At 39.3% G+C, this 144,179-nt stretch overlaps 1 protein-coding gene across 11 annotated transcripts; it reads right to left on the bottom strand.

Annotated features, from left to right (window-relative positions):
- Positions 1 to 3,965: 3,965 nt before the first annotated feature.
- EFR3A (EFR3 homolog A) lies at positions 3,966 to 91,272 on the bottom strand. Of its 11 annotated transcripts, XM_075141151.1 has the most exons (26): positions 91,201 to 91,272; positions 86,024 to 86,077; positions 85,311 to 85,441; positions 68,544 to 68,620; positions 66,618 to 66,745; positions 64,548 to 64,698; positions 55,531 to 55,652; positions 51,712 to 51,861; positions 44,542 to 44,679; positions 39,089 to 39,167; positions 38,035 to 38,170; positions 36,279 to 36,443; positions 30,624 to 30,738; positions 28,761 to 28,812; positions 25,383 to 25,555; positions 24,858 to 24,933; positions 21,966 to 22,127; positions 20,600 to 20,731; positions 20,021 to 20,088; positions 18,710 to 18,837; positions 16,585 to 16,635; positions 13,520 to 13,608; positions 10,127 to 10,175; positions 8,901 to 9,004; positions 8,229 to 8,278; positions 3,966 to 7,001 (listed from the first exon to the last, which is right to left on the bottom strand). In XM_075141151.1, the coding sequence occupies exons 3-26, from the start codon at positions 85,312 to 85,314 to the stop codon at positions 6,896 to 6,898; spliced, it is 2,505 nt and encodes an 834-aa protein (XP_074997252.1). In that variant the 5' UTR covers positions 85,315 to 85,441; positions 86,024 to 86,077; positions 91,201 to 91,272; the 3' UTR covers positions 3,966 to 6,895. The 11 variants fall into 11 exon arrangements, with proteins under 11 accessions (XP_074997252.1, XP_074997251.1, XP_074997250.1 ...); XM_075141150.1 differs by lacking the exon at positions 85,311 to 85,441 and having other exon boundaries at positions 44,542 to 44,676; XM_075141149.1 differs by lacking the exon at positions 85,311 to 85,441.
- Positions 91,273 to 144,179: the final 52,907 nt, after the last annotated feature.

Here is a 144,179-nt window from a genome sequence, read left to right on the forward strand (position 1 = left end):
CTGAGCCTGCAAACCTACAGTAGGATTAAAAAAGATGTAACATTGGTGTCAAAGTTCATCGACTTTGCATATTGTTCTTCTTAAGTTCAACTTCAAGTGATACGTCAAGGAGTCAGGTTTGTTTGTGTGATCCTGAACATCCAGAAACAAATTAATAATTGATTTGAGGGTCAAGTCATACCTGTCTCGCTTTTTCTTGGAATTAGAAAGGTCTCTAAGAATTCTCACACTTAATGCTTCCATTTGCTTAACAAAGGCATACTTTTATTTGTTACTATTAACTGAAAAAAATATAAAAAAGCAAAACAATCATTTTACAAAATATTTTGATTGAAAAGATTCCAAATTTCCCTTGCTTCTTAACATTCTCTTAGAACAAAAGATTTACAGGTGGTCTAACTGAAACTAGCAGTTAGTCAAGGGGAGCTGCTCCAACGCCGGCCCAGTCCACTGGCAGATCTCATGAGGTTCAACAAGGCCAAGTACAAGGTCCTGCACCTGGGTCGGGGCAACCCCCGTTACCAATACAGGCTGGGGGATGGAGGGATTGAGAGCAGCCCTGCCAGAAGGACTTGGGGGTGCTGGTGGACGAAAAATGGGACATAAGCTGACAATGTGTGCTTGCAGCCCAGAAGGCCAACCGTATCCTGGGCTGCATCAAAAGAAGCGTGGCCAGCAGGTCGAGGGAGATGATTCTGCCCCTCTGCTCTGCGCTGGCGAGACCCCACCTGCAGTGCTGTGTCCAGCTCTGGAGCCCTCAGCACAAGAAAGACATGGACCTGTTGGAGCGGGTCCAGAGGAGGGCCACAAAAATGATCAGGGGGATGGAACACCTCTGCTATGAGGAAAGGCTGAGAGGGGTTGCTCAGCCTGGAGAAGAGAAGGCTTTGGGGAGACCTTATTGAGGCCTTTCAGTACTTAAGGGGGGATTATAAGAAAGATGGGGACAGACTTTTTAGCAGGGCCTGTTGCAACAGGACAAGGGGGAATGGTTTTAAACTAAAAGAGGGTAGATTTAGACTAGATATAAGGAAGAAATTTTTTACAGTGAGGGTGGTGAAACCCTGGCACAGGTTGCCCAGAGGGGTGGTAGATGCCCCATCCCTGGAAACCTTCAAGGTCAGGTTGGACGGGGCCCTGAGCAACCTGATCTAGTTGAAGATGTCCCTGCCCATGGCAGGGGGGTTGGACTAGATGACCTTTAAAGGTCCCTTCCAATCCAAACTCTTCTATGATTCCATGATTCACTAACATTTCTTAGAACAAAAACTGTTGCTACAAACCTTCTAGCAATTTGCTCTGAAAGATCTGGATTTCTTCTCTATGATCCTGTTCTACAGGGTTGCATTTTGTCACTAAAGTATTAATTACAGACCAATGACTATACCCTAATGCTGGATACAGAAACGCTACCCGTGTTCTTCCAAGTCATGAAGCAGTTAACTAAACCGTATAATTTGATCTCCTTGTGCAAACTGGACGCTGTGAGAACAGCAGGTGAAAATGCCAGTGAATGTTCTTGGATGAGCAGTTAATACTCTATAAACCTCTGGCTGCTGGTACTCCCCCTTCAGTATTTTTCCTACATTAACACTGCAAAGGATTACAGCAGTGTAGAAAAAAAGAAAAACACCAAAAAACCCAAAATAAAAAACAAACCCAAAAGGTATTTAGTCACATGAATCCCACTGCCTACAGTGGCTACACCATTAGCACTAGTGAAAAAAAAAACCAAAACAGAACATAAAAACTTTTTCTTAGGTAAGCGATGTGAGAAATTCTATCTGCAGACAAGATTTTAATTAACTTTGATCCCCTCCCCCCCATTATGCTGTACAGAAAGAGGGCATTTTCGTACTTAAGTAAAATGCTACAAATCTGCAAAATGCCCATTTTTGTCCAGTGCTGAGGATGAGATCTGCATTACGCTGATGTTTGTTTCAGAATTGGAATTTTTATCAGCCTTCTATCATAGTGATGAAAAGCTATTTTATATTTCACAGCATTTATAAATACAAATGATAATGAAAAGGTCAGACAGCTAATTAGCTGAAATGGGAAAAATTGGCCTTGAAACAAGTGAATTAAGTGCACTGCTGCTTAATAATAACAACACAAGCTCATTTCTCTGATAATAGCAGTGCTGCTGCTCTGAAGCCTGCATTTAAAATAACGCTTAAGATAAAGAAACAACCCTTTCTGCTAATTATTGGAAACTAGTATTCCATTCACGATTATGCAAATAACACATGCATATATTCACTCAGAGATATGCTGAATTTTCCGATTGCAGAGATAGAGATGGATTATTTGAATCGATCAAGTAACAGAGAAATTGCAACATAAATATGTTGTTATTGAGGCAACGTTTTCATTACTTCCTTTGGGATTTTTTCCAGCATCTCTTATTTCAGGAAGAATTTAACACCGAAGTTGTTCCGTAGAGTAATTACTACCATATGAATTGTGCTGATAAAGAGAAGTCTTAAATAATCAAGCTATGATTAGCTGTATTTATTTATTCTCAGAGATCAGTGCTAAAATAATAAAAAAAATGATAAGCAGATCAAGATGAGATATTTAGCATAGCTTTTTTTCTTTCTTCTCTCATTCTCACAGTAACTTTACACTATATTTTTCAAAGATTTGGGGCATAGCTGGCCGAAACCTACTTGTTTCCCCAAAGTGAACAACCAATCTATTAATTACTAATCTAAAAAGATTTCCTACTTCACTAGCTACTAATTTACTTATTTTAACTTTTTAAGCACTTATTCTTTGCCTGTAAGCTGATAAAGATTTGGGAAGATGATTTCATAAACAACTTGACATAATTTAGGAAGACATGAACTCTGAAAACTAGCACTATTCAGGTGTACCGGTCAACTTGATCACAGTATCATTAAAACTGTGAGCAATGAATGAATTAAGTCTTTCAAACAAAGGCAACACCGTGAAGCAGCAGCAACTTCCAGACACAAACTCCCCCAGTACCCAGAAAGTAGCTCTTAACAGGCCACCTTTGTTATGTCTTACAACTGCAGTGGCTGCCACTTTTGTCCTTCCTTGTCTGGTCTCGTGTGGTAGGGGGACAGAATCTCTTACTCACCTCTACACCTTCTCTTTAGATATGATTTAAAATAATCTCCCAAGTGTGGCTGCTATTTTCTCCTCGGATTGTTTTGAGGTATCCATTATCAAAATCCTGCTCAGACCAACCTGAGCAACAAAAAAGGTTGATGACCACGCACCTTAATAGCAGGTTCTGAGATTCATGATAAGTCATAGATTATAGAAAGACGAAGCCTACCCTTTAAAATTCCCTAAATATACACAAAGTTTTAACGTCTGCAAAAATTAGGAATAGAGGAGCAAGGGAAAAAAAGACAACAATATAATCCTCTGTATATTAGGATATATCTCATGTGAGCTAGAGAAGATCCCAACTTCCTGAAAATAGAAAAAAAAGAATTGCTCTTCCCGCTTCTCTTAGGGTGCACTATTAAAACCATTTAAATAAATGAATGCTACCAAAAAAAGAGAGTTACAAACAACAGCATAATACTCAGCCCTGTTAGATGGCATCACTTTGAAAAAAGCTACCTGTGGGTGAGCTGTATAGAGATCTTACACATGCTGACAAGTTTATTCCTTGAAATTAATACTACAAACCCAATACCTTTTCTTAACCAGGGAGGCAGGCCTGAAAAGCATAACTTATTTATCTTCCCAAAGCTTGTTTGCCATTAGGGAATGATTTTTGTATTGTTGCATTCTCAACTTTTGGTGGTCTTGGTAATAGTAATGGTATTATCATGAATAGTAGTAGTAGTTTAATAATGCTGCAATGCTGTAATATTTGGGGGGGAGGGAACTGTGTAAAATGAGGTCTATTGTAAATGCCAAAAAATGTCATTGACATTTCAATTGTGAGCAATAAAAATTAACTGACACCTTAGAAAAAATTAATTCTAAATTTTGGTTTATTTTATTGCTTAAATATAGATTGCACAGTGTGTTCTTACATTTATTGAAACTAGTTCATTAAGTACAGTACAGAATATATGACCATCAGAACAACAGAAAAATCAGCCCTACCCTGATTTTAGACAACAGGCTAGTTCTATCTTTTGAAATTAACAAGGATTTAATTTACTTTAAAGTGACCCACTACCAAAAGCTATAATTTTTCAAAATAACACAATGGGAAAGAGAACCCAAAGCAAAAGCTGGAATACATATAAACAGCTGGATACCGATTTATAAACATGGTGACAGTACTCAAAGTGTTGCAGATAATACAGGGCCAGTATGCATATGGAGTTTTTAAGTTCTGCAACTTGTCTCAAGAACATAAAGAGATAAGTGAAACAAAGCAGCTTTATACCGTACAACAGCATTCTTAATTCATTTGGTTTCATTCATTAAATACATATAACAATAGCTACCAAAACAATACATTTACAGTCACTCCCATCTCCCAGCTATCTAGAAAGGCCAGAGTGAACCAATTATCAACTTACAGATCCCTGAATTTCCAGAAAGGAAGAAATTAAATACCATGTGAACACAGAGTGTTACAAGCTCTTCATTCCCTGCACGATACCTGCACAACACCTGCATTTCCCAAACAAAGCTCATTTGAACATTGAATACATGGAAACCTATCATTAGCATAAACGAAAAATACTTCATAAACAGAACAGAAAATGAAATGCTGAACCTAGTTATTTTCACATGCAGCATTCATGCAACAGAATTCGATCACAGAAACAATCCTGTATTTACAGCACAGTCTCCATACTGCAAGAGTGCAAACAGAAGTACATTCTTTATTTCTTAGACTCCTTATTTTCTTTTTGTACAAAAGTGCACAGTGTTCTTCTTAAAAAATGACAGTGGATAAGTGTTTTACATTGTATCCCTAGGTTAGATTTACTATTTAAAAAGTTACAGTCTTTATATAGGCCAAAAAACTATTATGTCTTACCTTAAAAAAACCCCAAAAAGTGAAAACTAAAAGCTAGAGTGACAACGAGTCCTATTTATGTGTAGGCTGTGGTCTGATCAGGCTGATACGCTGCAGCAGTAAAAATCACAACGGAATGCTGTAGATAAGGGGCTGTTTCGTCATCCACTAACAGCTGTGATTGCACTGTTAAACTGAAAAGAAGGTCTCAATTACCTTTTGAGTTTTGTGAATGCTTTCTGAAAGTCTCAGCGTGTTATCTCATAGGTTTAAGTAGCTGATATTTCTCTGATGTTAAGTCACATCAGGCTTTTAAAAGTAGTCCAGTGGAATACTGTACTACACTTCAAAAAACTTAAAATCCGTTTTACAGTGGGTTTGCAAATGCTCAAAACAGTCAGCAAATTAGCTGGCCTGATAACCATTCAGATCTTAGAATTATGCAATCATAGATCAATTTAGGTTGGGACTTCTGGAGCTCATCTAAACCAAGCTCCTGCTCAAAGCAGGGCTTACTGAAGTTAGATCACTTTGTTCACAGCCTGATCACTGTTTATCTAAACTGCTGGCTAACTTAAATGTCTTACATTTATTATAGAAATTTGAGAACATTCATTCATGGTTGTGCTGCTTCAGTCAGATTCAGATAGATTAAGAGACTTCAAACTTACTATTCCTGGCATCAACGAAAGCTATTTTTCCTTTTTGCCTGCAGAATTTAGTGAGTCATAAAGACAGCCTTGACAATTATCATCAAAAGCTCAGTGATTTACTATATCAGTTTTACTTTATTTACATTTGAATAGTATCCTCAGATACATAAACCTATGAAAGTTACCATATTTTCCTTATTTCTAGAAAGGTTTGAGAATGAAACACAAATGAACAGAGAGATGCATCTCTAAAAATGCTTTTGCTTGAAAACACATGTAATAAATTCTTGGTCTTTAAATGGTTTCATCCAGTTTTCTTTCAATTTCTAAAATATCATTAAAAAGCTGTAATAAACTACAGAGAAATACCTCATATAATATATTTGTAATTTCTACATTTACGATTTAAAATGCCCTCAGTTTATTTTCTGCTATACTAAATATATCTCTCATGTATTTATACTAAAGCAGACAGTAAAATACTACTGCATTTTCAAAAGTACAGTCTGTAAACCATACACCTTAAGACATGAAAAATATTGCCCAGTTCAGTGCTTCAAGAAGAGATTTCTCCTCTCTTATGCAAAGCAGTTAACTTTTAGCAAGAAACACAGGACATATACTGGGCATATATATCTAAAAAGCATGGTATGTGATGCATCAAAAAAATACTTAACAAGTGTCCATTAATTCATTTACTGTACTTGAACACATGTAAGGTATTGGTTTTTTCCATATATTCCAAAATAAACAAGTTGGCTAGCTATGACAGCATGAACAAAAGGGAGCTAAGGTAGCGCTCCACTGGTTACACATTTATTAAGATGAAGCAAGCCAAAAGCATTCTATTTAGATAGATATATAATTGAGGTGGAAAAGAGGGAAAAAAAACAACAAACAAACAAAGAAAAAAGCTTTAACAGGTTCTTCAGTTACAATGGCTCGAATTAAAGGAATTTACAGAAATATGAATTCCTAGTGTAACTGAAATATTCATCTATATGGTAAGACAAGTTTAAAATCTGACTTTTACACGTACTCAAATATGAAAACGAAGAAACATGATATATGAAAAACCTAACTTCAAATATATTACAGAAGAAAACAACTCACGACAGTCTCATGAGTTTGGCTGGAGTAATCTGTATTTGGCTCATGTCCATCATTATTTTAAAGTTAGTTTAGATGAAATAAACAATAAAATTTGAAAACTCATCTTGTTCTTTCTATTGTACTCTACTCTAAATAATGTCCAGCAGACTTCAGAAGACACTTAATACACACAAAGATCTGGAAACTTCATCTCATAGACTGGAACAGATTGGTAATGAGCATGTCCAGCAGTAATGGTCATCGTTCCTGAGGGGCTTGGTGGAGGACTGTGTGAGAAGAATAATTAATATATATATAATTTATAATTATATAGACTGCTTGCTTTTTTATAACTTGATACACGAATAGCTGAGAAGCAAGAGTATACTACCCTCCCCCACCTCACAACCAGTATTTTATCCTATTCCTGAAATTCTAATTAAATTATCATGCCTCGTTTTTTTTCTTTGTACTCTGGTCTAAATCAACAACTTCACTGATGTTACAGAACTATGAAAATGCAAATACTATTCATACTGCACAACAGATGGGCACAACACTCTATAATAATGTCATGTACTATTTTGGGTGTTCATTTTCTAATTAGTTTCTCAAACAGATACAGCAATGTGAAAACAGCAGCATTCTTCAATACTACTGACATTCTATTATTTCTATGTATATAAGTATACTATGATATGGTTTCTGGATATTCTCCACTATCTAAAAGATTCAAAATAGTAACAAAATCAAAGTGACTGTTTTAGATGAAGACTACTCTTTTTCAGTGTACTGGTTTTGGCTGGGACAGAGTTAATCTTCTTCACAGCAGCTGGTATGGGGCTATGTTTTGGATTTGTGCTGAAAACAGTGTTGATAACACAGGGATGGTTTCGTTACTGCTGAGCAGGGCTTACACAGAGCCAAGGCCTTTTCTGCTTCTCACCCCACCCCACCAGCGAGGAGGCTGGGGGTGCACAAGGAGTTGGGAGGGGACACAGCTGGGACAGCTGACCCCAACTGACCAAAGGGGTATTCCATACCATATGACGTCATGCTTAGCACATAAAGCTGGGGGAAGAAGGAAGGAAGGGGGGACGTTCAGAGTGATGGCGTTTGTCTACCCCAGTAACCACTACATGTGATGGATCCCTGCTTTCCTGGCGATGGCTGAACACCTGCCTGCCGATGGGAAGTGGTGAATGAATTCCTTGTTTTGCTTTGCTTGTGTGCACGGCTTTTGCTTTGCCTATTAAACTGTCTTTAGCTCAACCCACGAGTTTTCTCACTTTTACCCTTCCGATTCTCTCCCCCATCCCTCTGAGGTGGAGTTAGCCAGCGGCTGTGTGGGGCTTAAATGCCTACCACAGTTAAACCACAACATTCAGTTAAGTCAATTATTTTCTGCCTACTACATGTGTTTAAGAATTCTATGACATGACCACCTGAAAGTAGTCACAATTGCTTTATAACTCATTTTTCATTCGTCATGTTCTTATTGCATAAAAGCTTACCGAATGGTGAGTTCCAGTATCTGTGCAAGTCTATCATGAAGCAAGTTTGCCTAGGAAAAAAAATTAAAATTGAATTATTAACAACTATATAATGAACCAAGCTAAAATGAATGTGCCAGGCCATACTCAGTGAGTGTGTTTCACACCACCACATGGCAAAATCTAGGCAGCATTTCATATCTCAATTTCTTTTGTCACTGCTGAAAGGATTCTGAGCCCTGAAAAGGCATGTGAGATTGAGTGAGCCTGTCTTGAGAGTGCAAGGAATTATATAGCAAATTTTGCTGTTGCAGATAGGAGTTTAACAAACCTGAAATACATTTAGTTATTCAAAATATATTGGGGTAAATACTGCTCCAGTTATCCCAGGATGAAATAGGAACGGACCATGAATCTAGATTTCAAAGATAGTACGGAAAACATTAAGATGAAGAGTGTATGAGATTTCCATTCCTTTTCAAATGGTCTAGGAACAACCAAAACCACACTTTAAATAACTGGAATTTCCCAACCTTAATAGTAGTAGAGATAATAGCTGAAGACAAAGAACTGAACTTCTTAAGAAGTAACAGCAGCAGTGACATGATAACATAAATCACCTTTAGCCAGTACATCCCCATTAATGCTTATACTAGTATCTTCAATGCTGCAGAACATTTTTCAGAAACTCACTTTGGTTTCACATTGTGCTGCGATTTCTTCAAATGGCGCTTTTTGGAATTTCTCAATCACAAGACGCCTTTTTTCTTTTTCCTGTTCTTCAAGTCCGTTGTTATCTTAAATAAAAAAAAAGAGACAAATGTTATCTTTGCCTATCAAGTATAAGCGATATAAACCTTCAAATGTGCACTGCAGAAGCAAACAAACACTGTGTTTGAAGTGATGCAACCATACTCAAGCAAGCTGTCATCTGTCATTGCTTCTAAAGCAAAATACAGACACAATTTCAGGGAGCTGGTTTGAGGACCTCAGTTTTGCCCCTTCCTTACTACATGCTTTAATTACGAGTACATCCAGGCTTCCTTTTGTTTTATTATCTGGACTTAAGACTGCACTTCTCTCTCACTGCACACAAGTTCAGGAGTATCCTCCCTCCCACTGTCATGCAGACAGGTAGGCAGGATTTTCTATTAGAATTTGGGACAAGTGAGTTCAACCTCCAACGGCTGAGTGAACCTACAACCAGCTGGAACTTTGCAGCATGTAATGAATTTAAGTACCTCAGTGATTAGGCAGGTTTGGAAAACTGTCAGATTGAATTATTGTTTAAAATATCAGTGTCCATTGTTTCAAACATCCATGTCTAATCCATGTTTCTGACAGGATTTTGGTGGACTGGACAGCATTAATTAGTAATTACTTATAGTGACATGAACTAAGGAAACTGGATAATTCTGAGTTCTGGTAGGTGGGTTGCTTGTCAGAAAAATATTCTTTTAAACAAATCGGATAGATATGTATCAATACACTAACTAAAAAATGGAGTGTTTTTGAAGTCCACAAGGTGTACCTTACAATCTATTTTCTGAATGCATTGAAGACCTGAAGATCGTAATATATAAAAAATATTTAAGTTGTGTTATAAATAATCACTCAATGGAATTTGAAAATCTCACGTTATTTATAAATTTGCCCTTACAGGCCAAGCTAATAGATGACAGGTATTTCCAGATGCTTTACATTCAGTCACATTAGCTTCAGAAAATGAATTGACTAAAATTATCAAGATATCATTTCAGAAATTTAGAAATAAATAACTGAAGTTTTAAATAAATTTACTAGCTGAGGAGAAACAAATGTAATATTTTAATTATGTTATTCTGGCAACACCTTTTTCTCTAGCATTGCCACAGTAAACTAGACCTATGCTGCATAAACACAGTTGTAATAAATCTTACCAATTGCTTTCTTCAAAGCTTCAAAGGTGATTTCTTCAGTATTATCAACCTAAACACAAAGAAACAAAACCCCTTGAACCTCACATATAATAAGCTTCTAAAAAATAAGGAATGTGATAAATACAGAAGGTCAAAATGGCCACAGAGCCATGTTCCTAGACAGCGGTTGCAAATAATAGCAATTGCTTCCTGAGACCAGCTGAGTTACCAGCAATGTGACACTAAAATAGGAGATGGTAGTGGAGGGTAAAGTGAAAAATGGTTACTGCTTTACGCTAACTTCGTACTGGTATGGGCTCCAAATAATTTGGTGCTTTTGTCATAAACATTGGAGCTAAAGGGCTCTTCACAAAACGCTATATCTGATGCACTGAGAAAATTTGTTCATTTAGCAATATGAATACCCATTTGCTGCTGCAGATGTACTTCATTAGGAATTGCTTGGGGCTGCAAAATTACCAAAGATGCATGAACATTTCTCTGAAGAGCTCCAGCTCATGGATCTTTGTGTTTCAATTCTTTATAGACCTCAAGTTTCTGTATCAGTAAGTATATTTACAGTGAAACCACCATGATAGTATTAGGGGAGAATGCTTAGATGGTAGAACAGTGTTCACCTGAATATAACATGGTTTCTTGGCTTGGACTGCCTTACTTTGATCCTTCAAAACTAACTACATGTAAACAGGCAGCACTTTTATTTTTCCTTATAAACACTAATTGTTTAGAATGGTCTAATATGATTTAAGATAAAAGATCTGTAAGGTAGCAAAAAGTTATTTCACCCAATTCAGAAGACACTGAATTCTTTCAATTTTTTAATTCACTGACTTGACCTACTGTAAATGGAAAAGCCAGGAGAAGTAGCTGTTTCCTTTTTACATCAGTGTTATTTCAGTGGATGGAGCTGTAAATGATACTTTTCTAACAGATTTTACTACATTAGCATTGTATTCTCTACGTCTGAATATATAAAAGGTTAATAAATAAACAGCAAAACTCCCTTCAAGTCAAATATTTGTGGATATGGCTAGAGATTAAGAGTATTCAGGTTTTGAAATAATCACCTTTTATATGATTCATATTTGGTAAATATTACTTGTTTATAGCAGCCTTTCAGATTTCTAATTAACATCCGTAGTAGTTACTGATATATGATTGCATTATATTTTGTTATTAATATCACAGAAGCACTAGCTGCTTTTACAAGTGCTTTCATCTTATAAATGGAGACAACCATGGAATAAAGCATCTTCCTGAACAGGATCCACTAACAGACTCGCCACAAAAAACCAAACATTGATTGTGCTGACAAAAGAATTGCATTTGTATTGTATACAATAATCGGTATCTTACGGATAAAGAGTGTTCTACCTCAGAGAGCGTAGAAATGATACCATACATCATTAATCCTAAAATTTCCATTAATTAAATAGTTTATCCTCTCAATCATAAAGCCTTATGCTCCTTTTTTTTTTTTTTTGCAGTTTAATTCTGCTGACAGTTATGGATTGTGTTATATTTACTAAGCTACATAGCAAGAGACCAGATTTAATATCCTCATGGACTTTTTTTCCTCCTCTTGAGTTACATCCAGTGTACCATCTTATGTTGCAGGTGGCCAAAAACACGCATTACGAGGGAACAAGAATTAGCAAAAACTACAGAGCACCATTACTGAAGGAAGGGGAAGAAGTTGAGTCACCATCCCTAGAGGTATTTAAAAGACGTGTAGATGTGGCGCTTAGGAACATGGTTTAGTGGTGGACTTGGCAGTCCTAGGTTAATGGTTGGATTCGATGATCTTAAGGGTCTTTTCCAAGCTAAACGATTCTATGAAAGTTTTTCAGATGTTCGTGATTTAGGTATCAAGGTGCAGTAAGCAAATTGGAAAATACTGGCTCTCCCTTTGTATTGTAAACAAACATTGTAAAGCATCTAACAGAGGAATACTTTTTTTCATGTGTTTCTGATTCATAAAATTCTTGCTTTTAAAAGAGACAAACAGTAATTTATTATCCAAGACACTGTACCATATTAAACTGAGAACCCATACAAAGATTTTGATTTATCTACAACTGCTATATCCTCTTCAAAAAATATCTATATATCAATGCTTGACATAACATGAGCATAATCATGTGAATTCTGAAATAGAAACTTCTCTCACTTAATTCTACTTTCAAAAGAGATGTTCAATCACATATAATCACATATAATACATGATTTTAAAAAAGGATACTAATGGCAAACACTGCCATTCCTATTATGAGCATTTACTTTCTTCAGAAAGCTAAAAATTGTGATAATCTGGGTTATTTTTAAAACACTTTTTTCTTCTTGCTCCTAAACTTTTATCTAGTTTATCTGCATCCTTGCTAAAGCACAATATCAAGAAGTGAACACAGAATATCATCTGAAGTATCATCAGCACAGAGCAGAAAGGAATAATAATAATGATGCAAAACATAAATCACTTCTGTCAGTAAGTTCTAAAATGAGGCTTGCTCCTTTACAATAGCCTAATATTACATTTTTAACCAACATTCAGCTTGACTCTGTCCACACGTTCTGTTTCATGCCCCAGCCGGTTTGTGCTTTAAGATGCTAAAGATAGGATTCATTTGCAGGTACAAACACCTCAATTTCAACAGCTAATCTCCATCACAGCCAGCAGAAATCTGGTTAATAAAAATCAGCAGAACCTTGAAAAAGATTCAGTAGAAATGGAAATTTATTTTAAGAAATACTTCAAATGAAGTGTCAAAAGATGTGGGATAATTTTAATTATAATGCAGTCTTCCCAAGGGATAATTAGCATCAGCTCCTGTACCCTACATATGACCTATTTGTGCTACCTTACCCTTCCCATGTCTTTAAAGCACTGAGTGCTAAACTCCTCCGGAAGGCAAAAGTGATAGTGTAACGCTGCTGAGTCTTTACCTGCCCCTCTCACGGACAGCAGGTCTCCCACTAGTCTTGTATCTGTCAGCCCCATGTTGATGAACAAGACTCTTAGATACTTCAAATGATGCAGGGATACAGATGCAGGAATTTTATTTGATCCCTCAAAATGCAAATAAAATTTTTTAGAATATTTACTCATAAAATATTAGTTGTTCGGCATATATATGTATTGCTACCCCATATTCTGCAGTATTATCTGTAAAAACTATAGTGACAAAATACTTTACATTTTTATACAGCAAGATCAGTATCAGTGTCTTTGACAACACATTTCTACAAATATAGGAGTTAAAAAAAAAATCAAAACCCCAAAGCATTTAACATCGCTATAACAATTAGATATTAGACTTTCTGGGAAAACATCATTTGCACTTCCTCCCCCTCCCCCCAAAGATGCGGCTTTAAAATATCCCGTGATTTTCATACCTTATCCTCTGTGTTGTTGCCAGGCAGAATATCCACCTGAATCGATACCGTGTCCACAATGCTCTTCCTCCTGGAGAGTCTGTCCTCATCTAGAAGAAAAACAACTTATCTCACTTTGTGTAACAGTTGAAACATGATCAATCAAATTTCTACACACCAGATGCAGATTTGTTTCAATATACCTATATAACCCAAGACCATCTATTTTATTATTTGGATTGTTATGAAAAATGATCAGTTACTGCTCTAAACTATTAAATATGAAGGAAAATAACCTTTCTATTGTCCCTTCCCCCTCTCATCCCAGATCTTGCCAACATTCCCTTGAAAGTTCAGAATTTTAAAAAATGAGATGACATCTTATTCAAATGCATAATAAATAACATAGTACATTGCTGCAGAGTAATTTACAAAACCCTGAACTTACTTTGGCTGTGAAATTGAAATATTAAGGTCTTAATTTGAAGGTATTCTGAAACAGAAAAGGGCTTGTTGGAAGATGACTCATTGACAGAAGAAATAAAGATTTCTGAATGGAAATGAACCGTAATCCTTCCTTATTCGTGTTGCTACAGGTACCATATTCAGTGAGTCTAAAAATCTACTTGGCAAAAAAAATTCTCTCCATTTCTAACTTCCTACAAACATTTTAGCAAGTCCAGCTAGCCTAAAAAGTTGTCAGAGTAAGACCAACTGTGCTGATACTAAAAGCAGCACAACAATTTCATTAATGCATAAGCAGATTATCATCAAATGATCCATCAGTTGATGGATCTTCCTTTTATGACGCTATTCCTGAGACAATACACCAATAATCTTTTCTCATTTTTGACATTCAATATATTAACATAAAATTAAAAAGAACAGTAAAAATGCATTTACAGACGTGTCATAAAGATCCTCTGACAAACAGAGACTTGAATGGCCTGACTTTCGTGTATCTCATTTACAAAACCATGAATTGCCATGTCACATTTTAGATTTTAGCCGAGATCAAGCCATTTGGATCTGGCCATTATTATTTGACGACCTGCACTGCACATAGCTAGAAGCACTTACAGGCACTTGATACTAAGATAAGGATAAGGAGAATGACTGCAGAACTCCCCAACCACAAGGTAATTTATGCTGTTTCTTCCACAACCTTTGTTTAATCCACTTCTAGCAAAGCACTTTTGCAGTGCAAATATTGAGCTTGAACAAACAGAATTCATTCCAGCGGAGCTGAACATACTCAGCTTTTAAAAAATCAAGAAATAACTTTCAGAAGTCATACAAATGAAATGCCATTTTAAGATCAAGCGGCAGTGAAAGAACAAGATTAGTGAAAAACACCTGAATTCTAGCTATCTTTGCCAGGTTCTCAGAGTCCCTGAGCATTTGAAGTAGCATTTTGAAAGATTTACTTAATTTTTAATCCCTGACGGCTCACCGGTACACGACCCAATACATAGAGTCTGAGGAAAGCACCTTAGCCCTCAAAAGTAAACACAGGACAAAACTACATCTTTGCTGCCATCTTGCTGCTTTCTCTATAATTGACATGCCAACACCAGAAGATACATTTTTGGGACTACTTTGGATAGCATTCATTTTTATAATGGATGCCTCACTATACTTGCCTCATAAAAATGCCCATTATTCTCTAATTTCAATACATTAAGTGGGTAAAAAATTGTGAAAATTGCCATTTTTTCTGTTATGCTATAAAGCTCATCTCCACACACACGAAGAGCCCAGAGGCACGAGGGCTGTGGTGGAGTCCCAATACCCGCTGCCCCAGCCCCTGCCAGGGCTGTCCCTGGAGTCTTGGCCCCATGGGGCAACGTAAGCAGCTCTCTGGGCCACCTCACTGACCGAGTCGGGGTCAGCGCCTGGGGTATGGGACGCATTGTGGGATGCAGGGAAACAGCATCTTGGGATTGCACAAGGCTTAGTATGGGATGTTTAGGGGAGGAACCAAGGGTGGGGAAAAGGAGGATTGAGATGGTTTGGGGAGGCGCAAGCAAGGAAAATAGAGGGATAAAGGGATAAAGGCATCAGACGCATGTAAACCGGTTGCTGATCAGTACACGCACCTGGCCATGCCCTGAGCCTCATCAGTGCAGCCTGTCCCGTCTTCTCATTAAATCCCATTTCTCTTTTCCTGGGTGAGGGGCTCTATTCTTTGTGCAGGTGTGTGCATGGGGGTCTGAGCGCAGCAACTGGAGTCAGACCACGGGTCAGAGGGACTGCGTGTCTGGAGCGAGCGAGGGCGCACAGCACCAGTGCACGGTAACGAGGGAATATCAAGCTGGACCAGCAGGCAAGTAGATCAAGTGGCCTGGGAGCTGGGGTGTCCGCGCATGTCTGTCTCTGTGTGTCAGTCTGTCTCTGGGGGGAATGCACCTGGAGGGACCAGGAGGCCCAGGCCAACTGTCAGGAAGAGCATGGAGCTTGGGGGGTTGACTGAGACCCATTACCATGCACAAGGGGGATCTGTACCAGCAGGTGGACTGGGGCTGCGGGCCCTGGGGACTCACATGCCCAAGCGCCAGTGACTGGAGAGACTGGGAACCAGGAGACAGATGGTGGGGAGACAGTGTCTAAGCCCAGCTACTGCTGGGATGCACACAGAACATATGCATGTATACATGTCCCACTAACAGACCTTTATCCTGAACAGCCAGTGAGTAAGATGAATCATCGTTCTGTGAACAGCTGAGAGCTTCTTCCAACTTTCTACCAAGTTCTTACAATTTCACTCACAGAGGTAATTAGTACTATCACAAAAATGATATCTATAGCCCTACTACCTGCTCAGGTAAAGAAAATAAGAAGCTACCATATTGTAGAGTTCCAAATCAAGAGTAAACACAAAGGCAAACCTTGCAGCAGCTAACATTGCTATAGGTATATCAAGGAGATAAACAAAAAAAAAGCGGAAAGGAACACTAAGTACAACACAATTTCTGGCCTAAAGGTCTAAAGGCCTTCTAAAAGCATTTTTTTTTTTTTGACTGTGCACATCCTATACACACACCACAGCTAGCAGGAGAGCAGGCTGACCTTCATCTCATTTTTACCTTTTGACTTGTGTCTGCATTTATGAGGTTTTTTGCCTGATGGAAATAGAGCTAAATTAAAAAAAAATATGTACGTATAGACAAAAAATGATTAAATGTACATTTAAATTATCAGCTTCCCCCCTCCCCCAAATAAGGAAGAGAACAAGGTACAAAAAGTTGCAAATATGAATGTCTTTCAAACAGATAACAAGTGCCAAAACCTGAAACAAAGACAGGATGATGCTGTTATGTCTATAAGTCATTGTTAAGCATTATATCATTGATATTCAGAAATACTAGAAATAATTAGGATAAAATCTTTACTGGCTTTTGGGTTCAATCACAGCTTTCACAGGAATATACCAATGGGTCCATTTTACTAAAATGGATATATTTTGAAACACTATATTCTACCATTATAATATAATAGTAGAAATGAAACGTTTAATTGAAGCAAAAAATGAAAAGTTTCAGTATTCCAAAATATTCACTTTGGTCCTGATTTAGTTAAATGAAAACCTTGGAAGCTCAATATCCCACAGGATCAGAGATTAATGATCCTAACTGGATATGATAACAGACATGGAACCAGTTTTGGTTACTGCTCTTTACAAAAAGATTGTAAAAAAACCCAAAATAATCTGATTCACATACACTAAGATTTGGCATTAAATATGGCCATTTCTCATCACCTGAGGATGCAGTTAATCACATACCTGCAGCTAAACTCACTTAATCTTGATGTCAGAACTTACATATCTTCCTGAGTAGCAATGCATTTTTATCAAAGTATCCAAGAAAACCCTAGCAAGGTCATTTGGGTACAAATACATTTCAATTTCTAGAAGAGACTTAACATGAATTTCAAACCAGACTACCTTTCTCATTCCATTCTCATTCACTCAAAGACAGTAAAAATTTGAAAATGTAACATTTCCTTACTTGCTACCTACCTCTTTTGCCAATACTAAAATACGATGTTAACTGTATTTTTCGATGCCAGAAGAAATAATCTGTCAAGTATAGTAACATTTTCCTTTTTAGAAGAAGACAACCAGCAACAGAAAACACAGACACTGCAGCTGTGTCTCAGAACATATCACTAGTTTGCCTACTAGCACTTGGGACAAAACACATCTGCTGTTCTGGAGAACTCATTCCCTCCCATAGCAGCTATCCAAAAAAGCTTATTCAAGTGCAGGCAGCAATGTCTCTAAATCATACTGCAAGTGTGACAGATCTGGCATTCACTGTCCATATGTACTATGTTTCTTTCTATGCGTGAGCTACAAAACACAGGAATCACATTTTCCTGCTAGGTACTTTTATTTCACAAAAAGGTCATGCTTCAGACTGGGATGTCCCATAGTCTATTACAATAGCAACCAGTTATGTACAGCCACAAAACACGCATGGTTAATAAAACAAATTGTTCAAGCAATTTTTTTCAGTAAGTTGCTCAATTGGCTATTGAAAATATATTAAAAGCCGAAAACACACAATGTCACAGACTAGCTAGTCGTTCATACACTATTCGTGCACCCTGCGTAGCACAAACTCTCACAAATCTTCCTCAGGTGTACTTTATTTTCCTTGTGTTACCTGACAGTAAGCTAGCATAGGTATCTAATGGAGGAAAACATAACATTCTTGATTAAATTAACATCTGCTCATTGAGAATTTGACTAAGGCCAATAACTCAAGTCAGCCCAAGGCCATATGGCAAAAGGATGGAATACGTTCCATCCAGTGTTTACATAAAAAGGATAAGGTATGCTGACTTGTATAATTCTTCCTCACCTGCTAACTCAAGTTAACACAGAAAAACAGTAATAATCACTACTATCTTCTCAGGTATTCTTTGAAAAGCAAAGACTTCATTAAAAAGAGTTGAAGTGGGTTCAGGAACTTTCTGCCCCACCTCCTGAATTTAAGGAAAAAAAATAAAAGGACACAAAGTTGAAACTTCTTAGCAATAATACAGTAGCTAATGAGAAAAAAAGAACATCTTGAGAAAACAAAATTATACTTTGATTAAGTTTTGTTGCCAAATAGTCACACTACACTTCACTGGCACACAACACATTAAGCAAGCATTCTTAATAACTGGTACTTAGCAGTTTTGCCACTAATCACCACTTACCTGTTACCTGGGGTACATATGGAACTGACAATCTTTCCACACTGTATCCACTGCCTCCTAATGATTCTGCAATCTTGTTTGTCAGGAAAAATAAATTTTTTTCGTGCTTCTCTAAGGATTTTGGAAGACTGTCAAAATATATATTTGAAGTTATTATCTACCAGTAGAGATTTGTTCATTAAGTAAAATACTTTTATAATGTCTGCAAGCAACCAAAAAGGGTCAATGGTAATGATTTGATACAAATAAAACTTGCTCAGTTATTTAGGAATGAATATACACTCCAAAATGAGTCCATTGAATACCTCTGCAATATTTTAATCTACCTTAACACTTCTTGGTTATCTAAATTATTTTCCTCACCTATTCTGCTACATATTGAGAGAATATGGTCTCTGTTAAATGGAGAAAACTGCAGAGTAATAGTATTTGCCATTTGCCAGCAATGTGCCCTTGCGACAAAAAAGGCTAAGGGTATCCCAGGCTGCATTAAAGTATCGCCAGGAGGTCAAGGGAGATGATCCTTCCCCTCTACTCAGCACTGGTAAGGCCACACCTGGAGTACTGTGTCAAGTGCTGGGCTCCCCAGGACAGGAGAGACATGGACTTATTGTAGGGAGTCCAACAACAGGACACTAAGGTGGATTAAGGGACTGGAGCATCTCTCCAGTGAAGCAAGACTGAGAGCTGGGACAGTTCAACATGGAGAAAAGAAGGTGGATCTTATCCATGTGTACAACTACCGTAAGGGACGGAGGGTGGAATAGAGCCAGGCTCTTTCAACGGTGCCCAGTGACAGGACCAGAAGCAATAGGTACAAACTGAAACAAAGGATGTTCTGCTGGAACATCAGGGAACACTTCACTGTGAGGGTGACAAAGCACAGAGAGGTTGTGGAGTCTCCATCCTTGGAGATATTCCAAAACCATCTGGATGTGGTCTTGGACAGCCTGCTCTAGGTGACCTAGCTTGAGCAGGGGGGTTGGACCAGATGATCTCCAGAGGTCCCTTCCAACCTCACCCATTCTGTGATTCAGTGAAAATGCATTCTGCTGCGTTAGCACTTCTATCTGGACAATATGATGCTTGGTGTAAGTGCCTCTGACTACAATAAAAAAAGTCTGAAAACCAGATTTTTTTTTCCCATACATGCATATATGCTTTTAATGCTTGGTTTTCTTCTGCCTATCCTGTACACTATTAAACCTCTAAATTATTTTTCACATATGCAACATATTTCAATGATGCGTGATTTTTAATAGTAAAATGGGTACTTCACTGTTCATTAATTCACATTCTATATCTACTTACCTGCATTTGTCTTTGAAAATTGTTTCTGGTAGAAAATAAGATGCTTCCAGACTTCTAGTTTCGATGACCTGAAGAAAACCAAGACAAATAGTACAAATGGAGTAGTTCCATAGCTATTTTCTCCAATGACTAAATTGTTTAAAGAGGTTCTACTGTAGCAGATTACCAACCCTTCACTAACATCTACCTCAGCACAAATGAGGCCTTTAGAATTTCTTTTAAGGAGAGATTGTGGCACTCACCCTTTAGACTAAAAATCTGGTTCTCATGGTCTTGTGCACGTCAGCACTGTTTTACTAAAGCCACTGGGGCTGTAAAGTCTTATACCAGATGGGGATTTAGCCCATTATATATGGTACCATAACCAAAATAAAAATGCTATACCTTGAGAGAAGAATATTCTGTGCAGTTTTAAGAGTCAGCAAGTAATGCCATTGGAGACCAAAGACAGAGCAGTGTTGGTGGACACAAATATAGGAGATCAATGCCACAAGCAATTACGTGACCGAAGTTATTTACCCATTTTACAATAGAACGTGTACTGTTGTAAATGACTTAAATTACTTAATTATGTGTTACCTTGCTGACATGCTGACAAAAAGCAGGAACTGCAATCATCTGACTCAGAAAGTTTAGATACGCTGCAACCAATGCCATGACACCACAACGATTAAACATTGGCAGATTATCCTCATTGATGATGGCAATGTCCTGAAATATAAAGGATAGCATTACACTCTCCAAGTTAACAGGCTGTTCCAAATATATGCAAGTCAAAATTATTATTAGTAACACTATCTGAGATATGATGACTATCTAGTATCACTTGGCATTTATAACCTCTCACCTTAAAATTCTAGTCTTCTAGCTCACTCTTGAATTAGGTATATATTGATCTGAAGTTAGAGAGCTTGAAGGATTCAACCCCTAAAAGAAGAGAAATAAATCTACTCCACTCAAACTTCTGTTTTGCAGAGAGTACAAGTTAATGACCGGTAGTCTCTTGTCCTTAAGATTCCCATAAGGGCTACCTGCTGATCATAACTTTTTCCAGGAAAATTAGAAACAGTAGTTTAGTAATAAAAATCTCTCTTGTGAGGCACAGATACAGTACCATAAAGGGAATTATTTAATGCTTATTAGCATTTCTGTGTTTATTCAGATGGTATTATTTTTGCTCTAGTAAAACTCCTAATGTCGTTTTCATCAAGTAAGGATTTGGTTCAGTGACATATTGTAAAATTAAGGATGCACTCTGCATTTCAGGAGTTTCATAATGCAGGTGCACATTAGGGAATAAGGCTAATGACAGAGAGTGAACTGAGAATACAGGACACAATTTCATCAAATTTCCATGGCACATGCTAGGACTATTTTTTTGAATGCTTTAATTTCAACACCAATAAACCTACTAAGTTATACAGTTTCACTGAGGACTGTATGCAAGTATGAGATAATGTTTGATCCTGTAAAAGAAATGTTAAGGAATAAAGCCTGTCAACACACTCATAGAATTTTACTCTAAGGTAAGATTAAATAGCCCGGTTTGACAAATATTTCCAACCAATCAATTAACCAAAAGCTTTCTTCCAGGATGAGGACATTCCATATATTTTATACGGAACACTGATGCAAGACTGTAAGAATACCTTGTCAATCTGCTAATGAATATATCAGTGATTCTAGGAATGTTTCAAAAGATTTCCACATCTGCTATATTTCCTGAAGAGAACATGTTGTAGAAGTTTGTAACAAATCTGATTAGTTGAAGTTTCCCTATTAATAAGTGTTATGTACAAAGTGCACTTCCTTAATGAATCAATCAAATTAGGACTGCATGATTTGCAATTTGAAGATCAATATGCAAACAAAAAAAGTTATCTACATCTCCAATTACCAATATAAATTGTCAATCAGTGAACCCAACACTGATTCAGACTCATACCTGCAAAGCAACAGCCAATCGAATGAGGTCAATAACCACTTCTTCATTGGCTAGTTCAATTGTGGTAAGAGCTAGAGATGTAAACAGCAGTTCAAAGTTTTTTTGGACATTGTCTTCTTCTTTACAGCCTAAGTAGATGTGTCTGTACAACTGCTGACCATGCTATAAAAGACAAAAAGGGGAAAATAAGTATTAAAATTATAGAATAATTTAGGTTAGAAAGGATATTTAAAGGTCCTCTAGTCCAACTCCCTACTCCAAGCAGAGCCAACTTTGATGTTAGATCATTTTGGATAGAGAATTAAAAAAAAAAAAAAGAATAAAATACATGTATACACATACACAAACAAGTACCTGATTAATCAAGAAGACCACTAGTTTGCTGCCATAACAGTAGCTTCTTTATAAATACTATTTAATTAATGGTACTATTAATAGTACTTTAATACTATAAAGTACTATTTTATTTTATGTAGAAGTGTACGGATGGGCAAGATGATACAGAGAATTGCACATGAATACCGCACTGTCTGTCAGACATCGGCACTCATTTCCTATTGAAATATTCAGAAAAAAAATTGCCCATTTATGAAAAGGAAAAAATAAAAAGTAGATCTCGAAACATTCTCAAGAACGTCCAAGTAACTGAGGACATAAGGGTTATCCTTGTGAAGACAACAAATTTGTTCATTAAGGAAGTCTCCTTGAAGAGCAAACTGAGAAAAAATTCTTCTAGAGGATGTTTCAGAAGATGAGTAGGGCTCTTTTACTACTGTGCACATGGAGACTCTAGCTCTAGTGAAGAACACGTTATCTAATGAAAGACCCTCAACTTCAAAAGAGACTTTCCTTCTTAACACTGTCCTTAACCAAATCTTTGTAACAAAACTATTATTTCAATACAAAAAGATGAAAATACAGAAAGGCAAGTTAAGAAGAAGGTTTTGTATGTAACACATGACTCAATACCCCAGCATTCTTAATTTGTAGAGGATACTGGTCTGTATCAGTTGACACAGTTAATTTTCAAGATCTAAGGACTGATGCTTCACCTCTGGAAGTACTAGTTCAGCTTTAGAAGGAGAAAGAAAACTCTTTTTTAACAACTGTTTTTCAAGCAGGGCATATCACTTAAGAAATAATAAAGATGCTGTTTCTTATTACTTCTAAAATCAAATATATAGTTGTTCAAATATATGTTTTATTAGCAAAGCACAGAAGCTACTATGAAACAAGCACAGTAAAGGTTAGCTGTTTGAAGACACAGTATATTTGGAAAATAAAAGTAATGAAATTATGCATCCCACTGATACAGAATTGCACCTAGATATGAAAATAAATTACGTGGATTTTCTTGACACGAAGTATCTTTCTAGAAAACTGCAAAATGCAAGAAGTTCAATATTTCCTTTTAAAGAAAGGACAGAAATAAACCTCCTGGCTTTGAAAAGGTGGATTGAGCTGAAGAGAGTTTTGAGTCTACGTCTGGTTTAACTCCACCTAATTTTAGGTACTGAAATTCCAAAGTACGATACACAATTGCCTTAGGATCCCCATCTAACATCAGATAAGCCTAGATGGTCATTCAGATCTTAGGGGGCTTTGGAGGTGTTTCACCCCTTTCCTTTGATAATGCAAGGAATCTAGGAAGAGTAGGCTGCTAACATACACAAATAAACTAGGTGAGTAACATTAGGTTTATGATATGCACCTGAAACAGTATCACATGGATAATTATTGAATGCCTTAATTCCTGAGGGTTAATACATTTTTTTAGAAGACTGTATAATCTTTTCTTGACCTGATAAGAGTCTCTTTTCCTCTCCTGCCCTTTTTTTCAGATGAGTGTTAACAATTCAAATATTTAATTTGACAATTAAAATTTTCATCTAGCAAAATCAGTAAATACAACCTATCCAAACTGTTTTAAATCCTAGACGTTAAATCAATGAATTAAGATTTAATCCACTTTTTACAAAGATACATTACTAATAATTGCCAATGTTGGAGTATTCTTTATATTTGTATTACTCCAGTATTAATCAAAACAGGTGTAAATATACTGCAAGGAATATCAACTGTACTAACTTAGCAAGAACAATTATCTTGCAATGTTACTTGAAAGCCGCACAACTATATTTTGCATATTATTACATATACAGTATTTTTGCCTATGGACAAATTAACTGCAATTCTTCTGATTTTTATAATTAGAATATTAAATTAAGTCAGCATTCTGAAGACACACATTTTTTTATTTCACAGCTAATAAGAAGCAAAAACAAAACAGCATGGGATAGCTGTGAGAAATGAATATATTTTCTCAGGCAGGTAACAGTGATAAACATTCTAAAGCCTGCTTGAGTTGACTTCAGTAATTTAATTTTTTTTGTTTACAGACATACCTACATGGATAAACTATAGTCAGGAATGATAGAGCACACTAATAACTATATGCATTTTTCCTCACACAGAAAATAAGGTATTTATTGTAAAGAAATAATTTCACTCCACATAAGCATCATTTAAAAAAAAAAAAAAAAAATCTGTTTTTCTTTAGAACCAAACAGAAGTCAGCTGGCACAATGTCCTATAAAATCAATCTTGTAAGGAGGTGTGTTTTTCAGAATCATGGTTTAGATATACACTGTTCTAGTTTCATGCATGCAAGGATTTTCACTGAAGACATAAATGAAAATTTTATTCCTTGGAACCACCTCTCAAGTATCAAGAGCACCTCAACATTGAAATCACTGTAATTTGAATTAAAATCACTCAATACTGATCTTTGCAACCTGTTGCAAAAATACAGTTGTAGAAGAAAAGCAAAGCAACTGGTTTAGTTACTTTATCTTTCTTCTACATAGAAAAGTTAACCTTTTCATCTATTACCTTCTTCATGAAGCTCACGTCTTGCCTTGAAATTTTGTCTCGTTTTATCTTTAGATCAGAAACATCTGGTATTATTCTACAAAGGAAACAAAAATGTCATTTTAGCAAAAAGAAGTTGAAAGGGAAGAGGTTGTGACGTATATGAACTATTTAAACAAATCTTGAGGCAATTTCCATTTTAATTATATCCATGTTTAACAATGACATTCAAATTTCAGTTGAAGAGTGAGAAACACAAACAGAATTATGACAACCACATATTTTTTTTTGTCTACATAAAATACCATATTCTGTCATGCACAGTTAAACTAGGAGCTATTTGGAATTGTCATTTAAGGCATCATGCACTGAGGCTTATTGGTAAAACTCTTGCCATCAATAAATGACCCTGAACACTGTGCATTTATCAGAACAGTACATTAACATTTCATATTAGGAAAAATAAATATTTAAAAATCAACAGTACTTATCACTCTGATATTAAACTAGAATTTCAAGTAGGCCAAAGCAAACAAAAAGAATTACCGTATCCCTCTGAGCTTTGCTCTGTTGTCATGCCGATCAATGAGATTATGCAGTATTTCCAAGACCAGCTGCCTTAGCTCAGAGTCTTCCATGAGTGAAGGAGACAATAATGGGTCCAGAAACGGGGGAGGAAGTGCATTAGTTATTGTTGTTGCTTTGTATCCTGAAGTCACCTGTTTATTGTTGGAAGTAAAATTAATGCATGTCATTATTGCATTGTAAGAATTATTTGCAGCAGTCACTCACTTTTTAGTGTGCTTGCTTTGGCATCTGAAAGGTGGATTCAAATGGAAGTAGTGTATTAGTTTTGAAAATTCCTAACCTCACTAGGAATTTGGAAGGACTTTAATACTCATGTTCAAATGAACTCCCTCAGCTGTTTTAAAGTGGCATTTCTCAGGATCCCTCCTCTACCACCTCACCCGAAAGAAAAAATAAAGGTACCATTTATGATTTTTTTCTTTAAAACGGCCGATGAAAAGTTGCAGGGCATAAAATGAAGATTGTAATAATTCCAACAGAGACTTTTCCATTTCAGGCTCTGAGCTGCTCATATATGGTACTGAGTCTGCTCAAGTGAAGAAAAAAAAAAACCATAAATCAGGCCCTATATGTACATCTTAAATGTTTATGGATACTACTTTATCGCAAAAAAGAAAGCAAGCAGCAAACATCACTTTCTTAGGAATCTGGTACCATGGTGTTGTTTTTTCTTTTTTTAAACTAATACTACTGCTGACTTGCCTCAATCGATTACTTTTATTTAAAGCAAGCTCTGTAGGCACACGAGGAAAAATTAACTTCGATCTGACAATTTAAATATTCATCAGCTGAACATTTACAGCAGTCAGAAATGTTTAAAAAGTTACTGTCCCTTAAAGTGGAGGTTACCGGACTATTACAATCTCAGAAACAAAACAGGATTCAGAAAGTGCCAAGCATACGCTGTCGAGGATGAGGGGAACAAAATAATAAAAAAAATTTAATTATAATAAAAGCAATCATATGTTTATCTAAGACTTTGCATAATAATTGTATGTTCATTATGGATATTCCATACCATTACAGCTTTTACATGTGAATTGTGTTGTACGGGTTTTGGCTGGGACAGAGTTAATTTTCTTCATAATAGCATATATGGTGCTGTGTTTTGGATTTGTGACCAAAACAGTGTTGATAACATAGGGATGTTTTCGTTATTGCTGAACAGTGCTTACACAGAGCCAAGGTCTTTTCTACTTCTCACACTGCCCCGCCAGCGAGGAGGCTGGGGGTGCACTGAAGTTGGGAGGGGACACAGCTGGGACAGCTGACCCCAACTGACCAAAGGGATATTACATACCATATGATGTCATGCTCAGCAATAAAACTGAGGGCAGTTTGCCAGGGATGCTGTTGCTCAGGGACTGGCTGGCTGGTGGTGAGCAACTGGGTTTTGGGTGGGTTTTTTTGCGGTTTGTTTGGGTGGGGTTTGTTTGTTTGTTTTTGGTTTATTTTTTATCATTTGTTTTTCTTTTTTCTTGGTTTTGTTTTTTTGTTTCCTTTTTTTACTTACTAAACTGCTTCATCTCAACCCATTATTTTTCACTTGTACCTTTCCGATTCTCTCCCCAATCCCACTGGGGAAGAGTGAGCAACTGACTAGGTGGTGCTTTGCTGCCTGCCAGGGTTAAACCACAACATGTGAGCGAGCACTATTCCTACAGCATAACCATAGGTTGAAAGGAAACCGGCTGGCAGAGGAGCATGACAGTACATGAAGGTATCCCATCAATCATTCTGAAAATGGAAAATTACTAATGTTACAAGCATTAAGTCTACAAATAGAAGTGCATACTTTTAATGAAGTGCCAGATTTTAACTGCCTATAGAACATTAAGTTGTCTGCCTGTGTGTATGCACAACATACTTACTATGTTATGAAGTATCATTCTTTTGCAAAGAATATATGATGAACAATGCTCAGTTCAGTACACAGAAGAGGTAAGGGTTCAGTAGTTTCTAGTTCTTTATTATGTGTGCAAACTAAACTTTATATATCACAACAAAAACTTTGCTCTGAACACAAATTCCTTCCCACATTTTTTCTACAATATTTTTCAATGTCTGAGTAATTCATTAAGCATCAAATCATTCATAGAATCATAGAATAGTTTGGATTGGAAGGGACCTTTAAAGGTCATCTAGTCCAAACCGCCCTGCCACCAGCAGGGACATTTTCAACTAGATCAGGTTGCTCAGAGCCCCTTTCACATCTTTCACATCTTTGTGCCATGATGGGATTTTACATCCATATTCTAAAAGAGGATCCAAAACAAAATTCAGTGTCAAAAATGTTAAATTCCTTTCACATGCACAACTTGAATCCCTTAAAGCATACTTACAGGCTATGCAGCACCCTAAATAATTAGAACAATTCTTACTGACTTCAATGGAAATTTTTAAGACTGATGAGGTGAATATTGTCAGGAACAGTTTAGGCATAGCTGAGTCTATCTTTATGAAGACAATGTGCAAAATGATGCCCTGAAGCCCTTTCTAAGATGTTTTCTATCCTTAAATTGCAACTCTGAATGCTCAGCTCTTCTGCAAGCCAGAATCCAGGATTTCATATTCTGACAAGCAAAGAACGGTTTAACTGATTTACCTGACACCACACACAAATTTCATGTCAAAGCAGGGATAGAAACTCATTTTCCAGGAAGGCATTCTACTGAAATCATTCCTTATACGGTTTCCCCTCCTTCAGTCACTAAACACTTTTCTGCTTCTGCAACAAAATAGGCCAGGATTCTACAGGCAAGAGCCTCCTTTACTACCCGCTTCTGATTCTTAGGATGTATTTCCAGAAATATTCTTTGAAGGTTTACAGTTGAAAAATGTATTTGTGATAAAAAAGTTAATTATACCTTACAAGAAACTTGGGAAATACTAGAAAGGAAAGAACAATGGTGCCTGAGGCTCTAAGGGCTTGGAGATAGGCATCCATTCCTACAGTTTAAAAATATTAGCCATTCTATTAATTACAGCTTTTCTGGTATCAGAGACACAAGTGATTTCACTTTGATGTTGCCAGCACTGCTGGCAGAACTAGTCAACCCAACTTACTCTATGATGTTCTTTTGGATCTGCATATCCAGTTATAACTGATATTCACTACAGTGCTCCAAGAGACGAAGGAGTGTTTGAGCTGCTTGTAATGTAAGTTGGGAAAATGCTGCCACAATTTTACTCAGTAGAACTACAGATCTATGTAATATGAAGGTATGTTTAATTTTATAATACAGAGCTGTAATACTGTACTTACATGTATAAACGTACACATAAAGTGAAACATTGTGTGCTTATAACATAATATACTGAACACAGAAGGCTTACCATAAGTAAAGATCTCAATAACATGATTTGAATCCTCCTAGTTCCCAAATCTCTACGATTGGAAAAAAGATGAAAATTAGTTTCTTTGCATATCTTCAAAATATTATTCTACTCCAGACATCGTTGTAACAACTGCGTTTTTGACAAGTGAATATAGCAGTCTTAGAAGGGATGCTGGATGACCACAAATAAGGGATAAATATCTCCAAATGAGGTGCAATAATGAAATGTTTTCGAAAGATCTAAATCTCCATGTTTCATTCAGAAATCTCTTTGCATCTGAAATGTTCAACAGCTACATGCTTGATAATTTTCACAACCATCAGCACTCAGAATTTCTTCTGAACTAAAATGTAATTGAGTCTTTTAAGAAACCAGGACACTTCTTGTTCAAGTCAGACCTCAAAACTTTGAGACTGAAAAGAGTTATCTGCAAAATCAGCAAGAAAAACTGAAAGAACCCTCATTTCCAGATCAGAGGAAGGTACACGGAACACCACTTAACCTGTTCTTCATCTGTTCTCATTTTCCATCTGCTGGTACTAAAAGAAGTTAAATACCTATTGGTATATAGTCATATATGCACTGTTCTTGCAAGATCTTACAATATAAAAGTGCACTTGGAATAAATTGCTCCATTCAAAGAGACTCTTTCAAGAAAGTAAAAAAAGGTACAAACCCTTTTGTCCACCAAATAATGTAAGTAAAGAGCAATCCTCTTCACAAAAGTTGGCCCCTACATAACAGTGGAAACTTCCACCTTCACGGGCTATAATCCTGGCTATATCCAGTTGGCAGTATCATTCAGATGTTTTGTGTAGCAGAGACCAAATTTTCAGGTAAGTAATACGAGACTGTATCAGCAGTCAGAAAACCTGCTTTATTCAGAATGACATATGCACATTATACTAACATACTACTCAGTCCCATGTTTACGAAGAATCCCATAAAGGAAAATTGTATAGCTAAAAACCCCCAAAAAACCACAACAACTGGTAATCCAAGTACAGAATTCTAAATTGATCCATATTTCAAATACCTTCTTAATGAGTGGTAATTGCCTGGCAGAGATAGATTTCTATCTTCCATGGAATAGTGTCCCATACTGCAGGTACACAATACTGTATGAAAAGCTACCAAGAAGCCAGGAGAATGACAACGACCTCCTACTTAAGCTAGCAGGTGATCAGACATACACAGTACGAAGTAGCCATGCATTCCTGGAAAGAATAGCTGCAAACTTTTCAGTGACTTTCCCCATACTGAGGAAAAGCAGTCTTTAAACATAATTATTCATGTTACAGGTAAAATATATTACTTCAGCATATGGCAGCTTTTTAATTACGGGTTTATTACAGGAGTCTGCCCAACTATAGCTTTTTTCTATTTCTAATAAATAGGGAAAATCTAAATCAAAACAAATTCACTGGGATTTCTGCAATTTGTTTCTTAATCTGAAGTCAGCTTGTACAGAATGAAGAAAAAACAAAAAACATTTGTAAATTATACAGTTATTTGAAAAAATGTAGTCATAGTTCAATTTCCCTCATTCACAAAACACACGTATAAGAAGTTATAGAATTAACCACCATTAAGCAGGTAATTTCAGAATGCGGAAAGAAGAAATGTTTTAGTGCAAAATAAGTTGCATTCCAATCAGGTATTTTCTACCACTAATGTGTTTGGAGATTGATTTCATGCTGCTGACACTGTGTTTGCCTTGATTCTGCATGGCATTTAATACAGCCCCTAATGAGCAAGAATTTGCATTTCACTTTTCTTAATTTTTTTCACTTCTTAATTTATGAGGATTCTAAAATCTAAATTTTTAATTAGAAATAAAAAAATGTAGGATATACAAACCCAAGGTGACTGGTATCCAGTGATTGTGAAGTTGTCCCCAAAACAGGTACTTTTCCCATAATGAACATCATAATCTCTGATCTCTGGTAATCTGGGAGATTGCTTCCAAAAAATCCTAAATAAAAACGGAATGAAATCATAGAAGGAAAGAGACACAGGTCCCTTCTCTTTATACGAAAAGTCTTATAAATACAAGAAATACATTTACAAGGTCAAAATAGACAAAGAATAAAACTATGATTGTTTTAGGGCATAACACTTACACTTTCATTTCTGCTGAATGACTTTACAGAGTCTTTTCACGACACTGACTTTCTTCTTTGAATCCTAAAACTTTCTAATTTCATCCTCCTTTAAATATATGATTTAAAAGTTAAATATGACATCTGTTAATTTGTAACTAGTGAGGAATTGGAAGAGTTTCTCATGGAACACAGTGTCGTTACTTTTGTCTGTTCTTCAGTCACCATTACAGGTGTGTGAGCACAAATCTCAGCGGTACACAAGCATTATATAACCAATACTTTCCCTGGAGACTGCCGAGGCGAGCAGCTCCGGTGCCGGCATGATCGGCAGCGGAGCGCTCTAGCGCGGTGCACAGGGGGGTTTCCTGAACCGGGGGAACCTCAGGCGGAGCAGAGAGACCTGCCAGGAGCCCACAGCTCACACCACAGCGTCTGACGAGACCTGGCCGGGGCCAGGAGCAGTGGCGGCCAAGCCCCCGCCCCCCACCCATAAAAGATGCCCCTGGGGAGCGCTGGAGGCCAGGGCGTGGCACGGCAGTGTGCGCAGAAGGGCGCGCAGGAAGGGCGCTGTAACTCTGCCGGCTCGACCAGGGAGCAACGGTATCCACCCGGCAGAAGGCCATGGCCTCTCTAAACTCTGCACCTGCCACAACTGATGCTGCTTCGCAGACAGAGCTCGGATGGGAACATGCTGCTATCCAGGTGTCATCAGCGTGTGCCCTGCTCTTACGCCAGTACCGGCCGGCAGCAGTGAGCACACCCGTGGGAGCTGCGCCCAGGCAGAGGAACTCCTCCACTTGGCGACAGAGCTCTGGGAGGAGGCGAGTAGGTTGAGGAGTATCAGGGAGAGTGAGAGGGAGAGATAGACCACTGGAACTGCACCTTACCATCCCTGGGACAGGCCTGTCAGGCACACAGGACTTACGATACAGAGGATTCCCTATCCTCTCTCCACCCGGCAGAAGGCAGTGACTTAAGGGATAGGGGGCAATGGCGACAAGTTCCTGCCCGGCACAGCAGGCACGTCGCCTCCGTGACTGCCTCACCTTCCCAGGTGCCCTTGCATAATAGGTATGAGGCTCTGCAAGTAGAACCCCACAATAATGAGGACGATGGTTCATGTACCTTGGAGGTGTCGTCGAGGTTAAGTCAGCCTATGCCCTGTGTCAAAACCGCTTCCATAAAGAAAAAAAGACGGATCATTGTCAGAGGAGACTCTCTCCTGAGGGGAACAGAAGCCCCAATATGCAGTCTGGACCCACTTCTTAGGGAAGTCTGCTGCCTCCCTGGGGCCCGGGTTAAAGATGCAAAGGGAAAACTTCCTACCCTGGTACAGCCCTCGGACTACTACCCATTACTGCTCCTTCAGGTAGGCAGCAATGACGTTGCAGTAAGAAGTCCAAGGGCGATCAGGAGAGACTGCAGGGCCTTGGGACGACTGCTTAAGGGATGAGAAGGACAAGTAGTGTTCTCCTCTATTGTTCCAGTTGCAGGGAATGATGAGGGAAGAAACGGGAAGAGCCAGCAGATCAATACGTGGCTCCAAGCCTGGTGTCACCGGCAGATTTTTGGGTTTTTTGATCACGGGCCGGTCTACATGACACCAGGCCTGCTGGTGACAGACGGGGTGCACCTTTGTCAAAGGGGGAAAAGGATCTTTGTGCAGGAGTTAGCAGGGCTCATTGAAAGAGCTTTAAACCAGACTTGAAGGGGGAAAGGGATAAAACCAGGCTTGCTAGGGATAAGCCTGGGGGCGGCACGCCACTGTTTGAGGGACGGTGTGCTAGTGAGGTCCTTCGGTCTGCTCCACCGTGTGCTGAGTATACTGGAGCACATCTGAAGTGTCCCTGTACTAATGCGCACAGCATGAGGAATGAACAAGAGGAGCTGGAAGCTCTGGCCCAGTCCCAGAGCTACAACATCACCGGCACAAGCGAAACCTGGTGGGACGAGTCCCATGACTGGTGTGCCGTGATGGACAGTTATAGACTCTTCAGGAGGGACAGGTGAGGCAGCGGGGTGGTGCTGCATGGAAGGGAGGGATTGGATTGTATGGCGCTTACAGCGGGCAACGACACGGTTGAGAGCCTCTGGGTAAAGATGAAGGGGAAAGCAAATAAAGCGGATGTTGCTGTGGGAGTCTACTATTGGCCACCCAGCCAGGACGACGACACCGATAATTGTTCCACAAGGAATTAAGGGATATCTCCAGATCAACTGCCCTTGTCTTTATGGGTGATTTTAACTTCCCAGACATCAACTGGGAATATCATACAGCAAATACAAACAGGGTCAGGAAATTTCTGAAGCACGTTGAAGATAACTTTTTGGCGCAGGTACTAAAGGAGCCGATTAGGAAAGGTGCCCTCCTAGATTTGTCGTTTGTAAACAGAGAGGGACTCATGGGTGAAGTGGTGATTGGCAGCTGTCTTGGTCACAGTGACCGCAAAGTAGCTGAGTTTCAAATTGTTGGAAATAGGAGAAAAACTGCCAGCAAAACTTTGACCCTGGATATGGTGACAGCAGACTTCGGGCTGCTTAAGGAGCTAATTAGTAAGGTCCTCTGGGAATCTGCTTTTGAAGGTATTGGGGTCCGTGAATGCGAGTCACTTTTTAAGAGCCATCTCTTAAAAGCGCAGGAGCAGGCAATTCCAAAGCGTACAGACATTGGAAACAAGGACAGGTGACACGGGAGGACCACAGAGATGCTGTTCGCCACTGTAGGGAGAAAATTCATGCAGCCAAAGCTCTATTAGAATTCAAGCTGGCCAACACTGTGAAGGACAACAAAAAGGGCTGTTTTAAATATGTTAACAGCAAAAGGAGGATCAGCAATAACGTTGGTCCGTTGCTTGATGATGTCGGTCACCTCACAAATAGGGACGTAAACAAAGCAGAGACATTTAACACCTTCGCCTCTGTCTTCAACACCAATGATGGGCCCTGGAACCCCCGGAGCCCTGTGCTGGAAGACTGTGACTGAGGGGCTAATAAACTCCTGGCCGACCCTGAACTTGTTCGAGACTTGCTGTTCCAGCTGGATGCGCATGTCTATGGGGCCCGATGCGCTTCATCCCAGGGTACTGAAAGAGCTGGCCGATGTCATCACGGGACCTCTCTCCCTTATTTTTCAATGGTCTTGGGAGTCTGGAGAGGTTCCAGTTGACTGGAAGCTGGCAAATGTTGTCCCAATTTTCAAGAAGGGTAAGAAGGAAGACCCTGGTAATTTCAGTCCTGTCAGTCTCACTTCAGTGCCTGGTAAAATTACGGAGAAGGTTGTTTTGGGAGCTATTGAAAAACACTTGAGACAACGGAGTCACTGGTCATAGCCAGCACGGGTTCAGGAGGGGAAAGTCCTGCTTAACCAACTTGATTTCCTGTTATGACAAGGTCACCCATCTAGTTGACCAAGGGAAGCCAGTAGATGTGGTGGCTTTGGATTTTAGCACAGCTTTTAATACTGTCTCTTCACAGTATCCTTCTGGACAAAATGTCCAGCACACCGCTAGACAAGTCCATAATACGTTGGGTGAGCAATTACCTGATGGGTCAGGCTCAAAGTGGGGTCACATCAGGCTGGCGGGCAGTCACCAGCCGGGTTCCCTCAATTTTAGAGCCAGTTCTCTTCAGTTTCATAAATGATCTGGATGCAGGAACTGAATGTACATTAAGGAAGTTTGCTGATGATACTAAACTAGGAGGAGCTATGGACTCCCTTGAGGGTAGAGAGGCCTTACACAGAGATCTGGATAGACTAGAGAGCTGGGCAATCACCAACTGTACGAAATTTAGTAAGAGCAAGTGCAGGATTCCCCACCTGGGACAGGGTAATCCTGGTTATACTTACAAACTGGGGGACGAGAGGCTGGAAAGCAGCCCCACGGAAAGAGATGTGGAGGTTTCGCTTGATGGCAAGTTGAGTATGAGTCAACAGTGTGCCCTGGCAGTCAAAAGGGCCAACCATGTCCTGGGGTGCATCAAGCACAGCATAGCTAGCCGGTCGAGGGAGGTGTTTGTCCCACTCTGTGCTGCACTGGTGCGGCCCCACCTTGACTAAGCGTGTGCAGTTTTGGGCACCTCAATATAAGAAGGACATCAAACTATTATAATGTGTCCAGAGGAGGACAACCAAGACGAATGAAATGTCTCGAGGACAAGACTTACAAGGAGCGGCTGAGGTCACTTGGTTTGTTCAGCTTGGAGAAGAGAAGGCTGAGGGTGACCTCATCGCAGTCTACAACTTCCTCAAGGGGGGCAGCGGAGAGGGAGGTGCTGATCTCCTCTCTGGTGATCAGCCATAGGACACGAGGAAATGGAATGAAGCTGCATCAGGGGAAGTTCAGACTGGACAACAGGAAAAGGTTCTTCACTGAGAGAGTGGTCAGTCACTGGAACAGGCTCCCCAGGGAAGCGGTCACTGCACAAGCCTGTCAGAGTTCAAGGAGCGTCTGGATGATGGTCATATGGTTTAGTGTTAGGTAGTCCTGAGAGGAGCAGGGAGTTGGAGACAACGATCCTTATGGGTCCCTTCCAACTTGAGATATTCTATTCTATTCTGTTGCTGTGCAATAGTATAAATGTAACTTTGATAGAAAGAAGCTTTACTTTAAAAGGTTGGGTTGCGTGTTTTTTTTTCAATTTTTTTTTGGGGGGGAAGGTGTTAACATTTTAACTTGGAGTTTTACTGTAATGGTGAGAAATAATCTACTACATATTTGCTACTGCTCTAGAAAGCTTCAAGGCATAAGCAAAGGTACAGATTAGCGAACAACATTTAAGTTACATTCCCCCTCGTTCTTTCAGTAAAGGAATACACATCATAAATGCACTGCAATATATATCACTACCATAAAGAGAAAATCTGAAAAAAGGGAGAGGCTATTTTAATGAAATAATCTACAGAAATTGTTTTCAGTATTGTGCTTAAAAGTACTTCAGTTAAGTCGTGGTAGCACAAGTGGCCATTAGGTGTCATTGTTGCTGCTATGTTTATCACTAACTTCTACACATTTTCAAGTAGTACCTACTAAAATATATTACTGTATATGATTGTTTGCAATATGATTTTCATAAAAGGACTAATATTAGTTCTGTACTAAAGGTACAGAATTATGTCTATTATTTCAAGGGCCATATAATAATATAACCAACAAATTTATTATAGGTCCACCAGCATTTTTAATTTTCTTTAAGCTTCTTGGCTATCTACTCAACTAAGTTAACAATTAAAAGAACAGTCTTTCAGAAGTCAAATCTGTAAAGCGAGCCTGAGATTTGGAAGCAAGTACAATCAGAGATACCACACTTGCCATTATTCCTTGTTGATTCAAGCTGTTTTAATACCATCTCATTGAGGAAGGGGGAGAAGGGGAGGAATCTTAAGTGAGCCTATGTTACTGTCATTACTCACCAATTGTTTGAATAATAGCATTCTGGACAATCCTCTCATCATTCTCCTTGGAGCTTGTGCTGAAAGTGGCACTTCCTGCTGAACTGCGCCTATCACCCAGTTCAAAGTCAACACTGATGCGCAAGTGCTTCAACAAGGTATTAAAAACCTCCAGAACTGTTGGGCCTGGAAACAACACATAACAATGATTGCACATGTCAAGGGAAAGATGCCTTAAGAAAATGAAAACTAACTTTCTCAATGCCTTTTCAGGAGAAATCAGATTAAGCTGAAAAGCGAGATACACTGTTTGAAGGATATGGCCTAGGGATAAACTTTTGAAATGTGCCTACACCCTGATATTTTAGAAATTATTCTGGAATCAGGAAGTGCAGTCAGGTATATATGCATAATCCATTACTATCGAGTTGTACAGGGTCTAGCTGGGATGGAGTTAACTTTCTTCTTAGTAGCCTGGGTGGAGATGTGCTTTGGATTTGTGACTAAAATAGTGTTGACAACACACCAGTGTTTTGGCTGTTGCTGAACAGTGCTAGCAAGTGTCAAGGCTTTTTCTTTTTCCTACTCTGTCCCTACAGAGAATAGGCTGGGTTGTGCAAGAAACCGGGAGGCAGATGGGGACAGCTGACCCAAACTGATCAAAGAGCTATTCCATACCATATAATGTCATGCTCAGCAATAAAAGCTCAAGGAAAGGAGGAGGAAGGGGGGGACATTTGTTCGTATGGCATTTGTCTTCCCACGTAACCCTTATGCATGCTGAGGCACTGCCTTCCAGGAAGTAGCTAAACATCTGCCTGTCAACGGGAAGTACTGAATAAATTCCTTTGCTTTCCTTGTGCACCTGGCTTTTGCTTCACCCATTAAATTGTCTTTATCTTGATCCATGAGACTTCTCACCTTCTTTCTACCTTCTCCCTGTCCCGTGGGAAAGGGGAGTGAGCAAATGGCCGTTGGCCGGAGTCAACCCACCATGCAAGTTTTACATAGAAAATATGAGTGGTTGCTGAAAGTAAGCACTAACAATGGGTTAAACTTGCACCTGAATTTCAGTTATTTCAAAACCTCCTCCTAAAATCCAGTTCCACATATTAGATCAAATAATGAGCTCTTTTCATAATATGGTAAAAGACTTCACAAGTCTGTGCGTGCAAGTGGGTCTTGTATAAAGAGGAAGGACAGGCTCAGACTCAAGCTAATGAAGCAAAGCAATAATGTTTCAGCAGCAGACCAAAGAAAAACAATAGCAGAGCACATGTATGTACACATCTTTGTAACTACTCTTATTTCAAGGAACTATGCTACCTTAAATGACATAATTCACCTTATTTCAGCTGCTTCACAGTAAAATTTCTCAAAGATCATTCTACTTGACTCCCACATTACCACTCATCTCACAGCAGCTGTATCACAAAGTGACAGCGCTCTTGACGTTTTGTAGAGTCATACACAGTTCTCTCAGACTTTGTGACTTCTTACCAAACAGGAATTGCTGCCTTTCACAGGCTGTAAAAATACATCTACTCATTTTTTCAATACAAAGGATTATAAAACTGTCAAGTGACCAACTAAGTACATTTGAGTAATGTAAACCAAGTAAGTTTCAAGCATTTTATCAGCACAAAGGAGAAAAAAATAATAAATACGAAACCTTCTCAAAATATATGCTTTCATTCAATCTGAAAACAAAGCAAAAATGAGCACCATCCTTCAAATCTATCCTTTGACCTGATGCCTTTCATTTAAGACGACTTACCTATTGATCCTTTAGCTGCTATTGCAACTGCTTCCAAAAGAACCTGAATAATGCCAGCACGAACTCGTGGTGAATCCCTTTTGCGAACATCAAGGTGTCCAAGAATTTCTTGTATTACATGATGGGAATACTGTGCCTATTAAAAAACAAACAAACAGAAAGAAAAGCTTCATCTGTGGCTTTAATAAGAATAAACTCATACACCATTCAGCTATAGTCACGACCATGTTCCTATTCTGCAACATTCTTACTCATAAATTTATCTAAATTTCAATCAATTCATGATTAAATACGGATTAAAAAAACTACCATGACAGATGAAGCCACAAAGTTCCGTCCAGCGCAGTATACAAAAGCTTACAGTATTAAAATATGCAGGAACATCTACAAGAACAGAGGAAGCGTGAAGTGGTACTTCATTCAGCTAACTGCAGTTCAAGGACTTCAGCTGGTCTTACAAAAAAGCATTGTTGATACAAATGCCTAGAAAACTCAGCTTTCTTCCACAAACTTGGAATTTTATGACTTTCTCTTTTGGGTGCCTGTGCTTGACACATCCAAGAATCAGACTTTGACCATATTTACAATAGAGGTTGCCCACTAGTAAAAAAACAATTAGCACAACACGATTTCATGTGAAGTTGGTTTCTTGGGTTGTAAAAACAGTACAGCTGTATTGGCACGGAGACATGACCAACTTAAGAGAGATTTATTTATCAAGCACAATGTCAGATCAGTACGGCTATCCTGCTCCTTGTTCTGGAGCTTGCTCAGGGACCTCCGCACTACCTTCCATCGAGAATCCCTTAATATCTTTTTTTCTTCTGCAAGTGAACATTAATTGAAAGTAAATCAGATAACCTCTGATCATAAACCACGATTAGGTTATTATTTGAAAAGTTTAAAGGATAAGGCTAAAGAATTATGGAAAGGGACCTTCTGGATTCTTTGACTTCATCTACTGTCTATCATTATCATGGTGAGGTGAGCATTTAACCCTGTCTCATATGCTTGAAACGTATGCAAGGAAAACAAACGCTGGAGAAAATCTTACCTGTATAGAATACATGATGATTTTGAAGCAGGAAACAGCAAATTCATTGGGATCCCATAGTCTATGATGGTCTAAATGCCTGTAACCAAAAATTAAGGGACCTGAAATAATGACATTCCACGGATATAACAAATGGCATCTTAACAGTTTTCTCAAAATTCACCTCAAAGGAATTATTTCCTTACATAAAGCTTCTAAACAATGACTTATTAACTAGGTGAGAAAACGAGAACTTCAGAAAAGCATTTCTTTTCAAGGTTTAGATTGTGATCACAAAACATTTGGCTGTAACAGAAATTCCTTATCTTTTCAGGAATTTAAGGAACCTAGTCATACCAAAGATACACAGCTAAGAATATACTCTTTCCATACAAAGTGCACGTATAAAAATGGCTATGACATTATATGCTTATTTACATGAAAGAGACACACTGAAGAGGACGGTTATACCACCTTGACAAACTTCTACTCTAAATAAGGTAAAGAATTTGTTTTGCATCATGAGCTACAAAATAATTATGGCTGAATGTTAGATTCAGAATAGAGACTCTAAGAACTATCTTCATTTTCACAGCGGTTTCATGAATAAAACATATGGAAAACAAAAAAAGAGCTACTCTTTGTGTATATACTTCTTTATCACTCTGAAGCATTTCAACACTTTCTGCAAGACATATCAAAATAGAATCGGAACAATAAACGCATCAGTTTCCCTTTAAATGGGATAGGAATCACTGATGAAAAACTTTTATCAGTTTCAAGCAAAGACAAGAAATTCCCAAAGGCTGGGACCTTTGAGGTTTTAATGGTACGGTTTGCTTCTTTGTTTGATGCAAAGGAACGTACCGCCACCTTCCTGAATGGAAAGAAGTACTGTGTGGATGACTTGCATTCAATGGGAGCTGGTGATCTGCTCAACTCCATGTTTGACTTTAGTGAGAAACTAAATGCCCTGCAACTTAGAGATGAGGAAATGAGTTTGTTTACAGTGTTTACATCCTGGTATCTGATGATCACTCTGGAATAGAAAATGCCAATTCTGTGGAGGCACTTCAGGAAACACTAATCCGTGCATCAAGGACCTTAATCATGAAAAATCACCCAAATGAAGCCTCTATTTTCACAGAGGCCTCTATTTGCAAGCACTATGCTGAAAGCTATGAATAGAGCACATATCAAATTTTCCAAAAAGGAGATCTGAGTACCTGGAAAAGCATGACAAAAATAAATGCATTTTTACATCTAAAGATTGTACAAGTAATTTGGGATGCCTTTTAACTGGAATGCTTTAGGTAAAAGAGAAAAAAAAACCACAAAAAAACCCCAAAATAAACCCCAAAACCCACAAAAAACGTTCTTACAGAAACTGAATTTAAGTAGTGTTTCTAAATAGGTATCTCAGCTACAGAATCACTACTGGTCTGCCCTTTCTCAAAGAACATAGTAAACATACAAAGATGCTTCAAATAACAAACTTGAAAGCATACAGGTGAAAGAAGTCTGAACACAGGAGGACGGACTGCATGCTTAACTTACTTTGCATAGAATCTGGAGGTCTCAATTAACTCACTGGACAGCTGCTACCAGCCTAGTGACCTAGCTGAGTACACAGGTCTTCAAGGTTGATTAAACCAGCTGGCATAAAGCTACCCTCTCCTATGCCCTAAATTATCTTGCAGTCCACTGCAGAGCTTAAAAAAAAACCATACTGCCATTTTGACACATTACATACCTTTAACAGAAATCCCTACAGGAAAGAATTTAAGGAATTTTAAAGGTGTTTGCCAAGATAACAGCATATTTGCATTACTAAATATTAAACTGGACTATCCCCCTGTTGGGGATAGCTGCCTTTCTTGTGCACATTCCAAACACACAGGTATATTTAATCCTGCCTTGGGGCAGAAAGACAAACAAAATTACCTCTTTAAATCCTTCAAGGATTAGCAGCTCATAATATATTTATTCATGTCTTCTTTCTCCCTGATATCATTCCAGTACAGTCCACCATTTCTTGTACATGATAGCTTATTTTAGCTAACCTATTTTCTTTTTGCCTCATCAAATACAAAATCATACTCTCCACTATCTCCTCCTGATTGGAACTGATCCTTTTATCTTTCAGGGTAGCACGTGTTCTCTGTTACCCTCGACAGTTCCTCTTTATCTGCCCCAAAGATCCATTCAGGCAGATTATGGTCAACTACATCTTACATCAGTTTTTTTTTTAAAAACCTTTCCTCTCGAAACAAGACATACAGTTTTCTTTTTCCAGAAAGGCAAAGTATTAGCTGCTTCAGGTAGCTGAACTGATGGGAAGACAGCACGGGGAAGATGACAGCCTAGATTAATGTTTTGTGTAATAGCTCAATGGGCAGCATACTTTGTACTCTGGAATTTTCCTCCTAAGAAAAGGAGTATTAGATTACTGTAGGTGATATATTTTACTTGTCATAACGCAGGCAGTGTATTCAATGTAGTTTTGTTTTTGTAAAAGATGGTGAATGGTACTGTCAGCATGGTGTATTTAGTTTAGTTAAAATCAAGTCACATCTTGCCTATTTTTTTTCCAATTACATTTCTTTTAATAAAGAATATCCAAGTAAGATTGCAAAACATTTTATTGCTGGATTAACAAATGCCAAACTCTGCCTTCCATTACGATCTGCTGTATATATATAGCAAACGTGCACAATTAAGTTTCTCAAATCAAAAGGAACAGCAGAACGAATGGTGCAAATTACTACTTTATGGAGTGAGAGCCACAAACAGTCCCTGAATTCACTCACATTGTCACACATGCAAGGCATCCTTACATGATAAACTGATACTCATGATTAGAAAGCAGAACTGAGGCATGTATGGGAATATATCAAATAATCTTCTCATGCTTCATGTTTGCTGAAAAAATATTAAACATCAGTCTTTTGATATTCAAAACCCTTGCACAGATGACGTGATAACTCACCAGAATGGAAATACAGTGAGATGAATAGGGTGTAACTTGTTATACTTGGGAAGTCGTTTATATTCACTAGATTTCTGTATCCCTCAGGATCTGCCTAATCTATTCACCATTGCAAATTCATGCTAAGTAAGTCTAAATAGCTAGTGACTGTTGACACAATATACGAATTTTTTTCATATCATATTAATATAAAATTTTTGATTTTCATTAAGCAGTTTGCCAGATTCATCTGTCAGATTTCATTAAAAACGAGAATTTGAGACTTTCTAGCTACTAAATGTAGAGACATTATAACCACGGAGATTTTCTGCCAAAGGCAAGGAGAATTAAGGTCAATCCAAACCCATACCAGGAGACTGACTTCAGATTTCAACTATCTTCATTATATTTAAATTCCTCAGTTGTTGAATGTACTCAGCCTCATGATGCAAGAAGCACTATTCTCTCAGTTTTGCAAGGAAGTGATAGCATGTTGACTGACATTCCAATGCCACATGAAGTAATCCTTCAAATGGGGAACTGAACCTGTATCTTCGGTATTAGCACTGTAATAACTGGCCATATCTTTATTTCCAGAGCTTTCTTAAAAGCTGTGAAATTATTGAAAACTGTTAGGAGAAACTGTTTTCTAATCAAGTATGCAGAAACTAAGTCAGGTTTTTCAATCAGATAAAGCACAATGGACTCACTGTCTCAAACTTTCATTCTACCAGTTCTGCTCATTCACAAAGTGAAGCTGATTAGATAGAGCACTCCCTTTTTGTTTCAGAAAAATAGCTGGGAAATTGCATTTTCTGTATCTCTTGTTCTTCAAAAATACTAAACCTTTACAGCAGTTATTTATAAAAAGATAAATTTATTTGGCAATTCTTCCTCAAAATGGAACACAAAAATGGTGACCACAAAGACTCTTCATTCACAGAAGAGAGAATATATTCTGAGTAACTGGTCGTTATCTACCGATTTCAGTGCACAAATACAGCATGCGGCACGCAGAGATGCACAAAGATTCAAGCGGTTCCTTAGGATCATAGCGAGTAAGAAAAGAAACTAAACTGGAAATAACACTTAGAATACATAAAGCTTTGGATCTGTCACAGGAAATGCAGGTATGACACCTTCTCAAATCCCAAACCAAGCACTAGCTTTAGTCTAGGGAATCAGGAATTATTTGTGGGAAACTTCCCTGATACTGAAATAATTCAAAAGACTGACATAACTGCACATGCTGATAAAGTTTTGAGATAAGCCCATAAAAGGAACTTAAAAGTGGTAAGAAAGCAGCTGCAATATAGTTCCAGATAGTCCATCCAGACTGTTTAGTACCTAAACGTTCACTCTAGTGGAAGGTATTTTGGAGGAATGCAAATTTTAAATGTAGGAAACGATGAAAAATTTTTATAAAACACTCAACTTTGCAACAGTTAAACTCCTATCAGATTGGTATAATAGGTACGCATGGAAAGTAAGATAATAATATAGTTCTTTGCATTTAATGCTTTTGGGTGAAAAGCAAGGGGATACAAAAGTTTTCTGCCCTCAATACCTACCCTATCTTCTTTTTGCATTTCTGTTCTTACTTAACAGCAGTAACTTGAAAACAGCTTTCGGTAGCTTGAAAGTCTTTCAGTATATGAATGGAATACTTAGTCTTTGTGGGAAGAACTAGACCATCTAAGAGAAGATATTCCCATAACAGGTGGGTATCTTGAAAATTTACAACACGGAGCAAGCAGCTCTCCTCATCACCAGGAAAAGCCAGGGTTTGAATGTAGTATCATCAAGTCTAGAGCTTCCTGCAAAGATTTCTCCTAAAAACATGACTACTCTATAGACACTAGCAGAGGTAAAATAAGCAGATTTAAGTTATCTCAATGCTCAATGATTTTCACATCATATCTTTTAAGGAAGCAACTGGGGCAATGCAGAGAACTGAAAAACGCTGGACTTGATAGTTAATACATCGGCTGTAATTTGTACTTTGTGCATTTGTGCATAATCTGCATACTGTGTGCACATCTGCCATTCACTACTACATGAGCTTTTAAAGATATTCCTCACAGAATATCAAAACAGGTCTTGGCAGAAAACTGCAAGAAAGTAGAAATCTTAACTTTATGATTTAATCTGGGCACAGTAATCCTTTGTGCTACTTGTATTGTACTTGGATGCAACAGTCATCTATGGGACATTAACATCTTGAATGAACAGTTTTACATTCAAAAGAAAGGTCAGCTGAGGCAATAATCCATCCAAAACATTATATTGCACTTCTAAAATGGGACACACATTTCTCCATAACCACCTTCGAGTTCACAGATACGCAATAAAGAGGTGAGATTAAAAGAGGGGCAATTTTTTGAAGAAACGTGAATGGAATCCTTTGGGTTGAAAAGGAGGCAGGAATTTAATGCAACATAATTAGAGGATAAAATAAAAAAAAAATATCTCTTAAGATAAGACCTTCCATGAATTTTCAACTTACGCGAAAACTGGTCTGACAGCATTATTCATATTTCCATAGGTTGCTCGTCCTAGTAGTTCCCTGAAGCAATTCTCGGCCAGCAGAGCAGGATTTTCCTCTTTCTCTCCTCCTGTAGGAGAGGATGGAGGGCCTATTCTGCTAAAATAAGACAAAAATACATTGATTTTACTACCGATTAATATTAATCTTCCCTACTGTACTCACCCTTGGTTCTACAGATTTATGAGTCACGTTTTTATCTAGGCAAGAATTGTATCTCCACCATGCATCAAACCAGAATTCTGAATAAAACATTTTATTCTCTTATAGCAGGACTGTAGATCATCATCTGTTCACTCAGTACTGACCACTGTATTAGTAAGTATTTATATGGCAAAAACAATGGCTGTTAATACTGATTTAACTTGTTACCCACTGCATTTTGACAAACTATTGTCTATTGCTAACAATGAACAAAGGCTATGAAACCATGCAAAAAGTTAGGCAGAATCTTAAGTCACTTTGTTCAGACTAATGATCTCATTCACCTGCCCGCTACCGAATCCACACTGTGTGGGTGAGTGTTAAATAAAACTCCAATAATTCTGCAGAAACAGATGGCTTGTGAGTTGAAAAAAAGTCTGATTGAACTAATTAGAACATTATCACCCACATAGTTACCTCTAACTAGACAGCGTACAAGTTAGTCACCTTCTAACTGTCTGTCTCCCAACATCACTATGGAGGGGACTGTACGGGGCGTCCGTGCCCAGGCGCTGGCAGGGGGCTGCAGGGGCCTCTGTGAGGAGAGGCCGGGCTGCCCCGAGCCGGACACAGCCGGTCCCAGCCGGTCCCGGCCGGCTCCAGCGGCCCCACCGCAGGGCACAGCTGAGCCCCTCAGCCAAGCCGGGGCGCCGGGGGGAAAACAGGTTTCCGAAAGGGCCACGGGCGGCACAGGCAGAGGAGGAGGAAGCCCAGGAGGGAGCAGCAGCAGAGGGAGCCCGAGGCCGGAGGAGGAGGAGGGCGGGAGGGGCTGCAGGCCCGGGGCAGGGATCCCCGGCAGCCCTGGAGAGAGCCCGCGGGAGCAGAGACCCGCCCTGCAGCCCGGGGAGGGCCCCAGGCCGCAGCAGGGGGATATTTCCTGCGGGAGCTGCGGCCGTGGGGAGCCCCGGCGGGAGCAGGCTGTCCCTGAAGGGCTGCAGCCCGGGGAAGGGCCCGCGCTGGAGCAGGGAGACGGGGGAGGAGGGAGGAGCGGCCGAGAGGGGCTGGGGGGGACCGACCGCAACCCCCATCCCCGCCCCCTGCGCCCCTCGGGGGGAGAGGAGGTGAAGGGGTTGGGAGTGAAGGGGTGAAGCTGGGCCTGGGGGAAAGTCGGGGCGCGGCGGCGTGGGGGGAAGGTGTTTTAGTTTTTGTCTTTGTTTCTCACTACCCAAATCTATGAAATAAATTAATTTTCCCTGGGTCGGATCTGCTTTGCCTGTGATGGTAACTGGTGCGTGGTCTCCCTGTCTTTTCCTCAACCCATGAGCTTTCTCCCCGCCCTGTTGAGGGGCAGGGGTGGTGGAGTGAAAGAACGGCTGGGTGGGAGTTTGGCTTTTACCAGGGCTAACCCACCACAAGGACTGAAAAGTTAAGCATAATATCTATTACGATGTCTGCATCAGTACACAGAAACCTCTAATTTTTAACCTTATCAAAATATAATACTTCGTCTAGTTGTTTTTTGCATTGTAGTAGTCTATGATACTGTTGGGCAACTGGACTCCCATACTTATCAGAGTATATTACTAATAACTTGGGACGGGGATGAAGGGGGGGAAGGACACCAAAAAACAAACACCCTTCACATTTGGAAATGTATTTTTAAGATGTAGATATTGATGTTAATTTCCCCATACTATATTTATAAAGGTGGCCCTTGTTGAAGGAGGATTCTTCTTTCCTTAAAAGCATTACTCTGAAAAAGAAACATAGCAACTGATTTCTTCAGTCAGAAAATAGTAACAAGGAAAAAATACAGACTGTCAAACTTTGCATCGGATAAATACACCATGAAGAGTGTTAAACTGCCTAAGTTTTGCTGAGAAATTTGTCCTTTAACAAGATTAATTATTTCAGTCATAGAAATAACAACAAAATACAAAAAAACCCAATGAAAAATGATGACACAATGGGATGGAGAGGAAAAAAACAATGGGTGGAAGAAGAATTTATTACTACCACAGCTACTATTTCTTAAGGTGCTAAAATACCCCAATGAATGACTTAATCTAAAATAAAAATTCTTTTAAATTAAGGAGGAATTAAAATCAGCATTTAAATATCAACTTCATTTCATACGGAAATTTCAACTTACAAGTTAATAAATCTTGCAGTGTATAGCAAGGCTTTAATGTTTTATACTAATGACAGCAGCAATGACCAAACTTTTGTTAAGTTCAAATACTGTCATTTTCAATTATTTCTTTTCTCTCTGTGACTGGGAATTAGGCTGACTCTTTAAAATCAACATGGTACAAAAAGAGAGCAAGAGTACTGAATTAAAGACTGAATCCAGACACCAGAGAAGCCAAAACTACAGAAAGCCCACGCTATTTTGGACAAACTAAAACCTACTGAGGCCCGAATTCTACCACTGAATTTTGAAGGCAATAGCCTGTCCTCAGCTGGAATAACTAAAATCAGCACCCACGCTGTAAACAGTGAAATGTAGAGCCTTTCCAGGTAAGTTTCCAGTGATAAGTTTCCAGTTTCCCACTTCTCATTTTTGATGCAGGCCTTGGTAATGTTTTTTGGTTCAGGGTTTGTTGGGGTGGTTTTTTGTTTGCTTGGTTGGGTTTTTTTTTGTTTTTGTTTTTTTTTTTGTTGTTTGTTTTTTGTTTTGTTTTGTTGTGTTTGGTTGCTTGGTTTTTTTCCCCCCTCTTCTTTGCCCAAAGTCACCTCCTTTTCAGTACACAGAGACCTGAATTACTAGACCAAATTAAAGGCATTTGAAATGTATTGCTGAATTCAAGTGCTTCACACATCATACCATTAAGCTGTTACTAATACTTCATTTAAATCGAGCAGTTGAGAGGTGGGAGACTGAGAAAGAAAAAGAAAACAGTTCCCCCCTGAGATACTTGTATTCCTTATCAAGAAGTACTGTACCTACACATGGCAAGTATTTTTTTGCACAAAACACATTACAGAAACTTAAGTGAGGAATCATTCACCTACATTAACATCATGCATCTATGCATTAGGAGATTTATTTTAGACTGCAGAAACCAGTACATAAAAACCTTAAACATGTTTTCAGTTCTGCAGTGCAAGCTTGTGCATTATATGTTTAAAAGTGTTCACTAAGAGCATCAGCTTTAGTTAATGTTCATTCTTCAGCATCATAAAACCATAGCTTTAGAGCATTATAAAAAGTCGAATACTGAAATGCCACTAGTCAAATGAACACGATAACATTATAGTTGTAATATCTTGTGATAGCAAAAAATCTTCTAGTGTTTCAAGACTACTGCAATCTAAAAGTTGCAATATAAAAATCCTGTTGCCTCTGGTAACATCAGCATTTCAGAAGTTACCATACCATTGCTAGCTTGTCAGATTTTAATAATAAAAAAGCCCCGAGCACCCTGTTAGATAAGTAAGGAGAAATAGTTTTACAAATGCACTATGATTAGAATTTTAAAGGGCATGACAATTTGTATATAATCCACCGTGAGTACCACTGAACTGCAGCTTTATCCAACTGCTGTGCCCCTCAATCTCCCTATTTTTTTTCCCAGTACTGCCTAGATTCTGATCTAGACAGGTGGGCATCCTTCTCAGCACAGAGGAGATACAAACAACGGTGCAGGACTGTCATTCCCGTTGCTGTTTTGACAGATTCCCTAGAACGCAGCAGCATTACAAAGGCAGGAGGACGGGGGGGGAAAAGAAAGCAGGCTGCAGAACACAGAGAGCTAGTCTATCTGGAAGAATTCTAATTAAAATGCAGTAAAAATTAGTTATCATTTAAGTGTTTGTATATGCAATCTCACAGGTGAGTTCTCAGCATTGCTTGGAGTCTCATTTTAGAACAGGTTAAAGGAACAAATCGCAATTCAGTCTTCCTAGTCTAAAACATTAGTCTTACACTGCATCAGAATGTTCAAAGTTATCTCCTGTTGTCTGTAGGAATCACATTTTTATTTTGAACTTTAACAGCACCTACCTCCAAGTAGTTCTCAGTAAGTGTTCCTTAGCATTATCAGATGAAAGACAATGAATGTAAAACTACTCTTAACTTTTTAGTTTTAAAGGAGAGCTTAATATAGCCTCTCAAGTTTCTAAATTCAAATGAGCAACTCATACTCATTTTGTTTCACTGACTTGGTTTTTAAACAAAGATCAGAAAACCTCTGATAAATCCAACTGCAACACTTAAAAAAAATTAATACTATTCCTCTGCATCCAGACTTTCTGTACTACCGCAAGGACAGAGGAGTGAAACATGAAAAGCATTTTGCAATGAAATGGGCAAGAATTACTTCCTGTAACTGTTCTACCAGCTTTCTTGTGGGTAATCTCTATCAGAAACGGTGGCAACGAGAAACTGGAAGGAGGGATGTTTTGAAGTACAGCAGTTTCCATAGCAAACATCTAATCATAGGCTTAAACTGGCTCAGAGCAACCCAGCATCTCACACCAGAGACTTCTTTAATACCACAAAACCAGGACTGGCCAAAAAATATAATGGGACATATGAACTAAGACTTAACCACTACTTTTGAGCAGAGTAGCTACAGAAATGTTTGACTATGATTCACTCATCCTGAGAAAGAAATACATTCTAATCTACCTCTAGAACAGAAGTTATATGATCATTACATATATTACAAGGATTTGAAGTCAAGTCTAAAACAAGTGCTAGAGCGTCCTTCTGCCTTAAACAAAGCTGGCATGTTCAGCTTTGAAGTTATCATGAAGAATATGTTACAAACTAAGTGAATTTCCAATTTCGTACATCTCTTCCCCATTTTAGAGCTACACATAAAGTGACATACATGATTGACTCTTCCGAATTTTCTTCTAGAAAACTTGAAGGAGGGAGGGACAGTCTTTCAGGCAATGCCTTATACTATACTGAAGTATGCATGGCAATCATTTTGTTATACAGAATCGTAGCAAAGTACAACTAAGAAAAAACCCAATCTGATTTTTAGAACATGTTACACTTGCAGATTTTTCTGATAGTAACTAGAATGTGCATTCAGATACATGGACAAATAATGACATCCACAAATACAATTATCTTTTTAAAAATATTTATATTTTAAATATTTATATGTTTAAATATTAAATTCTTAACTCCAAAAAGTGTCTCATCTGACATGTACTCAGAAGAATCTTGAATTAAGCTATTAAGGTTCCACAAGTAAAAATTAAACTAACTACTGATGGAAAAACTGACTGAAATAGTATTTGGATCAACCACTTAAAGCAGATCAGTTTATATGTACTGCAGGACTAATTTTTATCATTTGTTGAGAAATGCAATAGTGGTGGTAGAAAAACAAATCTATCAAAAAGCAATTGCTAGTTAAATATCAGAACTAGCTGCTTGAAACTTTTTCTATAGTGCACATTCAATAGAAAAAAAGACTAATGATTTTCCAAGTGGCAAGTAGGGGCCTTGTAAGATGTGCGTATGACAGCACAGCTGAAAACAATATTTATAAATTGTTGATCTGCTGGCCTTAAATCATGTTACAGGGAATTTCTCATCTTGTTTTATATGTGACTTCATATTTGTGGAGCACAAACAGAGGCATCTTGAAGAGTAGGAGTAAGAAGCATATTGTTCTGGCAGATGGAGTCAAAGCATTATTTGAGAAAGAGCAGAAATTCCAGAAAATACCCCCAATTTAAGTCCATAAAAAATAACCATTTTTGGTTAAAGCTGAAGTACCCATAGGTAAAGCTTACCTTAAAGATCAGTGTAATTTTGCTATATAAAGGAAAGTGTAAGCTTGAGGGCACTGTAAAGAGTAACAAAGGAAAGGGCCCACTTGCATCCAGAAGCCCTGTAAGAACGAGCACAGGGTAACTAGGCGCTCCTTGTTCAAACAGCAGTTTCAGAAACCTTTGTCTCTTATTCAGATCACTCTTCAGATGTAAAATCCAAGCGGGTATTTCTGTACATACTGTCTGGGCCCTCAATTATATGCAGTAAATAAAGCATGGGCAGATAGACAACTATTGATTTTAGTCATTTAGTCTGAAAATTTGCTTTAGAAAAGAGACAGGTACTGGCAGTTAGAAATAAGAGAAGAAAAATAAGGCTGAGGAATGGGAAAAAAACACCACCAAAACCCCACAAACCAAAAAAGAGAAACCTGATGGATTTAGCAAGCTGAGTTCATGTGAAAGCATGAAAAGCTTGTCGTTACAGGAAGGCTGCTGAGCCTCCTTACCAAGCAAGTTTTGAAGCAGCTAGGGTTGGACATGAAACAAACATTTAAGCTTGTTTGCACAATTGAAGTTGGTTTTATGGAAATTTCCCAGTGCTAGCAATAAACACTTTTTACGCTTACATAAGTGTTTAGCCACAAATACAGACATGGACCAAAAAAGGCGACTTTTCAATTGTAAGATAAGTGGCATATCCTCAAGATCAATTATCACAGAGATCTTTTTTGAAGGCATACCTGGCAGGTAATACGCCCAGGAGTCACTGAATGTAAAAAAAAGAGAAGGGTGTCTACATATAAATAAATTTTTAATCCTCACTTTAAGTACTGTTACAGACAGGACAGACAGTTGTTACTAGTGGCTAAACGGGAATTAAACCCTCAATTTTTAACAAATATAACTACAAAATATTTGAGTCACCTAAAAACCTGTGCTTACTGATCTCTCTATCTGATGTTACAAAACACGGAGTTTACAATTTTTAAAGAAGTCTAAACATGGTTATACAATTTCTGGAGCAATTTTTAGGCCAACAGAATCTAGACCAAGGCGATTGAAAGACTTTAAGACAAGAAACATTAAGAGCGGTTAAGCAGAGCTGTGCTATCAGTTTCAAGAGGAGACTCAGCTACTAAACGTCAGTAGTTATTTCCACTGAAAAGAAAATAAAAAGGTATCTGTCATAAAAACTAAGCCTAAAGATTGCTTAAAAAACATGCCAGTGCCCACGAATAAAAATACCTGTCAATATCTTCTATTTTCTGCATATTAAACAGTAATGACGGTACTATCTTGTCCATGTGCTGAGGTTCCCATATAGTTGCTCGAAGTTCATCATTGACTGTTTTTCGAACCACTCCCTGAATGCCCCTGATTCCAGCAATTCGGATCCTAAGGAAGGAAAAAAGGAATTACTGAAAAGAAAACACACAGCACCTCCCAGTAAGGCTGTTTACCTATTAGGCAGTAGTAATTATGTAGTGGAATTCCATTAGCAGTTCTCAAAAGCAGTAATTTGGAAATTTGGCCAATTCATTAAGGTTGCCCATATTGCCTTTAAACACCTTTATAGCTCACAAGGAAGCTGACACAACAAACATCTGAACAGAAGATGATCTGTAAGTATAATGCTGACACTGATCCACGAATACTCAAACTGTGTATACCACCTCCAAGAAAAGTCACATGGCTAAAACCCCACCAACTCTACACAATTTACTCCCCATCAGTTGAAACTGTGCACAATCTCAACCTATTCCAGTGCTGAAGAAAAATATTGTGAAGTTACCACAGCAAAGCTGAAGCAATAGCTGCCAGAGCCACGTGATCATGTCTAAAAGTTGTAATTAAGGCTGTGGATTAATATCATCACAAATCATTAAAGATTTATGCAAGATTCACAAGATGGAAAGCAAAGGATAATTCTATCAACTTAAGCCTTACACACAAAAGGAACCACCACTTTTATCCTAAAACCGTTTGAACCAAATTAACTGAGAACTGATCAACAACAACAATAAAACAATAAAAAGGAAAAATTAATGTAAGTTCTAAAAAAGACTTAGTCTAGCTATTTTGTTTTGTTGAACAAAAACAGTTTGCAGGAGAATCTGTACAATGAAATGAATGGCAAACTATTCTTTTTTGAAGTGGCAATAGCAAATTATCCATAATAATAAATGGTAGGAATAGAATTTTACTTACTGAAAACCAGTAGAAGAAAGGGTGATACAGCGATCAAGTGAAATATGCATAAGCTTTGCTAAAATTTGAAATTATTTCTATTAAAATCCATCCCTCATTTTTTAAATCTTAATTTCAGTATGGATAACACATAACTAGCCTTTGTTCAGTCAAATTTGCTGCATTAAAACATGTGCTAGATGAACTACAGAGCTAACCGAACTCTATAATTAATATTTTTGTTTAGATTTCCATTTGTAAATACTTAAATCTGTAGCCCCCTGTTTTTCAGCTATTTCTGCACAAAGCCATGTGCATTCAATATGGATCCGATACCATTCTAGACCTTTCAAGACAGATTTAATAGGGTTACATACAAAACAGGGAAGAAGAGAGATGCATAGCTAGAAAAGCACTTGCTATTGCTGTACTACAACTACAGTGCAGTATCCAATATTAAGTTTTCAATATTAAGGATCTAAGATTGACATTTAAGACGCAGAGCTTCCATCACTGAAACTTTTTTTTCTTTTTTGCTTTTTAGTTATTAGTTCTTAAGGTAATCAAGTTTTGCTGACTGTGGCTTTAAATACATTAAATAGTAGCACTAACCTCCCCTGCTGAAAGGGAAATCTCACTTACCAGGTGAGATTCAGTTTCAGACTCAGAAGCCTACATTACCTGACTACATGGGTAGATGATGTTCAAGATCCCATTCAAGCCAGTCAGTTCAGTGGAACCTCAAGGCGAACATCAACTCCAGATGTCTGTTTTAGGATGAACTGAATTACTCCCTAGCCCGCATCAATGGTGTCGACTACTTGCGATATCTGCATTTAGAATTGTAATCTGTAGTCATAGCTCATCTGTTTTGTTGAATTACCTCAGTACCTACAGCAACTCTGGTATGCCAAGTCCAAGAATGACTGCTGTTCATCTCTTTCAAAAGAGATATATTCAAACTGTCCAGGATGATGCAGAAAAAGTGATATCGCTATACATTTCATTAACCTGAGTAAAAAATTGATTCACGTGGGGAAAAAAGGCCACACTTTTGTGTATTGAAGTGCCACTAGCACTAATTTCACGTTCTTACTATTGTACAGGAGGTTGAAAAATGAGGGTTGAAGTACCAAGGAAGGTGCAGCATCAAATTTCACTACATAGAGGAAAGGTTTCATTCCTCTAAAGAAGGCTCAGATTGATTTAAATGTAATCTCTGCTTTAATACCTAAGTCACGTACAGTCTTATGTCACTAGGATGAAATTCCTCCCTGTCTAAGGGTACATCAACATTGCAAACTGAAGCACAGATAACAGTGCAGGCTGACAATTTGAAGAGCAAGAGATCAGCACAGTTCTCTAACTCCTACAGCAATCACAGCTTTGAGGTATTTTACTTTGGGGTCTCTTTATGAGTGGTAGATCATACTTAATAGATGAATCAGGGATGCACTAGTCTCTTAATTCATTTCACGTTCATTACTAATATTACTTCTCATTTGCAAGGGGCAATGAAGGTGAAAGTCGTTCTAAAAAACCTGAGCTGAGCTTCATATCCTAACTTCTTATTTACTGTAAAACATTTCATAAGTAGTTTAACATTTCTGTTCTAGTTTCACTAAGCCTAAAAAGGCAAAATCTCAAAAAGCTCATTAAAACGTTTATGAATACTATTTGTGACCATCAGCTTCAGCTAAATATACCGCACCTGACAGAAGCCTAAGTTATGAGGTAGTTGCATGATACGCTGGCTTCACTAGTGACATCTGCTTAAGCAGTGCCCATCCCCTTTCCCCTTTGGTCCCCGAGTACAATTTACCATCCCTTCAGTTCTTCCCCAAACAATTCATGGGGTCATCCTGTAAAACCATTCACTGGAATAATCTTCCTGAAGGGAAAGGGGGTGGCAGCAGGGGGAAAAGCATAGGAGAAGCAGGCAGATTTAATCCTAACTCTTTTAGAGACAAAGTTTACAGCAGAACCCTACAGCAATAGGGCAACAAATAAGATGGCAGTAAATTACAAAAAATAAGGAGGAATGAACCAGAAGACTAAAGGAGGAACAAAGTTTTTGTTTGGTTTTGGTTCTTCTTCCCCTAAGTGAAGTACACAGTATTCATTCTTTTTGAAAATATAGTTCACAGATTTTTGAAACTGTAAACTTTAAGAAAAATCCTTATGCGTTGCAGCTAACAGAACAATGGTGCACCCAAGGGGTTGAATAAATGTTCAGCACATGGATTTTTAATAGTTGGCTGAACAATTTAATGCATGGAAATAGAAAAGGTAAGTACAACAAAGATGCAAATCATATAATCTGAAAAGCCTTAAGTTTTCTAAAACGCTCAGGAGTTAAATACTGATTAACAATTCATCTAAAGAACACATCGCTAGGGGGAGCTGAAGTAAAAAAAATTGTGGTGCTTACATAATAATGTAAAATTTGTAATACTAATTCATGAAGGCATTTCAGTTTCACACACAGTATCATACTGCAGACATCTAAGAAAATTCAATTTTAATGAGTAATTCTCAAATAGCAGACTCAAAATTTGCTTTTGCTATTCATACAAGTAGCCCCATTAATTTCTCAAATGAGTTATGCAACTCACACACATTTACAGTAATAAGTAGTGCCTTTCTGGAGACAATCCATGCAATCTGGCAGGCATTATTCAGGTAAAATTCCACTTAAATATTCTAGGAGTTCTAGCCACCTAAGATTTGCAATCTTTGGTGCTATCTAAAAAGTCAGACTTTCATTTTCTTCCTATGGAATGAACTATTCCACTAAATATTATAATCAAAGCTGTATTACAGACTATATTAACATGTTAAGACAGTTTTCTGTAATACATACAGAATGACACTTACTCGGTTTGTACTTCTGGATCGTGGTCACATGAATGACACATGGCACTGAATCGAGACACAAAGAAGTCATAGCGTCTGTGATATGAAGGTGTGTCTTCCTCAATGTTGGCAAATTTGACAAACTGGAAAATGAAATACGTTTAAAAAGCTTTTGATACGAGTTTACCAAAAGAAAATAACGAATACTAAGTTTCATTTAAGAAGTAACATAAAACATTGCATTAGGAAAAGAATCCAGATTTGACAATACCTAAATATTTAACTTCAGAGAAGAAATAGTTAAATTGGATAGTTTTCATTTTAAAGACTTTCCACTAGAACTTCATTTAGATCATTATGAAAGGGTGCAACTGCATGAAGTACAACATACTATGCAATATGGAAACATCTAACACCATTCACTGAATAGTGAATGTCACCAATTCATTTAGGTTGGAAAAGATCTTTAAGATTGTTGAGTCCAACCATTAACCTAGCACTGCCAAGTCCACCACTAAACCATGTCCCTAAGCACCATGTCTTTTCAATACCTCCAGGGATGGTGACTCAACCACTTCCCTGGGCAGCCTGTTCCAGTCCTTGTCAAGCCTTTCAGTGAAGACATTTTTCCTAATATCTAATCTTAACCTTCCCTGGCACAACTTGAGGCCATTTCCTCTCGTCCTATCACTAGTTACTTGGGAGAAGAGACCAACACCCACCTCGCTACAACCTCCTTTCAGGTAGTTGTAGAGAGCAGTCCAAGCAATCAAATGGTACACCATCACTGGCAGGTTAACTAGCCACATTCTGATTTAACAAAATTCAAGGGAAATAAACTTGGAGGCATTCTGTCAATTCAGTCTATTTTTACAAAAGGGAAGAAGGAGGAGTCAGGGAATTATAACCCAGTCAACTTTAATTCCACTCACAGAAAGACACTCTGAAAAACTTCCAATATGCAAACATCTACAAAGTAACGAAGGGGTAAGTAACAGTCAACATGGATTTGTCAAGAACAAATCAATCAGCCCAGCCTAAATTATTCCTATGACAAGGAAATAGATTTTGTGAATCCAGATGAAGCAGCATCTGTCATATCTTAACTTCAGTGATGCTGTTGACAAAAAATTACACAAAATTCTCAAAAGGAAGCTAAAAAAACACTGTTAAAAGAAAACTCCCTGCACGACAGATGCAAAAGAGTTTGGAAAAAACACAGAAACACTCATTGAGTGAACTTCTGAAGGGGCCTGTCTGGAATACAGTAGTATTTGAGTTTCAGTAGAGCCTTAGATGACAGAGTGGGCTCATCAGATTTGCAAAGAACACTAAGCTGGCCAGAGCTGCAAGCACACTTGATGCCTGGTTCTTGACAAACTGGAAATAGGACCTGAAAAATCAAGGAAGCAATTAGGAATGACAAATCAAAATACCATTTTAAGACAGCTGTACAAATACAAGCCAGACACAGCTGAATGCAGAAAAGAAACTTAGGGTTCTAATAAACTGCACATTCAACAAAAGTCAATGCCCTTCTACTGGCATGAAAAAGAAAACAATATATTGTGATAAATCTGTATTACCCTTGACACCTATGAAGAAATTTTTGCATCTAATTGGCACTAATAAGCCCTTAAATGAAGTACTGCATCCAGTTGAAGCACCACAGTTGAAGATGGTGATTAACTGATACAGTCCTTCAATTATTCAAGGGATGAACAAAGCTTTAGATAAACACCTGTTAAAAAAGACTGAAAGACATTAAATTATCTAGTCTAGAGCTGCCTAAAATATATTAGTCTTACAATGTACAGAAGACAGCTATAAAGAGAAAAGAAATAAATGGTTTTCTTTATCCAATGGTAATAAGAAAAGCAATAATGGGCTTACGCTGAAGCAAAGGCTACCTAAGTTAGACTCTAAAAAACCCCTCCTTTCTAAAGCGAGCAGACTGCCTAAAGACATTTTGGATTCTCCACCACTGACAGTTTTAAGAACAGACTACAGAGGGAAGAAAAAAGGGAAAGGGAAGGTTGTCAGGAAAGGTTTAACATAGTGCTGGTTCTGCCCTGAAGCAGAGAGATGTCCCATTAAGATCCCTCCACCTTTTCCCACCCCAGTATTCTTCTTACCAATCGCTAAGCACAGGCTGAGGCATTTCTTGTATACCTACCGAGACGTAGAACCTGCTTTTATCGGCGTGTTACCCACACACATCTAGACAAGCCCAAAGTATTTTAGCATAGTCTACAGCATACTGATTTGTGGAGGTTTTGAGGGAGTTTTCAAGCTGAAAGTGAAAGCTGTGTATTTCAGAAAAAAAACACCACTTTTCTACTCTTTTTTAGTCTTTTTTTCTCTTTTAACTAGTACACTTCTCCATTTCTACTCTTTTTTCATCTTTTTTCTGTTTTATCTAGAACACGTCTCCATTTCAAATGCACTACCAGTTCACCCACTGAAAGCTACAGGCGCAGCTGAAAATGATACAGTTTGTAAAACTATATTCTCAGCCATTACTGAAAACGGAGCAAAATTGTATAATACTAGTCCATTTTACCTGTCCTTCTGTAGAGAATATCCTGTATAGTCAGGTGATAAGAAAGTGACATACAGTCAAAAACCAATTCTGTATAGTCTACTGCCACAGTTTGAAAGACAATCCACAAACAGCGACCATACTTTTATTTCAATACAGTGAGTTATAAAAATGATCATTTCCTTCCCAATAGACCCTGGAAAATGCTTTAAATGCCTTATGTCTCACTGGGTTCTTTCATGGAATTGTTAATTCCAAAACAGACGTAGATTTTCTAAAGTTTTTTTGAAGACAGGAACCTAATTAGTCCTTACAATTTAATAAAGCATAAAGTTCAGGGTTTTTAAAAAAAAAAAAAAAAACAGTATGATGTTAGTGTTTTCCAGACATTCAAGGGTTCAAGTCTACAACTGATTCACCCAGCAAACTTCCATAAAAGCATGTGAAAGAATGGAACCAAACAGTTTAAAGAACACAGAACACTATGGGAGTGGCTGTGAGAATATTAACTCATCTAGCATTTAATATTAGTATATTAGTATTACCTAAAATACAAAATTATTTGATTGACAGGATCTTCCAACATGAAAACTTAATATAACTCTAATAACTGTTTTGCTAGAAGAAAGATTTATTGTACTAAGAAATTGCTTTGTAAGAATAAATGACGAATTTGGGCCAAGAAAGTGTTAGGAACTCTCCCTCTCGCTCTGGACATTTCTCCTACATCACGATGTAGCTTTGTAGCAGAGAAGCAAGTACCCGGAAGTTTTACCTCTCAAAATGGCATGCACAGTAAAATGTCCAGAAAGGGCAAAATTTTTTTATTTCCTCGTGTATAACAAAGCAATTTCATCCACTGAACATAAAGCATTTCTGAAGCATATTCCAGCATATTCCAGCATATTCCAGAATTCAGATGACTGAACATTTAGGCCACAGGAAAGCTAATGGTGATAACACTGTTTTGAGTTGCACTGTCATTCAGTAAAGTATACAATTCCATTTTAAGTTTTTACAGTACACACGAGTCTATACTTTCTCCTTGCTTAGCAGTGGTGCTCTTAAGCTGTTATTGTTGTTAAATAAAGAATATTTTACTCCTAAGCACCTAAGAGATTTTCAAGCATACTTCAAATACAAAAATTATTCAATCTCATAAGAGTTTTGTCCTTTTTTAAAGTCCAAGCACTTGTCTGGGATATACATACAAAGCTTTTATAGATATAAACATGTCATTCAGTCATAGTAAATGCTTGCAACCACCCACTGATAATTTATAGAAGTTTTACCAGTACAAGCATCTTCTATATTTGTACAATACAGAAGGTACAAAAGGAACTTAAATTGGTAATATCTTATTTCCATTAATTTTGAAACCAATAAAATTCAATCAGTATAAAACCATATAAATCTATCATGAAATAAAGAAGGAACATATTATCTATTCAGAAGATGTTTGTTCCAGACTGAGTCAAGAAAGTTGGATCACATTACCAGAGAAAGAGAGATTGTGCTAGTTCTGTAAGTAAATCATGCAAGTTCTCAACTTAAATTCCTAAGGACATAATTTCTTATATATATTTATGCCGTCTTATCACTTATGTAGCCAGTACAGTAGGAGAAAAATCGTAACTTTTAATGCACCCTAAATGTCTTTACATAAGGTTAGGTTTTTGCAGCAATTCAAGAACAGACAATCAGCATGCATTGTATTTAAGTTTGAGTTATGTTATTTAAAGTATCTCCCTGTAAAAACTGTAGGCTGGATCTGAGCAGTTTTGTTTTTGTTGTTTTTTTTTTTTTTTACATTTGAGCTACCCAGTCTGTCTTCTACAGCCTGCAATTTTCTCATGTTTCAGATGGGGGAAAGGGGGTGCTGATGCTGATAGTTACCATCTTCTATAGACAAAGCTACTGTATTTCATTATTAGGAAACTATCACATAGGAAGACATGATATCCTATAAACATAAGACTCTTACAAACTACACAGTACAGCGTTAATGAGAAGTGTGTCAATGTATGTATGTATTTCACACCAAACAAATGCAAAAACGACAAACACATCAACTTTTCTAAATAGAAAAGTTCCAAACACTGAATTCATACATTAACTTCACAAACACAGTATTAAAATGCTCACAACAAATAATAACAAGGTAAGGTTCTCAGCAATAGAGATTGGCAATTTAGTTTAGTTATTAATAGTTAAGGTCACTTGACACTTCTTATTTTGAGTTTTATTGGAATGGGATGGATAGCTTCACATTCTGTTTTACTTCATGCCACTTGGATGAAAATTATCCTGAACGCCACGTGTGCAGTTGTGTAACAAAGTCAGTAATGGTATGTTGGCTTCCAGGGCCCCATTAGTGTGGCTATAAAACTGCAAGACCAGAAAGCATGAGCATGAGGTGGGGAAGCAATACTTAAGTGAGAATGACCCTAAAAGGATCGCCTAAAGCGATTTATCCAGCATCACTCAAATTCTAGTAGACGCAGACATAGAATTTAGAAGATAATTTAATAACCTACAGGATGAGAAAGAGTGCTTTGTGTAATTCTGTCTGTCTGTACCTTTAACTCCTATAAAAAAAAGATAGAGCCGGGATCCTAGAGATGAAATACTTCACTGTATATTAAATCACTACTAGCACATAATTCTCTATTGGTACATGGAACGAAAGAAGCATCTTGTAATAAAAATAAGTTTCCATCACATACTTCCAGATTAGCATGCTGCAGACAAGACAAGCAAGACAAACAAATGAGTACTCTACAGGGAACATTAATTCTGACATTCTTTAATTTCAGAGTCTTGACATTTTATACTATTTTTACATATACATGCACTTCAATTCTACCAAAACCAACTGCTTTTATAAGCCAACACTAACATATAAAAATCTTGTTGTTATATCAGGCACTGACTGGTCACTTTTCCACTTGGGATACTGCTTGTCTTCTTTAAATAACAAATGATGACAACTAGCAATAACAGTCACCTTCTCATGCACAGGAAGCCCAACACTGTCACTGATGGTATCATTTCACTGCTCCTAAGAAGAAACTGCCCTTCTAAAATGAAGCGCCCTACCAATTAAAGAAAGCATTTGTGGTAAATCATTTAAAATGTGGTAACACTTGGTTCTACATATTTCTGCTATTTTTCAGATGAAAAAACAATGTTTTAGTATCAAAATACAAAGAAGAATTCACCCTGTCAACATTCCAAATTAGCTTAAAATTTTTTGTATTCATATGAGTTTCATCAACACAGTTTAAGATGAAAGTTTTACTAAATTATGCACCCCATTGTTTTTGACCAGCTGCTCACTAAAGAAATTTTCTGGACCATCTCTACAAAAAACTGACAGAAAATCGAAAGTATTAAAAAAAAAAAATTCTCTTGTCCCAAAAAATTTTGACCACAAGTTCAAAGATTTTAAAGCTGTTCACCCCTAGACAGGAAGAACAAGCATAATTAATTCATTCTATCCTAGTAATATAACCACTTTGGATCTAAGCAATACATTTAATTATTTGTACATGAGAGATAGAGATGTTTTACATGATATTCAGTTACTGAAATTCTGTAAAATGGTTATAGAGAGAAATTTAGTATTGCCATAAGTTTCTAAGTAAAAGCTTACTGCAGTCAGCGTTCAGATTCTGTAATACTTAAGCCAAGGAAATCTCACTTTTCCCCACCACATTTTTTCAGTTTCCTCACCAGCATATGCTATTCTAGCACATGGTTAATAAAAATATCTTCCATGATAGAAAAAGACATTTTGAACTTCATAGACGCTGCCAATTTGAAATCTGGTCTACTTCAAAAAAAAAAAAAATACAATTCAACATATCCACTATTGAATTTCACCTGTTTTCAAGCATCTGCCTATATAAGTAGATTTACAATTATGTTATAAAAAAAATCATTGCTGCTGTAGGAAACAAGCTAACATAATTTACATATGCAACATATAAAAAGTCATAGGAATTAATTATATGTAACCTGATGATCAGACATAAAAGTACATAAATGAAATACAAACAATTGTTTTTCTAAAACAGTAATCTTTGGGTTTGCTTTTTAGAAGTAAATCAACTTAAAAAATGAAATTTATCTTCAAAAAAGAATTTAAGAAGTCAAACAGCTGAATGAAACTTTCATTTTTTTGTAAGATATAGAGCACCAAGTAGAGTAAGTTCTGCATTCAAAACCAGGTATTTGGAAGTCAGGGAAAAAGCCCTGGAAAACAGTGGGAGCTTCCAGATCTTTCCAAGACTTTAAAGTACTCGGAGTCATTCAGTTTCATTTGAAACCCTGACTTCTGAGCAACCACAAGAGTCCCCTCAGCTGAAGCAAAATTTATTTGTGAGGCTGAAAAAAACCCTACAACTCAAGTAAGACAGTTGAATCTTACTTGAAAGACATCACTGCCTTTGTATCCCAGTGAAGCTTTAAAAGTCAGCTTTGGGATGGAAAATAATAAAGATCTACTTATGGCCACAATCATACTCCTGATCCTTAAGTGTGAGCAGACTATAAATTTATATTGGCCTGAAATTGAGTTTAACCTAAAAATATTATGGAAACTTTTCCAAAGGTTGCCTGACTTTTCACCAGTTTAAAGACACTTACTTCATATGCAATTTATTCTTCTCTTCCAGACAATACCAGTTTCCACTCCAAAGTGGTACATCAGAATAACTGATTGATGAAACAAGGTTAATGAAACATTATTCAGTCACTCTACCACCTCTGCTCTTTTTGGGGTTTTTTGTTTGTTTGTTTGTTTATTTCCTTCAGGAGGAGAGGAAAAACTAAAAAAGGGTTAAATGTAATGGTAAACTTTCTCCATGTCTGACAAAATTTATTTCATAACACAGTAGGTCAGCGCCCTTGGTAACAGACAAGCTGTCAGTGCCAATACACTTTGCTTCTCTTGAGTCAACACAAAAAGACTCTAGCTTTTCTCTCCATTGACTATAAAAGGCACCTAGGGAAATTAGCATAATTAGGCTAAAATTAGCCTTTGGAATACTGTTGAAGAGCCATATAGATTCACTCTCCTCACAGAATTTGACATGTTATTTAGGAAAACATAATTATTTTTGGTTACTGAGTTTTACAACAGACGAACACAAATTATCTCCTAATTTAGGAAGTCCATTAATCTGCTTTTCTCATAAAAGACTTCATTAGGAACTGACAGGGATATCAAACAGATTACCATAAGGTGGAGTTCTGTTCAATAACATTCGTTTGGAAGTGACATGTCTTGTACATCAGACTGGAGGTTGGCAGTAACTGTTTACCACCAAGGATTTTAAACAACTGGAAAGTGATGCACATCTTGCCATTTGGCAGCCCAGGAAATAAGTTCCAAAGCTATTTCCCTAAGAGGATTTGCCCAGGCATTATTATACAAACAAATCAAAAGAAGCAGGGTAGTCTGGCTCAAAGATATTTAAATAAATAAATATATATATTTATCGCATTACCCTCAGTAAAGCTGCCCTGTTAGTTTGGAGCACAAGGGGACACTCCTTCCCCATATCAGAGGAAGAACTCTGCATTCCAGCATCATAAGAAGTTCTACTCCAGAGTAGCATCACTCTACTACACTCTCCTGTCTCCCTGAACTGCAACTCCATTTAATTCCATCAACTGGGAATCAAGCCCAAAGGAAAGCCCAACAGTTTTACAGAATCCACAAAGAACCCCCACACTGCTAACAATGGCAATGTACAAGAAACACAGGCATTACTTCTTTACTCATGTAAAAGCAGTCACTCTAGGTGAAAACAGTCCACATCACAATCCTGGAATTTATGAAATTCCTATTGTACTAGCTGGAAATACAATGGCTAGAAGGGAAGTATGAAAGAACTATAATACTGCTTGCACCCATCACTCTATTTGGAAAACTAGATGTCTAAATTTTCTTTTTGACACTTTTAGTTATGCCCTTCAAGCCTGATCTGAATCTTGAAATATTTAAGCTAATAAGATGGTGAGGTTGTAATACTGCAAGCGTTTGCCTCCTGGCTACTTTTCAGCTAACAGGAATCTTTCTGTGTAGTCAGTGCTGTGGAGAAGGATGTTATTTCCTCCTTCTCACACCATTGCTCTCGTTGCTGGAGAGCAAGAAAACAGTCTTACCTATACAATGGCTTCAGGAGGTCTGTTTAAAGATTCAAAATACGAATTCACAGAACAGCTTTCCTACTCCTTCCAGAAGAAGTAGTTATTTCTGTAGGGGATGAGCCCAGCCATCAAAAGAATTTGAGAGACTGAAAGGAAACAGTTTTTCTGCCTCCAGCTGGTATCTGCTCTGTGTTTAGGCCCAAATGGTATACCCTGCCACACACAGAATCTTCTCAATTCATGTTAACTGGCAGATACTTTGACTTCTGAAACTACTTTCCCATAGCAAATAAGCAAAGATTGATTCTGATTTGATTTAGTATCTGAGTTTACTCACGGAATTAGTTCCAAGAACTTGCAGCTTTGGTTCACCTGATTCCAGAAGCTTGGCTACCATATGAAGGAAACTTTCCACAAACGGTTTTATGCTTTGAGAATGGCAAGCCATTAGAAGTTGGTCCAATGCCTCCATGGCAATTAAAACATACCTGAAAATTAATTAGAGACACTCACATAAACACATACTACGTTTATCATTACCTCAGTTAATTCAATTTAGGTACTTATTACTACAAAAATTAGAAAACAAAGGGTGGAAGGCATGTATTTTTGCATTATCTAAAAATGGAAGTTATTGGTATTTCCTACATTCATCTTTTTTCTCTTTTTTTTTTTTGGTGGGGGCGCAGGGAGGGGAATAGAGTATTTTTAGAAGATATGTCATAATACTTGGCAACAGAGTAAATATAGTTCAATTTTCTTTTCTAGCACATTTTATTTCCAACTATAAATCCCATCTTTCTAGTCTACAGCTCCTCTGTCTATCCAAACACCAGTTCGGCAAGCCAACAACTTATTCATGCTTCTGCACAGTCAGACAACATGCTAAGTAAATGAAAGAGTAAAGAAAAGCGCGGAACAAAATTAATTACCCTAAAGAATGGCCACTAACCCATTCTATAAAATTATAAAAATAGCTTTTGACATCATGAAGGCCAATAATGCTGGCCTGTGATGGATATTGCCACTTCCTAGACTCAATATTTTCCTACTCCATTTCCAGATTCTTTAAAATCTTCTCCCTCTTTTGACTCTATATTCTTTCAAATTTCTAGCTCAAATAGGACTTAAGAGTATGACAGAGTTTTAAAGTTCACATTTAAATACAATTCAGCCAAAAGAGCTGAAAAGAAAGATATCCCCATTCAAGGGTATTGGGTTTACATGGCAAGGTTTTGGTAGCAAGTGGGCTGCAGGGGTGGCTTCTGTGAGAAGACACCAGGAGCTGCTCCCATGTCAGCCAGCTCCAGCGGGCTCCAAGACAGACCCATCGCTGCCCAAAGCTGAGCCCATCATCAACATTGGTAGCACCTCTGTGATAGCATATTTAAGAATGAGTGAAAAACGTTGCACAGCAGCTGTGAGAGAGGAGTAAGAAAAATGTGAGAAACAACTCTGCGGACACCAAGGTCAGTGAAGACGGAGGGGGAGGAGGTGCTCCAGGTACTGGAGCAGAGATTCCTCTGCAGCCCGTGGTGAAGACCACGGTGACACAGGTTATCCCCTTGCAGCTCATGGAGGACCACGGGGGAGCAGATATCCACAGTGCAGCCCATAGGGCACTCCACGCTGGAGCAGGTGGATGTGCCCTGAAGGAAGCTGCAGCTCATCGAAAGGCTACGCTTGCAGCAGGCTCCTGGCAGGAGCTGTGGCCCATAGAGAGAAGCCCACGCTGGAGCAGGTTTTCTGACAGGACTTGTGACCTATGGGGGACCCATGCTGGAGCAGTCCGTATCTGAAGGACTGTACCCCATGCTGGAGCAGTTCTTGAAGAACTGCAACCCATAGGAAGGACCCATGTTGGAGAAGTTTGCGAAAGACTGTATCCTGTGGGAGGGACCCCATACTGAAGCAGGGTGAGAGCATGAGGAGGAATGAGCAACAAAGTGTTATGAGCTGACCGCAACCCCCATTCCCTGTGCCCCTGTGCTGCTCAGGGGGGAGGAGGTAGAGGATTCAGGAGTGAAGTTGAGCCTGGGAAGAGCAGGGGGTGGAGGAAAGGTGGTTTTAGCTTGTTTTTATTTCTCACTATCCTACTCTGTTATTAATTGGCAATAAATTAAATTAATCTTCCCCACGTCGAGTCTGTTTTGCCCATGATGGTAACTGGTAAGTGATCTCCCCGTTCTTATCTCAACCCACGAGCTTTTCCGTCTCATCTTCTCCTCCTGTCCTGCCAAGGAGGGAGAGTGAGGGAGTAGCTGGGTGGGCACCTGGCAGCCAGCCAAGGTTAACTCACCACAAAGGGACTGGGTCTGTCTTGCCTCCTAAATGCGATCAGAACAAATGTGATGAAATGCAGCTACCTGTTAGCATCTATTTTTAATGCTGTGACTTATTTCCTTACCCGTAGCGATGTCTGACAACATCTCTGCTCAGTCTCTCTGCTAGGTAAGCACCAATTCGATCCAGCTTTTCTGGTGCAGAAACCGCATAGAAAGTCAACTTCTCCATATCAGCTTTAACAAGACCATCCTAAAAACCGACATACAAAATATGAAATAAAAAAGTTCACACAAAGTACAAAGCTTTTGAAGTGTTTTTCCTTTTGTCTACTCAACATTTAAAGATCTGAGCCATACAGATGGGAATAAGCTACTGGGGGGGGGAAAAAAAACAGCTTTTGAGCAAAATTGTCATTAGCTTAGCTGCAAAAATTACCAACATAAAAAATGAAATAAAATATTCTTTAAAGAAATGAAGCAGCTATCTTCCCCCATCTTTTTTTCAGGGGGGAATAGGTATTACAGAAGAAGGTATTTAGTGAGATATGTCATCAGTTCTAAGACACCCTTTTTCCCTACTGGTACAATGTAATTTTTTTCTTTTCCCAATTCCCCCCCCAAAAGTATATTCAACACATAATTTTGATGCTATATACCAACAAGATTGTAGTTTAAATATTTTATTTCTTCAGTGTCACATCTTGGACAAGGCTGACGTGCAGGGTACCTGAAGGCTAATTGTTAGAACAAGATCAAAGATTAACATATTAGTTCCAACGTGAACTGCGACAGGGATCTCCTCAGGTGAGGTTATAATTATAACTATCAGGTAAGAAGGATAAAGCTTTTTGTCGTCTTCTTTTTTTCCTTAGAAGTTCACGAAAACATTATCTTTTTCAAATAAATTACTTGGAAGCTTTTAACACACTCATTATTAATTAATGCATTTTATCAAGCAAGTCGTCTCATATTTTAGAAAAGGCCTGTAATGCAGTGAAACATCATGGACTGGCTTGTGTCCTACACTGAGCCAATGAATATTAACAAGAGCAGATATTAAGGAGTGCCAGCTCAGAGCTACTGAGTGAAATTAAAGCTATAAGACTACAACTGTAGCAATTCCGGGTGTTTCTACACCTGTATCAAACAAGTAGTTTAAAACAAATAAATCTATAAAACCATATTGTTGCATGCTTTCAACATACTGTATACAAAGAAAACATTTTCTTTGAAGCCAGTAACATACACTTATATACTAACTAGCACTCAGTGACAACATATTTTAAAGAAAAGCCCACGTACTTTGTAAGATATAAGCCAAACGTTATACAAATGCTGACTGTTTTATTACTTCCACTATAATAAAAGATAACAAAATCTGGTAACACATTTAAAAAAATACAGCAGCAGAAGTATAAGCTCTCAATTAGTCTGAACCACCACGTGATTATGTATAGATATAGGCATTACTAAATGGTAACATAGAAGTTATTTATTTTCACAGAGAGTAAGAACAAGACTGTTCAAGTGAAATGAAAAAACTGTATATGAATAACTGGAGAAATTAAAAAATAACAACAATCCACCTTTTGGATCACAACAGTCTATGATAACTACAAAAACTTACATAGTCAATATGTCAAGAGTTAGAAAATTAAAACCTTGCAGAAAAACAGAAAATGTTCACACCTGCAAACATAACAAAACAAATGTTTGTGGTTCTAAGTAGTTATGATGTTAAGTGCTACCCCTGCTGCAGAATACCCTGCTTAATTAAATCTCTGTTTCTCTGAAGAAAACATACCAATTTCACTTTTCAATTTGCACAGCCTTCCTTTGAAAAGGGAATTAGACCAGATGATCTGTAGAGTTCCCTTTCCAGCTAAATTATTCTGCTAACCTCTATTAAAGCTATGAAGTGCTAAAGCAGAATTTACTGTAAAATATTAAAATAGAAAATAAAAAATTTTTAAAAATTGCTAAAGCATTAGTTACTAACCAAAAATTTTCAAAAGCCAATCCCTTAAAATTTTAAAGTCATCACTCACTTTTGGATCTTCAGGAAATATGTTATCTACCAGGCGCTTGTAGCGAGGTCGCAAAGCAGCACAGCAACAGCACACTCCTGCAGAGAGATTTACCCAACAGAGTTCAAAATTCAGTTTCAGGAACTCAGGTATTTTCATTCAAAGTAACTAGCTGACAAGCAAGGAGGAAGAAGATACAGTGAATTCAGCTACTACTTACTATCAGCAATAAAGCAAAATTAAGGTAATTGAAAATAACTGAGAAGTCAAACCTACTATTATAATGTAATACATGAGAAAATATGGGTACTAGAAATGTACCTGTCATCCAGCCATACTTAAAAACATGCAGAAAACCCAAGAAATTTCAAAATTTAGTAATATTAAAACCAAGGCTACTTCATTTGTTGTTTTATCTTCATTCTGAATGACCATTTCAAAACATAACTAAACATGCATTATGATCACTCTTTTCCAAAAAAAGTCAACTATTAAATCTTCTGTTTTACAGGCACCAATATAAAGCAATATAAACCATAATACACAAAACAAGCTCTCCCTTCATTATCCCACTGTTTTACTGGGCATCGGAGAAAAGACAGTCACTTGAAGTGGAGAAAAGAATTTTTCTTATCTCATTTCTACTCTACTACTAATACTGTAGTCATATAAAGATAATCAGAACAATACATGTAACTTGCAATTTTATGAATTTAAAAAGACTCATACTGCCTGCTCTAAAAAGATAGAAACCTACAAGGTATGGTTTGTTTTTTCTAGCACTCAGGACTACTAGAACTTTGGAATAATTCCAGTTTATATTAAAAAATAGCACTCGAAGTAAAAAGTCAGCACAAAAAGAAAATAAGAGAGTTTCTAGATATCCGTCCAACTGTTTTATAAGTGCAGATTTATTCCCAAGGAATTTAAATGTTTTGAAAAATCAGGTTTTAAATATTTCAGTGGACATATTATCAGACTAACTCACTGGTCAGGTCTCAGATCAACATGAAAGCAGCTCTGATGCAGAAAAGCCACTAAGTAGAAAATAATACACTGAATAATAATATACCAAGGATGCATGCAGATCAGTGGCTTTCTGGTCTTTCAAATCTCAATACCTAGAACATTCAGAGTAGCTAAATATCTTACAAATATCTTAATAAAGGTATCCATTTATGTGCTCCAAAAAATTATAAAACACTTTGCTAAAAATAGTAAAAGCTGCAAAAGCTTTTACTGCAAATCAAAATAGGGAAAAGAATAAAGGGTGTCTTGGCATGATTACAATTTATCTGCAAATTTTTCAGGCTGTGAAGAAGTATTAGACAAATACATCAGGATTTGTATTTCTTTACTCAAGATATCGAAGTAACCTTAGTTGTCTTTAACCATATTTATCAGAACATCTGTGGGATTCATGACAATGACTTCCCCTGCTGTACTTGTTTTATTACAAGACTCTACATGAGTAGACATTCTCCCTTTATTCCACCCGTTTTCTGATACCACTTGTCTTTTGGACAAAAAACGAATTCTGCTCATAGTCTGACAACTTAACTCTTGCAATTTATTTAATCAAAAACAACTATCAAAGATAGATCTATGATTTTAAAACCATGCTTTAATTCTAAGTTCTCCTCAGTGGTCTTTTAACTCAGGTCATGAATTATAGGGTCATATATCACCAGTAAGATGAACACAGACTTACGGCTTCAATACATAACTATGAAAACAAAAAACACTCGAGGAATAAACAACTGGAATATTGAGATTTTTTTGTGTGAAATAGTACTTTGTTACTACTGCCAAGTTCTTCATACGACTCCTGTTGACATCTCCTACTCACAGAGTTCTAACCAATGTAAAAATCTGTATTTATATAAAAGCTGCAGGTACGAAGTAGCTAAAAATCAAAGCAATTTCATATGCTACTAGAAAATGTAGGTATCAAAAGAGGTCAAAAAACTACTTGACTTAAACCAGAAATAATTCAGACAGTTGTAAAAAAATATTCTGTTGAGAGCAACGTTGTGTAACATTTTAAAAGTAAGTAAAATCATAATAAGAAAGGAGTACTTTATTAGTGTCTAGTATATCACTCAATATTGGGAAATTCAAGTAAGACCATCAAAATCCACCAAAACAAGACCTAATATTGTTAAATGTTTCCTGAGTTAGGTATGCAGCTCTGCACCTGGCTCAACACTCTTTGTACTTGTGTCTTCCTACTTGATTTTCTACCTCACGGACCTTTAACATCAGTCCAGAGTAAACAGTATGTTTGATTACTACTAAATGTAACAAAATATTCTTACAATAACTGTAGTAAAATATTTTGCTACACTATCTAAAACATAAGAAGAACAGAAGATATTGTAAAATATTGCATGCAAGACAGAGGCAATTAAAAATATTTTTAGAGTTAGTTTCTCCCTCTTTAAGTGACAGAAGAAAAAAATCCTTGCAAAGAACCACAATTTAAATATTCAAATAGTGTTTTAGAACTGTGTTAATTACATAAATTTAACATAAAACTGGGATACAGTTACTCCTTTGAGAAGGACAAAAAATATCAGATAACAATATCAACTCATTCTGGCAGCCTTACCAGATGGTTTCAGTAACGGAAACTCAATATTGTTCAAATACTGCTCTTCAAGTTTATGGCACACAGTGTATTTTGACATAAAAAAAGGCCTGACAATAAGTATATTGCATAAGATTTGAACATTTTCTCTTCTCCCCATCCTGGATTTTCAGTAGTATCTTTACATTGCTATGTATTTAATTATAGCACAGTTTACATGAAAAAAAACAACAAACCCTAACCTTTTCAAAGAGTTCTCTATCATTAACGTATAAAACTAAAATTAATATATTAATGTCATTAGAACTTCCTAAATTAAACAGAACATTCAAGTATCAGAAAGCGAGAGTTAATCTATCAAAGTTTCAGCCTCCAAAGATATTTTGAGTAGAGAAATTTAATCAGAACACTATCAGAAAAAAATTAAGCGACAGGCTCTCCAAAGAACACAGAAAAAAAGAAAACCAAAAGCAAAACCCAAAACAATTTACAGTCATGAGACCAATTTTGTGGGAAAACTGTTAATCATTGCTCAGTGTTTTGATATAACCAGGAAAGATTAATAAAAACATAGGAATAAGTTTTTTAAAAAAAAGTATGAACATAAAAAACCCCAAACCACACAAAAATTAAGTCTTAACAACGTACATTAAAAGTAGATTGAACTTAAAAAAATAAAACAAAATCTAGGAACATTTCACTATGTAGACCAGAAAAGATGGATAGAAGCTGAGCAATTGAAAAGGGATTCTCTACTTCTTGGATACAAATTTAACCCAAATAAAAGTTGATCCAAATAAACACATTCGATTCACACAAATATGCTGTTTTATAGGTCTACAGAATGCAGTCACTAACCCAGGTAGAAAGAACCTGTTCCATTTTATGCAGGTTTATCGAAGAAAAATCCTACGACAATTTCCTTTCAGTGTCAGGCAAAATTTGCATTCTAATGGTCTCCCTCTTGAAGACATCTTTATGTCATTTTATACAAGTAAATATAAAGGTTAAAGCAGTATCTACAGAGAAGTTCACACTGTTACATGATAGTCAACGTAAAAGGTTTAAAAAATACTTATTGTTTACTTCTCCAATAGTGGGATTTTCCAAGTTTAAACATGCATGTTCTCTTCTGCTAAAGGAGTCCTGTAATCTGCATTTTACGTGTTAAGACTGTACATATTTACCAGCTGTACGGGTACTTTTTTTTTATACACATTTATTCTACAGAATAGCAGTAAGAAGAAACAGTCCATGTTATCAGAAAATGGTAATTTCACCTACCCAAACACATACATGGTCTTGGTTCGAAAGCAGAATTATAATCATAGGCTTTTTCTTGCTCAACAGTTGGAACTTGAACATACTGCCTCATCCTGGATATGATTTCACTCCCCGGGTACTCTCTCCTTTTTCAGAAATTTGCTCTCTCACACTAGCATAGAAGCAGTTACTTCACGCGAGGGCTCTGCAATACTGTAAGCTTATCTGATTAGCTCTGTGACATCTACATAAAGCCACCAAACACGTGAAAAACTTCAGTATCAAATTCTGTTAACAAGGCCAAGCACAAGAAAAGAGAAAAGAATAAAAGATACATCGTCAATGTGTGATTCACAGCTCATCGAATGAAACTGCACAAAGCCAGTTTCATTACTTCAACTTCCCCAGAACACACAGTTCATTATTTCTGTCACTAGAAGCAAAAAATCAGTATTTTTTCAGAAAAAAACGTGTTCAGTCAGCTAACACATATCACTGTAGAGCGATAAATATTTTAGCAAAACATACTCACTTGATCTTGCTCAAGAATGGCCAGAAAAAAATTATTTAAGGCAGACTGCTGACCAAAAAGGCTTTTTAAACAGAAGGATTTATCTCTAAGATTAGAGATTTAGAAATTAATAGGTTAATGAAATTAACATTATCTCTAATAATACTTCAGAATTTAAGAAGCAAGGATTATAGAATTTAAATCCTTAACATCCTTACTCACAAAGATCATGACACATGAGGTAGAAAATAAATTTTAAGTTAAGCAATTCTGAAGTTACTTTCTGGCTTCACATTACTTCTCATCTTTTTATCGTTTTACTTCCTACATTACATCCACTTGGGTAACACAAATACAGGATTTTCATATAGGTATTTTTATAAACCGTGGCAATTATAAAGTACTGTTTTTAATAAAATCACAACGTAACAATAATTTCCACTAAATAACGATTCCATATCAACTCTAGATTTAAGAGACTAGTGCTAATAAACTAGTGTTTACTGCAAATAAATTCAAAGAAACGCTGAGCTGCACAGAAACTGTCACCACATAGTTTACTAAAGAAACTCTTGTATCAAAACTTAGCAAAACAGAAAACAAATGGATTGTATTATTTATCTAATGCTAGAATTTCTTCCAAAATTTTGTAATGCTGTCTAATATTGTTGTCAACTGTTTGCAGAACATTAACAACCTGAACCAAGATTTCATGTTCACTCACTGAATATTTTTGTTATGTCCCAAGCTTGGATCTGTCCATATCTTTATTGTCTATCTTCCAAGATTTAGAAAAAAAAAAAATCTGATTCTATCAAAAACTAGTATAATTAACATAAAAATTTGAATCTACAGATAAATGCGTGTTTTGCTAATATCAAGAAACTGAGCAATATTAAAATTACATTTGGTTGCTCAATGTAGTTAAATATAACTATGTAAAAATTGAGTACTTCATTTTTATACATTAAACTTTTGTTTTACTTATTTTTCTATATCTGAGATGAAAAATATAAACAAAAAGAAATTTGTTTCAAATATCTAGAGGACAATGCATAAAATAACACTTCAACCACTACACTAACTGGTTAGTTTTGAACTGTTAATATCCGTTGATGCATTTTGTTTAGAACTAAAACTATTTTCAAGGACATTGCCCTTCCACTATTAGAAACAGATCAAATATTTTAGAACAAGGAAATTATTCTGGCCATATAAGGGAGTTAATTAAAAATATTCTTCAACCTGCTATAAAAAGAACAACTGCTGTAAGGACGCGCTCATCAGCCATTGCAATGTCCCTGTAATGCACTCCCAGAGAGAACAGAGGACTTACACAGACAGGATGAAGTCCCATCCCCCAGATAAGCCTCTCCTCCACCTCTCACCCTAGTGCTATTTGACTTCTAAACAGCTGGTTTCTAGCCTCTCTCCACCAAAACACAGCAAAAAAAAACGTCCAACATGCAGATGAAATTTCTGTCTTGAGAACACGATATTCATCTTTATGTCAACTTCTGACTCCCATGACAGCAAAGGTCAGCCAATGTGGAAAATACCACCCACTACCTAGGTTTGGCAATTTTACATTTATTTTTAAAAATATGTTGGTGCTCAGACAATTTGAAACAAATAAAAAAAAAACCAAACAACTTTCTCCCAAAAATTTATTCTTACAGTAGAGCTGTAAAGCTAATTATAAAGCTAATTGTGGTGTGATATGACTTCAAGGTGTGTTCTTCTATATTTGAATCAACATGGAGAGATGCACAGTATGCTGCAGTGAAAAGCATGTAAAAATGATTTGAATATAAGCCTTTTGTGAAAACGAGAAATGACAATGCACGTCAAGCTACCAGTAAGAAGCAGGGGAAAAAAAAAAAAAAAAAAGACCTAGTCAAATAAGGCTTACCACTAAGCTTCTTCAATGAAGTATTCTTTTCAGAACCATTAGTAATTAAAACAAATCCCCAGGGAAGTTATTATCTTTGGGACGGTGCCTTTTAAAGACTTCTAATCCATTAAAAGGAAGTTTTCCGTTACATCAAGTTCTCTGGTTGCATTTTTTTCCCGCAAGTTCCACCGCCTGCAGTGTTTCCATACTGTCTCTTCTTTCTCCCACCTTTGTTGTTTTCACATAGTAACTTTGTTTTACTTGCTCATTTCTGTTCTCTTCAACACCGCCTCCTCCTTTTCTACTCTGAGATAGTACCAGCACTCTCTATTTTTAACACAGTATTAAGAATATCTAAAATTAATCTGGTTCCAGTGAAAGAAGCTCTACGGCTTATTATGAATTTTGCTTCTTAGTTCTTGTCCTTACTTATATTCCTACTAAGCTGGCCATAACAAGGTCATTTACTCCTCATCACTAAAGCAATACAAAAAGGGAATTTTGTCACTCCGACTTCAGAAGACACCTGGAAAGACACATCTTCATAAATCTCCTTGAATCCTCTCCATCAAAGCTGGCACTGATAACCTGTAAAAAAATTGGGTAAATTCCAACTTTCATTCCTGCTTTCAATACTGGGTTCGTAGTCAGGAAATGAGTTCTAGGTGATAAACCCAGAGGAGGAAGGAGAAAGAAAAAAAAAAAAAAAGAAGGTTTTCTGTCATGATACTCCTATTTCTAAACAAATACTGATTTCATAGCAAGGTGTTTCGTAAATCAGTGAAAAATGGGGACATAAGCAAACTACTGGACTAAAGGAGAAGGGGAGGGAAAAGGAGACTCCTAGCTCTTTGTGTAATCTCTGAAGCACATGAACTGGCATTATTCCTCCATCCACACAAGTAGTAGAGCATGGAGCAGATTCATAACGAACACTGACAAAACACCCACTGTACTTAAAGGCCTCATCCAGTAACACACTGAGCCAGCAGGATATCCTTTACCTACTATTTAATTCAGAATAAAAAGGTAAAGAAGCATTGACATTATCACAGCAGCCTCCTTCCACTCTCACTACTTAACAAGAATACTTCGGTCTGTCTCTCCCTGTCCAAACGCCTGGCTCCTCCAAGGATCACTGGGTACAGGTGAACGGAGTCTGCCCAGCACAGTTATGATCCTGGCACAGAAGCCCCCAGTACCAGACAGACCATCCTGTTCAAAGCCTGGCTTCACCTGGACCCTAACCTCTTCTCTAACCCAGATGAGCAATTTTCCGAATACCGCATCCTTGAAGACTTCACAGCTGCGGAGGATAGCTGCAGGTGACAGATAAGCATGCTGTAACCTTTGTAGACACTCAAAGGCCAACAAACATGCTTTACACTCCTCCACAGGTTCCACTGAGGAGGGGGGGCTGCCACACCTACACCTCCCCTACCACCTTCTTCCCACTTCATTGCAGGTAGGGAGCAACATCTAACACGGGAGACCATTCTACAGAAGATGCTGCAGCACCTCAGGATTGAGATGGACATTGTGCTTGAAGGAGAGGAAAGACACTATGGAAGGCATGATTGAAAGGTAACAGGACAAGCAGCAACACTTAGCCTTTTTCCAGCATGGCTAGGAGTCGATAACAAAGATTTCGTGAGGAATGCCAGGGGCAAAACTATTCCAAAAGGGCCACTGTCTCCCTCTGGAGCCTTCAAACCATACGTCTGGTCAGCAGGTTGGCCAACTACAGGTAAAAATACATATACTTGGCTAAATGCCTCCGTAAGCTTCGGTGACTGCTACTTAAGCCCAGGCTACAGAATCCCTCCCAGATGCTCAAGCTGGTCATACCTTTTCTTCCCAGTCCCAGCTTCAGACAGCAAGGCAGACAGCTGACAGGGACTTTCTCCGTGCCACTCGCCCCACACCCAGTTCTAGTTTTAAAAGTTCTAAACTAGATTTTCCACACTCCCTTTCCCACTACATTTCCTCACTACATTTCCTCACAGATTACGGGACACAGCCCTCATTCCCAGCAAGGAAGAAAATTATTTTGTTTTTTGAACAGTTGCTGTTTTCTTAAGACGATGCAGCTTGTTTTCTTGACCCAATCCATGGGGGAGGAACACAGCTGCAGTGGTAAGACTCCCAGAATCGTATGCTGCTGCTGCCCATCTCCTTCCTCAGAGAAAATGATGCTCAGAACAATTGTGTCACTTCTTCATCACAGGTATCCTATGACTGCAGTATCTAGACTGGGAGGATTAAATTCTCCACTTCTGCCCAATGGTGCCTTGCAGCACACATTGCCCAAATGCACAGTGCTGAAATAGATCAGGGAGCAGGTGCCACATTGAATTGCACGAAGAAAAATAAGGCATGAGTGACAGCATGTGCGTCATGATTAAAAGTCCTGATGATGAGGAAACAAAGGTTCACAGGCCTTCTTTCTGGAAGCCTCAAAGCTAATGCAAGGGGAAGGTTTAGCTCAGGGATCTAGATTTTAACTAGTTCAGAGTAAACCACTGAACTGTATATAGGACATGTAAGAGTGTGTTGTTCTATATATCCTTTTTCTATTAAAACACCCCAAATGCCAACATAAGCATGGCCAGAGCTTCAAAAACAAGTTTTACCCTCATTTGAGCATACTCTGCTATAGACTTCAGTGCATATACACAGATTTTGAAAAACATTTCCTAATTAAAAAGAAAACTTTCTGTAGACAAGTAGTTCACTACCACATTACATAAATTTGATTTCCCGCACACACATACACACAGTACATAGAATGAGCTGTTACAAGGTTCTGAATTGTATTCTCTGCTCCAAAACAGTGAGATTTAAGAGTAGAATATATGCCTATCTCGGACCACATATCCCAGCTAATTAAAAAGCAGTTTCCCCCACTCCTGTAATTTCTAATCTGCCACAGAGTACACAAGGAACATACATGCAGCTGATTGCTCTTCTGTACATCTTCAGTACCTAAAAGGCTATGTCCCTTTGCTACTGCCACTCTGTTTCCCACCAAACTAAACTGTTCAGTCTAGGAGACAGACAGCTTTATATTTATACACAAAGAAGTAGTTATATATACACATATTGTTAATCAGCAAGTCTTTGCTGTCTCGGCTTTCTGTAGAAACCAGACAGGACATCTATGGGCACACAGGCTCATTGGTTTCTACAGCAATCCAAGCATTCTTCCCCACAACCAGCAATTCTCACCATGCTGCAATTCCAACATCAGATTCAATTTGCAAAAATAATGTTCTGTCAGTTCTGAAGAACTTTAAGCTCATGTCTAAACTAATGTCAATAACAGATTACAAACTCGTTAAAAAAAAAAAGTTTTGGATCCAGCTTGCACTGCATTTATTACAAGACAAGAGAACTCTGCTAGCTCAGTCATATCAGACACAGATCAATTACAATTTAATAACTATTCATATTTTATTACCTATGAAGTTCAAAAGTACGGTGTCAGCATCTTGAAGTCCTTTTCTAATCCTTAAACACTTATGTTCTAGCTTAATGAAAAAGGAAGAATGCTTTAATTGCATAAATTATTCTATATTTTTTAGAACTACAGAAGGAGACCAACAAAATATCTGTGAAGATTTACCTTCACATATTTCCTTGCATATTAACAGCTTTACAAAAGTATCAGGAAGAGGTTCTGATTTAGTATAATGGTATAGCTAAGTGTTAGGTTGAAATTCCTTACTCATTCTCTTACTAAGGAATGAGTAAGCATTCTCAAGCCACAATTAAAGACCCGGCATGCCCATTTCAAGTCAAAGTACAGACCTTAATAAGCAAAATACTGTAACAAGTCCAAGAACAATTTAGAATCACAATTGTGCTCTTCTTGAAAAATGAAAGGACCGAGACCTTTAACAGATCTCAAGTTGGACATGAAAAGGAAGGCTGAGTTATACAAGCGCCAACTATTTTTTAAAATCTTGGAGTCTAGAATTCTACTCAGACTTTACATGATATAAATCTATTTTCTAAAAAGCCACTGAATTTAAAAAGAACTAAAAAAATGTTTATTCTGAAATCAAATATTTACCTTTTCTCACATAATTGTTAGGGATTTTGTACATCTTTACAAAAGATTAATTTTTACTGCCATGTTTCTAGTTTAGAAAAACAATTCATTATTTGAAAGAAGCCAAAGTTCTTAAAATACCAGTACTTCAGTAGCGTTCATTTCATGAGCTTAGTTATTTGCACATGTACATTATCAAAGCTAAACAGTTCTTTACCTACAATGAAATCTTTTTGCTCTGAATTAAAAGCATGCAAGTCAGACTACTGCAATATTGACTCTACACAAATACATTTACTGATTTAAACTTCTGTCCAAGAAAACAGCATGTACTCCATAAATAGATTTAATGAATTTGCTTTTTATATTTTGTACTTAGGCAAATTAAGAAGTTTCCTAGTTTACAAATTACTTGCCATTCCTAAGATTCTTAAATATACCTTTGCAAGACAAGGATTCTATAATTGTTTTAACTTTTGAAATTTAAACAATTATGAGATGTCCCTTATGTTAGAAAATTTCATACTGACCTCTACATGGGTACCAAAAGGCTTGTATTCTTTGAGCCAGCTGGGTTACCAGTAAGAGTCATAGGTCATTCCCTTGAACACATCAGCTACAAACAGAATTTGCTAGTGTACTTCATAGACACGAACTCCAGAATATGGAATCAAGTAGAACTTTGGCTGTTCAGCTAAGCACCTTCAAAACAGCAAAATCCGGAACTGTTCACCTTTGGACATGATCATTAGCTGAAATCTACAAGTTAGTAGATGAGGAAGAGTCTCATCCATCTACCTACCCCAACTTTCTATTCATTCCTGTCTAATTCCTGCACAAATTAATCTTGAATGATGTAACTTTCTAGAAATTAAATAGTACTCTTTGAAAGCAGAGAGTCATGTACACAGCTAACTTTTATCTTCAGCAATTCACAAGGTACCGGATTCTCTAGAGAGCCACTGGGGATCCTAGCGGTCAATGATGGGAAAGAAAGTCCATATGCCATGTAAAGGGAAGGCCAAAATATTTTTAAAAGCAGTTTAACCCGGTCTTTCCACAGAGACATGCATTTAATCACATAGTGGAAAACTTACCCCCCTTCCCCCCCAAAAATCAATTTTTCTTTGTTGTCATGCATTAAAAAAATAGGACACTTGCATGCATAATCAGCATGAGCCTTCTTACCCTTTCGTCCCATGACTGAGAAATCAATAGCAAACAATGCTGCACATGAAGGTTAATCGACTGATAGGAAAACCAGTTGCAAAGTGATTTCTGTAAATAACAACGATAGCCATATTTTAATAAAACCTGAAAAAACTATTAAGCTACAGTTTAACATTCAGTGAACTGTCCATGTATAGTTTAAAAGCACATAAAGGCTTTGATGGGGACAGAATTAAGCTCATCTCTAAAGCACTTGATTTCCTATGTTATGGGCCCAGATTGGCATATATAAATGACAACAGCTTAAAAAAATAAATTCTTCAGGTTTTGACAAGGAATGGATGAAACAAAATTGTTCATTTCTCTGAAGTGTGTTCCAAAACAAATGGTAGGAATGAAAGGAGGAACGATGTTAATGATGTTACTAGACATTATTTGCAATGTGTTAATACAAGTGATTGTCACTTTCTGTGGAACTGCTCCTCAACATTAACTTTCCCAAATGGGGTTAAGATGATGCGTCCATAGAGAGAATTAACAGCTAACAGAAAACAAAAAAATGAACACTTGTTCAAATTTAACAAGTCTTAAAGAAATCCATGCAGATTCATTAAAGAATATAGAAGCAACCACACCAATGGCACACAAAGTTGCTTAGGGTATCACGAGTAAAATAAATAGGTGTCCAAAGAGCTACAGTTTTCCAGCTACAAGTTCCTGGGTTTTTTTTTCTTAGCTTAATCAAAGGATACATTTAGAGAACTTACTACTTTTTTCTCTTCAGTGTAGAAAAGACAATCACCTAAAAATCAGCTGAAAAAAATCTGTATCTAAGTGTTTACATATTGAAAGCTTTTACTGTATATTATTATGTAAAGAATCCATTATATATTTTGTGACCATAGTTACAGATATTCTGAAATAGTTATTTTCCTTTACTGGCCTAGGTCTAGCAAATGACGAACTGCCCAAGGAAGCCCAAACCATGACATACCCTTGGCAGCTGTTTTTCAAGTTCCTGTGTTCGTTAGGTTAGTAGTTGAAATATGGACTTGATACAGGGCTGCTTGTCTTTCTCATCCTCTAAGGTACTAGACTCAGGCAGCAGACAATGATTTGAGATACTCCCCCATATAACTCTTCTGTAATACCCGAAATATGAAAACTTTATAGGATTATAATGTATTTATTTTAACACTATTCTAAGCAGTCAACAATACTGTCAGAAAACTAACAGGGTTTTTACTGCCTATAAAATAAATTAAAGCAATTAAGAAAAATGCTTCATTAAGTGAAAGGTCCCATTTAGGGTTTTAAAGTGTCAAGGATACATGAGAAACATACTCCAGATGAGGAAAAAAGTATGTTAGATAGAAAGAGTGGAGAAAGTTATTAATAAGAACTATGGCTTAATTTTCACTAAAAACATTAGAATGCTTAGCCCATGAAATATTTATACAGACAGATTTAGGAATACATCTCCAGCCACCATGGGTATTTTAGAACTGTATTTGACAGGGAAATAAATCTTCCTTTCTCATTAACAATCTTGTTATTACTTACTTATTATATACAGAATAAAAACTAGAATTGCAGAAGATAAATAAATGAATTTCCCAAAATTGTTGTGAGGGAAGAAACCCAAAATGAGGAGATTATCTGCCTCCTAAAATACATTAAGCACATTAAATATGAGTTAAGAATTCACTCATTTCAAATTCCATTTCAAGTGCTGTTTTCCTTCCTACACTTGGCAAGGAAGCTCTATTCAAAAAGAAAACTGTAATTTTAAATTTGTTGGGTTTTTTTTTTGTTTGGGGGTGAGGGGTGGGTTGGTTGGTTGTTTAAAGATCATGAAGCAACCTAACTGAAAGCAGTAACATCCAAGAACAAAGAAAAAAGACAATCACTATTCAATTGTTCTATCTTCTATTTACTTTCATCTCACACAAACTCGGGAAGCCACCAGTACACACCAACTGCAGACTAGTTGTCTCTGCAAAGACAACTAGCAAAAAGCCACATGGTGTTTCAAAAGCTGAAGAAACAAAATGTTACGTAGTTTAATGAGAAGCAATCAATGCATTGAGCATACTTGGAGAAGCATTCTGAAGTTACCAAAACAGCCACTTCACTGTAACCAAGAACAGGCCAAATCATGGAAGATTTTCCACATAACTGATACATGTATCTCTTAAATCAGAGTGGTCTCTTTCTAACTGGCAAATATTTGACAGAACAGCATAGGGGATATTCATATTACTAAACTTCACAGCAGTAATTCAAGGGAAGAATGTGGGAAAATTACATTTGTCAAAATCCTTATTTTTATTTATTTGCTCTCTTAATTTGCATGTTACAGTCAGTCATACAAGGACCTGCTAATCAGCAGCTAAAATCAGTTTAACATAACAATCATTATTAACAAAACCTTGAAAATCAAAGATATAATTAAGTATGTTAATGGAATAAGTAAGAACAAGAGAAAAGAATAAGAAAAGAAAAAATAAAAAAAATAATCACACGTATAGCTACCACAAGTAAAATACATTCTCATAGTCAGTAGGTGTTCTCACCTGTATCACACATAATTCTTCTAGTCCAAGCAATTTCATTTTAGTATAAAATCTGCCTTTAAGTTAAATATTTAATTGAAGTCAGGGAATACAGCCAGTAAGTAGGTTAGCTGTTTTTGAAAAAACTCATTATCTACCAAATTGTGTCTCAAATCTGATTAAGTGTGAGTATCTGGAACATAATGTCCAAAAAGAAGTGTGTCTTAAATAAATGTTTTGATATATAATTTAGCTATGTTTTTTTCCTTAACAGAAGCATTTGTAATGTTTCAATTCAAATGCAGCCAACAAAAAAAACCTACCAAAACCACCCATGTTCCATAACATAAGTATGTTAAATGAAATTGTCTGCAGAAATTATTGAATAGGGAAATTGAGAGCAAACTTGTGACGAATGAAAAACACATACTGCCTGTACTGCAAAGGCTATCTGGTTACAAGTTCTTTGGTTTTGTTTTTAAATAAATGGACTAATTAATCTTTCAATCCATGGTTTCTTTGTGATAAGGCACAGCTAAATTGGTTCATAAAATAGTTGTGGCTCAAATCGACCTACTCCTACTGTGTTATAATAGCAGTGAGAAAACACATTTGCTTTCTCAACATTTCAGAACTTGCATTTCAACTTCAGACGAAAACACCAAGTTTGTAAGCGTATCTTGCAGCAGGGCCCATGTTATTTGCACGAAAGGAGCTATACATAAAGTTATAGCTACAAGGAATATAGGGAAAAGCAATGGTTTGGCAAGGTTGCTACAAGTGCTGCTGCAATTATATAGCATTATACCTCCACTACAGACTAGATGTCAATACAGATGCCACGCCACGGCTAGTCAAAACCAAGCTCTTTTAATCTTAAGAGAGCAGATTGAAAATTTTCTATTTATGGGCTATTACTGTATTGAGACAAAAACCTTAACATTATTTCATTAAAGACGCAATGCAGCACTATATTCCCATATTCTTAAATGGGAACACTAAACAGCAACATCAATAGAATATTTTATAATCCAATACGTAACAAATAACTACTGCAGAGACCAGCACCCATGATTGAGATGAAGTTAAACGAGAAGAATATTATCTTTGGTTATCTGTTGATGTTCACCTCTCCCCCTCTCAATACCACATGCCAGTTCTGACTACATGCGTATTTTTTTGACAGTTAATATTGAGGAAGATAAAAAGTATATTGTCCTGTGAACGTTCATGTACAATAACTTCAAGACTGACTTCTAAAGTGTCTCTAGGAACAGCTACAGTGCCCAGAAAGACTAATTAAGTCTCCTTGTCCAGTCTTTCCATAAAACCAGTATCTTGGCCTCTCCTGATCTTCAAACCACCACTTTTAGACCTAGACATTCCCTAACTATTGTACTGCAAAAAAGGGCTAAAAATATTACCAGGAACTGATATAGGGACTCAGGAAAGCAAGCAGGACAACACTGGAAGAGGAGTTGGTCAGGATGACCCGAAAACTCCATCAAACTTTACTTTTAATTAGATATTATTATTCTACTTCATTTATAAAGAACTTGTTCTAGCATGACAGAAACCATTTTTGGAAAATATTTCACTCTAACAGCCTTTTCCACATTTTACTCCAAAAGATCCTCAACACACTTGCTGATGTGTGAGATGAGAGAACTCCACGTGGGGAAAAAAAAAAAAAGAAAACAAAATCCCAGCCTTTACAAACAGCTGAGCTTTTCAGATTTCAAGGACAAATACTTTAAGATTTCAAAGTAACACTAAATGGTAGCAACCTCTTTCATCAATATGCTCTGAAAAGAATCCTGTGGAATCTCTGAAGAAGCCTAAATTAGCAGGCAGAAGCTTTCCCTTTCACATGCAACAAAGTTGACGTCTTGAAGGCTGTCTCTACGCACATGGATAAAAAGTACAACTAGCCACAAAGTGATGCTTGCTTGCATTAAAATCTAATCATAGTTCTTCATCACTACAGTTTTTGGAAAGAAAGTATTAAGAAAGTACTGTTATTTTGTAAGAATTGCAATACACACGCATCTGTTAGGTTACCTTCCCTTCACCCACACACTTAAGCTCATCAAATGTACACAGAAGAGAAATAAATAGCTGCGTAGTTCTGAATGTCTCACGACAGATAAATATAGCAACCAGTTGTTTTGGTCTCCGTTAGGTTCCATCTGACTCGGTAGCGATGCAGACTCTACATGCATGAGGGTAAATAGTGTTAATAATGACCCTGAACATAAGCATGCCTGGTTTAGGAGGAAAAAAAAAAATCATCTTACTTTTCCAGTTTAATTGTTTAAAAAAACCACACACTCCTTCACAGCAGAGTGACTACCATGATAGAGGCCTTAATAGTACCAAACACTGCAATCGAACAGCAGCAGTTCACTGTATTACAAAAGTTGAACCACAGTAGTTGGAACAATTGATGCCAGCTGCTTCTCATGTGAATATACAATACATACATATTTGCCACTATTGTGTTACAAAAACTCACGTCTATGTAGAGAAATAATTTCAACTATTTAACACAAAAGCAGAAAACACCTAAATACTTACAGTAAGGTATTTTACATGACAGTGGTTCAAACAACACAACACAGAATTACTGCAAGACATTTTTAGTACCCAGTAGGCACAGCTTATTACAAATCTTAAGTTACTGGGGGGGAAAAAAAAAATTGCTCAAACATTTCCTCATGAAATTAAACATTTGTGAAATCCATTACAAACCCATAACTAAAGTGCACTCAGTATGATTGGCACTGTAACTTTATGAAGACTTCTTTATCCTCTGGATAAAGCAGTCTGCTTTATCCAAAGACTGGTGCTAGTAATTTTACTAGAGACCATGCAGGATTTTTCTAAATAGAAAACAGAAAAATCAAAAAAAATTTAGTTGGAATTAATACTATTATAACACATTTCATAACTTGAGCCTTTGTGTTAGGGACATTTGCTACTCTTCAAGGTAAATAATAATTTGATTCTTAGAAACACCTGCCTCGAAAATCTCATTTAACTTTGAATGTTAAAAATTTTAAGTCTTATCACTTTATATCCTAAATAGTAGTTCTATCTTCTATAAAAAAATATTTGTAATTTTTGAAAGATAGGATTATAGCTATTTCGGAATGTATTTTTACTTTCTGAATACAACTATTTCAGAACATAATTTAAATGATAAAATTCATCAATGTTAAACTGTGAACTTCTTATCAAAAAGGAAAATGCAGAGCCCATACTAGGTTCCTTTGAAAAATATATGGAGATTTGCAAAGGCAGAGCCTGGATAATATTGAGATCTTAAATATCTTAAAAATGACAGCAAGTATATTTTTTTTTTTCCCATTTTAATTTTGGTAGAATTTTTAACCCCCAAAGAAAATATCGTAATACTAAACCCCTAAATACTGTCTTAACATACTTAAGGTAACAATACTTACTGCCAGGCATTGTTAATCAGGAATCTGTCTTCAATTTTGCAAAAATATAATAAGCTATAAAGAAAACAAAAATATCAAGTCAAGACAATACCTTTAGACAATTTACGTCCAAATGTGCATAGAAACTTATGCAGAAAGAGACAAAGTCACAGTCTTCAGCTCCAATATCAAAGAGGTTGTTACCACAGAAACCCAGATATCATTTTATCTGACCAGACTGTATGTAGGTTTTGCAAGTTCTTGAAATTTAGTCATTCTGTTCTTGCATTTGATGCCTAAGTAAACATTTTTCTCTGTATTTATTGGGATGAACTTTCGAACTGCCACTGTTTAGGATGCTAAATCCTGTATAGCCTTACAGGATATTTCCACTTCAAATGTAAATCACAGCACTTCTCCGTTAAAATGCCTCTGAAAGGTTTCTGTTCTATACAAAGAAAAACGATATTGAAAAATCTGTGTGCCACTTCATAGGACATTTTTCTCACAGTATCAAAAAAAGACAGATTTTAGATCAGAGAGCAAACTACTATAAACAATAGCTGCTCACAGGATTTTTGATGCTGTTAAATACCTTCATACAATTAATTCAAGTGAAGTTACAACAATCTATTTTGGGGATAAAAATAGCCTAATCTACCATTTAATTAATTAGCATTAAAATGCAAATACTTTGAAGATTTTTCTATATTAAAGCAGCACATTTGGGTTTTATTAACGGCCAAATGCAACCTCCCTGCAAATGTACCTTTTCACAAGTAAGAAAAAAATCTCAGTTAAAGAGATGGAGTGTTGCTGTTTTCAAAGATAAAATAAAAAAATTAAAAGATATTCAGCTAACAGTTGTTTATATATGCACACCAAAAAATAATTCCAGACACTGATAATGTGAGAACAAACATTTTATCTGGTTACAAAATATGTTTTAATCACCACACACTAAAGCAATATTCATAGTTGCTAAAAATAAACTTTGTTCTCATTGTACATGTATTTCAATCAAAGGTTCCAATTTGCTGATAGCAACTGTCATTAAAAATAGTGCTTCAAAGTAATTTATTTAAAATAACCTATCCCATTAGAAGGCTGTACATTCCTCTCCAAGGACAGAGTTAGAAGCGGCATAATTTTGTAAAAGGAAACATGTGCTGTGGATTGTGATGTTCAACAGACACATGGAAAAGTGAAATCTCTAATTTAGAGTGTAGTTAAGAATTAAGCTGAGAGATTACAGAGGACAGATTTACGGACATATTAGAACATAAAAATGCAAAGAGCCTGATGAAAGGTTCAAGGAAGTCAAGTGCCAGAGACTCCAAGGGTTTTACTGACCATCACTAGCAATCAGAAATTCAATACATTTTGCTAGAACATTATCACTGTCGTTGCTAGCAAAGTCAACTAACTTTAGAAGATATTAATGCAGAAATTACTAAAAAAGTTGCATAAGCAAGTAAGACAAGTGTTCAAATTGAAGATTTTTAGTTCTGTTTTTAAGTAATTCACTGGATTTTTAATCATTTTATGATCTGTAACAGGACCAAAAATTCAATATGGAGGTGGCCTGGCTTCTACATGCAGAACAGACTACGCAATTTCTTCTCCATAAAGTGTTCAATCACTGGCTCATTAGGCTTAGGGCAAAGTTTAGTCCACAGATGCTGATATATGCTACAGTAGAACAGAACTACAATAAAATAAGAAGCTTCTCACCATGAATCTGCTCTGCTGTTTGCCACTGAATTAAATTTTACATATCAAGAGAGCGGGGGCGGGGGGGGGGGGGAACCAACAACCAGAATTTGATGAAGTAGAACTTGGCTACAATTAAAAGACAGATATGGCAAATCATGAGATATAATTTAGTCTCCTAAATAGTCTAAGATCTACTGCTTAACATATTCCATGTAATTTTGTGATATTTGACAGATCACCATAAGAAAGTTAAGGATGTTATGTACCTATACAATGTCTCCTGCACCAAAGCAACTGACTCCTGGATATTAAAGAGGTAAATAAGATTCATGTCTACTTTTCTGTGGAGGACCAAAAGTTATTTTGTTTTCCTAAGGATATAATAATAATTCTAAACACAATTATAATCAAAGTGCAATGCTAGTGAATGTACCTTAAAAGGCAGAACAACACTTATATGACACATAAGAGACATTTTTCTTAACAAAAACTTTCAATTTAGTTTTAAGCAGATTCTACACAATTTGGCTAGGATATGAAAATCCAAGGTCAATTCATTGCTCTATCAGATTCAAGCAGCACTAGCATAGGAATAAAACCACACTTTGTTCAACTGGTTCGACTGGTTCTGATCATCTTCTTCCTCCAGTTATATGCTTACATGCGATTTTTTTTTTCATTACTTTAATCTGCGATCTGAAATTAAAGGATAGTTTGTAAGTACAAACTATTTCTTATTACCACAAGATTCCATAAATGGCACTGGAAGCCAAACAGAAGAGCAGGCATCTTTTTCTTGTCTGCCCTGAAACAACAGATCTCTGTAAGAGATCTAAAATGGAAAAATGTATATATCCTTGTGCTGCAAGTAAAGAAATAGAAGTCAGCATACCTGAGGTTTTGTATTCTCTTTTAATAAGTCCACCATTATGTTATTCTATTATGTAACGCTATAAACTTGATTTTGAGTATTCAAAATGAAATTGCCAGCTGGGCATCTATCCATTCCTCCAAATTAAGCCAAAGCACCTCTGTCAGTCAGGCAACCCAGGCTGGGCACGCATGAACTGAAAAATTAAAAATACACTGCACATTAAGTTTTTACATCACTTGGTTCCCCACTCATATTTCCTATTTGAAAAATTAATCAATGCCTTTAGTTTTGAAGGAAAGCAAGTAGCCAGTGCAATGCGAGATTAGTAAGTCATACGCTCATTCCTAAATATAGACAGGCTCCAACTACAAGTCCCAGAATCCAAAAAACGCAACATAAGATGGATTTACGCAGCACAGTGCAATTCTGTGAAAGTACCTGACTTTATTTTGAATTGGCTTTCTCAGGTAGAGAAGCATCGCCACACATGAGCTTGGCTGTATTAATGAGGCTACCCTGTTCTCTCACCCAAGAGAGTTCAGCTAAACAGGCATATCTAAAAGGACGTTTGTCAAGACTTCAGTCTTGAGCAGATGGTTTTAGGACAAGAAAAACCCTGCACATTAAATAAGTGTTCCTTAGCAACCCTTCCCACCATCTCAAAGGCTAGTTTATCCCAATATCCATTTCACTGGCAAAATTAAAAGCAATGTTCCTATGCCTAGGTACATATGTTGCCAGCAGTGGGTTAAAAATCCATCAGATAAGTAGTTTTTGCTCTATTCCAACTGTAGAAAACATGATTTGCTTCTACTTAAAAAAAATAAAGTATCTTCAAAGTTGTTTAAAAATAACACAGTAATTTTAAAAGAATTACTTCATTACAGAGTTAGGCCGGGCAGTTAAAAGTCACTGATGCCAACCAAAGCTGTTTCTAACCTGTACATTTCACAATTTAGATTTCATAATTAGAAGTGCAATCCCCTTTCATTATATTTGAAGTTCAATTGCCAAGTCTGATTAGTATTCTAATGCATCCTTCCACTTGCATGTAACATAAAATTTGTTTATTCTTTTCTCCTGCACAGGTTTGGATCAGGAGTAGAGAGAAGTTATTCTTCATCATTATCTGGAAACATTTTCATAACAGGATGCCAAACTTAAATATTTAATTTTAAAAGTTGTTTAATTACAAACTGTATTCTAATTCCCATTTTTGTGAGTTTTTTCCTGAATCAGAAATTAATTCAATTCTAGCAGCATTTTTTTAAACAAATATTAAAAGTGTTACTAAAAGGCTTAAATAAAAATTACGCGTAAGCCTTTACACATATCAAGGCACTACAATCAAGATTTCAACCCCAAGCCATCAATTTCTCAGGGAAATTTTACCACACGTTTAAGAGCATCCATACACTGAGTCTTCCAGTAAGATGCACTGAATACTGAAGTTACTCAAGAAAACATTCCAAATTATTTTGAATGCGTTACAAAGGCTTCGGGAAGTAGATGATTACCTATATCTTCCCAAAGCCTTGGCTGTTAGTCTGGTTTTAGCTTACCTACTCGATTTGCACAGCAAACATCTGATGTAGCTTAACAAAGTATAACATCTGGGCTAGAGAACTTGATTTTGTTATAAGAATTAAAAATCTGGTTCTATGTTACAGGCTTTTCCACAAGTTCTCCAACAGAGCACAGAGATCTCTCAATCCACGCCAGGATCTTTTCTTCCTAGTATCTCAGCTCAAGGTACCATGGGATACCTCCCTATATGTATTCAGCATAACGAACAAGAAGTTGTACTATTATTAGTTCTCAGTAATAGGATTTGTGAACTTACACCTCAATTATCTAAAGTATGGCTCCGTGCTGCACAATTAACTTTAAAGTAAAAGATGAAGCTATTTAAGAGTAGTGTAGTCTTTTTGTAAATTTGCATTGTGTTTGGTTCATGCTTAGCAAGACCTCGTTGTGTTATGGTCCATTTGAAGAAAACCAGCTTAGGGAAATCCCAAAGCCACAGTCCTCCACCGCTTCGCTGCTTTCAGCCCGACACCGCAGGGATGTCTGACCACATCAGACACGACTGACAACGAGCTTTGGACTTATGCCCGCCTCACGGAAGGCCTCTACCTCCGGAGCGTCATCTAGGCACCGCTCAACGGTGGCAGGACCTCAAGCCCTCTCCTCAGCGGGGAGACGGGCAAGGGGCTACTATCAGCCCCCCGGGACAGCTTTTGCGGTGAGCAGCCCGCCCGGGGAGCCTGCCCGCCGGGAACGCGCTCCGCAGCGCCCCCAGGGGCACCTCCAGCCGGCTGCCCCGCTGGCAGCGTGCGGGGCGCGGGCTGAGGCGACGTCCTGCGGCTTCTTCTCCCGCCTCCCTCCGCCAACCGCCCCCGCCGCCCAGAGGGGTCCCGCCGCGGCAGGTCGGCCCGAGCCTCCCGCCGCCCCCCCCCGCAGCCTCTCCTCAGCGCCCGCCCATCTGGCGCGGCCTCCTCGCTCCCAAACGCGGCAAGTGGGGAAGGGAGCGGAAGAACAGGAAAAGGAGATGGCTGTGAAGGCGAAGACAACGAAAGGGACTTCTTCCTGGCTGCCCCGGACTCACCTCAGCCATCTCTCGGACTCGGTTTAGCAGGCGCCATCTTCCCCCACCCCCCCCCATCAAGGTGCCTGGGGCACAATGCACGCCGGGAGCTGTAGTTCTGTGAGGAGCCTTGCCGTGTCCTTTCTCCGTCCATCCCTCCACACACACGAGCAAGGACAGAGGGGTCACGGCGGAAGAAGGAGCACCCCTGACTCGGCTCGGCGGCCCTGGGGCAAGTGGCCGGCCAGGCAGGGCGGAGCGTGGTCGGGGGGGAGGGGGGGACCCCGAAGGGCGCCGCGGGCGGACACAACTCCCGGCGTCCTTTGCGGAGCAGACCCGCCGGCGCCTTGCGGCAGAGGGGCGGGGCAGCTCGCCCCGCCCCGCCCTCCGGGCCCCGCCCCGCCTCGCCGGCGCCTTCCCGCTCTTCCTGAGTCACGTGCCTAGCGCCCTTCCGCCTCGGGGCGGTGGCGGCCGTGAGGAGAGAGGCAGCGCCCCTGAGAGAAGAGGCGGCGGCACCGGCTTCTTCGCGCTGCCCTGCGGGGGCCGCGCCTCTAAGAGGCCTGGGCACTCGCTCTGGTTGCCCGGATGAGCCGAAGCCCTGAGGGGGAGGCTCTGTCTGAGGGAGATTTGGCTGTGGTGCCGCTAAAGCATTCACGTGCCTGTGGTGGTGGAGGCCCCGGTGGGTGATGTGTGTGAGGAAAGGTGGTGCTCTCTGTGAAGGACAGTAGGATGCCTGAGAGGGAGAGGGCATTTCTGTTTTTTAAACAATGCGAAGTCAAAGTTGGAGCCGAGAACTGTGTGTTGGCAGAAGGATTTTGGCCTGGCAGTGTGTTTCTGCCATTATTAGTCAGAACTGGACAGCAGGAGGGAGCTGAGGTTGTGCTTAGCTCCAGTTACCCAGGACTGAAGGAAGGGGCCAGGCTGGATGAGCTGTGCTTGGTGGCTTGTCTGAGACCAGTGTTCAGACAGTTACGAATAACCCAAATGGAAGTCACGTGAAACAGCTACTGATCCAAGGCAGCATAATCTCTTAATCCGTTCTTGAAATAATATTACCAGCTTCAAAATGTGATGTATTTGATGCCTGATTTTCTAGACAGGCAAGAGGAAATCTGAAAAGTTTGTTTTCTGTTGTAGATAGTTCCTTGTGAAGGAAGACGTGCCAGTCCAACTGTCAAGTTAGGTGGATAAGTCTAAGGTATTCTCCACGTTTGAGACTATGTATTTCACTGACTTCAGGTCTGCTTATGTTACATCTGGTAAAAAACCAGCATTTCATTTTCTTACACTTTTTGAATCTATTTTCCTTCCTTTCACCAATAGTAGAAGCAGGATCAGTGTTTCTGACTTGTGTTCCTTGAAAATAATCCCTAAAAATGTGAAACTGGGGAGGTGAGATGTCTCCATGTCTCGCAGTTTTCAGCAGTATCCAAAACATATGTTAATTTGGAAAAATTGGCAAGACTATCACATGTGGGTGCAACTGGGGGAGTTAAATGATTAAACTAAAGTCTTTCTTGTTTGTTTATATGATTTTTGAAATACAGCTTATGGTTTTGAACTCTTGGGGCCAAACATAATGAAAATAATGAAAAAGTGAACTGCCTGCCTTCCATAGATACATATTGAGTCACTGCCTATAAAGCATAACCTGTTGGGATTAGAGAGCAATTTATTAAAGTTTCAGCCAATAATGGTCAGCACTGAGATATTCCGTATAGCTACATTTGTCCTTTGTCCTTCAAGTATAGCTGGTGATAATAATCCTCCTAGTTCTTTTCTGAAACGTAGAAGAAAGTTTCAATAAATTTTTCATCAGCCAAAAATACAAATGAGTTATCACGTTGTCAACTCATCACGTCAGATGCAGCTTTTGTTCAAAGATCGTTCTTCCATCAGCTATAGGCAGTCTGCTTTCTTTATTGAAGTGTTTCATTCAAGCTATTTGTCTTATTTTTGTATTAGCTGTGCATAAGGACGTGCAGGCTCCAACGTACTTGTCATGCCATATGGTTTCAGGAAAATGCTGGCAAATAGTGCAGGTACTAGTTCTTACTAGTTGTCTGAATGAGACAAGCAGCAAGCCAGGTTGGTGTTCATTCAGCCACTACTCTCAGATTTAAATGTAACGCTGTGAGTAACATGTCCTGATTTCTCTATTTTTCTTTTGGTTTAAGAGACACTAAAACAATTTAAAACCAAAGTTTCAGTTGTCTGACGTTACAGCTCCTGTGTCTGTGATGAATACCTTTTATTCTCTGAGGGTTTTTAAAATGTTTTCCTCCGTTTTTATTGTGTACAATCTGTGAATATGGAGTAGACTTCCAAAGCTCAAATCATAGAATAAATACAGTGTGGGATTGAGGTTTGTTTGAAGAGAGCTGATATGTTTTAAAGGAGGCCTCTTTTATGACATTATTACATAAACCATGTGGTATCTAATATTCAATAAAAGTCAATAAAGCCTTTAGCATAATTGTAGTGCTGTTTAAAACAACTGTTTTCCTAATTCAGTTTCAAAACAGAGCAAACAGCTGTAGTCTATGAATATGTATGTGTTGATCTCTGTGAGCTTCGTTATGTGTTATGTAATGGGTAGCAAATTAGTTGTGGAATACAAGAATTTTTCTTTTTAGTGAGGTCATCAGAAAAGTATCCAGCCACCTTTCTGTCCCACACCAATTTTTCATTTACTGTCAATGAAAGATGGACCTGATCCTTTGACCACATCTAGGGTGACAATCAAACTACCCAGTAAGATTAAGAAAAAGTTTAATTACACACATATGAAATTGCTGCATGGCTAATTTGCAGCCAAACTGTCTGGTTTTACTTCCCCTCATCCCAAGCCCATCTAAATGGACCGGCCGGTTTTGCTTGAACATCTCCCAAATCTTCTAGAGCAACAGTTCATACATGTGTTGATCCACACATGCACAAAACTCTGTGTCCCACATGACCTGCCTTTAATTTTTTTTTAAAAAGGGATAATCATTACATAGGCATAGGTTTTAGAGCTTTCACTCTAGAAGTAGCTAAAGTGTGACACAGAAATGTCCTTTCTGTGGCCAATAATAAAACGTGAATTGCACTAGTAATTGGGCAGTGGCAGTTCTATTTTCTAATTAGATTACTAATTCACATAAAAGCACCATTAAATGTTCAGTGTCTGCAGCAACCAGCAAAAAGTACCTTAGTTTGAAATGCTAGTGAAGGTTCAAAAGGGTAACAGGAATGATTAGTTAGCTTTAGCTGGTCTAAGAGTATAACCTCTTTTCAAAGAGTTTTAGAGAAAAAGAAAAAAAAGAGTTAAAAAATCTCAAAGGAATTAATGTACCCCAACAACAGTATAATGCAGGAATGGTAGAAAGTTAATGTTATTTTACACCTGTGTAGGAAAGATACAGTTAAGTTTAAAATGTTGTAGATAGAGAAAAATAGATAAGGAAATGTACAGTACTCATCAACAGAAACGAGTAAAGGCTGAACTGGTTAGTGATTTACAGCTGCTCACTACCGCATTGTAAAAATCCATTATAGCAATTAATTTTGGCTTTCAATAGTGAGAAAACAGTAGTTTTCATAGCAATGACTCCATGGCTTGCTCAGCCACCAGTAAAGAAAACCATTCACAGGCATTTCATTGAAATATTTTTTATCTATATAATCAGTTGCCAATTAAATAATCATTTTGTTAATACTTGTCTGGTGGTGTATTTTTCCAGCCTCGTATTTTTATGGTTGATTCTATAAATGGGTGGTAATTACAATATTTTATGACCATCCAAATGTAGTTGATGATAGAAGATGTTTCTACCAAGCATAGTAAGACTGCAAAGATCAGATCCTCAGGGCCTGTAAGACATTTACTCCGTCATTGTTCATTTTGGCAGGAGGCACGGTGGATGCAAACTGACAATATTAACCAGCCCTGAAAGGAGAGCAGAGAGCTCATGCCAATGCAGCGCCCCAAACCATCCAGTAGTTCCTGGTAGATATCTTTTTTTTTCCCCAGTCTCTTCTCAAGCGAGAGTTCTCAGTGACAGCTATGCTCACTAGGAAGACAGCTGTCAGGGGGACAGCCAAAATAGATTGGAGTGATTACATCTTTTTAGAAATTCTCAGAAAGTGCTGAGCAGCCACTGTCAGAAAAGTTAGTGTGTTGCAGATGTCTCAGAGCAAGAATTTTAAATTGCATCCAAAATCCCCAAATACTTTTCAAAACATGGCCATATACAGTTGGAGAATAAATTCCACATCAAAATTAAAGATGTTAATATTACAGAATCCTCATGTGTGTAAGAAAAGTTCTCATATGATGTATATGCATTTGAAGACAAATAATATTTTATAATATAAATGATTCATAGATGCTTTATTCTTAAGTTGTTAATTGTCCTAAAGTCAAAGAGACTTTACAACAACTTTATTCAGACAGGGAAGGAGACATTCTTACTCCTTTGGATTACGTACTTTTCATCCTTTCCTCTGGTATCAGGAGTGTCTGCGGTTATAATTTGTCTGGCAGATTGGAGCAATTTTGATAGATCTTATTTTTAGGGTTGGTAGTGTTTCTATAAAGTAAATGGGTTTATAATACCATATTTAAATGAGGTCTGTGTTATTAAAATTTAACTTACTTGTGTAGCTGGGGGCAGAAGGGGAATGAAGTACAGCACTTTCACCAATACAGAGTGGGTGGCACTGTGATGTCTCAAATACTGTATGTGAAACTCAGATTTCCTGAAGTGTTGTCTGTAAAAAGAGCTGGCTATGTGTATGGCTCCCAATTGATCACACTACAGTTTTTCATACTCCAGATCAGTGACCTTACGTATTAGTCAAGTTCCAAATTCATTCCACTGAGCTGCTGATGTACCTCAGCGTATTCTGTATATCTCCACTTGAAGCGTTCTCTTCCCTCTGCTATATAATAGGAGAGTAATGTCAAAATTTTTGATTACCATAACATCCAAAAATAGAATCTAATTATTCTCTTCCATTTTCAGTCTCAGCTAGATTTTTTTTTTGAGAATCAATTAAAACCCTCTAGAAAAGAATGAATGTACTCCAGTTTTGCTGCAAAGAATATTTATGCCGTGTCATTTAAAGTACTGATAACAAATAATGCACATTATGTTCCATGCAATTTGTTTTTGTTTCTTTTTCTTTTTGCAATCACACTGGTCAGTCCCTAATAACTTGGGAACCAACAGGCCAATTTCAGCCACAGATAGACACCAATAGAAGTCTCATAGGTGAAACACTTCTGGAGGTTTTGTGAAAATCTGTAAAAGGTTAAGCAAAGCAAACTGAATTAGTGACCTCACTGAGAGAAAAAAGCATCACATGAACTAAACAGTTTTTTATGCTGCTCAGGCATGCTGTGCATACGAGCTACAGATACAACCAACAACAGCCAGCACAGGTACAACACTGAGCCAGGCCTGATGTGTACTTCCTGCTTCCCAGATGGCAGTGAGGGAATGTGGGGGGGCTACTAAAAGTATTAGGGGATGTATGAGGTCATGATGAAAGTAAGAGAGGAGTTGGGATTATTGCAGTGGAGGTACAAGTACATGCAACGCAAACCCATGGGAAATCAGGTTTCACTAGTTCCACTGATCAGAGAAGAAAAATTATTTATGTTTTTCCCGTTAATAACTTTTGGAGAAAGATGTGTCACATCCATTAAAATAACCAAATAAGTTTCTAAAAGGCCTGTGGGTGAGAGCCTCCGCTGAGAAAAAAAGACTTAATTTCCTATCACAGTGGGCCAGATTCGCAGCTTGTGTGAACTGGCAGGATTAATCTGAAATTAATTGAGTTGTGCTGACTTAATGCCAATTGGCCTACTGTTTTAGGATGTTAAAAATACTTCCAAGCAAATACAGAAAATAAACAAAAAAATTAGACAGGAATATGTTTAGGGAAAATGGGCAAAAAATTACAATATGAAAAGCTGTTACGTTGTAATAGGAAATGGTAGGGAGGTAAAATATTAACTATTTTAAGATCTAGTGTCAAAACTAAGTAGGAGGTTCATCCCTTTCTATCCCAAAACATTTTTCAGTTTTCTTTATCCTGTTACAGGAAGTAGTATCAGTTTGGCAAGAAGACCTGGTCTGGGATAAAAACCTGAAGCATAGATACAAGGAGACCGGGACCGTGAGGAGGAGTCGGTGGCATGGTGAAAAACGAGTGGCATTAGGAGACAAGAGCCTGGGCATCGCTCTTGGTTGAAATGCTCAGAGTCACCTATGCTCGCTACAGCATCTCCTCTCCTGTGCCAGGAACAGGCTCTAAGGCACAGGAATCCCACCGCCCCTCTGCTGTTAGCTGATCTTTGTAAGAAGTACTGGTTAACTGGAAATACTGGGGTTAGAGGTAGCTAACAAATTACTTGGATCAACTCATATAATTTCATTTCTTTTAAAAAATAAATTCCCCCCACCCCCCCCGACTGCAGGTAAGTCCAGGACTTTCTGTTCAGCTGGTTTATAATGTTTTAACCCTTTCTGTCTTTTAGGTCAATTTTGAAATAATGCTGTCTGGAGCAAAACCCTCGGTGATTTAATTTTGAAAGTAACAATATAGATGCAACATTTTTTTTTCTATTTTTTCCGGTCATAATTATTTGGCGCATATGTCAGATTTGCATTTTTCTGCAAATTTACAATGTGGGAAATACATAAATAAATCGACGACCTCTAAGAAATGCCAGGAGGTGGCGTGTGCCTACTTAATTTGCTCCCTCAGGTTCAAGCACCGAGTTTTGCACTGCAGGTACCTGGTCATATGCATTTGCTTCCACTTGGACTTCTGCCACGTTTTAGGTACATTATCAATTAGTGTTTACCAAATGGGGAACTATATTTGTTTGCTCATTGCTGTCCAATGTGTGTCCTAGTGGAGGATTTGTTACCTCTTCGGATTTTGCTTTTGAAACTTAATTTCCTTGTGGACTTTTGCCTTAGTGCTCATCGATACTTATCTGAGTTCCTCACAAAATTAACATGTTAATTTGCTTTACACAGCACCTTCTTGAGATAAGTAGATAAGACACTTTTACCTACTTGAACTGAGGCACAGACAGATTAAAGTTTGGGATATAGAGTTTGCAGCGCAGAAAACTTGTTTTTTTTCTGGAGTATATGTCTAGAAAGGCAATTGCTACTGCTATATGAATTGGCCCCTTGCAGAAGCAGTCACTGCTTCTACCCACTCACTTCCCCACTCCAGTCCTGTCTCCTAGGTCTAAAGTCCATCTTTCTTAATCTCTCTGCTGCAACATGTGTGGAGGGGAGTGGATGTTGTTGCTTCTTTCCTGGAAAAAAGCGAAAAAAGTAGTTGCTAAGGGCAAGATAGGGTTTGTGGGTTATGGGAGAGATGGGGAGTCCCATAGTCCAGGGGAGCTAAAGCAAGAGGAGGGAGACTAAGTATGGGGGATGGTGGGAGAGGAGAAGGTAGGTGGAGGCAAAGACCCTGTGTCCTTCTTTATCTCAGTCTTACAGAGCCATAACGGCATCACTCAGTCTCCCTCACCAAAAGCCCACCCAAATTCATCTGCTTGCCTCACACCCAGCTTCTAAACCATGGGGTCTTCCCAGCCCCTGCCTGTATTTTTCATGCTTTTCTTCAGTCATCTCCTGCCAGCTTTCCTCTTACCCGTTTGTTGCCCACATTGCCACTGCCACCAAGCTGAATTTTGCCTACAGAGCTGAAAAGCTGAATAAATGCAGCCATCACCAAAGACATACATTAGAGAGTATTTCCCAACTTTAGCATCATTAATTTTTTTCCCTCCCTTCTCCCGTTCCCCTGTTCCCCCCCCCCCCCGCCTTTCCCCTTCCCCTCCTTCTCTTTTTCATGCATTTAGTATGTCAATATGGCAAGTTCATAAATAGAAAACTGTGGTAAATGTGTTGCTTTATCTAGTTTGTGTTGGATTCAGCAGCTTGGGAAGAGGTCATGCCCTGACGTGACATCTGTGACTATCAAAGTCTGAAACTAGTTTCAGTTTTGCTCTCCAGCATGCCAGCTGGTCCTGTGTGCTTACAACCTGATTCTGTAAGCTGTATGTCCCTCGTTCAGGGTCCACATGTGGTGTCACACTGAAGACAAAATTCCTTAGAGCCAAAACTGATCAAAAAGGTGGCAGCCAGTAAGGCCAGCATTTCCAAACCTAGGTTACTGCTGTCAGTAAAGTAGCCTGATGCTGTCTATCTCTTTAGGCACTGGAATTTATTAATTTTGCCCAAAGTGATCTAGAACTTGCACAGCCAAATGCCATGTCCTGCCATGTACTTCTTAATCTCCTGAACTTTATCTGTGCTCTCTGGGAGCAGGTGGGATCCTCAAATTCATCTAACTTTTGCAAGCTAACCGGGATGCCCAATGAGAGAGTGAAGGAGTAAGCATGTATTTAAACAGTATGTAATGTGACTAAAAAAACACCCAAAACACACAGAAAATGTAAAGAGTGCAGTGTTAAAATGCAGCTTTTTGACATTGCTAACTTCTAAAACCACTTCAAGAAATGCTATTCAGAAAATCACTGACAGGGTCGATTCCTGATGTCACCTTGCCTTATGGAAGTTCACTGAAGTAAGCAAGGTGGTATACATGTGAATGAACAAAATTTAGCTCAGAGTTGTTCGTTTACCCTGACTGCTATGTAGAAAATATTATCTGTTGCTTGACCACATTCTGTCCTTTATCTTGGTACGATTTTGACAGAAGAACAGATACGACATTTATACTGTGTTTAGCACATCTGAGGAAACTCATTGAAGTTTTAAATAGAAAAATATCTATAGCCCTTTCTAACCAATCCTGTCTCTACTGAATAGGTAATTACTGAGATTAAACAAGCGTCTCTAAATTGCTTATGTATTCCAATTGCTTCTATTTTCTGCTGGCTTTATGAATGTCCTTCTAAAGAAAGCATGAAAGAGATACTTGCTTTATTTTTTTGAAATAGCCTGCAGAAGAAATTACTTTCATTTCAGGAATAACAACAGGTTGTTGTTTCTGAGGAATAAAAACTTTGTTTTGCAATACTTGAACTGGTTTCCACTTCAAAGTTTCTGAAGCAAGAGAGCTTGCATGTATTTTTAGTCTTCTAAATTCAAATCCTCATAGTATTGAAGAAGATAAAACAAACAAAAAATTCTAATTGAGTTAAAATAATAATGTGACTCCTTTCTCCCAGCAAAAAATCATTGATGAAAGGAATTGCTGTGCCTGATCCTCAAACCTAGTTCCTGACTCCTGCAGCAATTACAGCAGTTAATTTTTTTAGTCCTTGATATGATAGTGTTGAAGATGCTCTTCCCATAATCTAAGACCGTAAATAAGAAGAAACCATGATCCTGCTAAAAGTTATTCCTTTGACTTTAGCAGAACAACGATTTCATTCACAAGTTGTGCGAATGTGAACAGGACTAAGCACAGGCCTTGGGTTTGCTAATGTCTGCTCCTTGTTGAGTTTTCCAAGAGCAAATCATTCATTTTCTTCATGGCCTTTCATTCATGAACCACAAAAAAAATGCAAAAATGCTACACCGTATTGGTAGTACTTATGCATAAATTGTGAGTACCATGTGAGTACCTGCAGTACTGCATCCAGCTCTGGTGCCCTCAGCACAAGAAAGACATGGACCTCTTGGAGCGGGTCCAGAGGAGGGCCACGAAAATGATCAGGGGGATGGAACACCTCTCCTATGAAGAAAGGCTGAGAGTTGGGGTTGTTGAGCCTGGAGAAGAGAAGGCTTTGGGGAGACCTTATTGCAGCCTTTCAGTACTTAAAGGGGGCTTATAAGAAAGATGGGGACAGACTTTTTAGCAGGGCCTGTTGCGACAGGACAAGGGGGAATGGTTTTAAACTAAAAGAGGGTAGACTTAGACTAGATATAAGGAAGAAATTTTTTACAATGAGGGTGGTGAAACCCTGGCACAGGTTGCCCAGAGAGATGGTAGATGCCCCATCCCTGGAAACCTTCAAGGTCAGGTTGGACGGGGCTCTGAGCAACCTGATCTAGTTGAAGATGCGCCTGCCCATGGCAGGGGGGTTGGACTAGATGACCTTTAAAGGTCCCTTCCAACCCAAACTATTCTGTGATTCTATGTCTAATGCCTTTTATCCAAAGCAGCTGGACAGATTTTACAAATACAGACTCTGCAAGAATTTCTTCCCAACTACTTGCCTTCCAATCATTTCTAGGGTGCCTTGCACAGGGTTATATAGTTACTTAAATTGTAAATGGGTCAGTGAGTAAAAGCTAGTTGCATCATGCTCTTAAAGTATCTTTTGTTGCCTTGTTTAGAAGTTACGGTGTTTTTGCATGGAGAACAGAAAAAGGTGAACAACTCGTTGCTTCCTTTACAGAGTATTCTTTACAACCTGCTGGCATATGGAGAGGAAAGCAAATAGATGTAGCAATTGGAAGCACCATTCTTTGTTTGTCACATGAACGGATTTTGAATGCAGATTTTTTTCTTTTTAAGTATAGACTTTAATCTATATGTAATGTTTTGAATCTTCAGAAGAAAGGAACCGAGTAAGTGAAAATCTATACTTTTTTCTCAAAGCAATCCTAGAAGTAGTATATCCTGTTGTAACTATTGCAATATCATGTAGTTTTCTTACTTTTAATTTGTGGAAGGATAACTGGGTTACTCTAATAGAAGTCATCTATTTCCTCACACTAAAATGGTTTTATTGTTCAGATAATTGGACAAGAATTGGCTGACGAAAATTATATCTAACTGGGAAATCTTTTACTGTGTGCTAAATTTTTACTACAGGTGTGCAGTGTTTTGTATGCATCATTAAAATGTGTGGTTCCAAGACAAAATAGACTTTAATACCAAATATACAATGTGGCAAAAGTCTGTGAAGAAAAATGCAGGTCGTCTGGAGCTAAAGGTTCTTCTTCAGGACCTTATTAAAAGCTTTCATAATGTTACGAAAAGGCCTGCTTAAAATGCTTCTGTGGCATCAAGATACAGGATTCTAATTTACCATATAATCACTCCCTTGGTGATTGTGCATAATAAAACCAAAGTGAAATGCATCTGATTTTTCATTTGTTTTCCTTTTACAAATACTAATCAAATCTTCAGAACTTCAAACCAGTTCTGTAGACAGATCTGTCAGATTCACCTCTTTCCCTCCCTCCCTCATTCCTTCCCTCCTTCCCTTTTCTGTGTATCAGGATAGCTTCTCCAGAAACTGTGATGACATTCACTTTGCAATTGGAAAATAATTCCATCATATATTGCATCAATATGACTAATCGTGGATGACAGTACGATCTCCTGATGGTTTTTGAAAACAGAAAAACTGATTTCACAAGGAATAAGGCTTGGCAGAATGGAATTTCTGTCTTGCACTCATCTGGCCTTTCAAGTTATGCTTAATGTTATCAAGATTCTAGTGTAAAAGGAGAAAATTGCTAACACAAAATGTTTCTCACTTAGGCCTAGTATTAAAATTGGCTTTGCTTATATTATGCAAATTTTTAAAAAAATCAGTCATTTAAAACAAACCACAACTACCAACATGTGTATTAGAGAGAAACTCATGGCTAGAACCAAAAAATACTATGCCATGATGTAATTCAGACCTGTTTCGATCATTTTCTGACCAACTTCAGAAGTCTTCCAGCTGTAGATACGTTTGCAAATAAATCAGTCCAAGTTTAGCCTCTACAGGCGTAGAATCAAGTTGTTGGTCATTACTGCTCATAGTTGATCTGCATAACCCACCAGATTTGTTAACATTTACAGTTTAAGCCATCGTCAGTATGGTTTGCACTGGCGATACTATTATCTCCAAATGCAGCTCATTTTGCATAGTGTCCAAAGAATTCATGGCTTTGAATGTCTGATCTGACTTCTGTCAGGGAATCTGAACAGGTTCCGATCCCACACACGCGGGCTGTGGTCTCAGGCGTCATCCTTCTACGGCTTCGGCATTGCTCTCTTTCTATTTACAAAAACTGCAGAGAACAGTCCTTAGTTTACAACTGCTACTTGCGTGCCTGATCGTTAAGTAAAAGGCAACTGTGCAAAACACATTTTATTACATTAACAGTAAAATGTTTAATGGCAATATTAAAGGCAAACTATGTACATTTTTTTGGTATTGTTTAAAATGTTAAAGATTAACCCAGCCTGCATCTTCTCCTACTATCTTTAGACAATTTTTTTTGTCATCGATTACAAACTTCTGATGTGATTACTCAGTCACTCTCATGTTGCATCTACTTACTATTAGCTAGATCTTCAATATTCCCTGTATTCTTGTACACTCTTTCAAAGAGTAGGTAGAAAGCATTGCTGTCATGTAGTCAAAGCCATCCTGAAGGAAAGACTTTGTCTCATTTGACCTTTGTAGAGGAACAGGCTTGCATAAACCTCTCTTCCCTCCCAGCTATAATACAGTACAAGAAGAAGAGACATACTGTTTCCTACCTCATCAGTCCCATTCCAGAGAGAAGTGGTCCATAAAATTATACCTTTCCACTTGGCTTGCAACAGATTATCTTTTTGCTCTCTTGCATAGGGCAATACTTCTTAAAGCAAAAGGAGAAATAAAAATAAATGAAGGAACAGTTTTTTCTAGGAACTCTGTATAGTGACAACAAGCAACTTTGCTTACAAGTCAGAATAATGAGAGGCAGTAACCTATATTTGAAGCAAGCTGAAACTGAGAAAAACACAACTGTTGTTTGACAATTATCTTGGCTTCATCCTTAATTTTACTTCTTCTCAAAGAAGATTGAGAACTGAAGGATTCCATCAGCCTCTCATCTTCAGCATCTCAGGCTTGTGTTAGGGAGTTTCAAAATGGCTCTCGAAAGCAGATGGAAATGGTAGGTTTTCGTGGTTTCTTCGTATGAGATTGCTTTTATTCTCCCATAGCATTCATTAGGAAATGATTTATGTGATTCCATGTCTGACTTGAGCTTGAAGAATATTTGCCCAGAACTCTCCTTGTCTTTGAAATGCTTGACAGATACAAGCATATTCTGATCAGAATAGCTTGAAAAAGTGCTTTCTTTAATTCTGAGAATAGATGACCATGATATCAGTAACTAAAACTGTAGCTGGACAGGGACAAGGAAGGGGACAGGAGACGAGATGAAGGTTGGTGGAGAACCTCAGGACTAGGAATAATTTCTCAGTGCCGCTCTCTCAACATTGTCTCAGCCCCAGCATCTCCTCCCAACTATGTCCCCGGTTGTGATGGCTGTCTGGAAAGGTAACCTACTTACATTCCCATCCCATGCCTCGCTGAGGAAGGATGCCCAACAGATCAAGAGACTCCCATAAGAAATGAAAATCTCAGCTGAACAATCACACCGTTTAGTTGATGTGATGGTCGATTTCCTATGTGGCTATCGGTCTAGTGAGGAAAGAGTTAAGAACTGATGTCACCCAGGCTGTGAATTCAAAATGATGAACAGCTCAAAAAGCTTTTCCCCTAATGTATGAAGTCCCCTTAAGGTTCAAGCTGATTCAGCATAGTGAGGGATGTGCTAACAAATGCTGTATTATAGAATTGTATGTTTATAAAATAAATTGTTATAGACCCATTGTTACATCTGCTGGAGTGAATGAGACATTTGAATATAGATGATAAGCGGTACATGATTCCTCATCTGTAATACACTAGCTCACAGTTCAATGTTACGTGAAGCATTCTAGCACTGCAGAAGATCCCCTTATTCTGGTAACTTATGTCTCTGGAGAGAACCCAAGCAAGATGAAGCTGGGGTGAGAGGAACATAAAGGATGAAGGGAATGTTAGTACCGTTCTTTTATCACCCACTTCAGCTGATCCTGCAGAAGCCTCTTTTTGTCTCCATCAGCAGGTTTCAGGCACCAGGGAGTCTACAAGGCCATTCTCCACGGTGCTTCTTCCACCCTTCAGGGAGTCCCATTTGATGGGAGTAAGGAAAGTGCAGGAAGGGACAGACAGGAGACTGTGCCCACAGGCTGTGAGGTACATTTAGAACTGGGAGGCAAAAAGCAAGACAGAGTCGCTGGTCTTTGGATGTATGCACTTCACAGAATGAATCCCTAGTGTTTTGCCCATAAGGAAGAAAACTGAAATTTCAAAAATGATTAAGGGGTAACACTAGCCCTCTCCCTGACATAGATTCTGCCTTTGGTAGGGCTGACCCAGTTCTGTTCTTCCTTTAGTGAGACAGTACCCCACTAGAATAACAATAAGTTTCAGTTCATACACAACATCGCTTGCCATTGCTAAGACTCAGAATATAATTCAGTTATAAATATAGCTATTAATTTCAGGATCTCGAGGGATATGCCGAGACACTGATGCCTAGCTCCTACATTGGTTTACAATGTATCTTACACAGTCAGATTGCAGAAACATTTTTATACATTCTCCAGTTCTGATTAATGAATGTACCTGCAGGAAATAAAGTTTATATCAGGACATTTTGTTGCAAATTTACCTTTTCTGTTAAACTTCTTGGCTAGCTGAAAAATAGTGTTTGTGTAAACTCCTCTTGTCATAAATAAATGCATTCTCCGTGAACAGGGACTCAGGACTCGGACTCTGCCCTTGCCCTGCTATGTGCTTAGGGGCAAGACACTTCATCTGTGTTCCTGCTCCTCATATTTGAAATGGGATCAATAATTGTTACATTCTTTATAAAGAACATCCACTGCCACTGATGCAAAGCACTTGTACTGGAGCAAGATGTTCTGATAATATTGCAAACTGGCCATCCTCCCACCTGCTATCTTGGCCTGTTATGGCACACATAGTATCAGCAATCCAAGCACTAAAAATGTACTAATCTGCCCTGCTTCTCTGCTTCTTCCAAATCATGAGGCTGGCTTAACGTAAGATTTAAGCAATAATAACAAGCATTAGATTTTTCTTCTTTCCTTTGAGACTTAAGGTTACACTCATGTCTCATTTCAAGCTTTTATTCACTGCAATCAGAGACTTAGCTTCTTATGTGAAATTTTATTTCTAAAAATCCAGTAGTCAGGGCTTTGCCACACAAATAAAATACCATGAGTTGTCTACAATCCCAGCACTTAGTGCACAGCCTGCGTTTCACCACAGTGTAATTTTATGTTATTTCTTGTTTCATATCTTATGTAAAATTTTAGTGCTTGGACATCCACCCCTCCTAGCTTCAGTTGAATTCTGATTTTCGGAATTGCTATGTTCCTTTTGCAGTCTGAACTCAGTTCCCCTCAGGACAGGGGAGTGAGAGAGCGGCTCGGTGGGCATCTGGCAGCCAGCCAAAGTCAACCCGCCACACAACTGAAGGAATTTTGCTTCTTAGAACTTGATCCTGATCGTTTATCTTGAGACCTAGAAGAATTCACATATTAATTGTGGCAGCTCTTAATATAGCAAAACAACCCACTTTTCCAGAAATTGCACATATTGTGAAACTAAGCACATTATAAACTACAGAAAACATATTTTGTAGCACAAATTATACCCTGCAATGCATGCTGTTTCACTTTGCCTCCAATGCAATACTTTCATAAACCAATTAAAGTACTTTTTGAAATAATATACTAATGAAATCATAATCACATATATAAATGTCCCAAGTAGGCACTGATTTTAAAGTAGGGAGAGAGGAAAAATGTTATATGCATGTTCTTTGGAGGCTAATCTGATCTGAAAATAATTTATATGAAACCGAATCAGCTACATGTTAAGTCAGCTTCTTTCTGTATATGATCTGCAGTCCATTCCATTTTACTTCATACACTGTTGGCAAGTTTGTTTCTCAGTGTCTGATTAAGGAGTGGGGTGAAGGAAGAATCTTGTTCCTTGGTTTCCTCTTGGCAAGCTCTATACCTAGTAATGCCTCCTGCCGGGGCAGTCAGTGGGAGTTCAGGTTTTTCAAGCTCGTGGGCTTTGACCTAAATGTTGAACAATCTGAGTGATTTAGAATACATTTGCATTTGTGCAGGGAAAGGGGAGAGGTACCTATGGAACTGCATTGGGTGTCCGGGCCCGGGTGTCAGCAGCGGGGGCTGCAGGGGCCTCTGTGGGGAGAGGCCGGGCTGCCCCGTGCCGGACACAGCCGGTCCCAGCCGGTCCCGGCCGGCTCCAGCGGCCCCACCGCAGGGCACAGCTGAGCCCCTCAGCCAAGCCGGGGCGCCGGGGGGAAAACAGGTTTCCGAAAGGGCCACGGGCGGCACAGGCAGAGGAGGAGGAAGCCCAGGAGGGAGCAGCAGCAGAGGGAGCCCGAGGCCGGAGGAGGAGGAGGGCGGGAGGGGCTGCAGGCCCGGGGCAGGGATCCCCGGCAGCCCTGGAGAGAGCCCGCGGGAGCAGAGACCCGCCCTGCAGCCCGGGGAGGGCCCCAGGCCGCAGCAGGGGGATATTTCCTGCGGGAGCTGCGGCCGTGGGGAGCCCCGGCGGGAGCAGGTTGTCCCTGAAGGGCTGCAGCCCGGGAAGGGCCCGCGCTGGAGCAGGGAGACGGGGGAGGAGGGAGGAGCGGCCGAGAGGGGCTGGGGGGGACCGACCGCAACCCCCATCCCCACCCCCTGCGCCCCTCAGGGGGAGAGGGGTCGGGAGTGGAGGGGTGAAATTGGGCCTGGGGAAAAGTTGGGGTGGGTGTTTTAGTTTTTGCCTTTGTTTCTCACCATCCGGCTTTATTTTGATTGGCAATACATTAAATTAATTTTCCTCAAATTGAGTCTGTTTTGCCTGCAATGGTAATTGGCAAGTGATCTCCCTGTCTTCATCTTGACCCGTGAGCTTTCTCATTCTATTTTCTCCCCCTGTGCTGCTGAGAAGGGGGAGTGAGACTGTGGCTGGGTGAGGCTCTGACAGCCAGTCAAGGTCAACCCACCACAGGTGCTAATAGCTAAAAAGGAAAATATACTGCTCAGTAATCTGCCACGGGTGTGAATCAGCCATGTGGGCTGAAACTTTGCGTGTGAAACATAAAAGCAAATATTGCACATGCTACTTCTGACTCTATTAACTTCTGAAAATAAGAAGAGAAACAAACATGAGTTCTGGTGAGTCCTTCATAAAAAAAATACATAAAACCATTTCAATGGGAGTTTATTTATCTGAAGTACTCACATAAATTTTTGTCTGGAAGATTTGTATCTTATTGTTGAAAAAAAGATGAAATAAATTCTATGTTAAACACCAGAAACAGTTGTGTAGTAGCTTTCCAAAAAACAACCCTGACATCATCATGGTCTGCAGTATTTTGTAATAAAGGAGCCTCCATAAAGAGCAGGTCACTGGGATAGATCCTAACTGGTACAGACAAACAACTTGATATATGCATTGATAGAAAATGATCACAGAAATCACAGAATCATTGAGGTTGGAAGGGACCTCTTGAGATCATCTAATCCAACCTTCCTGCTCAAAGCAGGGTCAATTAAAGCACGTTGCTCAGGACTCGTCCGTTCAGGTTTTGAATATTTCCAAGGATGAAGACTCCACAATGTCTCTGGTGAAACCTATTCAACAGTTTGACAACCCTCACAGTGAAGAAGGTTTCTTATGTTTAAATAGAAAACTTCTAATTTCAATTTGTGTCCATTGCTTCTCGTATTGTCACTGGACAGCAGTGACAAGACTCTGGTTCTGACTTTCCTCCTCCATCAGGTATTTATACACATTGGTAACATCCCCCTGAGCCTTTTCTGCTCCAGGATGAACAGTCCCAGCTCTCTCGGCCTCTGCTCATATGGCAGATGCTCCAGTCCCTTAATCATCTTTGTGGCTCTTTGTGGCCCTTTGCAGGTTTCATTTCAGTGTCTCTCTTGACTGGAGACATGAGAACTGGACCTAGGTCTTCAGATGTGTCTCACGAGGGCTGCGTAGAGGGGGAGGATCATCTCCCTCGACCAACCTCAGCCCTCTTTGTAATGCAGTCCAGGGGGCTGTTGACCTTATTTGCCATAAGGGCTCATTTCTGAGTCATGGTCAACTTGGTGTTCACCAGGATCTCCAGGGCCTTATCTGCCAAGCTGCTTTCCAGCCAGTAGGCTACCAGCTTGTACTGGTGCATGGCGTTATTCCTCCCCAGGTGCAGGACTTTCCATTTTCCTTTCTTCATGAGATTTTTATCAGCCCATTTCTGCAGCCTGTTGAGGTCCCTCTGAATAGCAGCACGCATATCTTGTGTATCAGCCACTCCTCCAGTTTCGTATCATCTGCAAACTTGCTGAGGATGCTGTCTGTCCCATCATCCAGATCATCAGTGGAGGTGTTAAACAGTGTCGGCCCTTGGGGTACGCCCCTAGTGACTTGCCTCCAGCTAGACTTCATGCTGCTGATGACAACTCTGAGCTCAGCAGTTCAGCCAGTTTTCATTCCACCTCACTGTCCATTATCTAGTCAATATTTCATCAGTTTGTCAATGAAGAGACGATGTCAAAAGCATTGCTGAAGTCAAAATAAACAATATCCACTGCTTTCACCTTGTCCACCAAACGAGTCATTTTGTCATAGAAAGCTATCAGGTTGGTCAGGCATGATTTCCTTTTCGTAAATCCATGCTGACTATTCCCAGTCACCTTCTTGTCCTTCATATGTCTAGAGATGGTTTTGAGGATTATTTGCTCCATCACTTTCCCAGGGATTGAGGTGAGGCTGACCAGTCTGTAGCTCCCAGTTCTTCTTGATCTTCCCGGACTACTTCCCAGACTACTGGCTTTTGCCAGTCTTCAGCAAAATAAGACAGAAGCAAATCTACTGCTCAGTATCACACCCAAGACATTGGTTCAAACAAGGCCAAATGACATATCCACTATGTTTTAAGAATAACTTCCAGCTTTCATGTGTAATATAGTGACTTAAATCCCTAAAGGCCAACCTTCTATCTATAAGTTTGTAGTAGAAGAGCTACCTATAATGCTTAACTGAGCCAAGATGCTTATGGAATATCATTTCAATAACAGAGGTTCAGTTTTTGCATCACTGACAGTAAAAACATCTGCCACTAAAGCTGTAGAACACTTCAATCGAAAAGAAGGGTTCAGAGGTCACCTTGAATTTATAACCACAACTGATGTGAAGTACAAGTGAAAATCAGCTGATGCACACTATATACTGCACAAACCTCTCTGTGAGAGTGGATATAAATTCTGTCAGCAGGGGGAGGGCAAAAAGTATTGTAATGCTTTTGTAAAGAAGTGAGTGGTTTGATTATAACAACTGTGTTTTAGATGGATAGCACTTCCTTCCCACCCCTCTTTCCTAACCAGCGGTGAGCATCAGATAAAACTTAACTGTAAAATGACATACAGCACCACCTCTCCATGGGATTGCTTTCTGCAATGTGATCATTGCAGAGTTCCTCTCCTCCCTCCTCCCTGCCCCCTTGATAAATGTAATGAGAATTTGGAACAAGTAATACAGTATTTTGCTATTATGAATCTGTAAAAGTACAATTATTCTGCCGTCCCTGAAGGCTGCAGGATCAATCTGCCTGCACAAGTCCTGTAAAGTGTTGTCATTTACCGCCCTCAGGTTAGACCTATCCACTTTGGGCAAACTGCCTGCTGGAGACCTCCGCATGTCGACATCCCAGGAGTGAGTGCTGCGGATATGCCAGGACATCTGTTGTGGTTTAACCCTCGCCAGCAACTCAGCGCCACACAGCTGCTCGCTCTCTCCTCCCCAGTGGGATGGGGGAGAGAATCATAAGAGTAGAAGTGAGAAGACTCATGCGTCGAGCTAAAGACAGTTTAAGAGGTAAAGCAAAAGCCGCGCACACAAGCAAAGCAAACCAAGGAATTCCTTCACTACTTCCCATTGGCAGGCAGGTGTTCAGCCATCTCCAGGAAAGCAGGGCTCCATCATGCATAACGGTTACTTGGGAAGACAAACGCCATCACCCCAAACATCCCCCCCTTCCCTCTTCTTCCCCCAGCTTTATATGCTGAGCATGACATCATATGGTATGGAATATCCCTTTGGTCAGTTGGGGTCAGCTGTCCCAGCCATGTCCCCTCCCAACTCTTTGTGCACCCCCAGCCTCCTCGCTGGTGGGGTGGGGTGAGGAGCAGAAAAGGCCTTGGCTCTGTGTAAGCACTACTCAGCAATAACAAAAACATCCCTGTGTTATCATAGAATCATAGAATCATACAGGTTGGAAAAGACCTCTGAGATCATCATGTCCAACCGTCAATCCAACACACCATGTCCACTACACCATGTCCCTAAGCGCCTCATCTACACGTCTTTTCAATTCTTCCAGGGATGGTGACTCAACCACTTCCCTGGGCAGCCTGACCACTCTTTCAGTAAAGAAATTTCTCCTAATGTCCAATCTAAACCTCCCTTGGCGCAACTTGAGGCCATTTCCTCTCGTCCTATCGCTGGTTACTTGGGAGAAGAGACCAACACCCACCTCGCTACAACCTCCTTTCAGGTAGTTGTAGAGCGCGATGAGGTCTCCCCTCAGCCTCCTCTTCTCCAGGCTAAACAACCCCAGTTCCCTCAGCCGCTCCTCATCAGACTTGTGCTCCAGGCCCTTCACCAGCTTCGTTGCCCTTCTCTGGACACGCTCCAGCACCTCCATGTCCTTCTTGTAGTGAGGGGCCCAAAACTGAACACAGGATTCGAGGTGCGGCCTCACCAGTGCCGAGTACAGGGGCACGATCACCTCCCTGCTCCTGCTGGCCACACTATTTCTGATACAGGCCAGGATGCCATTGGCCTTCTTGGCCACCTGAGCACGCTGCCGGCTCATGTTCAGCCGGCTGTCAATCAGCACCCCCAGGTCCTCTTCCTCTGGGCAGCTTTCCAGCCACTCTTCCCCAAGCCTGTAGCGTTGCCTGGGGTTGTTGTGGCCGAAGTGCAGGACCCGGCACTTGGCCTTGTTGAACCTCATACAGTTGGCAACCTGTTTCTAGCACAAATCCAAAACACAGCCCCATACGAGCTGTAACTCTACCCCAGCCAAAACAAATACAGCATCTTAAATGAAACTAGGATTGGGCAACTGAGTCAGTTCCTCTATTGAGAGGTAGGAGCCCACATTTAGATGCTTTAAGAAGGAGATGGATGTAGCAGGGATAGGAATCTCTTAAATTTGATCAAAAAAGTAATATGGGTGGCAGCCTTGTATAATTCAGTCATCCTGATGATGTTAGCCCACTTTGTATGATTTTTTTTTCTTGAATTTCAGTATTTAGGTATAAAAATTGGTCCTTGTTTTGGGCTGGACTTTTCCTCAACAGACATTAAAGGAGTAAAAATTCCTCTCAATAAATAGCCTTTGCTAGAGAACCCTTAAAGTCTGTTAGCATCTAAAAAGTAAAAAAAACCAACATGGATCCATGGCAATTCAAGCACATACAAGTATAAATAACCTAAAAAGCCTAGAAAAATTCAGAAGTTTATAGAGACTATGTGAGAATCTCTTATAACTATTGTCTATTTTTGTGTAATTTTGTCAAGGAGTAGTTCTCTTTTAGCAGCAAAGGTTAACAGGTGTCATCACAGACTGACTGGCATAAATAGGTATTTTCAGGCAATTTGCTCCTCTCACACACTTTAAAATTAGCCATCTTGGGCAAAATGATAATAAAAAAAACCAGTGATGAGGCAGTATCTATAAATAATCTAAAATGTGCAGATTCAGAAGAAAATTGATTCATGTATGGCTCATGTCTTTCACAAAGAAACAGGAGCTCAGAACTTTGAGGATCTGATGCTTAAATTAATCATCCTGCTAACTGATTAGATCCTTATAATAACATTATTTTTCTGAGAAAGTCCTAGCAGCAACAGATTTTTTAGAGTACTGAATTCTATGCTGACTTTCATTTAAGGAATAGAATAAAAGAATATTTTCTGTCAGTTCAGAGCCTGCCATGGGGAAACCATAAATGCATGCTTTTAGTTAGCATGAAATCTATGGTATAATCATAATTTTATTCTGTTACCAAAACATACGACACTGCAGGAATTCAAAATTCTTTGCGTGTTATCCATCACATTACAATCTTGTGCAGATAACATAATAAAGTGCCACAGGCTGATTTATGCTTTAAAGGTAAACAGTGGTTTAGAGTATACGTACCAAACTTTTGGTCATTGTCTCAGAAAAATAAATCACTTCGTCATTTTTATTTTGTAGGCTATTAACAAATGTGACAGCTAATTAGAATGAAAAAATGTAGCTTAGTTATTCATTGAAATGAGCTGCATAACAATACACTATCAAAAGGATCCGGAGAAGAAAAGATGCGTAACGCCAAACTTGAAGGTTTTTAAAAAGTGCACATAAATAATTAATCTCAAAGAGGAATACAAAAAATTAAAAGGAACTCGAATCTTGTGAACATGTGCAGTCCTTATGCAAGCAAAACTCCCACAGAAACAAGAAGTTTGCCTATGAAAGAAGAGAAGCCTAGGAGATGAGATCAGCTGAAGGAAGAATGAGTGTTTTATTAAAAATGATCCAATCTGAAAAACTTTCTTGAATTGAAGCAGTAGTCTAATCCTTCCTAATAGACACAATTATTTTCTAATCCTGTTTTTTCCACCTTATCCTTTGAAACAAATACAAGAACAGTGATTTACAAAGGAAGATGATGCCATTAGAGCTTGCTATTTTTACTTCTGTAAGTTCTCTTGACTCTTTTAAAATGGATCCATGCCCATAACTTTAACTATAATCTTCGTTTTGTTTGCATAAAGCAAAGAGGTAGGATGGAAGTAAGAGCGACTTTTTGTTGTGGTTTAACCCGGCCGGCAGCTAAACACCACACAGCCGCTCGCTCACTCCCCCGGCCCCGCAGTGGGATGGGGGGAAGAATCGGGAGGAAAAAAAAAAATAAAATTCATGGATTGAGATAAAGACAGTTTAATAGAGCAGAAAAAGAAAATGGACTATACAAAGTGGGTGATGCACAGTGCAAATTGCTCACCACCCGCTGACTGATAAACAAGTAGTGATCGCTACTTTCTGGAACACGCCTACCATTCATATACTGAGCATGACGTCACATGGTATGGAATACCCCGTTGGCCAGCTGGGCCAGCTGTCCCAGCTATGCTCCCTCCCAGCCTCTTCCAGAGCATGGAAGCTGAATGTCCTTGACTAGGAGGGCACTTAGCAACAACTGAAAACATCAGTGTGTTATCAACATTCTTCTCATACTAAATCCAAAACACAGCACTAGGAAGAAATTTAACTCTATCCCAGTCGAAACCAGGGCACTTTTCTTCCGCTGCCCAGCTCCAGGGAGTAGAGAAATGCACGGCTGTCCAAAAGTGATGGGCTAAGGCAGTGCTCACCGTGAGTGTTTTGCGGGGCAGCTAACTGCAGACAGCTTATGTGCTCGAGAGACAACACAGACCCCTACTACTCACTCGCTCCTAGCTATTCTCCCTTTCTCTGTTCTAGTACATGTTTCTACACTTAAATTACAGCCATCTTCCATTTTCCCAGAACAGCTCCAGCAAGTCCAGCAAAAGACAAAAGTCAACTGAAGGAAGAAAGCTTGAAGTGCTGAAGATAAACCTAGATAGCAGAGGGTGAGGACTACAAGACCTGTGATGCTCCCCATCAATAGCAGTTTGCAGCTGGGCTTGAAACAGAGAAATTTGTCAACAGCTGCTACGTCAACTTCCCACAACTGTTGAAGTCTTCAGCTCCTCTTCAATCCCCTGCCGCTGCTGTCCTCTTCCTCAGTCCCAGAGAAAAAAATAGTGGTTTTTCTGTTTATTTACAGACTTGAAAATTTCCTGGCGGCCCTCTTGCTGAAAGGCCCATGCCATGATGATTCTGTCAGCTCTGCTCTCTCCCTTGTTCTCCCTCAGGTGAGGAAAATACCAGGAGAAACCAGGTCCAAGTCAGTCACTAGAAAACGCTGAAAACGAATGAATGATTTTAAGAAAAACAAAACACTCTTATACATACATAGTATTAGTAGAAAGTAAAAGTTTTAATTGCATTATACATACTCATTGCCGTAGCAAAAAAAAATTCCTGATCATGTCTAGTTGTTGCAGACCTACACGCTCACCTTTACGGACAGTTTGCTGAGACGAGCAGGAAGATGGAGTGTAACTGATGCGTGACAAGTTCATGCTCAGGTGTGCACACAGGAGAAACAATTCTTACTCACTCCCATTGCCACATTTTGATTAGGCTCCTCTGTCCCTTTTTTTTCTCTTGGACCCTTTTCAGCGTGCTTTCTGTTTGTTTGTCGTGGGGGTACATGAGCACGTGCTCACTGACTCTTCAGAAATCCTCCGGATCTAATTTACTGAAGGCAGGAGCAATTGGATGCACAAAAGAAACTTGAGTAAGCTTAAGTAAAACTCACAAGCATTTTTAAAGAGGAATACTAACATTATTTCTCTTTATTGTTTTAGGTGATAACATAGACATCTATATGGCCTTAAATATCAGTAGAAGAGCCACCTAGTTACCGTCTTGTAAAACACGCAGTTCTTCATTAGTTCTTCATTTTAGAAAACCTGTAAAGAGTTTTGTGTTTGGACGTGCAAAATAAATTGAATTGTATAGAGCGTCAGCAGTTTTAGGCAAAATGAAGCTTTCAGGGAGGCATAATGGCAGAGAACATAATGGTATTTAAATTACTGGGCCATAAAGGATAGAACTATCAACAAGTGGACAAAAAACATAACCCATGAAGAAAACTCCCAGAGCAAAGTACAGTTATTTCATCCCATTAAGGGATTCAACGTCTTTTCAAATTTTTTAAACAGATGGTATGACAAGCAGCATGAGCATAATCTAACTCATTCAACGCTGAAAATAACAAAATGAAACTCAGCATGGAAAAAGACTCAAGCTAACACATGTGTGGGGAAAGGAATTCAAAACAGAGAGATGCAAACAGAAGAGGAAACCTGGAAAGCAAGTGTACTAAAGGCGGCCAAGAAAAGGGTGGCACACAGATGATGTCCACTTAACCAGGAGAGGGGTTTTAGCTATGCAGACTTTAATTATCCAAACCGGAACATGCCTGGGATGCTGGGACTTGCACTTCTACACTTAGCTGATAGATCAGTGATTACATGGCTTTTAATGATGAGAAGTCACTGGAGCTTCAGTTGCTATGCCTTTTCTAAAATTTTCCATACCTTCCTGACCTTCTTCATGGCAGACATGATGCACCATATTTTATGGTTCAGAAAATTTGTAAATCTTGTCAGAGTTGCAGATTGCTCTTTTTCCTCAGCCCCTCAGGGAAGATCTGATTCAGCTCCACAGTGCCACCTTCTGAAACACCAGCACTGAGTGCTGCATGTTTGAATATTTGTCGTGAACAAATAAATATTCACCAGGTCCAGCTGTGTGCAGCGAGATCAGACAAAGTGACAGAACCACCCTTCCCTGACCAAAGTGTTGGGGGGATCTGTGTCTTTCCTGATTGCTCTTTTTTTATTTATAGCAATACTTAAGCACTTACCATACATTACATTTCCACAATACCTTCCTTTATAACTGGTTATGTATAATAGTTCAACATATCCTTTACTTATTTTCATGTGAGTGAAAAATGAAGTTAATTGTAATTCATTCAGAGATTTGATGGCTGTGAGCAATTCCAATTCTTAAGTTTCAGGACTTGTGGGTTTTGTGCTTTTATTTTTTTGCTTCTGTAACACCTTCAGTACTTTTCATAATGGTCTCTTTCTTGTGACTACTAATGCATAGATTCAAAAAATGTCCTGGGTTTAATTATCTCTTAAAAAGAATCAGAGAGATACTTCATGTAATGTTTTAATTTTCCCTAGATGCCTCAATTTTTTCTTTTGAATCAATAGTCTTTTGCTCTACTAGCTTAAATTTAACATGGATTATTTGGAAATAAAGACCAAACTGATCCAGTTTTTCTTTAAAATAAGTTCATTGAAATCAGTTCAGAAACACTGGTAAATGCTTCAGAGTGCAAAGTGGTTTCCTGATAGGTTAGGAAGGAATCCTGATTCCTGTTCCCCTTCCTAGCCACTTTGTGCACAATCAACTCAAGTGCTTTCCTTGCTTCCTTCTGTATAATCATGTGTGTCATCTTATTTGACCTGTGCAAAATGTTCATCATGAAAATAAAAAAAAACAGGATTTTTTTCCAAGCTGGTTTTAATTTTACCAAATAGTGACACCTGGTCCAGTACAGAAAGAGAAAAATGCAGCCATTTTGTGAAATTCTGTGCTTTGTTTCCTGGATGTGTAGCTCTGGGCACCTCCAGTTTTGGCCAGCAAAATTACAGATGAAAGGCTAAACAAGTAGTAAGATAGTCATAATGGATTTTTGTATCATGCAGTTTTATGCATTTAACTTTTATTTCCTTAAGCTAAGAGGCTTCTTTCATTAGGGTTGCTACAGAAGATTTGGAGAGACACAGTTACACCCAAAAGGGCGCCTCAGAACATATAAATGACATTAATTTTTTATCTGACTTTTTCTTTGGGAAAGCCTCTTCCTGCTTGCTGACTGCTTCTGCTACCTCAGCCTGGAGAGGGTCCCTGTTGTAAAAAACATGTCCCCTGGTCTCAGTAATTGATTACTGGGATATCTCCCAGTAAGGCAGGTAGTTATATCCTTTCATTTCCTTCTCCTCAGTCCTTACTATGGTCTATTATGTTGCTCTTTTGCACATCTTTTCCTGCCCACCTGGCTTTTCCTCTTACAATCTTTTGAAAGCTCAGCAGTACATATGCTTACCTTGTAGAAATCATATAACACACACAAAAAAATTATAATAACCTCATTAAATTCATGACATTCATTCTGTCATGAGCTTCATATTGAGACCAGACACAGTATAACCAATGATGAAATGAAGAAAAGGTGCTTAAGCCAAGCAGCACCAGCCCATGGGCACTATCAGTTTTTGGGAGACTTGTTCTGGACATTTAGTAATTTTAATTTTGTTTGTTTTGAAAGAAAGATTCTAAACATACATGGTAAAGAATCTGAGTGAAAATGATTTCCCTTTATAATTCAAAATACAAGAATAACAATGATTTTCTTGGGCCAGGGTTTATATTTTTCATTAACTCAGCAGTTACCAAGGAGAAGTTTTCCATTAGGTTTGTAAAAAATCATTACATGAGCAATAGATATTTGATATTTCCTGAATAATATCTCATGTTCCCAATTAAAAGTAGCCTTTTACAGAAAGTATCTTTTTCTGACTTGATTTTAAGTCATTACAGTGACTCATTAAAATATATTGTTTCTGAAAACTCCCAGAGGCAGCAAATGAAATGTCATACAGGCAGATCATCAAGTAAGGCACTGCTTTGCAATTAATATGACTTTTATAACACTGGTTTTTTTTTTTTAACTGACAATGTGTCCTGAACTTCTTTTTTTTTACAGCATTACAGGCAGCTTTGAAGTGCTGGGAATCACTTTGGGTATGTACAGAGAGGGATGACCATGGGGATACATCCCGTTGTTGCCTCTCAGTATGTCAGTATTGCATGTCTGCACTTGTAAGTGCAAAGGTTCACCATGGGACTTTGTGTATACAAATGTTAGAAACTGTTTGCAAACCCCCATGGAGAATTTAACATAACTGTACTGTATGTAACACACTGGCTGACTGCACAGATCCTTGATGGGGTAAATTGCCTGTGCTGAGGGGAAAGTCCTGGGCAAAGACATCAGAAGGTTGCAACGGTGTAAGCACCAGCAATAGAGTGTGGAGAGAAAGATCAGGCTCAATTTTACCCACCATTTGAGGGAACTTTGGTCCAGCTGTATCCCACTCAGGAATATGCCCTTCTACCCTCCTAGAAAGGCTGGAGCCTTTCATTCTCTGCTGTTTATGCTTTTAAATACTCATTATATCCCTGGACATAGATCTAGGTTAGTGTCCCAACCACAGTCATGGGGGAGTATTTCATATAGTGCAAAGTATAAAAAGGTCAAACTGAAATCCTGCTAAATGAGAATATTAGGAGCATTTGCCAAACAGAGCATTTGCCTGACAAATCAGAAACTGTTCAAATGTCTATTATGCAGATCGTTTTATTAAGAAAAAAGAAATGGGTTTGGTTTTCCAAATTGATATGTTTTCCTGATCTGTTTATTTAGCTAATAAGCTGCAATATCAGATAGGGAATTCATCAAGGATGAATCAAGCAGTCGGTGCTGAGGACGGGACGTCCAGATGCTGTGAACTGCCCTTTGGGAATGCCGCTCTCCCCGCTGCCTCTGTACCCAGCCTGGGGAAATCAGCCTACTGGTACAGGGCTCAAAGCAGGCAGGGTAGCAGGCTGCATGCAGCCTTCCCTTGCTGCAGGTTCATGCCCTGGTGGGGTTGGGATCCCCAAGGAACTAAATCATGCCTCTAACTAGGGAAATACTTTAACGCTTTGCTCAGGCACATACAATCTCCTATCACGTTAACAGCTGGGCTGTCTGAAGCACTGCTGGCATTATTACCACTCTGCTTGCAGAGGGGGCTTGTTTCTGGCAGGTATGCTTGGCTAACTAAGAAGTTAGTTGCTTGAATTTTTTAGCCCTGCTGCTTTGAAAAACTGTGTGTTGTGACATCATTACCAAGCAGTGATGCAATACCCTCAGTAAACACGACGGTGTCAGGACAGAAGGGACTTCACATCATGGTGGCTGGACTGAAGTAGTCTGCTTTCCCCTTCTTGCTAGCTGCCTGGCTGCTTTCTTCCTCCTCCCTCCATCCCTCTCACTCCCCAACTCTCTTTCATTCCCTCCTTCCCTTAGGAAAGGATGAATGTTCCCTCTCCAATTCTTTTTAAACTAATGGGAGGTATTGCATCTCCCAGTTCCATTTAGGTCTTTGGCTCTAATCTAGCCAAAACACACCCAAGGAGGGTTTTATCATGCTCTGGAGATCTTTATGTGACTCTAGGGACTAATAATGAATATTCAGCAGCTCAATTATATACTATGGAAACAGAGATGGATAACCCAGGGGAAAGAGAAATAAAAGGCCTAATCAAAGGAAAGAGATAACTTGAAGATAAAATGTGATGGAACCATGAACCACAGAAATACAAAAGGCTCTTCCAGATTGCAGAGGTTGTGGAGGAGAAAGCTTTTCCCTGTAAAAGATAAAACACTGTGTGAAGAAGAGTCACTGAGGTCAGGAAAAAATATTCCTGCTGTCATAGTTATGGCCCTCAGATTAAACAATACCTTTACTCGGTGTTTGTCCCATTAAGATGGAGAGGTCCAGCTGCTGACCTGCTGTCTACATCTGGCTCATCCATCCCACCTAGAGCGGCTATTTAGGCAGCAAAAGCTACCCTAATCCCCCGGTGCTTGCTTTCAGGCCCAGGGTGTCCCCATACAGAGCCTGTCATGAGCTGGTCCTGCCCCTGCTGCCCAGAGAGGGTGAAACAAGGAGCAGACATCTGCTTGCACAGACAGTCGCGCCTCGTAGAGCTGAAATGGCTGGTGCTGTCACATCCATGTAACCTGCAAGGAAAGGGAAGCTGCCCTCCCCCGAAAATCTGCCCCCCACAAATAACATATGTGACCCACTTTTTAAAGCTGTCGAACTAGATTAAATGTATTGTCCATAACGAAGCCAGCAACAATGCGTAAAAAGCCTTCCCAGCTAAAAAACAGGTCTGTTAATTCCCTTTCAGTGCTCTTTGCTGTTCAGTAAGGTGTCTGATTTTAATTCCATTTCTTTAACACATTAATAATAGGACACAGCCCCAGGTAATTACTCTCTGCTGCTGGAAATAAAACTGGAAGTATTTGAGCCTCCTGTGCCTGTGAAAGGTTTACTTGCTGGGTCATGGGGTACTGCACTGAAATTACTTTGCAGGTTTTTCTTCCTTGGTTTGGAATCTGTGAATGATCAGCAAGTGGTTTTTTGCCATCAATCAGGAGCTGTACTTTGTCTGAATTATTTAGGTGAGAGACGCAAATTCTGGTCTCGATTTCTCTTAAGCAAAAACTGTAAAGGTAAAAGCTGCTTTCAGATTGAAATATAATGTTTCATGTTTTGGGACTGAACCTGAGGGGCCTTGCAACACACATTCCCCAATCAGCTACACATCTGGGGAGCATCCCCCATAGAGCCTCTCTGAATTAAAAAGCAGAATCCATTTACTCAAGTCCCCAAGCAAAGCAATTTGGACTTTGATTTCTTGTAGCATCTTTTGGCTGATTTATGCTATGATTAAAATTTTTGTTGCTGATGATGCATTATGCATGCAATATCTGATGAAGTAAGATCACAGTAAAATCTAAAAATAGAGTCATTCAAGTATCCTTAAAAGAAAACCTGACATGAATACTAGCTCACACATCAATGAAACTGAGCTGCAAAGGCACACTCCTCTTATCCGCACTTCATGCAGAATTTAAAGCATAGACAGATCTCTGTTGTGCACATTTCTACCATCTACACCTCAGAGGTGATTTAATTTAATTTCGTTTAATTTAATGAGACAAGAAGACTGGCAAGGTGTACACTGAGTTCTTCCGTACAGCAGAGGTTGATAGTTTTGCCCATTTTGCCCTACCCAGTTAATGTGTTGCAGTTGGCTGGTCGTGACTACTCCTCAGCAGACCAGCGGGTGCCACCGCCAGTCAGGGGTAGCATTTCAAAGCAGCTTTCATCTTCTCTCAAATAAAAGAATGAAACAACTCACCCTTATCGACATCAACAGAGGAAAACATCTTCCTCTCTTTCAAACTAAGCAGCCGCAGCCTAAACCTCTGCTCTCTTGCCTGAATCATTTATTCTGTAGTTGATTTGAAAATGTGCTCGGGAGGGCTCAGGGCTTAAGGCTGATTCCCATAACCTGCTTATTGGTGTCCTAGCAGGAGAATCGGCTGCCTTCCTGGGAACCCTAAACCCTGTTGCAGTGTCATAGAATCATAGAATCATAGAATCATAGAATCATAAAATCATAAAGGTTGGAAAAGACCTCTAAGATCATCGAGTCCAACCATCAACCCAACACCACCATGCCCACTACACCATGTCCCTAAGCGCCTCATCCACACGTCTTTTAAACCCCTCCAGGGATGGTGACTCCACCACTTCCCTGGGCAGCCTGTTCCAAGGCCTGACCACTCTTTCAGTAAAGAAATTTCTCCTAATGTCCAATCTAAACCTCCCTTGGCGCAACTTGAGGCCATTTCCTCTCGTCCTCTCGCTTGTTACTTGGGAGAAGAGACCAACACCCACCTCGCTACAACCTCCTTTCAGGTAGTTGTAGAGCGCGATGAGGTCTCCCCTCAGCCTCCTCTTCTCCAGGCTAAACAACCCCAGTTCCCTCAGCCGCTCCTCATAAGACTTGTGCTCCAGGCCCTTCACCAGCTTCGTTGCCCTTCTCTGGACACGCTCCAGCACCTCCATGTCCTTCTTGTAGTGAGGGGCCCAAAACTGAACACAGCATTCGAGGTGCGGCCTCACCAGTGCCGAGTACAGGGGCACGATCACCTCCCTGCTCCTGCTGGCCACACTAGTTCTGATACAGGCCAGGATACCGTTGGCCTTCTTGGCCACCTGGGCACACTGCTGGCTCATGTTCAGCCGGCTGTCAACCAGCACCCCCAGGTCCTTTTCCTTCCCTTGGAATGGACACCTCTAAGGGTGGAAACATCATTCATCAGCCTCCTCCAGGGTGATGGGGAAGGTAATGAGTGACTGACTGGTCAGCTAAACAGAGCCGTACACATGTTTTAATCTGTATATTCACTGAGTGAACATGTCTCTGTGGGTAAGATACAGTTATCCAGCACATGCTAGGGGATCCACTCATCCTCGGGCAGCACATCACTTCAATTTTGCCCCCTGCACATAGCTTGAAAGGGGAAGAAGTGGGTAGAGAGATCCTGAAAAGTTACAGTAAGGGATTCTTCCAGTTTAGGCACGGAAAAATACAATGAAAGGTATAGAAAACATGAATGACAACTAGAGAAACAGGGATTCTTTGGAAAGAGAAGAGTGATGGAGAAAGCAGTGTGACTTCTGGACTTTTCCCCTCCCAGAGCCCAAGTGATCTTCAAAGCTTCTCCAGTGTGTCTTTAATGTTCGCCTCCATGCTGACATTGCTTTCCTCTTCTCTGGAGTTAACCCTGAAGAAAACAGGTCTCTCTTTGAAGAATGCTTGGTGCAATTTATTATTTTGGTTTCAGTGTGATAGTATTTGCTGTCGGCACATGGGAATCAACAGTGGACTTCGGTTTTGAACACAGCAGTTATAAACAGACCTGCCTGTGGAGAGCATGAGTTGACCTTGCAAACATTGTGTACAGTATTGACGTCGGCTTGCTCCTTAGTGAAGGGATTTATTTGTTTTACCTTTTCAGCAGTGGAAGGCTCTGACAGAATATCAATGCAATGGGTTATTTGCCAGGCATTTCAAGACAGCCTTCCTCTGAAATCAAGAATTCATCACTTTGAGACTTGAGAAAAAAGCATTTTTTTGCTTTCCCCACTGCAGCACGTAGTGTCTCTAGCTGGATCATTTGAGGCACATTTGCAGTATTTGAGTAAGCTTTCACTACTTCACACAGAAAAAAGATACAGGCTTTTGGTAAGGGTATGTAGAACAATTAGCCTCTTAACATTCAGCAAAAGAGAGATGACTTTAATTATTTCATTTTCATTTGCTACTTCTAGTTTGTTTTCTTTTGAATAACACCGCTATGGTAGCTAATGACTGTAGCACAGCCAGAGAAATCAACAGTGAGGCACGCTTGCAAGCAAAGCTACGTGCAACCTGTCTTCATGCCATGCTTGATTCTTACCCTTTAAAACTGATCAAATGAGGGCTCTACATTGTCTGCTAGCACCTCCTTATTCAATATTATAAACAGTGTTTAATGCATGCAGATTTGCCCTCCCTATGGTAACGCCAACTATAGCAGCCTGTTACTTAATAGTATGTGACAGAATTGCTGCTTTTGCTCAAATTGTGCGGATTTGTACTTTCAGAGCCGAAAGCTCCAGGTTTATTCCCAGTTAATGACAGTAGCACTAGTGCCTGTGCACGTGCATTATTTACATAGAAACAAAATTAAAACTTTGACAGAGGAGAATATTTTAAGTAGATTGTTTCTGCTTTCATGAAGCAGTGGGAAGCAGTGATGCCGCAACTGGGAGAATAACACAGTTAGATCCATCTTTGATACACCCAGAAGTGACAATGCAATTTTGCCAAAGGTCAAAGTATTCTAGACCCATTCCTAACTAATGAGCTAGTGATCCATCTCCCCATCAGATAAGGTACTTCCACACCATGAAATTTTGAAAATTACATGAAATCCATAGCGCATAACTGCATCCTGAGAATTATTTTTTAAATTATTCAAATAATCCAGCAGCCAGAATGTCATTTATTTTTCTGTGAATCTGACAATCTAAATAGTATGCAGTTGAGACTGCAGTAAGTTGGATTGCTTGATGGTTTTATCCTAAATTTATAAAAGTCAGATGAAAGCTCCTTTCTAGCCACAAAAAAACCCAGTTCTTCCCCTGATCTACATTCTTAAACATTGGAGGAAAATATTTCATTTAAGCCAGCCAAGACAAGAATATCAAATATCTATTGGGAAAATAAGTAGTTTTGGCTCCTGAAATGTTAATAGAAATATGAATCCCTGTAGTATCAAACTCATGTAAAATTTTCAATAGTTTTAGAAGTAAAACTTATGAGCATGCTTACTGAAAAATCTAGTCTATTATTGTGAAGGTAAAAAAAATATTTTATTCACCCATGCTCACACACTCTGCAGATTTGTTTTTATATTTAGACTCGGTTCTTAATGTTATAGCTGTTTACAAAGGTTTAAGGTGAAACTCCATTTCCGCTCCACTTCCTTCCCCCCCCTCCCAGAAAATGGATTTTTCAAAATAAATATTTTTTTAAGACTATCTATTTCAGGAAAGATGGCATTTCCTCTCAGTTACATGAGACCAATTTTGCAGCAGTCCTCAGGGATATGTCAACCTAAAGATTATTCTTAAACATATCTGATTCTCTGTGTTCTGAATATGTCTCTCTTGTTTCTCCCCTTCATTCCTTGGAAAAATCTTGGCTTTATTATGATATGAATTGATACAGCTCTTCAATTTCTAAAGTGAAACATTTTGAATCCATTTTGATTTTACAGATTAAATCCTGAACTACTGAGGTCAGCCAGAATTTTGCTATACTTCTAAAATACATCCTACAGCTCAGTAACCTATTGGCAGACAGATGATGTATGGTCCAGTTCCATTTAAGGTGTTAAGCCTGTGCTCCAGCCTCATTCCACTTAAATGATCCTTGTCATGAATACTCCACCAATTTTGCATGAGAAAAAAGGAGAGGCATAATTTGTTGTTAAGAGGCAAAATGTTTGGACTACTGGAGACACACCTGGTGACCGGATTCTGACGCCAGCCGGTCCCCAAGGGAGGGCAGTGTCCTCTTGGACTCCTTCCATTGGACCCGAGTACCCGCACCCCTGAGGATCTCATCTCTAGCAGGAGGACATGCAGGGGAAGACACTCATCTTAGATTGTGGGTTTCAATACATTGGACGTTTAAACATCAAATCCAACACTTCATACCCACCCTGCAAATCCCTGACAGTCAGGTCACAGAACCATGGCTTGGTATGGTCCTGGTTAGACTCTTTACCAAGCTTTTAGTTTTGAATGTAGCTCTAATAATATGTGAGATGCACAGAGAAAGAGTGGAAAACGTATCCTGCATTAGGGCCTGAAGGATTTAACTAAAACCAGCCTGAAATTAGCCTGAGCCTGTGAGGTGTTTTAGCACTGCGGAAACACAGTTCTCCTACTAGAATAGAATGAAAGGGAACATTTTCAAAGCTGGTTTGGCCAAAAGAGTGAAGACCACTTGGGTATGGACATATTTAGCTGTTTCCAGGTTGGGAAAGCCCCTGCGTGTGTGATTACGCAGTACCAGGTGCTTGAGAGTTGCCCTAAATAGGGACAACGCTCAGATCTAAGGTCTCTATGGGCAACTGGGCTCCAACACAATGCTTAGCTCAGTGTTTATGAACAAAAAAAGCAATCAGATATGACAAAGAGTAACAAATTACGTTTATCATGGAAAAGGAGATAAATTCACCTTTTTTCAAATCATACTTCAGTTTTACCGGGTGCTCAGCACAAGTGAGAATTACGCTGGAGGGCAGAAGTCTGCTGCTGCTGGATCAACAAAGCCTCTCTAAATTTGATAGCTGAATAATTAAGGAAGACAGTGCTTCCGTCAATCCTCTCTTAACCATGAATTGCTTCAGTGCTATATTTACAGCTTTTACATAATCTTGAATGTTGCTTATGATATAATAAAGAAACCTAGCAGGTTGCCAGCTTAAGTAAAATTTCATGTGTGTGTTAAAATGAGTTATCCATCCCTATTCATTTATGTTGTTACAGTCCTGGGACTCAGGCAATCTTCATTTTGGTTTATTTACAGTATTATAATAAGTTTTGCTGCAGTATGGCGCTAAATTATTTTTTAAATAATGGTGCAGATTGGATTATTACTCAAAAGTAGAACAAAAAATCAACAGATGTAACAGATATATTTAAACTAATTACCAACACATCACAGCAGAAACAGGCACATGGCGCGTGGATTCTTTTTCCTGTACCAACCATCTGATCCATGCCTGTGATCATTAATTTAGCACATGCTGAACTGTATTTTCAAATACATCTCAAAAAAAATCAACATGTTCTTCAGTTTTCAGATTCCAATCATTCTGTTGTGGACACCCTTCATTTAAAGGCTATCTGGACCTTGATAGCCAACAGCATTATTTATCAATTAAACGTCTAATGGCCCAGTTCTGCAGATGTTGCAATTATTACATGACAGTTGCCTCTTGGCAGCAATCACTGAATATCCAGAGTGAAATTTATCATCTGCCACAGACAGAACTCAAACTAAAGTTTTATAGTAAGAGGTAGGTGCGGGGGCAAAGAAGGGAAGGAGTGTCAGAGCAGACCCTTGCCAATGGGTTTGGTGAGCAGTAGCTTATGAGTTGTCTTTGAGTCTCCTACCAGCTGCACTTCTAGCAAGTCCCCAGTAAAATTATAACAAAAGCAGTTTGAACTGGGACTTGCACAGCTAAAAGCTGTGCTAGAGCTTCAGTTTAAAATGTGTAATTCTGAAGAACTAGACAATAACAACTCCCGAACGGTGTGAAAGAAAACAAGTAAAATATGAACAAATGCACCTCCACGAGCTGTCCACTTCACATTAGCGAGATGGCTCTCATGAATCAAGTTACTTGCGTTAACAAGATGCTGCACTTTGCACCCTTTGTTAGAAAGGAAAACGGTCTCTCTTTCACACGCAGAAATTGCATTTTTTTACAGTTATTCAAAGTCCTTGCAGAGGAGGTTTCTGAGTCATGCAGCTTTTTATTTCATAAGCAACAATATTACCACAGTGAGTGATATTAAACCTACATGAAGAACAGCACAAATATTTGAAACATTAGCATTGGCAGGAAAGACAGCAAACCTGCTGCTGCCTAATGCCTGTTGTAGAGCCTGAAAATGTAGACTGGGTGGCTGTTGCTGAGGGAGATGCTGACGTTTATAGAGAGAGGTTAGTAGTTAGTGTTGGGAGGAAAAATGGACCTTTCTAGCAATAGTAGATGCTATCTTGTCTCTAAAATTTCTCTGAGGCTCTAAACTTGGATCTCCAATGAAACCCAGCTCTTTGTTATCTTCCTTTCTTTGCCACCACTCAGCTTCTGAGATGGTGACAAAAGAATGGGACAAAATTTGGTATCGCGGAGACCAGTGAGATTGTCTAAAGGTTCCTAATGCACCTTGGCATCATAGCTGAAAGGTAAAGTAAAATCCATGTTAACCCAAACACATATGATTGATCTGTGTCTATCCGGTTTTTAATATCTATATGACTGTAGTACTGTAGACCCCAGTAACTTAGACTTTAACAAGTTGATCTTCATAAGGAAGGAAGGAAAGAAGAAATAATTATTCCTGCTTTATATATGGAAAATGGAGATATATAAAGATTGCATTGGAAATCTCCAAAAAAGTAGGGAATAAAAAACAGATTACAAGAGGCTCAGGCTGTTGTACAGAGCTGGGGAGATCTTTACACTGGTACTGTCTTATTGCCTGGCAGAAATACGGCTTCTCCCCTTCCCATCTGACTACTGCCCAAAGAGGTATCTGCCCCAATAGACAGAATGATGCACTCCGGCGTGGGTGGGCACTCTGGAGGGTGTTGGAAATCATAGAATTATAGAATCATTAAGGTTGGAAAAGACGTCTGAGATCATCGAGTCCAACCATCAACCCAACACCACCATGCCCACAAAACCATGTCCCTAAGCGCCACATCTACATGTCTTTTAAATACCTCCAGGGATGGTGACTCAACCACTTCCCTGGGCAGCCTGTTCCAAGGCCTGACCACTCTTTCAGTAAAGAAATGTCTCCTAATGTCCAGCCTAAACCTCCCTTGGCGCAACTTGAGGCCATTTCCTCTCGTCCTATCGCTTGTTACTTGGCGGAAGAGATCAACACCCACCTCGCTACAACCTCCCTTCAGGTAGTTGTAGAGCGCGATGAGGTCTCCCCTGAGCCTTCTCTTCTCCAGGCTAAACAACCCCAGTTCCCTCAGCCGCTCCTCATAAGACTTGTGCTCCAGGCCCTTCACCAGCTTCGTTGCCCTTCTCTGGACACGCTCCAGCACCTCCATGTCCTTCTTGTAGTGAGGGGCCCAAAACTGAACACAGGATTCGAGGTGCGGCCTCACCAGTGCCGAGTACAGGGGCACGATCACCTCCCTGCTCCTGCTGGCCACACTAGTTCTGATACAGGCCAGGATGCTGTTGGCCTTCTTGGCCACCTGGGCACACTGCCGGCTCATGTTCAGCCGGCTGTCAACCAGCACCCCCAGGTCCTTTTCCTCTGGGCAGCTTTCCAGCCACTCTTCCCCAAGCCTGTAGCGTTGCCTGGGGTTGTTGTGGCCGAAGTGCAGGACCCGGCACTTGGCCTTGTTGAACCTCATACAGTTGGCCTCGGCCCATCGATCCAGCCTGTCCAGGTCCCTCTGCAGAGCCTTCCTACCCTCCAGCAGATCAACACTCCCGCCCAGCTTGGTGTCGTCTGCAAACTTACTGAGGGAGCACTCGATCCCCTCGTCCAGATCGTTGATAAAGATATTGAACAGGACTGGCCCCAGTGAAATCCAAATGAGAAGGATCTGTGTGTTTGTCAACAAAGTTGGGAATTATTCCTCAGTCAAACAGCACCACAGTACAAAATTTCTTAAGATCGCCCGTTACTTACCCTAACTCTTCCCTTGGTTGCCTTTGTGAGGCCATCTCATGATCTCATCCTTACAGAAGCACAAATTTCCCAGTTTCCCCAAATCCTCAGCTTCCCTTAAACCCAGAGAGCTGCCATTTCCACAGCTGTCCTTCATCTCAGGTCTCCTGGTTCCTTCTCTCCCTTACTGCGTGAGGTTTGCTTAGCAGAAGAGGCAGAGGAGGGAAAGGGACTGTGTGAGGGGCACCATGTCAGGTACCTCCACCCGGTGGAACCACCCTGGCTATAACCACCGTTCGGGTCTATCAGAAACAATCACATCGATGTGGTGGGCAGCCAGGCAGCACTGGTGAGGAGAAACTCTCAGTGTGGCCATTCGTGCCTCTGAGAAAGGGAGTGGTTGCTCCTGCTGGCTGCTCTTCAGGAACACTCACTGTCGCAAATTCCCCTGCCTCAGACTGGCACGTAGGGCTTGACCTGTGCCCTGGAGGCCCACAGCCCACCTGCATCGGGTACCAAAGGGTGAGGCTGCAGGAGTGGGTGATTGCGGACCATCCACAGAGCTCTTCCTTCCCCTCAGCCTGAGACGGACCAAAGGAGCGATCTCATTCTGCCTCCACGGGCTCTGCTCATCCTCTGCCCCTATTATTAAAGACCAGTCTGAGAACAGCAGGCAGGGAGGTGGGTGGTAGCTAGGGGGAAGATTAAGAAATTGCAAGCTGAGGTTGTAAGAACAGTAAGAGAGGCAAGTGTGAGGTCTTTGATATTTTAAAGTACAGTTCTCAAGGAACCTACAAAATCGTAGTTTCCCAGGCAGATGCAACACGCCATAGTCTTGTACAAATACTCTAGCCCTTCTGCAACCCAGAGATAATTTAGAGGGAAAGTATATTAAGCGTCCCACTATTGCTTTTTTAACAGCTGTGAAAGCCTCTTTGCATCTCTTCAAAGAAGAGCTTCTTATATGGGAAAACTGAATAAGCTGCCTTTTGTTTTCAGGAGAGCTCTACAGCAGAGAGGCTGTGGAGGATCAAGCTGTAAGGCAAACAACAAACACCACCTCCACACGGCTAGGCTACAAACATGCTAATATGTTAGAATATCCATCTTCAAAATTCTGTGATACCTGGTAGGATAAAGGCTACCGTCCCCTTGCCTGTGGACTGCTAGGGCGTGACAGCTAGAAGTGTTAAGTTTTTCAGTGCCAGAGTCCACAACTTTCCACTAACAACCCTAAACATAAAAATCCCTTCCTTGCATGCCCTGCAGACTGACTGTTGGCCAGGTCTCATCCCACTGCACAGTGGACTTTAGCTCCAGGCACCAAGGACTTGCCTCAGTTTTCAGAAAAATTATAACAGGAGGAGGAATTGAATAACAAGCAGTAGTGGAAAGGTCTAGGGTAATGAGAGTAATTGGAAGCATTAACACGAATTGACTGCGCTCTTAATTCCCAGTCAACAGGTTTGGTGGCAATGCACCAGCAGTTCAGCTGGTTTCTCATGGCAGCTGCTGCTTTAAGCCAAAGTGGGTTTTGAAGTGAGGCTGAGGTGCAGACAAGTTGACAGGCTTAAAACTTTTAAACTTATATTTATCTTACACAAGAAAGGTGGTGGAAAGGAACTTGGGGCAGGGAGGAGGATTTAAATCAACAATACAGCCACCTAAAAAGCAAAGGAAGGAGCCAACCTAGCTGCTGATAAGAAGGACGGGTAGGGCAGAAGTAACTGGAGACCTCTGAAGATTAGGAGGATAAACTGGGATTTGCTCTAGGGAAGGAGGATGTGAGAAGAATTGGCAGACCCAGAGTAGCAAAGCAGGATGGTAATTGCAGCAGTAATTGTACTTAAGGCAATACTGGGGGACAAAAAGTAGCAGGTCCCCAGCAAATTGTCAGCCATGCAGAGCTCCCCGCTTGCTGTTCCCACTCACACAATTCTTCACATTGCTGCCACCAGTGCTGCAGCCAGAGCTGACAATGTCCTGCTCCTGCACTTAGACCCAGTACAGTGTTCACGCTAACTGCATCTGCTGCTGAAAGCCCGTTCAGAACAAAATAAACCATCTCAAAACGCTGAGACAGAACTGAGTCTCTGGGTCTGCTCATCTCCCTGCAGTTCTGGATTGACACAAGGCTGTGTTTTTACAAGCAAGCTGCAGGCAGCGTCCGACCAGATTCTGCTAAGGTAAGTGCTGTGTCTAAAGTAGGAGTACATGATTTAATAAAGCTTCTTTCCAGAACTTGCATAAAAAAGGCTCTATGGAATTGTTAGTTTAGCACTTATGGGACTTTTTCTCCACACGTCCCCCGGTTCCCCCCCCCCCCCCCCCCCGCAGCCTCTTCTCTTAACAGTCTCTGACACCCTCATTTGTTATTAGAGAATTAAATTCTGACTTCACTGGGGCTTTGGGGATTTTTTTTTGGTTGGTTGTCCGGGTTGAGGTCTTTTTGTTTTTTGTTTTGTTTTTTTTCCTCCTGGTTAGGACAGAGAGCAGTATGTTCTGAATAAAAGAAAGGAAAACAAATGCACTTCTTAACTATACAGGAGAAAGGAGAACGTCCCCCCTGCAGCACTCCCTTGCTAAGGGAGTAGATAACTGATGCTGGGAGGTAATATTGCTGATTCATTTTCAAGGTTGTTTTACGGGTGTGGGAGTTATACAAGAAAGAATAAACTAAAAAATGCTTCTTGTGCTGTTTACTCTTGGAGACTTTGCACATTGCGCTGTTTTTCTTGCTTATGTAGACAGCGATTCTACCATCTTCTCCCCATTTTGAAGAGTAAACTCTTTAAAGGTGCTCTGTGTAATGTGTTAAGTTACACTTTGTTTCAGGCAGGTGCCTCTGAGTCTATCTACTTACTACTGGGTTTACTGAGAAAAGACTAATAGCCCCTTTCAGACCTTGAAACCACATAATTTCAGCAGTGTAACTTAATGGCTTATTAGGAGGAAACTCTATAGTCATTCTGGGAATGAGTAAAGGTCCCTCAGCCCATCAAGGTTTGTCCAGCCCTCGTACTCCACTTCCCCTAGGGCAACCTCTAATCTGTTTTCAATGATCCCAATATTTTTTTGCCTCAACCATCTTGCTTTGGAAGCAATGTGCACATTTATGGGTCTGTTTACCAGCCTCAGACTGGAGCTTGTTTTCCTTTGTTTTATTTGCTTTTCTCTTAGAAAGAAATCCCAGGGCAAAACCCTCGCTACAAATCACACCCTGAGCTCTGAGGGTGATCTTTGTCTTTCCTTTTGCTGGCAGTTTTTTAACTCACGCAGCATCATCAGATACCTCTCTTGCCTCCTTTTTTTAAGTAAAAAAAAGAGGGGAAACAAATTACATGTTTTTTCTCTTTTCTTTCTCTTGTATCGCTATATGGTACCCTTGTGTGTTGGAAATCTTATGGCACTGAGACCTAAGCCATTACCCAAGGTCAGAACTGGGTGTTGAACGTGTGTCACCACAGGGTAGATTTTTAAAAAACGCTAGTATTGAGCTCTGAAGGAGTAAAATGCATTTTTTTTCTGGAATTTGCTATTGCCTGAAATAAGTCATTTTACACTGAGCTTTTTTGGTTAGATACTGTTTTCTTCTTTACCAGGTGGCTTCTTTTAGGGGGCAGATTTTCCTAGAAACACTTTAATTGAGAAACAAATAGAAACAAAAGTCTCATCTTCTTGAACATGGCAGGTCCACAGCACGTAGTCTGATAAAACCGAGATCTCTTACAACACATTTGAGCCGGGCAATCTCTGTCTCCCAGAAGCTTTAATGAGGTCTCCAATTGTCTCTTGCACCAAAACACATCCCATCTCATCTCCTTTAGGCCCAACAACTTTACTGGGGTCCAGGTTGTTTCAGATTAAAAATACTCAACTGAGAAGCTTCCTTCAGTTTAAAAACTGTTAAAAGCTGCTTCTACCATGACAAAGCATAATCCACAGTTAAGGAGCAACCAGACTGTATGGGGCAAAGAAAGAAAAACCCTGATCATCTTTAGGATCAGGATTCTCCAGTTTCATCAGAAGCATGGTTTGTTTTTTTTGTTTATTTGTTTGGGGTTTTTTTATACTGGTAAAAAAAAAACAGAACAAAAGAAGCAGTGAAAAGAAAGATTTTTGGGATGCTGTATAACTGTTACTGAAAAAATTATCCATATTTAATAGAATTCAGTGATGGAGTCGTACTGTTTACCTTATCTTGACCTACGTTTAAGTGCTTTCAGCATGATTGCTAAAGAAAAAAAAAGTTAGTTTCACATTCCTTGAATGTCAAACTGCAGTGTCTAAGAGAGGTACAGAGGCAGTTTATCAGGCTGGAAGCATCCAAAGCATTTTAACCAGGAGCTGGGAAGGAGGAGGGCTTAGCTCCGTAGTGGTGTGTCCTCTCCATAATGTGGTGCAGAGCGTGTGCCCCAGGTGGTGTTATTGGGGAAGGCTGCAACTTCCTTACACGCTTCTGTGAACCCATTCTCTTTATGGCTTCATAGGTCAGAACAAATGACACTTCACTTAGAAACTGAATGCAGCCCCTGAGCATCACAGAAAGCCACTGCCAGATACTTACATTCAGGTACAACATACCTGGCTGCCATGTTTAGCATAAATTCAAACCTTTTCCTGCTGCAAAGTTCTCACTCTGCGATGCAGAACAGTTGTGAACAGACCTGCTGACCACGCTGTTCAACTACAACAAACTTCTCACTGTTTTTTCCTGTACCCATTTATAAGGTTGGTTTATAGGCTCTCACTTCTGCTGGTGTCCATTCATGAATCAGTCCGTGAGCACTGCTGTTTTGTCCTGTGTCCATTCACACCCTTAGCCCGTGAGCTGCAGTAATTAGGAATGATACTTTGTAGAGCATTGCTGTTTTCACCTTTAGCTTTGGGAGTACTTGGAGGGAAGCTGATGGATTAAAACTGGCTATATAAAACTGGCAATATTTGTATAAACAGCTGTTTATACAAAAACGAGAACAGCAGAAATGTTTTCATTAGAAAACAAATAATATTTTCCATATTTGGACCACATTTGCACTGGATGTATCTCCATGAAAAAGCACTGAACTTACATCAGCGAGTTTAATTGTGCCTTTACCATGGCCCAGTATGTTTCTCTTTTGTCCTTTCTTGATTATTCCCTTGTTCAACATGATTGCTAGTTTTCAATATGCAGCACCCCAGTTGAGCTATTTGCATTCATTAACCTTTCAACCTGCATTTTGGATTTCAGTTTGACTTTTCAGCTTTGCTTTTACTCTTTCTCTTTCTCTGCTAGATTCCTTCCTTCACCCCCACCTCCCCCTTCTTCCTGAACTAATGAGAGTCAGAGACACACTTTGGCTAAAAGGAGCACAAGTTTTAAAAAGTAATTCTCTGTGCAAATGAGCCCTCCAGATAAAGCTACTAGTGTTTTTTAGTTCATTTATTTCTTGGATGTTGTCAAGCAATTCTTTGCACTGTTGCACCTTCCCTCAGGGCTTCCTCTTGCAATGCTCCCATATTTTTCTTTTCCCACTGATCCCATATTTGACTACCGACTGCAGAAGAATAGCCTGATTTTTATACCACTGCAGGGTTCTTCAGACCAATACAAAATGATGCCTCTAATTGTAGCTTGGACCTAATCTTTCAGTCTTGTTTCCTCCTCCAATAGTTGCTATCATCAGCTCTATCTGTTCACTTCAAGAAAGTTCTTGCTGTCTAGTCGAATGGCTCACATCAATCATAGCTGCAGGGACGTAATTGTCCTTGCCATCCTGTTTGACTTTGAATGCTTCATTGGCAATGGGAAAAATCCACTAAGATTGCATTTGGACTTCATGCAGATACTTAATGATGCCCATGATCCTGGGCCTCCATTTTGTTTCTTCGGAAGTGTTTCTCACTTCTTATGTTCAGATGAAGTCTCAATCATCTGTTGTAGCTGCTCTTCTGACAAAGGACTTGATGGAAATCTCAGCTCAGCGGAGGGATCCTGACTCATGCATTTACGATAAATCTGTCTCAGAGCTGACCACAGGTAATACATAAAGCAGCTGCACTAGTTCTGGCAGCTGAGCTAGTTCAGCGTACCTCTCCCCTAAAAGGCAGTGTGCCATGAGGAAGCGCTATGGGCTAACCCCAGGTGAGTAACTCCATTGAGCAAATCACCTTGGTCCACTAAAAAATTCCCCCAAACATCTGAGGTTTCTCCTTCTGTTTAGTATTGTTTTCCTGTGTCCCCTGATGTACAAGGTAAAGGTGCTGAGGCTGGATATTGACGCCTGTGATGACTTCTCTCTGGATCGTTTCTTACAGATGGGGAAGAGGAGGGTTTGCGTGGGTAAGAAAGGAAAAGATTGGTCATGAGAGGATATCTGTTAAAATCTAGTTTTCACTTTGGAAAAAAACCTACAAACAACAAAAACCCCCAAAGAACCTTTGGGAACCTGAGGGAGGAGATGTGAAGATCAAGGAGTATTGACTGATTTCAAGTTTTCAATCTGTAAAAACGCATTCATACTCCATTTGTCATTTCTGCACTGTAATTTCCCTCTGGCTGCCCCTACCTGGCCTACAGTGGCTTAGCGCCATTGCAGAAGCCCTTCCTTGATCCTTCTGAGCTCACATTTCACTTTTTCTTCCCTTCTAACGAATTATGTCTCTTCCAGAAGATAAGATGGTCTTTTTCCTGCTGTCCTGTAACGATCCTCTTACCACCTCCTGTGTGCCCTTTGCTGCTGAAGTCTGCATTTGCTGTACTGCATTATGTCGTTCGCAAGTCAATGGTAGGTATTTGCACATGGCAACTTGGCACTTACTCCTCTGAGCAAGATGCTACCCTTGGAGTAAAATTCCAAGCCAGAGCAAGTGTTAAGGGATATATGTTAAACAGGGATAGAAAAAATGGTTACTCTGGGTTATGTTTTCATAAAAAAGACCTTTTCAAATTGTCTTCGGTGGTGGTAACATGAGAGGGTATGACCCTAGCTCCAGTACATCTGGATTACTGGATTAATTCCTGTTGCACACAGGATCACAGCAAAACTGAAAACTTTTTGGTGTACAGCAACATGTAGTTTCCTTATCTGGAAAATCACCTCCTCCAAAAAATGGCATGGCACAGGACCCCTGTATCAGAACTGAGCAGTGTCCCTGTTGTTTTCTTTTAGCAATGAAGAACAAGGAAATGAGGATGCTGAAGGTTCAAATGAGCCTCAGAAGTGCAAAATTTCTCACCCAAGAAGGAGGAAACCAATTTAAGATAATGAGACTGGAATAAATAGCTTTTCTTTTTCTTCCCTCCCCCCTTTTCTTTTTAATTTTGCAAATGAAGAAACTTATTTTTAAACAGGTACTTAAATTCTCACCTAATCACACAGAGCTGGCACTTTAGAAAGAATGATTTAAGTAGCAGGAGGCTGAGGATAGGATTCTGGGTGTAATCACCAAGATACGGTCAGACTGTTGCGGTGCCCGGGGCCAGGACCAGAATAGCCTTGTATAGAGCTATAGCCCTATACAGGAACAGAGTAGCCCTATGGCTACTCTTTGAACACGGAGCCATTCTGCCTCTTTGCTTCTTGGTTTTCTCTTACTCCTGGAGAAGACGGCACCTGGCTTTCAGCAGTTCCCAAAGCATGCTCCGGGCTTCCTGAGCTCTTCTCACGTTGGGAGTATTTACTTTCTAGTAAGAGAAGATGTTGTAGGGAAATAAAAACTCTGAATAACCAAGGATAAAGAAGCAAATAAATCATACTTCAGACTTCTGTTATAGGTTGCTCAGAACAGGAACTGTGGCCTGTTATCCACAGCCCTGAGCACAGGATATTACAGATGAGCTACTTTTGGACGGTTTTGCAGCTGAGTTGGGTAAAATGAGGAAACTCCTCCTCCTGAGTTACTATGGATGAGGTTTTTTTTGGGTTGGGTTGGGTTTTTGGTTTTTTTTTTTGTTTAGAGAGAGAAGCACGCTCTTTTTAAACTAAAAGAAAATTTGCCTTTCTGCCTGAGGGTGTCAGCAGATATTTGAAATTCTCCTGGAAAAAAAAGAGGCGGTGAGTCTGTCTTAAAAACAATCTGCACTTTCTGCAGTCTTCTGAAAGAAAGCACATTTCTGCACCAGCAAGTGTTTATCAGCTGCTTTAAAATATTTGGCTGGGAGACCTGAAGGAACATAAGGTTTTCTGAAGGCTTGTACCACCTTGATCCACATTTTCTGACTACCAGTGGTCCCCACTTAAAATCCTTGCACACTAACTCTACTGATAGCTTGCACATGGTTTTTGCCATCAGTGGTAGTCTCCAGCACCCCAAGTTGTATTTGAAATTTGAACTTTATGGGTTATCTGTCTTTGGATGCCTTTGGCCTCGGCAAGCTTCTGTCATGAAAGACGATGTGATGGCAGTGGTCAGAGAGATCAAGAATGAGCTTTTCAGGCTCACTGAGCTCCCATCAGGAATTTTGAATATGTCCTTCTGTTCTTACCATCTTTTCTTGATGAGAACTGCTCCTGGTCACAGCTGGTGTGTGGCTGTCACTTCGTGATCAGTATGTAGCATTTATGAACTCCGTGACTACTATGGGACTTCTGGCTCAGTTGTTAAAGTAAAAAGGCCAGAACGTACCCTTGTTCCCCATGTGGTGTGAATGGCAACTGTGATTTCAAGACTGATACTCCCACATCAAAGTACAACTGAGAGCAAAGGCTTTAGTTTCCAAAGGAGGCAGTAGTCCCAACAAGTTTGAGTAGTCAGGTAGCTCCTCTTGTAATTGGCAGGGAACTACACAACCTGCTCGACCGTACAATTTAGTGTATGGATTATTCATCCTGAGGCTCCATTAAGGCTTTGCCATGAGTCAGCCATATCTCAGTGGGAAGCTGCTGGATGCACTCCCTTACTCAGGAAGAAATACCTTACACTGGAGATGGTGTGGCTCAAACAGCTGCTTGGACCTGCCCGTCCTGCCAGTAGGTAGCACATTGACAAAACAGAGCAGAAGGGTGTGAGCCGCTGTCACTCATGGGAGTCTTGCCTTTCTCCCAAGCCCGGCTTGCAGCACTTGGTGCAGATCCTCACCTCTGCTTTGCATAAGAGTGAGTGAGCTGCCCCTTTCCCCGAGTGAACGGGTTTTGAACACAATCGTCCCCTTTGGTCCGCTCATTCCTACCCGCACACACTAGCAGAAGGAAAAACACTTGACGTTAACTGATACGTATGTCCACATTGTTTTCCCCACACTTATTTCATAACCTGAATAGGATGTTACTGTTAGTTTAGATTTTTGTTGAGGAGGCTTGCTGTATGGCTTACAGTATTTAGAAATGAACAGTTAGATACATATGGCAATTTCTCCCTTGCACTTATTTTCCTCTTAGTGATCCATTGTTAGCTTTCAAATCTGTGTTGATTCTTTCAAGACATCACCCAAACAACTAAAAAACTTATATCTGCATCCTGAAGCCATTTCAGTTAGATGTGCCTTGAAAACTTAGAAAGAAGCATTGACAAAATGTCTAATTTCACTGCAATTTCTGTAGACAAGTTGAAATACCTTGTATGCATATACTCTGATTCACAGCACTTAACACGATGAGAAATCGAGCTTCCTGAATCTCATAATAGATTTTTTGCCACTGTTGTGCTTTCATTTATTTTGCAATGGCAGTAACTGACCCATTTTTATGAGTGTAATTTATATGATTTTAATCTGAAATTTTCTATATCCTCAAGTGTACCTAATATCCTTCTTCTAAACTAATATGCTTATTTCTTCTCCCACAAAGTATTCCATTCTTCCCCAGAAATGTGGTATTCGACTACATACAGAAATAATTTCCACTTACATCAAGGTTCAAATTGATTCTTTGTGTTAAAGTCACGGTGTCCAATATTGTATATTTATTCTACAGATGGCTATCTTAAATTCATGTAAAATATTTCATAAGGTGCTCTTTCTCATCTTCTTTCCAGTCAAATGCATAAGGAAAATGGAAATAGTGCATCAGGTATACGGTCATAGTTTATTTTTCATGTTCAATTACTGGGATTGGTTCCCAGAACATAGCTCGGAAGCTTCCAGAAATAGTTCTTTAAAATCAGACTGAAGCCCCAAATCTCAAAGTGAAATCTGAGAGATGCTAAATGAAATGAGAGCAAAAAGAGGTTTTCACACACTTCTGTGAATCTAGCCCATCACATTTCAGACAGCTATCATTGATATTTTCCCCCTACATTTCCACATCTTATTTACATTCAATATATAAAGTTTTTGCTCTTTGCTAGACATTTTCATTCACTGTGAAGAAATTCAGCTGGATATTAAAGAGAATTTCCTCTCTCCTTCCTCCCTGAAAAACACTCATCTGAGCGTAGCAGGGTAAATTTCTATTTTGAACCTGTATCAAGCTGTTGAGCTCCTCTCTAAATAACTGTAAACAGAGTCACATATTTAAAATGTGAAGCCCCTCAGACAGAAAATCCAACACCACATTATTTTTACGTGTACTGCAGCTGCTGCACTGTAGCATAGCGCATTATGATGCCAATCTGGGCTTTCTGTTGGTGTGCACTCTCGAAGTAGAAAAGCGGGAAGAGCAAAAATATTAAAAAACCTTAGCCAGCAGTTGCCAGGTGGAGTTGGTGTTCTTGGTCACCTTTAGCCACTTGTGCCTCCTGCTGCCCAGTCATTCCCAGTCTTTCCCAGTCAGCTGTGCTCCTCAAAGGAAGTGCATGTGGGGAATATCAGTGTGGAGGTACAGCTGTACCAATAACATGGAGGGACATCAAAGGGCAAGGAGACCTTTTGGAGTGTGCCAACAGGGCAACGAAGGCAGAACCTTGTACAAAATGGAATGCCTTACTGTGTTAAAAAACACTCTAGGTGAATCATTATCAGCTTTAAAGGTTGGGAGCATCCTTATTGTAATTCTTGTATTTGTGAATATAGCATTACTTTAACAATGACTGTATATTTGATATTAATCAGGTGCTACAACTTTTCATAACAACAGGCAGGAAAAGCTGACAGGTTTGTCACTGCAGGTGAAATCATTTGCCTGCTTAGTTTGTAGAGATAGAAAGGGGGCTTGCGTTCGTCCTTCACTGTTGGGGCATCTAACCTACAGCGATTCCATCAGAGGAACTCGGAGGCAGGAGAGAAAGTCAACATGTGAAGCATGAAACATAAATAGCAGGATGTGCAATAAATGTTCCTTGGCGTTGCTAAGCAATATGCCAGGCGTGGGCAAGAGCGATGCCATCCTGGGAGCGCTCCAAGTTGCCAGCCTTAATGGAATATTCTTCTGCCCAAGATGCCCGAAAGGCAAAATGCGTTTGAGAACTAGGGGAAGTGCAGTGGAGAGTGCATTAGGAAACTACTGAGAAGAAATAACAGCTTTTGAAATGCACATCCATTAATAAAACATGCGATGTAAGCTTGAAAGGCCCTGGTAGAGTAATTTCCAAAGGCACCAGTGAAGTTTATTGGCTCGTTTCTTTGCTTAGAAATGTCTCCATGTCTTCTGTCCTGCAGACAATTTCCTATTTAATTTCAAAACCTGGTACAGAAACCACTGCCTCTGGTGGTCTGGGCCTTGAAAACTTGAAGCGAGATCCCCCACTGCTCTGAAATCCCACAAGAAGCTGAGGGCAGGAGGAACTCCATGATGTTCCTGACACAACTTTTTTAGCATTTATTTGGTATCTTCTGGATGAAGATCTAGTATAAAAAATTAAATACCCTGATAGCCATGGGAATAGAGGGAATTTGGAGGAGCATGCTCTGATGAAAGATCTCTTGTACGAAGGGTATTCATCAGGAAATTTCTCAAAGGCTGAAAAAGGCTGTTCATTATTTTCCAAGGCCGGTTTGAATTATATCTCTCTTATTGATGCATTTGATAAGTGTGGACGCCACTCCCTTCAGCCCAGGTTAATGTCCTGGCCGCATCCCAGCTGCATGTAAGGACAGAGGAGGACTGGCCCCTCCCTTGTTTTCCTCAGTGCTGTGGTGGGTTAGCCCTGGATAACAGACAAACACCCACCCAGCTGCTCACTCCCCCATTCAACTTGACAAGATAAATTAGTACAAAAAAGCTCATGGATCAAGATGAAGACAGGGAGATCACTTGCCAATTACCATTGCAGGCAAAACAGACTTGATTTGGGGAAAATTAATTTATTGCCAATTAAAACAAACAAACAAAAAATACTGATTTGGGTAGTGGGAAACAAAAAGACAAACATTAAACCAAGACCTTTCTTCCCCCTTTTCCCAGTCCCAGCTTCACCCCTCCACTCCCGACCCCTCTCCCCCCGAGGGGCGCAGGGGGTGGGGATGGGGGTTGCGGTCGGTCCCCCCCAGCCCCTCTCGGCCGCTCCTCCCTCCTCCCCCGTCTCCCTGCTCCAGCGCGGGCCCTTCCCGGGCTGCAGCCCTTCAGGGACAACCTGCTCCCGCCGGGGCTCCCCACGGCCGCAGCTCCCGCAGGAAATATCCCCCTGCTGCGGCCTGGGGCCCTCCCCGGGCTGCAGGGCGGGTCTCTGCTCCCGCGGGCTCTCTCCAGGGCTGCCGGGGATCCCTGCCCCGGGCCTGCAGCCCCTCCTGCCCTCCTCCTCCTCCGGCCTCGGGCTCCCTCTGCTGCTGCTCCCTCCGGGGCTTCCTCCTCCTCTGCCTGTGCCGCCCGTGGCCCTTTCGGAAACCTGTTTTCCCCCCGGCGCCCCGGCTTGGCTGAGGGGCTCAGCTGTGCCCTGCGGTGGGGCCGCTGGAGCCGGCCGGGACCGGCTGGGACCGGCTGTGTCCGGCACGGGGCAGCCCGGCCTCTCCTCACAGAGGCCCCTGCAGCCCCCACTGCAGTGCCTGGGCACGGACACCCCACACACGTTCCCCGTTTCTGTGGGAAGGGAGTCTGGAAACCAAGGCTGAGGAAAGCCAGAGCATAATTTTGACGGTGTCCTTGGGATGGATAATTGGGGCCAGGACCCAGAGCGCTGTGCGGAGCCCACCTCCAGTGCGTCAGCAGCCTTTCCAGAGCTCAGTTGGGCGTTCCGAAGGTGTCTTGGTTACCCACAGCCAGTGGAGAGAGAAAGATCCTGTGCACATATGATTGTGGACCCTCACAGGGGCAATCCCGCTGCAGGACAAACCTCCTAAACGGGCACACCTGCAGTAATCTGCACCACTACCTGGCACCCTCAAACGTGAAAAATCTGCACATACTCTCATGGGCTCGGTCTGACTTTCAAAGGTCCTTTTGAAAGCGCGCTGGGAATCAAGTGCCTGGGGGCCCACCTGAGCCCACAGTTCTTGCTGAAGAAGATGAGCAGCAAGCTCCTGTTTCCTGTGAAATAGCTCAAAGTCCATGGAAAAATCACATACCTGCTTTTCTGCATAATCAGGGAATTCCCAATTGCTTCCTGCCTCCTTTAGTAAGAATCCACCTTACCAGGAAGATTGAATCTGCAAAAGAATCTGACACCCAAGAGGTTAAATGGGCAGAAAGAGGTTGTAGGATTTGCTTCTGGCCATCAGCAAAAGCTTATGTACAAACAGGTCATTCCTGTTAGTTTTTATCATCAAACTCACTCTACAGGAACAGAGTAACGTCAGTGACTTCCCCAGTCTCATTTGTTAGCAGGTTTCCTCTATTGAAAGGGCTTTTCTTCCACAAAGAAAGGATATTTTCAGGAGGTTGCAGAGAGGCAGATGTCTAGGTACTAGATAAAATAGCAAATCCCAGTCCCGAATGCTCCCCTAAATACCAATCTCTTACTTCAGTTATAAATTGACTTCAGCACTGAGAATACTGATGAACATCAATTCAGTAGGACTGTGCACATTCAGGGTTTTGTTTCCATTGTCAGTCTGACAGGTAAAAAAAAATGCCTTGGGTATTTTAAGCTTGTGTACCATACAGAAAATAAAATAATTAAAGAATTATAATTAAATAATTAAATAAAATAAAAAATAAATTAATTAAAATAATTTTTAAAAAAAAAGGTGAAAGGGAGGCTGGAATTCAGTCCTATATACCAGGAACTATATATGCATTTTACATTAGTTACAGGTTTAAAAAAAAAAAAAGAAAAAAGAAACAATTCCCCACATAAACACACACCAGAGCCCCAGGATTTCCTTTATTATAACAAAATTGTCTAAACATTATCCTATTGACTAAAGCTTCTATCTGGGCTTTCTCTTTCTTGTTCAATAAATCCTGCAGTCATCACTGAATGAGGAGTCGGTTTGACCAGGATGGTCAGATACTCTCCAGCAACAACCTATTCACCTGACAGTTTACTCACATATTCCCAGGAACATAGGTTTGAATCCCCTGAGGTCAAGAAGAGGTCTTATTAATGCTTGGGTTCCCATTTTCCCAGCTGAGCACGCTAAGCCTTGGGCTGCCCTTGGCTGTATGGGTATAAGGAGGCATTTCTCAGAAGAGCAGATAAAACTCAGGAGAGGAAACCAAAGTCAGGGAATGCTCCTCTTGAGTAGCTCAGCAGCTTGGATCCACAGAGGGGTGTCATGGCACTGAGCACACCAAGGGGCTCAGCAGCCTCTCCCCCCCTGCTCAGGGGTTTGGCTGCTGGTGCTCGAGGCCAGCTCTGACATGATAAACTTGGATCAGGCTGCAGTGGAAAGGCCCTCCCTACCCTCCTTCAGGAGCTCCAGCTCTGGATTTTGGGTCCCATTCTGAGGGACAAGTGCCTAAAATGAAATTGTTACACTATCTAACCT

This window comes from Calonectris borealis, chromosome 2, assembly GCF_964195595.1.
Source record: "Calonectris borealis chromosome 2, bCalBor7.hap1.2, whole genome shotgun sequence".
Classification (NCBI taxonomy): domain Eukaryota; kingdom Metazoa; phylum Chordata; class Aves; order Procellariiformes; family Procellariidae; genus Calonectris; species Calonectris borealis.

Coding starts and splice junctions, on each gene's coding strand:
- EFR3A (XM_075141143.1), bottom strand. CDS start 72,487: ATGAGGCAGTATGTTCAAGTTCCAACTGTTGAGCAAGAAAAAGCCTAT. Junction 55,653..64,547: donor AAGTTCTTGGAACTAATTCC/GTGAGTAAACTC, acceptor TTCATTTTCCAG/TTTGTCAAATTTGCCAACAT. Junction 25,556..28,760: donor TATTGAGATCTTTACTTATG/GTAAGCCTTCTG, acceptor AACAATAAACAG/GTGACTTCAGGATACAAAGC.